This window comes from Chlorocebus sabaeus, chromosome 6 (assembly GCF_047675955.1).
Source record: "Chlorocebus sabaeus isolate Y175 chromosome 6, mChlSab1.0.hap1, whole genome shotgun sequence".
In the NCBI taxonomy this organism is placed as follows: domain Eukaryota; kingdom Metazoa; phylum Chordata; class Mammalia; order Primates; family Cercopithecidae; genus Chlorocebus; species Chlorocebus sabaeus.
Window position 1 is genome coordinate 6,930,881 of NC_132909.1, and position 139,855 is coordinate 7,070,735.

The 139,855-nt window shown below is 47.7% G+C and overlaps 6 protein-coding genes across 17 annotated transcripts; 3 read left to right on the top strand and 3 right to left on the bottom strand.

The window, feature by feature from the left end:
- Positions 1–556: 556 nt before the first annotated feature.
- Positions 557–21,942, bottom strand: SIGLECL1 (SIGLEC family like 1). 3 transcript variants are annotated; one of them, XM_037992014.2, is made up of 6 exons: positions 21,572–21,942; positions 5,771–5,983; positions 4,221–4,502; positions 3,988–4,093; positions 2,340–2,496; positions 557–1,306 (listed from the first exon to the last, which is right to left on the bottom strand). In XM_037992014.2, exons 2-6 carry the CDS (start codon positions 5,790–5,792, stop codon positions 1,280–1,282), a joined length of 594 nt encoding a protein of 197 aa, XP_037847942.2. In that variant the 5' UTR covers positions 5,793–5,983; positions 21,572–21,942; the 3' UTR covers positions 557–1,279. The 3 variants fall into 3 exon arrangements, with proteins under 3 accessions (XP_037847942.2, XP_072873341.1, XP_037847943.2); XM_073017240.1 differs by lacking the exon at positions 21,572–21,942 and having other exon boundaries at positions 5,771–5,984; XM_037992015.2 differs by lacking the exons at positions 4,221–4,502; positions 21,572–21,942 and having other exon boundaries at positions 5,771–5,984.
- A 6,364-nt stretch (positions 21,943–28,306) lies between these two features.
- Positions 28,307–41,704, bottom strand: CD33 (CD33 molecule). 3 transcript variants are annotated; one of them, XM_073016128.1, is made up of 10 exons: positions 41,464–41,704; positions 41,090–41,293; positions 40,740–40,902; positions 38,150–39,574; positions 37,707–38,087; positions 37,227–37,505; positions 36,953–37,000; positions 33,367–33,451; positions 32,944–33,025; positions 28,307–28,797 (listed from the first exon to the last, which is right to left on the bottom strand). In XM_073016128.1, the coding sequence occupies exons 4-10, from the start codon at positions 38,187–38,189 to the stop codon at positions 28,627–28,629; spliced, it is 1,086 nt and encodes a 361-aa protein (XP_072872229.1). In that variant the 5' UTR covers positions 38,190–39,574; positions 40,740–40,902; positions 41,090–41,293; positions 41,464–41,704; the 3' UTR covers positions 28,307–28,626. The 3 variants fall into 3 exon arrangements, with proteins under 3 accessions (XP_072872229.1, XP_072872230.1, XP_072872231.1); XM_073016129.1 differs by lacking the exon at positions 36,953–37,000 and having other exon boundaries at positions 41,090–41,704; XM_073016130.1 differs by lacking the exon at positions 37,707–38,087 and having other exon boundaries at positions 41,090–41,696.
- An 8,456-nt stretch (positions 41,705–50,160) lies between these two features.
- On the bottom strand, positions 50,161–63,268 carry SIGLEC9 (sialic acid binding Ig like lectin 9). 5 transcript variants are annotated; one of them, XM_073016124.1, is made up of 9 exons: positions 62,942–63,263; positions 62,248–62,569; positions 60,170–61,688; positions 59,689–59,967; positions 59,438–59,485; positions 58,327–58,584; positions 57,584–57,671; positions 57,116–57,212; positions 50,161–55,753 (listed from the first exon to the last, which is right to left on the bottom strand). In XM_073016124.1, the coding sequence occupies exons 3-9, from the start codon at positions 60,600–60,602 to the stop codon at positions 55,565–55,567; spliced, it is 1,392 nt and encodes a 463-aa protein (XP_072872225.1). In that variant the 5' UTR covers positions 60,603–61,688; positions 62,248–62,569; positions 62,942–63,263; the 3' UTR covers positions 50,161–55,564. The 5 variants fall into 5 exon arrangements, with proteins under 5 accessions (XP_072872225.1, XP_007995940.2, XP_072872226.1 ...); XM_007997749.3 differs by having other exon boundaries at positions 62,248–63,263; XM_073016125.1 differs by lacking the exon at positions 50,161–55,753 and adding an exon at positions 55,769–56,829 and having other exon boundaries at positions 62,248–63,265.
- A 3,962-nt stretch (positions 63,269–67,230) lies between these two features.
- CTU1 (cytosolic thiouridylase subunit 1) lies at positions 67,231–87,413 on the top strand. 2 transcript variants are annotated; one of them, XM_007997755.3, is made up of 4 exons: positions 67,231–67,344; positions 71,129–71,657; positions 76,547–77,123; positions 77,566–87,413. In XM_007997755.3, the coding sequence occupies exons 2-3, from the start codon at positions 71,150–71,152 to the stop codon at positions 77,083–77,085; spliced, it is 1,047 nt and encodes a 348-aa protein (XP_007995946.2). In that variant the 5' UTR covers positions 67,231–67,344; positions 71,129–71,149; the 3' UTR covers positions 77,086–77,123; positions 77,566–87,413. The 2 variants fall into 2 exon arrangements, with proteins under 2 accessions (XP_007995946.2, XP_007995944.2); XM_007997753.3 differs by lacking the exon at positions 77,566–87,413 and having other exon boundaries at positions 76,547–77,171.
- A 5,753-nt stretch (positions 87,414–93,166) lies between these two features.
- Positions 93,167–98,875, top strand: KLK14 (kallikrein related peptidase 14). 3 transcript variants are annotated; one of them, XM_007997747.3, is made up of 6 exons: positions 93,167–93,440; positions 93,526–93,587; positions 94,439–94,610; positions 96,853–97,106; positions 97,569–97,705; positions 98,364–98,875. In XM_007997747.3, exons 1-6 carry the CDS (start codon positions 93,415–93,417, stop codon positions 98,514–98,516), a joined length of 804 nt encoding a protein of 267 aa, XP_007995938.1. In that variant the 5' UTR covers positions 93,167–93,414; the 3' UTR covers positions 98,517–98,875. The 3 variants fall into 3 exon arrangements, with proteins under 3 accessions (XP_007995938.1, XP_037847937.1, XP_072872236.1); XM_037992009.2 differs by lacking the exons at positions 93,167–93,440; positions 93,526–93,587 and having other exon boundaries at positions 93,707–94,610; XM_073016135.1 differs by lacking the exons at positions 93,167–93,440; positions 93,526–93,587 and having other exon boundaries at positions 93,707–94,610; positions 97,569–97,688; positions 98,364–98,462.
- Positions 98,876–111,374: 12,499 nt separating this feature from the next.
- Positions 111,375–121,433, top strand: KLK13 (kallikrein related peptidase 13). Its single transcript, XM_037991496.2, has 5 exons — positions 111,375–111,426; positions 116,343–116,529; positions 116,869–117,137; positions 118,349–118,485; positions 120,282–121,433. The coding sequence occupies exons 1-5, from the start codon at positions 111,375–111,377 to the stop codon at positions 120,468–120,470; spliced, it is 834 nt and encodes a 277-aa protein (XP_037847424.1). The 3' UTR covers positions 120,471–121,433.
- The last annotated feature ends 18,422 nt before the right edge of the window (positions 121,434–139,855 follow it).

Genomic DNA, 139,855 nt, shown 5'->3' on the forward strand with positions numbered 1-139,855 from the left:
TGGTTCATCCTAATGCCAGAATCCCTTTCTCATTCCTTGCATGCCTGCCTTTCAATCTGGCCAAGAACTATTGCAATAACCTCCTAACTAGCATCTTTACCTCCAGCCTTACCCGTTCTAAATATATCGTCTATGGGGTCAGGGTAGGGGAATGATTTTTTTTTTTTTTTTTTTTTTTGAGACGGAGTCTCGCTCTGTTGCCCAGGGTGGAGTGCAGTGGCCGGATCTCAGCTCACTGGAAGCTCCGCCTCCCGGGTTTACGGCATTCTCCTGCCTCAGCCTCCCGAGTAGCTGGGACTACAGGCGCCCGCCACCTGGCCCGGCTAGTTTTTTGTACTTTTTAGTAGAGACGGGGTTTCACCGTGTTCGCCAGGATGGTCTGGATCTCCTGACCTCGTGATCCGCCCGTCTTGGCCTCCCAAAGTGCTGGGATTACAGGCTTGAGCCACCGCGCCCGGCCTGGGAATGATGTTTTTGTATATATCTGGTCACTCTACTTGCTTGCTACGAACCTTACAACAGCTTATAATTACTTAATTAAATCATTTGACAAACATTCTTGAGATCTTACTGTATTTTAGGCATCATTCTGGGTGCTGGCGATAAAAGTAGAAAACAAGGCAGAAAAGGTCCCTGTTCTCTTGGAACTGACATTCTAAGGGAGTCAGGATAAGGTCCTACAAGATAAAGCGCCAATGAATCTTGGCCTTCAGGGCCCATCGTCATGTTTTTTCTCATCTGCATCTCTGAACAGCACTTTTCACCCGCTCTCCACCCAGACATGGGTCACGTGATGTTTAAAGGTCGGGGAATGAAAGATTTTGTCCAAAGATACACAGCTACCAAGCACTGAAGTTGGGATTCCGTCCAGATAGGAAGGCCTGAAAGCCTGGTGCTCTTGCAGGTGTATCTCAGGTACTGGCACACAGTAGGCGCTCAAAAGCAACTTGCTGATGGACTTGATTCGTATTGTCACATATATCTTTCCTTCTTTTGGCACCTTCCCAGGGTGGCACAGATTTCTTCTGGTTTAGTCAAACAACCAATTGCAAAGTTTGTCTTCAGAGGCTCTCAGACTAGGTCTGAGAGTAAACCCCTATGCAATGGAGAATGAGTGTAAGGGATGTGTGGGAACTGAGAGGGTTTTGTGAGCTCAGGAGAGTCCGGGGGCTCCAGGTTTATTACAGCCTCCCGGGTTTCTGTGGGCTCTATAAATTTTGCAGACTTTTCTAATTCCAGGGATAATGGTGACTCCAGGTATGATGCACGTTCCACAGGCTTAGCTGGCTCGTTTATCTTGCTTTTCCTGAAAGTGAGGTGCAAAACAGCACAAAGAAAGGAGAATGTTGGAACAGGTCTAGAGTTGAGGTATCCAAATCTTAAAATGACATCCCTTTGTGCACAGAATTAAAGCAACATGGAGTGAGCACTGGCTTAGCCCTTCCTCACAACCCCATGGTTCGAGCCTGCAACTCGGTCTTCTCCCTCTGGCCCCTCTCTGCACATCCTCAGTACCAATAACACTGTTCCTCAGACTCTTCAGGGAATCTTGCCTGACTTCCTCAGGTAGGTTTGGTCCCTCCCTCTTCTGCACCACCGCAACTCCCTGGCTCAGCATCCCCTACTGGGAAGGTGCCTTCTCCACCAGTCTAGCTGCTCTTGGAGGACAAGGCCTAGGTTTGGCCCATTTCTGCGACCCCAGTATTGCCCAGCACAAAGATATTGCAGGAAATATTGGTGGAATTAACAGATGGTTTATCCACTAAAGGACACTAACTATTCATGCAGGGCATCAGGAGGGCAGCAGGGCAATTCTGATTCTGGAGAATCATAAACGGTAAATAACAGTGAGGCCTAGCAGCTTCAGACACTGTATCTTCCAAGCCCTGCTGAGGATGTGGGGTACAGGGTGAATGAAGGAGTAACCTGGGCTTGGCCTAATCCCTAACCACTTCAGGCTGACTTGGCCTATGGCATCTACACCAAGCTGACTGCTGCCAGCCATACACTCAGAGACCAAATCCTTTAGTTTCCACTCTGATGCTACAACTGCTATTAGGATTTTCCCCAACTGCCTTTTCAGTGGGGATTCAGTGTACTGGTGTGTGTGTGTGTAAATTGATTTTAATTGTTCTTTAAATTGTTTCTCTTAACTTTCATCCTTCTCCTCTCTGGGCCTTAGCTTCCTATTTATAAAATGACCTGAAAGCACACTCCATTGGTAGGTATCCTGCAAGATTGAAGATGATAACACCTTCAAAACACTGTGTGCTCCCTTCCCTATGGGTCTTATTATCAGTATTCCGATAGACCAGATTCCAGACACAATAGGTACATACCAATATGTGGCTCTCAGAAAATGTGGTGACTATGGGTTTTCCTGGTTCCTCAGGCTTCAGAGACATCTCGAGTTCTTGGCTTGCTCTGACTTTCGAGCTCTTTTTTGCTCTGATTGCTGCAGCTTTCTTCGCCTGCTTCTTTCTGATATGTTTCACTCTAAGGAAATAAGCTTTGGATTGGTTCTGGCTCTCCATCTCCCTGAATCCCTACATGGGCTTTACCTTGACCAGAACCTCTGATTTAAAGCCTCAACAACAGTACCAGCTTGCTGTATGACCTAGGGCAAGCCACACATCCTCTCTGGGAATTAGTTTCACACCCTGAATAATGGGGATACCCTGCTTATTAGGCTGTGGGGCTCAGATGAGGTCAGCTATGAAAGAGCCTTGCAACTGGCAGAGAGATTGTTACTGGTCTTCAAGTCCAACTGATTATACTTTGAAAATAGCTCCTCAGTTTGCCCTGCCACCTCACTCCTCATCTTTGTCTCCCCATAGCTGGCCATGCCCAAGTCCCACCTCTCTGGCTGCCCCTCGTCACGTGCCCCAGGTCAGGCCTTCTATTTCCTGCTTAGTCCGCTGTACTAGCTTCCTGCCTGGCCTCTGACCTTCTGTCTCTCACTCTCTCTAATCTGTGTCCCACCCCAAGCTCAAGCTTTCCTTCACAGCTTAGCACTCTTCCTAACAGTGCTCCCAACTGAGGATTCAGTCCAAGCAGTCTGGACGGGCTCCCCTGCCTGACTCTCTGACCTGACTTCCTGCAACTCCGCCCTTCCCACTCCATGCTTCTAGCTAATATGTGCAGCTAAGTTTTAACACCCTGTGAACCAGCACCAAGGACGTCTTTCAACCTCATTTTTAGCCATTACCTGGCACTCTCAATGCACCTGACATTACACAAAGACACTGGAAATGCCTCAAACATGCCTCTGGGCATCTGCATACAAAGGTTAGGTATCCCTTATATGAAATGCTTGGGACCAGAAGTGTTTCAGATTTCAATTTTTTTTTTTTTTTCAGATTTTGGAGTATTTGTTTATACATAATGATGTATCTTGGGGATAGGAGCCAAGTATAAAAACAAAAGCCAGTTATGTTTCATATACACCTTATACACATGGCCTGAAGGTAATTTTATATAATACTTAAAATTATTTTGTGCATGAAATAAAGTTTGTGTACATTGAACTATCACATGAGGTCGGGGTGGAATCTTCTACTTGTGGCATTATGTTGGTGCCTCGAGAACTTTTGGATTTTGGAGCATTTCGGATTTTGGATTTTTGGATTAGATATTCAACCTGTACTATTAATACTTTCCACCAAGCTAATGAGTACTTAGCTCTGCAGGCCCGCCACAGCCAGCACCCCGGGGACTCGCTGCTGCCTTCTCCAGGGCTGCCAAGCCCCTTCTTGGCTTTCTCCTTTATAAAATGTGTTGAAAGTGTCTGTTTTATGATGCAGTTTTACGGCTCTGTAGAGTCCTCATGGTCCTGGATTGTGGTGACCGTGTTTGGTACCTCTTTCCCTCTTTAGACCCTAAACTCCTTGAGGGGAGGGGCCCTGTCTTTGCCCTCTCTGTGCCAGGGCTGCAGCCAGGACCTGTCGGGTAGTAGGCTTGCGGGTGAATTTTAACCCTAGTACTCACATGAGAGGGAGGAGGCAGAGGAAGAGCAGTGCAATTACAATTCCTGCATAGATAGCACCCTGGATCAGCCCTTTCACGAAGGCCTGGGAAGCCAAAGAACTCTTTCCTGGAAGCAGAGAGCATGTGAGAAGTTTGGCATTGGAGCCAAAACTCTGCTCCATTCTCTAGCCCCAGTGACTGTCCCCATCCCACTTATTGTCCTCACCCAGTCACCCAGCCCCCTCCACCCTCACTTGACATCAGTAGGATGCTCAAAGCGTGGGTTCCGTTTTGGTTCTTCCCCTCACAGAGAAGTCTCATGCCCATTTCTGGCTCTTCGGTTAGGCTGATGGTGCTGTTAGCCCAGGGGCCAAGCATGGTGGAGGTCACTTGGAGGCTGCCATCCATGCCATCCACACCCACGGGGACTTCTCCCATCCACCACTGCACAGAGGGTGTGGGAATCCCATGGAAGGAACAGCTGCACTGCAGTGTCTTCTCCAAGGAGCAAGAGGAGTTGAGCAGCTTAGCAGGTACTGTGGGGAGGAAGGGTCAGGAGTCAGCAGGGCATCCTGACTTCCCTCTTCCAGTTTCTCCAGGATGCAGCCTTCTCTTTATTTGCTATTCACAGGGAGTTTCAGAAGGACTTTCTGGAAGCCCACAGGATTCAGGCCTCACAGACTAGTTCCCCTCTATCTTCTCCCCTCATCTGGCCTGAACCTGATCGCTAGACCTTCTTGAGGGGTGGCCAGTAAATTTTCTGAGGCTCTACATTGTCTGTGATCCCTCACCTACCCCACAAGGCTAGATGTCCAAGCCAGAGCTCCTACTCTGCTTCTCTTCCTCCCACCCACAATGTTCCTCTTAGGGTCTGTGATCAGTTCTCCCTCCATCACTTACCGTCTGGATGCTGCTGGGCAAGTCACTCTTATCATTGCTGTTTCCTAGCCTGAAAAATTGGGATATTTGCTGAACCTATCTCATATTATCATTGTTATAAGAATGAATACCCCAAGATTTGTAGTGCACCCAGCTTGGTGCGTAGTGAAGTGTTACCCATTCAATAAATAGAACACCTTTCTCAATTTCCTTCTTCCCGGTCCCAAGTGGCCTTTGGTGGAATATTCACTGGAAGCCAAGAGTACTATGGTATCTTCTGTGTAAGAATGTTGGAAACTGCCTCGCTTTACTTAGAATAGGTAGGACATGGTGGCCATTTGATGCATATCATGGATTAGGAAGGAACGGTCACATCCATCAAGGTCTCCAGTAATGAGGAATCTGTCTTCAGTGTTGACACACACTTTTTCATTGAAGTTTTTTGAGGTTACTGGAAGAAAGGGGTAATTTTCCCCTAACCAGTAGCTCCTGATCTTGGTCTCTTCACCTGAGTCACTTGCGGGGTGCTGTTGAGGAATTTGTGGGGGACTCTCATGTACGGCCCCCTCTATGGCTGTCCTCTGAATTGTCTTTTCCATCTGGCAAAGTGTGCCCATGGAAACGCTGAAAAACTTAACTTCGGGGCTTCCGGTAATGTCTGAAACAGCTCTTAGTGCTCTCATGCCTTCATAGCACCCATACCCTCAATCCCTCTCCCTTGCCCAATTTGCTATTTGCTTCAGACACCCCAGTCCTGTCAAAATCTGACACACAGATGTCTAATTCACGTTGATTATTTGGTACTTATGCCCGTATGTCCTCTTTCTCCGTGCCTCCATAGTCCATCCTCTGCCCCCGCCAACACCCAGGCCCTGGAGTCTTGGCTTCCAAACACCCCTCCAGTGCTGCTTCTCACCTTACTTACCCAGCTGTAGCAGTGGAAGCATCACTTGCAGCAGCAACAGTTCTCAGGAATAGCAGAAGCTCTTTACTACGCTGGTTCTGACATCAGAACCATATGGTTCAGAAGGAGTGAGGTGATGGGTAACTGAAAGAGGATGTGGGGATAGGGAGAGCAGAAAGTATCTTTAGCCAAGTCAGGGGCTTCTGTCTCTGGTCATCATGAAGGCCTGTTCACCTGGAGAAGCAGGAATTATATGGGATGAGATGCTCATGAGCATGTAGGGACAGGGAGGCAACTAAGATAGTCTGTGAAGCCTCAGTGTCATGTCTCCTTAATTCTTTGTTTTATTTATTTATTTATGTGTTTACTTTTATTTATTTATTTATTTATTTTTGAGACAGAGTCTCACTGTGTCGCCCAGGCTGGAGTGCAGTGGTGTGATCTCAGCTCACTGCAAGCTCCGCCTCCCGGGTTCACGCCATTCTCCTGCCTCAGCCTCCTGAGTAGCTGGGACTACAGGCGCCCGCCACCACGCCTGGCTGATTTTTTGTATTTTTAGTAGAGATGGGGTTTCACCATGTTACCCACGATGGTCTCGATCTCCTGACCTCGTGATCCACCCGCCTTGGCCTTCCAAAGTGCTGGGATTACAGGCGTGAGCCACCGCGCCGTCTATTCTTGGTTTTATTTTTGTTTTTTGAGACAGAATCTTACTCTGTCGCCCAGGCTGGAGTGCATTGGCTCGATCTCGGCTCACTGCAACCTCCGTCTCCCATGTTCAAGTGACTCTTCTGCCTTAGCCTCCCGAGTAGCTGGAATTGCAGGTATTCACCACCATGGCCAGTTAATTTCTGTATTTTTAGCAGAGATGAGATTTCGCCATGTTGGCCAGGCTGGTCTCAAACACCTGACCCACCTTGGCCTCCCAAAGTGCTGAGATTACAGGCATAAGCCACCATGCCCGGCTTGTTTTTGTTTTTGAGACAGGGTCTTTCTGTCTCTCTGTCACCCAGTCTGGAGTGCAGTGGTGTGATCACTTAAGATAGAAAAGTGTTGGCCGGGCGCGGTGGCTCAAGCCTGTAATCCCAGCACTTTGGGAGGCCGAGACGGGCGGATCACGAGGTCAGGAGATCAAGACCATCCTGGCTAACACGGTGAAACCCCGTCTCTACTAAAAAATACAAAAATCTAGCCGGGCGAGATGGCGGGTGCCTGTAGTCCCAGTTACTCGGGAGGCTGAGGCAGGAGAATGGCGTGAACCCGGGAGGCGGAGCTTCCAGTGAGCTGAGATCCGGCCACTGCACTCCAGCCTGGGCGACAGAGCGAGACAACGCCTCAAAAAAAAAAAAAAAAAAAAAAAAAAAAAAAAAAAAAAGATAGAAAAGTGTTGACATTCTCTCAGGAAAAATATGATAATGTTTAGTTTGGTGAGAGGTGTAAAACAACATCTCCCCACACAGTATAATTGTTTTCCCATAAAATTTGAAATGAATGGTGTAAGCAATGTTATATAGCATGGCACAATGTTCCTGTTTATATCCCATGTAGATATTTATTTAATAAATTTGTTCTCAGTAAATTTCTATTAAAAAAAGAGACAGCACAGGACCCTGTCTCAAAAAATATGGCCAATTCCAATTCCTACTGGATATCATGACTTAAAAATCCATAGTAATTCCAGCCTGGGCAACATGGTAAAACCCCGTTTCTACAAAAAATAAAAAAATTATCTGGGTGTGGTGGTATGCACCTGTAGTCCAAGCTACTTGAGAAGTTAAGGTGGGAGGATCACCTGAGGTGGGGAGGTCAAGTCTGCAGTCAGCCGTGATCATGCCACTGCACTGTAGCTTGGGCAACAGAGTAAGACTCTATCTCAAAATAAGTAAGTAAGTAAATAAAATACATAACATACATAGTAATTCAGAGAGTATGGTATTGACACAAGGATAAATAAAAATATCAGTGGGACAAGCTATATGGTTGAGAAAAATACCTATACATACATGATCACTTGGTTTAGGATAAATACGGCACTGCACAGAAGTTGTTGAAGGACTCTCTTTTGAATAAATTGTGTCAGAATAACTGGATAGCCATACAGTGAAAGGAAATAAGACCTCTACCTCATGTCATACATAAAAATAACTTCTAGGGACATTGGGACACTGTTCTAGAACTGTGCTGTACGAAGAAATATAATGTGAGCTATAAATGTGGACTACATGTATAATTTTAAATTTTCTAGTAGCCACATTAAAAAAGAAGAAATGGTTAAAAATAATTTTAAGATATTTCATTTAACCTAGTGAAAGAAACCTAGGTTATTCACTAGGTTATTCAAATTGAACCTAACCCAATTATTTCAACATGCAAGCAACACAAAATTGTAAGATTTGGTACATTCTTTATACACTCTTCAAAGCCTTGTATATATTTTACACTTACAGCACACTTCAATTCAGACTAGACACAATATAAGGGCTCAATAGCCATATGTAGTTAGTAGCTACCATATTGGTCAGTGGAATTCTTGAATACAACATAGGAGAGTATCTTGGTAAGTTTTAGGTAAGCAAAGATTTCTTTAAAAGGGCCACAAAGCACTAGCTATGAGGAAATATGGATAAAATAGACTGTATCAGAATTAATTTCTGCATCAAAAGATACCATTAAGAGAGGACAAATGCAAGTTACAGGGCTGGAGAAGACGCTTGCAACACATACAACATGCTTGCATCCAGAATATAGCAAGGATAAAGAGGGTAATGAATGGTGTAGTACATGAGTGGAGTGTTTGGGGTGTTGTTAATGTTCTATTTCTTGACCTCAATGATGGTTACACTGGCCTGCTCCCTTTGTGATAATCTGATTGTATGCTTACTATCTGTAGTAATACTTCTCTGTATAAAATTGTACTTTGATTTAAAAGCTTGTTTGAAAATAAAGACAGAGAAACAAACAGAAAGGATACAAAAGAGAATATAGAACAGTTGGGACAAGTAGAGATCATGTACCTAGATGTTAGATTTAAATTTCAATACATCAATGATTTAACTAAATATAAATGGCTTAAAATTATCCAGTTATGATTCTAAGATCACCATGTTGGAAAAAAGAACCAAAGCCAAACTCTATACTGTTTACAAAAGACACAACCAAAGCATAAATATAAAGGACAGTTACAAAACCAAAGAATGAAAACATATACCAAGCAAATACCAACCAGAAAACCAGGTAATGTAGACATACCTACATTAACATCCCACAAAGCAGACTTTAAGCAAGAGGCATTACCAAAGATAGAATGGCATATCTCCTAATGATAAGATGACATTAACAGGAATAAAGTATATATTTAAAATTTGTGTTTGCCTATTAACATAGTCCAAAAATATATAAAGCAAAAAAATCTACAAAAATAAAAAGAGAAACAGACATCCACAATAGTAGTGTGGCATTTTAATCACTTTTCTCTCAGAAACTGATAGAACAAACAGACTATTGGAATATATAAGGATTTCAACAACTTCATCAGCAAATTTGACCAAAAATATATAGAGAACACTGCATTCAATAACTGCAGAATACAATTTCTTTGTAAGCACACAGAGAACATTTACAGAAATTGACCATAGCTGGATCATAAGACAAATCTTAACAAAATTTCCATGAAAATATTTAAAATCTCATTAATAACCAGCAAAATGTCTGTTAAAACCATGAGATACCAGTACATATCTAGCTGGATATTTTAAAAGACTGACAATATATCAAGTCTTGGTGAGAATGTGGTACTCAACTTTCACACACTATTGGTGGAAATATAAATCAGGGCAACAATGTTATCAAAGTAGAAGATACACATACTCTATGACGCCCAATTCCACTCCCAGATATATACTTTATAGAAATGTTTGTGCACATGTATGCCAAAAAATCATGCAAAAATATTTACAGTGGTATTATTTAAAAATAGCTAAAACATTGAACAATCCAAATGCCAGTAAACACAGAATTTTAAAAAACAAGATACTACACAGCAACAAAAACCTATGAGCTAATGCTAGATGCAACAACATGGCCATCCTTACACATAAAATATTGAATTAACAAAGCCAGACACAAATGAGTAATAACGTATGGCAGCATTTCTTTAAAATTTGAAAAAAACTGGGCAAAATCAAGTTTTTAAGAACACAGGCACAAGTCGTAAAAATCCTTTAAAAGTTGCCAAGAAATGTCCAGCATAAAAGGTAGGATATTAATTGCCTTTGTAGGAGGAAGAAGGTCTGTTTCTCTTTTTACTTTATTATTTGTAGGGGGTATGAACAGGTCTTTTGAGATACTGGCTATAGTGAATTCCATAAGGCTGTACCCTATATAGGCGTCCTTTTAATAGTACGTTTTCCATTGCCCATCTGCCTCACCATATGGCCAGGCCATTGGCCACTGCCCATGAATTGGTAAAAACCCAAACATAGAGGCAATTCAGCCCGCTGAAGTGACTTGTTTTTACCTTCTCAATACGAGTGTCAGTCTTCCAAACAGGATGCTGTTAATTCACTTTGGAATTGCCATCCATAAATCAAACAGCTCTTAGTTGGTCAGTGGAGACCTATTAATAGACATCATCCAAGTAATAATAGGATCTAGCGGCTCTTCAGTAGGGAAAAACAGGCCACCTGTTCATAAACATAACGAGTACCTCCTTGCATTTCCCTGGTAGCATGTTCCTGTATAAACAATTTCCATTTTATTATGAGACTCTTTTGGGCATGGCCTTTCTTATCGCAGTGTTTTTCCAACATTACAAACACATCATGAGTATTTCAGGTGTCAGGATTATTATGTCCTTCCATGACAGGGCAGACTCAAAGCCCAATAGGCTAGTTTCTGTCAAACGGAAATTTTCTGGCCCCAAATCCCAGCATTCACCACTGGGTGGTGCTCACTGGCCTTAGCTCCAGTCTGCCTAAATAAACCAAATATTAAGCTTCTAACATGTTTTGTCCACCAGATACCCTGTACTGTTTCAAATGAACAATTAGTGTGGGCTTAGGCAGTCTTATTGGTTCCTATTTAGCATATTCAATCAATATTGGTTGAAGGGAAGATTTACATGCCTTCTGTTTTATAATAGTATGTAGGGGAGCTCTTCCCCAGTTGGACACAATATGCTTTCTCATAATACATTTAGGTAAATACATTTACATAATACATTCACACAGTCTGTCCAAACATTCCAATTTTCATCCAAAGTTTCACCTGAATCTCGTCCACTTTTGCAATCCTGTGTCTTCGCAATCTAACCATAGGTGCTATTAGAATTTCACCAACATTTTTGGAATCGCAGTGTATAAGGCTCCCACATGAGTCCCAGAAATATCTCTTATCCACCCCCTGACTATTTGACCGCTAATGTGCCTATGACTTTGGGTCCTCAGTTAGGGGTCAGGCCAAGCAACCCAGGCCCCTTTGTCATTTATCTTGATTAGATCACATGTTCATCCCCTCAGGAGATCTGAGGTCAGATTTCTCATTGTCATGTTTGCCTTCTGGCTTTTAAAATTCCTCCAAACTAGGGTAAATATAGCAGACTTGATGGGGGCCCTTCAACGCTGGAGGGCCAGTCTGGGTTCTCACTGCTCCACCTATTTTCTAAGAGTGCTCCATTGAGACCTTTGTTTTGACTCCCTCAATGTCTGCTTAACTCATCTCATTTCTTAATAACTGTTTCAAGATTTCCACCCTCTTGGAAATGTTCATCTTTTCTCACTCTCTGGTGAATCACTCTAATTTTCTTTGCCATCTGTCATTTCAGCCTAACTTTGCCCTTTAGCAGTGGCCCCGAGGCTAGCAGCTGTAGCTCAATTGGGCCAGCATCAGGATCTGCCTCAGCCACTTTCATTTTAACCACTACAGATAAAAATAGCCAAGGGATTGTCTATTTGGTTTGTTTCCTTATGCATCCAGTGGGTCAGTTTCTTAGGGGTTGGATCCATTGTATTGAAAAAGCAGTGGTAACTTTTATCTCCTGTAACTGTTTGCAGAACAGCTGCATTTCTACACCCACGGGTAACTGCAGGACAGTCCAGGAATCAAAGGCTCATCATCTTGACTTCACATCCTTCCTCTTCTCAAACCACATGTTTCAGTGAGACAGGGCTGTTCTGGTGAATCCCATTTCTGATACAACTGAAAAGTTAGGGAATAGTCCACAAGATCCCCTCATTTCTGACACCAACTGAAGATATCAAGTTGATTACCCTCATTTCTCTGATTACCCTCATTTCTCAAATCATTTGCAGGTTTTTGGAGCCCCAAGGCTATCCTTAGGTTTGGTAATTCACTTGAAGTACTCACAGAATTCACTGAAAGTTGTTATACTCATGATTACTGTTTACTACAACTAAAGGATAGAGATTAAAATCAGCCAAGGGAATTCACACAGGGCAGAGTCCAGAAGTTCCCCACACAAAGCTTCTAGTTATCCTCTCCCTGTGGAGTCATGGACAGCATAACTTAATTTGCCTATTCTGGCAAAATTATCTTTTCGTTTTTATCATTGAATAATATTCCATTGTATGGATATACCACATTTTGTTTATCCATTCATCAGTTGATGGCATTTGGGTTGTTTCTACTATTTGGCTACTGTGAATCAATCCCTTTTTTTTTTTTTAAGAGATGGAGCCTCACCCTGTCACCCTGGCACCCTGGCTGGTGTGCAGTGGTACAATCACAGCTCCCTACAGCCTCGAACTCCTGGGCTCAAGTAGTCCTCCCACATCAGTTTCTTGAATAGCTGGGACTTTAAGGGCTCACCACTAGACCCAGTCAATTTAAAAAATTATTTTCTGTAGACAGAGAGTCGAGTCTTGCTATATTGCCCAGGCTGGTTCTGAACTCCTGGGCTCAAGCAATTGTCCCACCTCAGCCTCCCAAAGTGCTAGTATTACAGGCATCAGCCACTATGCCCTGCTGTGAATCAAGTCTGATTGACTGAATCATGCTATGACTACTAATTACTTTTTTGGTTAACATCTAATGAGAAACTATGGTTGCCATTTACAACTCTAGAGACATAGAAATTTTATCTAACTTTTGTATTAGTCTCAAGAACGCTGTGAGGTACATCTCATTATCAACACATCAAAAAGGAAGGCAGAGCTCCACAAAAGCACTATGACTGCCCCCAAGATATGCAGCCATTAGGCTGATAGATTTCAGACTCAATCTTTGACTACCAATGTGGTGTCTTTTTCATGATTCTATTTTGCCTTAAAAACTGCTGTATAAGCATGGTGAAGTTCATTCTCCTCTCCAAGTCCATTTCCTCATGAATAAAATGTAAGAATAAATCAGCTAGCCCTGATGTGACACACAGTATACTTAGATTTTTCCTGGAAGTGGACCAAAAGTCAGAAGACCTAATCTTTGTCGCTAGTTTTTGGGTGATTCTGGGTAAGTCACTTCCCTCACTGTCAGCCTGCTTCAGAGACTAAAAACACTCATAAATGAGTTTTGTTTGGCCCACAAATGTTTACTTTTTAAAATTAACTTTTAAAATGGGATAACATTTAATAAGCAGGGCACTTCACAAAAAATTCAAACAACCGGCTTCTCTCTCTCTCTTCTTTTAAATTCAAGTCAAATTGCCTAGATACGAAGGTTAGCTGTTTTATAGTGTGCAAGTGGCTTCACCTCTCTCTAGGCCTATTTGCTCATTTTAAAAACACGGATAATAATATCACTCATGTTAGAGTTGTTGTTAAGATTAAATGAGTCAGTAGAACAGAACCTCACATTTGGTAAGCACTCAAAAAATGTTATTTACTGTGTATTAGGTTCCCTGCTTGGCTCCTATCAGCATTTGACTTGGAACCACTTTTTCATTTTTTTTAAATACAGGGTCTGGAGTGCGGTGGCACTAACACGGCTCCCTGCAGCCTCAACTTTCCAGGCTCAAGTGATCCTCCCACTTCAGCCTCCAGAGTAGCTGGGACTATAGGCACAAACCACCACGTTCAGCTAATTAAAATTTTTTTTTGTAGAGATAGAGTCTCACTATGTTACCCAGGCTGGTCTTACAAACTCCTGGGCTCAAGCAATCTTCTCACCTCAGCCTCCCAAAGTGCTGGGAGTACAGCCATGAGCCAACACATTCAGCCTGGGACCACTCTTGACCACCCCTAATCCCTTTCCAGAGTTCTGGAACCAGCCCTCTCCTTTCCTGTTCCATATTTCTACATGTTTTACAGGACCTCTCTGAGTGGTCTGTGCTCCCAACCCTTAGCTTCCAGACTGACTGCCCTTTTTCCTTCTCACATAAAAAAGATGTTGCCCAGGTTTCCAGGTCGTTAAATGCCTCTCTCCTTCATGCCACATATCCACTTTCTTTCTGCATTGTCAATTTTTTTTTTCCTTCTCCTTTCTCCCATTTAAAAGCCCACGTTAGATGGTTGGAATGAGCCTTGCCTAGGTCCTGGCCCAGGATTTGCCAGTAAAGCACTGAATAACTGTGGTCAAGTATTTTACCCTCCTCTTATTTCCTCATGTGTAACATGAGTGGGTTTTACTGCTGGAGATGTAATGATCCATTTAACTACAAAATTCTGATTTCTTCTTTCTTCTCTCCATCGGCTTTAAAGCATACATGTGATGACTCCTCATGCACCCATTATATTTTCCTTTCCTTTCTTTTTTTTTTTTTTTTTTGAGACAGAGTCTCACTGTGTTGCCCAGGCTGGAGTGCAGTGGCATGATCTTGGCTCACTGCAACCTCTGCCTCCATGGTTCAAGCGATTCTCTTGCTTCAACCTCCCGAGTAGCTGGGACTACAGGCACAGGCCACCACACCCGTCTAATTTTTGTATTTTTAGAAGAGACGGGGTTTCACCATGTTGGCCAGGCTGATCTCCAACTCCTGACCTCAAGTGATCCCCTGACCTCAAAGTGATCCCCCGGCCTCAGCCTCCCATAGTGCTAGGATTACAGACGTGAGCCACTGCGCCCAGCCTATTTTCTTTGACCATCGCGTCTCTCAATTTTCCTTCTGTCTCTTGTTCCAAAGGGCTCCAGGATATTCTCTGTTCTCAGCACACTTCCATCTGTGTATTTTCTTAGCAGGGTGTGAGTGATGCAAAGGTGTTCGGCTTTCTAAGGGAAGGGCTGACTTACTAATGACTGACCTATTTATGGTGAGGGAAACGATTTTCTAGGGAAAGCCAGGATGATTACCAACGAAACCGATAGACACACATGGGATAACTGTGTGATTAATGACTGGGTGCCTTGCAGGGGTGTAACTTACCAAGAGACCGACTTAACAGGAGCCTAATCAACCAATGAACACGGCAGGCTCTGAAGGGAGTGGATTTTCTCATGAACTGATTTTCAAAGGGACTAACTGTCGACTCATAAGGGCACTGACCTGATTGTGAACCCACGGGCCGCTTGCTTACCTTCTTGGTAGACAGATGGCGCCCCAGTTGCCCTCGGGCTGACCAGGTGACTGACGTGGTGGAGGCTGAGGAACGCGGTCACTGGCTCCTGGCGAACTCCCTGACTATGCTTAATCTCACCGCCTGACTGATCTAGATTTGGCTTCTGTCTGTTCAAAGGGCTCGCAGGGGCCTCACTGGCACGAGAGCCGCCCTGGTGGCCTAACCGACCTGCGGCTGCCCCACGGCCCAAGGATCCGCTGACTGATGCTGACTGGAAGCCCAGTTAGTGCAGGTTCAATGAAGGAACCCAACAACCGCCAACAACTGCCAGGGACCCAACAACCGCCAGAACCCAACAACCGCCAGGGACGCCAACAGGCCAGGCACGGCCTTGTGCGACTAGGGATCCTCAGAGATAGCGGCGTGAGGGGCGTGATAGTCGGCTGCACAGAGACAGCGGCCTGAGAGGCTGCATAGCAGCCGCAGTACCCGCTAGCTCGCATCCTTAGGTGAGTGCATCCACCCCGCAGCCAATCAGTGGCTGCATGGGCTCACTTTACAGCCAATCAGAGGCTGCATGGGCTCACTTTACAGCCAATCAGTGGCTGCATGGGCTCACTTTACAGCCAATCAGTGGCTGCATGGGCTCACTTTACAGCCAATCAGAGGCTGCATGAGCTTATTTTACAGCCAGTCAATGAGGCAGAAGAAGCATTGCCTCCACAGGCTTGTGCCCCTGGGAGCTGATGCACAGCTGCCAGAGTCAATCAGGAACTGCAACTGCAACTCCCGCCTCCAACCTTTGTGCCCAGTTGGATCTTGAGGGCTTGAGCCAATCCGCAGCCAGGGGCAGTGCCAGGGTAGTTGTGGGTGCCAATTTTCTTCTCAGCCAGGCGTTTCCAGCCCATGCTGATGAAACGACGGCTCCTCTTCAACCCTGAGGACTCCGTTCCTGTTATTTAACCCTGTTTGTTTTTTCTCACACTTTATCCGTCACGCACTTTCTTACCCATTACGCTTTCAAAATGACAGAGGCATTTGAGGTAGAGCAACCCCATCTTGAATAGGAGCTGGGTAAAATGAGGCTGAGACCTACTGGGCTACATTCCCAGAGGGCTAAGGCCTTCTAAGTTACAGGATGATATAGGCGATCAGCACAAGATACAGGTCATAAAGACCTTGCTGATAAAACAGGTTGCAGTAAAGAAGCCAGCCAAGGCTGGGTGCGGTGACTCACGCCTGTAATCCCAACACTTTGGGAGGCCGACGCGGGCAGATTACCTGAGGTCAGGGGTTTGAGAACAGCCTGCTAACACGGCGAAACCCTGTCTACTAAAAATACAAAAATTAGCTGGGCGTGGTGACAGGCACCTGTAACCCCAGCTACTTGGGAGGCTGAGGCAGGAAAATCACTTGACCCCGTGAGGTGGAGGTTGCAGTGAGCCGAGATCGCACCACTGCACTCCAGTCTGGGCAACAGAGTGTGACTCTGTTTCAAAAGGAAAAAAAAAAAGAAGAAGCCAGCCAAACACCACCAAAAGCAAAACGACAACGAGAGTGACCTCTGGTCATCCTCACTGCTACACTCCTGCCAGCACCCGGAGGGTTCACAAATGCCATGGCAACTTCAGGAAGTTGCCCTATATGGTCTAAAAAGGGGAGGCATGAATAATTCACCCCTTGTTTAGCATGTCATCAAGAAATAACCATAAAAATGGGCAACTGGCAGCCCTCTGGGCTGCTCTGTCTATGGAGTAATCATTCTTTTATTCTTTTACTTTCTTAATAAACTTGCTTTCACGTTACTCTATGAAATAGCCCTGAATTCTTGCATGAGATCCAAGAACCCTCTCTTGGGGTCTGGATCAGAACCCCTTTCTGTAACAAAAACACTCTTTGCTAAATATCATTTGCTAATGATACTTTGGTTTATGGTTTTGTAGCAGGACGAGCCGCAGACAAAACTCCTCAGACACCGAGTTAAAGAAGGAAGGGGTTTATTCGGCCGGGGGCATCAGCAAGACTTCTGTCTCAAGAGCTAAGCCCCCCGAGTGAGCAATTCCTGTCCCTTTTAAGGGCTCATAACTCTAAGGGGGTGCATGTGAGAGGGTCGTGATTGATTGAGCAAGCATGGGGTGCGTGACTGGCGGCTGCATGCACTGGTAATTAGATCGGAAAAAACAAGATAGGGATTTTCACAGTGCATTTCCATACAATATCTGTAATCTATAGACAACATAACCGATTAGGTCAGGGGTCGATCTTTAACGACTAGACCCAGGGTGCGGTGCCAGGCTGTCTGCTTGTGAATTTCATTTCTGCCTTTTAGTTTTTACTTCTTCTTTCTTTGGAGCCAGAAACTGGGCATAAGATGATATGAGGGGTGGTCTCCTCCCTTAGTTTGACTGTGCCACTAGAATAGAAGCTCACTTTTTGGTTTTATTTTGTGGTACATAGGAGACCTCCACTGCCTATTACAACAGTCACCACCTCCCTGTTGCAGTAGTTCCCCTTCCACTCCTGCAAAGGTTCTTCTCCCTTTATTGGAAAAATTGTTTTGGGTAAAATCTTGCTTTATTTATGTGCTTTTTTTTGTTTTTTTTGTGTGACAGACTGAAGGATGATGTTCACCCTCCAGGGCCTTACCGCATGGCCCTTGCAGAGCAGGCCCCAGATAAACTTCCCGAGAGGGGACCTGACTTTGTTCCCTTTACCCTAGCTGTGGCAGACTGACTGCTATGACCCAAACATCTGCCAGGCCCTCTTCTACCTCCTTGCTTTGTAACTGATATTATCAATACTTAAACTGCTTTTCTTCTCTTCTCTGCTTGGCTGGCTCTTGCTTTCCCTTCAAGGTGCAGTTAGAAAGGAGCTTCCTCTGAGAAGCCTTTTCTCACTTCTTTCCCATCCCGGAAAGCTCTTGCCCTTGGGTCCCCAGACCCTAGGCCATAATTATCCTCATAATTTATATCCCTTGCCATCTTTATAGGAACCTTATCATACTGTGTTTTAGTAAGTTACCTATTTCTGTCCCTTTCCCAAACCTTACCCCATGAACTTGAGCTCTCCCAGTTATCACAATAACTAATTGGGAAGCCATTAGGCTGAGATGGCTCCAAGACCTTGGTTTCCAAGTAAGCAAATTGGAACCTAACTCGAAGTGAATGGTCGTATCCTAGAAAAATGAAACTTAGGCTTAACCAATCGAAACTGCCTACTAACCTCTGAGGAGATACTTTACCAATCAGAAACCGCCAGTTGACCTCTAATTACAAACTTTAAGGCTACTGTTCTCCTTCAACCAGGTGAAACTATTTTCTTTGTTTTGATTTCAGGAACACCTTATAAAAGTTTTCCTTGTGTGTCCACTAGGTGGTCTGGCACTTCTGGATTCATGAATGTCAGCTCCAATAAGCTCTTTAAAATTTCAATATGCCTGAGTTTATCTTTTCATATGAGCCAGGGACTGTATCTTCTTCCTTTTGATATTCCTGGGGGCACTGAAGCAGTCAGGTTGCCTGGGGTATAAACCTGGGGTTCCTCTGGCACTTGCCAGGGAAATTTAGGACACGGAAACACACGAGGATTTTAGGAGTGGAGGTTTAATAGGTAGAAGAGAAAAGAAAGAGAAACTGCTTCCTCTACAGAGGAAGGGGTCTTGGAACGGAAAAAAAGACCACCTGGTGGTGAATGCTGCGAATTTTTTTTTTTTTTTTTTTTGAGACGGAGTCTCACTCTGTCCCCAGGCTGGAGTGCAGTGGCCGGATCTCGGCTCGCTGCAAGCTCTGCCTCCCGGGTTCACGCCATTCTCCTGCCTCAGCCTCCCCAGTAGCTGGGACTACAGGCGCCCGCCACTATGCCCGGCTAGTTTTTTGTATTTTTTAATAGAGACGGGGTTTCACCGTGTTAGCCAGGATGGTCTCGATCTCCTGACCTCGTGATCGGCCCGTCTCGGCCTCCCAAAGTGCTGGGATTACAGGCGTGAGCCACCGCGCCCGGCAACTCTTTAAAATTTTAATGTGCCCAAGTTTGTCTTTTCATTTGAGCCAGGGACTGTATCTTCTTCCTTTTGATATTCCTGGGGGCAGGGAAGCAGTTAGGTTGCCTGGGGTATAAACCTGGGGTTCCTCTGGCACATGCCAGGGAAATTTAGGACACGGAAACACATGAGGATTTTAGGAGTGGAGGTTTAATAGGTAGAAGAGAAAAGAAACTGCTTCCTCTATAGAGGAAGGGGTCTTGGAACGGAAAAAAAGACCACCTGGTGGTGAACGCTGCGAATTTTATAGTCCGGTTTGAGGAGGTGGCCTCTAATTCACATAAGGCTCATAGATTGGTTTGATCAGGTATAATGTTTACATAGCCCACAAGGGAGGATGGTATCCCCACCCTAATTTTCTTATGCAAATAGACTTTCCAGTTGATTGGTGCCATTTTGTCTGCTCCTTACAGCACACGTGTCTGACAGACAAGGGAAGATGGAGCGGCCATCTTGAAAATGTCTAGTTCTTAGTTCCTGCCCTCATTCACTCATGTAAGCTCCCAGCTTGCAGGTTGCTCTTTGTTAGAAACTGATCTGGGGGTGTGATCTGTGGCTCACACCTATAATCCCAACACTTTGGGAGGCGTAGGCGGGTGGATCACCTGAGGTCAGGAGTTCGAGACCAGCCTGATCAACAAGGTGAAACCCCGTCTCCACTAAAAATACAAAAATTAGCTGGGCGTGGTGGCAGGCACCTGCAGTCCCAGCTACTTGGGAGGCTCAGACAGGAGAATTGCTTGAACCCGGGAGGCAGAGATTGCAGTGAACCAAGATCATGCCAGTGCATTCCAGCCTGGGCTATGGAGCCAGATTCCATATCAAAAAAAAAAAAAAAGAAGAAGAAGAAGAAGAAATTGGCAGTTTCTTTTCTTGAAAAGACCTTGAAAAGAAGAACTAGAGAAAGTTCATTTTGTTCAAGTATCTACGTGAATACAGAGGAGGAGGGCTGTAATTCAGTGTTTCTCAATTGGGTGCTTTTTTGTGCCCTGATAGACACCTGACAACGTCTGGAGTCCTTTTTGGTTGTCAAAACTGGGCTAGGGGAGCTACTGACATCTTGTGTGTACAACCTACAACCTAGAGATGCTGCTCAACGTCTCACAATGCACTCTTGTTCCCAGACCAAACCAAGGGTCAGGGAACAAGAGTTCTCTTAGCCCAATGACAAGATACAGGTGAACTGGGAGAGAAGGGAGTTTATTTCTGTAACTGGGTACAGGGAGAAGACCTGGAAAATATTGCCAGACCAACTCAAAATTACAAAGTTTTCCAGAGCTCGTATACCTTGTAAGCTATTTGTCTACATGTAAGTGTGCATTCATCTAAAGACGTAAGCGATTAACTTATTCCAATCCATAACTAAGATCTCAGTCCTGAAGATCTTCCTCTGGAGCCTCAGTAAATTTACTTAATCTAAATGTAGCAGGACGAGTCGCAGACGAAACCTCTCAGACACCGAGTTGTAGAAGGAAGGGCTTTATTCAGCTGGGAGCATCAGCAAGCTACTGCCTTAAAATCCGAGCTCTCCGAGTGCACAATTTCTGTCCCTTTTAAGGGCTCACAACACTGAAGATTTTACATGAAAGGGTCACGATTGATTTGAACAAGCAGGGGGTGTGTGACAGGGGCTGCTTGCACCGGTGGTCAGAGTGAAACAGAACAGGGCAGGGAGTTTCACAATGTTCTTCTGTACAGTGTCAGGAACATCGGTTTCTAAGTCATGAGTTGATTTTTAACTACTGGGTTTAGGCCAGGCAGACCTGGGCCTGGTTCCGGGCCTGGCGCTGGGCTGCCTGTCTTTGGTTTTACTTCATTGTTTTTTCTTAAAACAGGTACTGAGTATAAAACAATGTAAAACAATATGAGAGGGTCTCTGTCTTTCCTCATAAATGGGTCCAGGTGCTGGGGTGATTACCCTTATCTTGTCTCCTGCTAAATCATGGAGGTTTGGGGAGTTCCTTCAGACCCCCAATAAACTCATTTGTGGAGGCTTGAGGAGTTTCTTCAGACCTCCAATAAAACTTGTTTAATCCTAAACGGGTCCTGTTAAGAATTCCTTCATTATCTTGTCATGCTCAAGGCCCAGCAAAGGCCTGGGCAAAACTCTTGGTGGACTTTTGTTACATTCCAGCCTTTGTATGAGGGCACTGGCTCTGTCAGCTTTTAATATTTAACTTCACCACTCAATCAGTGCTGAGACAGTCGTTATGGAGGCCTGCCTGTTCACCCTCCCCTAACCACCACCACCAAAGAATTATTCAGCCCCAAATGCCAGAATATGAATAGCGTTGGGGTTGTGAGGCAGCGTAAGTAAGGTTAGGAGGCCATAGTGACTTGTCTCCTTATGCGAAGCCCCGTGGATCCCTTTCGAATCAGGCTCCTTTGGCTTGCACCCTAGTGAGTCGGCACCTAACTCTTTTGCAAGATAAACAGTCCTACAGGATACCAGCAGACCACCGGATGGTTGCAATTCCTGTTACTCAATATGGCCTGGGAAAGAGAACAAAAGCTACTTATTCACGATGTAGTTTCCCCAATCTCCAGCCAATCAACACCAAAACCCAAGAAGCTGTGAGCTGCAAATTCCTGCCGTGGGGGAGCTGGGAACTTCTCCAGGGTCCTGCATGTGCAGCTAGGCTCAAGGTTTAGCTTATAGTGACCTTTTCCTCATTTTAATAGTAGAAAACACACCCCTACATGGAGATTTTATATGCTAATAATACATGCAATGCGTGTTAGAGCGCATAGATGCTGAGTGCATACTTTTCATGCTTGACTCACCAATATTTTATGAATGTGTATGTATAGCTCCCATAAAAGGAATTACCTTGAGATGCCAGAGGCTGTCTCTACCTCCCTCTGCCTCTCAGGGTGTACTTTCGCTTTTCAATAAACTTCTTTGCCTACTCTTACTTTGGATTCCCTCTCAAATTCTTTTGTGCCACAAAGTCTAGAACCTGAACTGACGTACCAACAACAGTTGATAAACTCTGCTCTAATCCAAGCTGTGGGAAAGTATAGGGGCTGGGAGAGGGGAGAGGGTAGGCAATGCAGCTTATCTGAGGAGGCGTTGTTTGAACCAGCTCTCAAAGGATGAGTGTGCTGCAAAGGAGGAGGGCAGGGGACAATATTGCAATGAGACAGAACCACATGTATGAAGCATGGAGAGGCACAGAGGGACATGCGATCTCTAGGCTGAGATGTGTGAGGGATGGTGGCTGAGGGTGAGATTGTAAAAAGTTTTTTTTTTTGAGAAAGAGTCTTGCTCTGTCACCCAGGCTGGAGTGCAGTGGTGTGATCTCAGCTCACTGCAACCCCTGTCTCGCAGGTTCAAGCGATTCTCCTGCCTCAGCCTCCCAAGTAGCTGGGACTACAAGTGCAAGCCACCACGCCTGGCTAATTTTTGTATTTTTAGTAGAGACAGGGTTTCACCATGTTGGCCAGACCGGTCTCAAACTCTTGACCTTATGATCTGCCTGCCTTAGCCTCCCAAAGTGCTGGGATTACAGGTGTGAGCCACGGCACCCAGCCTGTTTTTTTTTTGTTTTTTTTTGTTTGTTTTTTTTTTTTGTTTTTTACAAGGTCTCACTCTGTTACCCAGGCTGGAGTGCAGTGGCGTGATCTAGCTCACTATAACCTTGAACCCCTGGGCTCAGGGGATCCTCCCACCTCAGCCTCCCAAGTAGCTGGGACTATAAGCGCATGCCACCACACCTAATTGTTCTTTGCTTTTGTAGAAACAGGGTCTCTCTATGTTGTCCAAGTTGGTGTTAACTCCTGGCCTCAAGCAATCCTCCTGCCTCAGCCTCCCAAAGTGCTGGGATTACAGGCATGAGCCACTGTTCGTGGCCTGAGAAAAGTCTTGAGTAACTCTCACTTAGAGTCAGAACGTCATCTTGAGGCAAAGGGGCAGGCTTGGAAGGATATTTAGAAAGAGAGATACAGGGTTAGAGGTGAGTATCAGAAAGCTGCCATTGCTGATGGTTTTGGTGATGGACTGGGTGGGGTGAGACTGGAGCCCAGAGGCTGGGGAAGAGGCTTTTGTCATGTTCTGGGGAAGAGAGGTCAAGATGGGACCTGGATCTGAGAGTAAGGGGAAGCGTACAGGCCAGGAACTTGGTGACTTACAGGAATGGGTGAAGAGGGAAAGGGAGAAGTGAAACAAAACTCTGGCCATGGAGACTTAAAATAGGCTTTATATGGCTGGGCGAGGTGGCTCACGCCTGTGGTCCTAGCACTTTGAGAGGTCAGGGTGGGCGGATCGTCCAAGGTCAGGAGTTCAAGACCAGCCTGGCCAACATAGTGAAACCCCGTCTCTACTAAAAACACAAAAAATTAGCTGAGTGTGGTGGCAGGCGCCTGTAATCCCAGCTACTTGGGAGGCTGAGGCAGGAGAATTGCTTGAATCCGGGAGGCAGAGGTTGCAGTGAGCTGAGATCACGCCATTGCAGGCCAGCCTGGGCAACTAGAGTGAAAAATTCTATATCAAAAAAAAAAAAAAAAAATAGACTTTATACTTCTCTTTTGCTATCTTGCACATCACTTTTCCCCGAGACCAGAGGGTCACCCGTGTAAGCAGGGCGCAAGTAGGAAGCCTGGTGCCACAAGAATATAGCTGGAAACCTGCAAGTCATTTAGTGAATCAAATCATTACCTCGAAGAATTTGGCCGGGGGCTGAGCTCACTTTGACCAGCCCCCAAGAGCTGGGGACTTGACATGCATCAGCCACTCTGTCAAGCATTGATTCATTGAATTCTCAGGATGAACCAATGAACTAAGTGGTGCTATTATCCCCATTGAACAGATAAGCAAATGGAAGTAGCAGGAGGTTCAGCGGTGAGGCAGGTGTTCAGATCCTGGAGGTCTGCCTTGAAAGCTTAAATTATTATTATTATTTTTTATTGAAGTAAAATTTGTATTACATACAATGAACCATATTAAAGTGAACAACTCAGTGGCATTTAGTACACACACAATGTTGTGTAACCACAACCTCTATTTGGTTCTAGACATTTTCATTGCTCCAAAAGGAAAGCGTGTACTCACTAAGCAGTCACTGCCCTCCTCGAAGCCCCTGGCAACCACCAATCTACTTTCTGCCTCCAGAAATATACTTCCTATTCTAGACATTTCATATCAATGGAATCATATGATACATGATCTTTAATGTCTGACTTCTTTCACTTGGGTGATGTCTTCGAAGTTCATACACGTTGTAGCATGTATCTGTACTTCGGTCCTTTTTTTAATGACTGAATGATATTGCATTGCGGGAATGTACCAGATTTTGTTTATTCCTTCATTAGTTGATGGACATTTGGGTTGCTTCTAATTTCTGGCCACTGTGAAGGAAGTGAAAATTTTAATTGCTGCCTTCGTTAAGACAGTTTTAACAGATTCTAGATCCTGGGATATAACTGTGGTCGAGAGATGGATGGAACCTGTGGGATCCCGGAGGAGGGAGTTTCAGATTTGTCCCAGGGTAGTGCAAAGTTGAAGGATGTTTCATACTGGAGAAGACCTTGTACTTGGGCCTTGAGGTATTTCATACTGTGGCCAATGGAGCTCACAGTCCCCAGAGGAGTAGGAGCCAGGAGAAGGGAGGAGGAGGACAAGGTATAAACTCATCAGATTCAGGAAGTGGTTCAAACAGTGATCTCTTAGTGGAACAGGCAGAGAGGAACCTAAATTGGGATCTGAGAGATTGGAGAAGGGCAGGAGGCCTGTTTCACAAGAAACCATGAGTGTAGGCCAGAAACTGTGTCTTTAGACAGGTTAGAACCAGGCACAGGGGTGTGATGCTCTCCTTGCATAATGAGATAGACTGAATGCTTATGTCCCCCCATATTCATATGTTGAAGCCTAATCGCCAGTGTGATGGTATTTGAAGGTGGAGCCTTTGGTAGGTGATTAGGTCATGAGGGTGGAGCCCCCATGAATGAGATTAGTGCCCTTATAAAAGTGACCTCAGAGAGCTCCCTTCCCTGCCTTTCCGCCATGTGAGAACACAGCAAGAAGGCATTGTCTGTGAATCAGAAAATTAGCCCTCAGCAGACATGGAATCTGCTGGCCCCTTGATCTTGGACTTTCTAGCCTCTAGAACTGTGAGAAATAAATTTCTATTGTTTATAAGCCACCCAGTTTATGGTAGTTGGCTACAGTAACCCAAACAAGCTAAGACACCCAGGCATTGAGTACCAAGTGCCATGACTGTAGATGGGAATCCTCACCCCTCTGGATGGGGAACCTGGAAGACAACCACGCTTAAGGAAAGATGAGTCCAGTTTGGGGTGCATTAAAAGCATGGAGCCTGTAGGTCATTCAGGGAGAGATGTGCAGGAGAACATAGGAGATTAGAGCTTAAGAGAGAGGCCTGGGCTGGAAATGTAACTTCTGAGGCCCCATCAGAGTCCAACCTTGTGGTTCCCACCTGGATGGAGTTCAGGTCATTTCAAAGATTTACTGGAGTACGCTTCATGTGCTGTGTTCCAAGGCTGGGCTCTAAAGATACAGGGCTGGACATAGTACAGTTCCTGACCTGGGGAAGCTGATGGTTTGGAGATCAGAACTAGATACTAATAAGGATAATCTTATAAAAATATTAATGTAAATTTGATTGAAGAGTAACATTCATGTAGAAAAGGGAACACATCACAAGTGTTTTACTAAAAAAATTTTCACGGAGTGATGACATCTGAGCAATTAGTAGCCAGATCAAAAAAAAAAAAAGATCCTGGGCTAGGTGCAGTGGCTCACACCTATAGTTCCAGCACTCTGGGAGGCTGAGGCAGGAGAATTGCTTGAGCACAGGAGTTCAAAACCAGCCTGGCCAACATGGAGAACCATGTCTCTACACAAAATTGAAAAAATTAGTTAGGCGTGATGGTGCACACCTGTAGTCCCAGCTACTCTGGAGGTTGCCATGGAAGGATGGCTTGAACCAGGGAGGTCAAGGCTGCAGTGAGTTATGATGGCACCACTGCACTCCAGGCTGGGTGACAGAGAGATTCTGTCTCAAAAACAAACAAACAAAAACCCCCAAAGAACAGATTCTTACCAGAATCTCCCAGAACTCCCTAATGCCCCTTTCTAGTCGTTACTAACAAGCAGCCCCTGACCGCCGCCCCTCCGGTCACCAGTATCTAGACTTTGAACACCAAAGATTAGTTATGAGTGTTTCTAAACCTTGTATCAAGTACATCACATAGTATGTACTTTTCGTATCTGGGTTCCTTCACTCAACGTTATATTTCTAAGATTCCTACGTGTTGTATGCAGTCATTATTTGCTGCTTCTGTTGCAGAAATAATCCATAATTTATTTATCTGTGTTACTGTTCATTGGTATTGGGTAGGTGTTATTTTCAGCCATTACAATTAGTACTGCTATGAACATTCTTGTATATATTTGAAGAACATTCGTATGTATTTCTGTTGGGTATGCATCTAGGAGTGGTTTGTAACCAGAGGAAACCTGTGCTGCTCCAGCCCCACCTCTGACATCTGCAGGGCTGTCCCTTCCCTGACACACTCACCCTCCCTCCCCAGGATGGGGCAGGTCCCTCGGCCAGCAGTGCCCTCACTGCCCCTACACCCTGGGCAGTTGCCTCCCATCTATGGGGCGGAGCCCTCTGGGGGTCTGGGCTGGGTGAGGTGGACCCTGGAGGGGCACCCGCCACTCCCATGGACAGGGGAGGCAGAGGCGGGCACAGCCTGGCGGGGTCGGGGCTTGGCCTCCCAAAGTGTTGGGATGCAGGCGTTAGCCACCGTGCCTGACCCACGCATTTTTTTTTTTTAAGCAACACCAGGATCTTCCATTTGTTTATCTAAAGGGCATTGTGAGCTTATGGCATAATGCTTTCACCCCTGTCATGGTTTGGGTGCTGCTGATGAATTTGGGGCTGGTTTTCTTAAACTGATTTTTATCATTTTAACTGGGCTTTTTAGGAGGATGATTGTGAGCTTCTTCTTTCTGCCGTCTCAATTTGGACATCTACCTCTGAGGTCATTTGGAAGGATAAAAATATGGTAGCCTGAGGCCAGGCGCGGTGGCTCAAACCTGTAATCCCAGCACTTTGGGAGGCCGAGACGGGCGGATCATGAGGTCAAGAGATCGAGACCATCCTGGTTAACACGGTGAAACCCCGTCTCTACTAAAAAATACAAAAAACTAGCCGGGCGTGGTGGCGGGCGCCTGTAGTCCCAGCTACTCGGGAGGCTGAGGCCGGAGAATGGCGTGAACCCGGGAGGCGGAGCTTGCAGTGAGCTGAGATCCGGCCACTGCACTCCAGCCTGGGCGACAGAGCTACACTCCGCCTCAAAAAAAAAAAAAAAAAAATATGGTAGCCTGATGATGACTGGTGACAGCCCTTCTTGGAGAGGGCATGTGGATTCAAACAGACAGGGAGGAGTGCATTAGAATGGCGTCCATAGAGTGTAGGGTGTGGCAATGGAAGAGTAGACTAAGTAAGACTGAGAACAACATAGAATAGAGGTCAGCACACCACAGCCCGTGGGCTGCCTGTTTTGATAAATAGCATTTTGTTGGAACATGGCCATATAATTCATTTTCAGATTGTCTGTAGCTGCTTTGGTGCTACAATGGCAGAATTAAATAGTTGCAATTGAGACCATATTGCTTGCAAAACTGAACATGTTTACTATCTGGCCCTTTGCTAGTACTGGTTGACCACCTCTGACTTAGAATGTCACATTGAGAAGCTTCAAATTATTCTTGTGGGTTGGGGATCTAGGGAACTATTTTGACTATGGTCAGCGCTGAGTTTTAGAAAATTCCCCAAATGCTAATATGTGATTTTCCCTGTAGCAGGACATAAAGAAAGCAGAAATCTTAGTAGGGGATAGGTGGGATGGAAAGGGAAGATTCAGGAGTAGAGAGAGATGATGTTGGAGGGCAAGTCAGTGAAGAAATAGATGGTGGGGTTTTGAGCAGCAAGTGAGATAGACATGTTGCTGATATAGTTCCAGGGATCAAATATCACTAATGACTTCTGTTCAAGGTGGAAGGAACCAGTATGCATCAAACTTATTGCACAAGGACTGGCGTTTTCCACGTGTACCTTTATTTAATGCTCACAGCATCCCTGTGAGATAGGACTTCTTGTATCTATTTCACAGAGAAGTAAATGGAGACAGGGAAGGTTAAGGAGCTTGTGTGACATCATACACTTAGCAAATGAAAGAGCACAGATTTGATTCCACGACTCTCTGCTTACAAAGTCTAAGATGATGTCAATATAGCAGGAAACTCACATAATGTCTATAAACCCATTGCCTGTGGGGTGTTAAATCTCCAAGAATCCGCCTTTGGTCCCCGACCTGTAGAGGATGTGAATCTTCTAGCTGAGCCCGATGCTCTTGTGGGTTCCTCACTGGGTCCTGACCTCTGAGTATTCGGTGGAGGTGTCCTCGGAAGGATTTATCCCATGAAAGTTGAGGGAAGCATAGTGCAGCTCCTCGTCCATCTCCACAGTAAGGGCGGTACCTGAACAGCCTGAGGTTTCAGTGGGGCCATGTAACTTGGACTTCTTCTGGTGTTTCTTACAGAGAAGAAAGAAGGGGGTTAGAGCAGGGCAGTGAGGAGGGGGACCGGGAGAAGGCAAGGAGGGTCAATGAAGTAAAATGAACCTTTATTCACTCTTTCATTCTTTCATCAAATGTTTATTAATTAAGGCTTTACTTATTCGTTATCTAACACATGTAGCACGTATTGATTGATTCCCAATTCTCTTCAATATTCACAGAGACTAATGTGGAAAAATTATGGCCAGCTACACTGACATCATCTTTGGCATCTATTATTTTGTCCATTTTACAGACCAGGAAACTAGGTCTCAGAGAGGTTAGGTAATTTCCAAAGTCACACATCTGTTGACCCTGAACTCAGTCCCAGGTCTCTGGGACCTCCTCTGTGCTGGGAACTGGATCCTCAGGAGGGAGCAAAGCAGAGCAGGAGCCCTGTGATTTCCAGTACTGCAGGGGATGAAGACAGAAACAGACTGGTAATTGCAAATTGTGACAGTGTGCAGCTGAACAGGAGAGAGTAGAATGATGGAGGTCTGATAAAACCCAGCCTTTTCCTTGTGGAGCTCACGGTGTGGTAGGTGGAGCTATGGGAATGTAGTTAGTTCAAGTGGTGCAAAGCTCTATACAAACAGGGAACATGGTATCCCGAGCGACACAGGAGCAGATGCTGGAGAAATGGCAAGTCTACAGGGTACAACCATTTTCTGGTGCAGGCCCATTGCTTGTTTCTAGATTTGGTGCAGTGTTTCTCAAAAGAGTCCTTCAACTCACAGATTCTGCCTCCTCTCTTCCCATTCTCTCTTGAACTCTCTCTAGTCAAGGGATCTTCCTCCAGTAGAAGATCAGATCTGCTTTGCTGTCATACCGCTTAGCTACATACAAATAGCCATTTCTCAGATTCTATCTTACCAGACTTACCAGCGTTTGAAACAAATGACCAACCTCTCTTCCATGAAGCCCCATCTTCCTTTGGCCACCAACACTAGAGCCTGCAATTTCCTGGTCATTGGTTCCTACTCATTCTCAGCTTTCTCACCATTTACACCTCATCTCCCTAACATTCGATGCTGGAGGGTTCCAGGGCTGTGTCTGTGGACCCCTTCTCTTCTTTGTAGATTCATCCATTATTGGATGTTGATATGGAAGCCCCAGCCTCTGTGTCTCCCACATGGATCCCTCTTCTGAGTTCCAGACACTTGCCTGCTACTTGTCATCTCCACATGGATGTCTCAGAGGCACCTCAAACTTACAGTAACCAAAATAATGTTTGATATACACTTGAAAATATACTTCTCCTTCAAGGTTGGTAATTTTCATCATTGGCAGTTTGATTCTTTAAGTTTGAATTCTGAGTAAGTCACATGAACATCATCATTGGCATCTATAGACATCTATGACATCCATGGGGTCTTCTTGGACATCCATGACATCTATGATATCTGTGGAGCCACCTATGACATCTGAGACACTTATCAAGCAGAGCCCATGAGCTATCTTTGCTCCTGCCTTGCATGCACTCCATCACTGCATTTGCAAATACTGTTGACTCCACCTTCAAGACGTATCTGGAACCCAATTTCTCCACACCAGATTCATCATTCTTACTTGGGACTAAGTCTGAGTCAGTCATCTCTTGGCTTGATTATCCGTGTATCCTCTATTCTGGTATCTTCTCTTCTATGCTATGTACTAGAGTTTCTCACAGAGCAGCCAGAGTCACTCCCACCAAAATGAGTGTCAGTTCATGTCACTCTTCTGCTCTAAATGCATCAATAACTATGATGGACCTGCAATATTTGCAGCTTCTATGTCTCTTCAGCTTCATTTCCTACCTGCCATTGTTCAGTCCACACCCCACCCCTGACACTGCCTTATCCACACTGTCCTACTTTGTTTCTCTAAAACGTCAGATGCGCTCCAGCCTCAGAGCCATGGTACTCGCTGCTTCCTCGATGATTCTCTACTGCTCACACTGTACTCATTTTCTTCCTGCAGCTGTTTGCCCAAAGGCCACTCTTTGGCCCCCAGGACTGTCCAATCCATTCTCCCATTTCATCTTCTGCCATAGCACTTATTTCATGCTTATTTCATGTATATTTGCACTACTTATTTGTTCATTATTTTCATCCCTTTTCCCAATAGATGTTAAGCCCCTGATAGGAGGAATACTTTATATTTGTAAAATACATGTTTATAAAAATACAGAATGGCACAAGGACCTAGAACAACTGGCAAATGGGATTATATAGATATTTGCAGAATGAATGAGTGCTTATTGACCCTGTGTTAAAAAACTTTACTGTGGTGTTCACTTTAGTCAGAGTTAAATAAATTAAAAAAAAAATCAGAGCTTGAAGGATGCACTGGAGTTGGGCAGGTAGCTACTAGGCATATGAGGAGGAAGGAACAGCTCAGCAATGATTCTGAGATGAAAAAGCTTGCTCTGCTTGAGGTGATTGAGTGGCTAATGTTGGGGGAGCGTAGCACTGAAGGGGACTCTGGTTTTCCTGCTCCAAATGCCAGACCAAGTTGTTGGAATGCCAACCTTTCAGGAGTGTGGAGAAGCAGTGCATTTCAAACTTGGGAATGAGGGGACGGTGATCTTTTAGGGAGGTAACGTTCTGGAGAGGAGAAATGGGAGGTGAGGCTGCAGCAGAATAAGGAGTAACAGGGGATCTCAGCTCAGAAGGAGTGATTGTGTTAAGCTGTGTTCAGAGGAAGCTCAGACATGCATCATAGCATACTGGCACAGGAAGAAGAGATGGAGGACTGGGGCAGGAGGGGGCCATGTCTCTGGTTGGGCAATGGGGACAAGAGTGCCATTAGTGAGACGGAGAACCAACCAGGAGAAGTATATTTAGGGGTGTGTCAACCAAGTGTTCCTGATGTTCCGACATCTGGGGCATTGCTGAGCCTTGAGAGACTACCTCTCCCAGGGATAGTAGATTTCTAGAGCTAATAAAGGGCTTGCATACAAGTGCACCTTTCGTGTGCAAACCAGTCAATCTAAAGCCCACACTACCAGCTGGATCCTTTATTGAGCTCTTACACTCCAGGCCACAATCCCCCTTAATAAACCCAGGACCACATACCAGACAACTAGAGACAACTCCTATACCCGAGTCTGCTGAAATTGTTCAAAGTAGCCAATCCTAAACCTGCCTAACTTGCTTACCCTGTCTTGCCCATTATTTTCAATGAAAGCCACAGTAAAGGCTCTTGTCCCATTTTCCCCTTGCTCCCTCTGCTTCCTGACTGACCCTGGTGCTTTTCTATATGGCCTTGCATGGTGTGGTGCACCCTTTCCTCTTGGAAACAGTGAATAAGAAACTATCTTTTTTTTTTTTTTTTCTCTGAGAGAGTCTTGCTCTGTTGCCCACGCTGGAGTGCAGTGGCGCAATCTCGGCTCACTGCAAGCTCTACCTCCCGGGTTCACACCATTCTCCTGCCTCAGCCTCCCAAGTAGCTGGGACTACAGGTGCCCACCACCATGCCTGGCTAATTATTTTGTATTTTTAGTAGAGATGGGATTTCACCGTGTTAGCCAGGATGGCCTCAATCTCCTGACCTCATGATCCATCCAACTCAACCTCTCAAAGTGCTGGGATTACAGGCATGAGCCACTGCGCCCAGCCAAGAAACTGTCTTTTCAATGGCCATAATCTCCTGATCTGTTGGCCTCAACATACCTGAATAACATTAAAACCTACACTGTTGGGGCCAGGCATGGTGGCTCATGCCTTTAATCCCAGCACTTTGGGAGGCCGAGGTGGGTGGATCACGAGGTCAGGAGATCGAGACCATCCTGGCTAACATGATGAAACCCTACCTCTACTAAAAATACAAAAAATTAGCTGGGCATGGTGGTGGGTGCCTGTAGTCCCAGCTACTTGGGAGGCTGAGGCAGGATAGTGGCTTGAACCTGGTAGGCGGAGCTTGCAGTGAGCCGAGGTTGTGCTACTGCACTTCAGCCTGGGTGACAGAGCGGGACTCTGTCTCAAAAGAACAAAAACAAAACAAAACAAAAAAACCTACACTGTTAAACAGGAGGAAAGACAATAAGCTCAGTTCTGGAAATGCTGAATGGGGCATGACTGTGGGCCATGTTGGGAGGAGGTGTCTGCAGGGCATCCTGGATGCCAGCATGCCCCATCACTCACCGAGGATGCTGGCTCTGTGGCAGGGTGGGTGTCAATCCTGCCCACTGCTGTCCTGGCTGCTTTCCTCCTGTGAGTCTTCACTCTGAGGGGAGACACCAGGGTCTTTGAGCCTGGTTTTCTCAGGCTGTGGGGCCATTGTTAGGAGCCCGGAATGAGGGACCTTGGCAGGTAAGGGGTGGAATTAATCCAGGAGCCTTCAAACAAAACTTAGAAACAAGGTCTTCCTCTACCTCCCACTCCTTGGACATCTGAGACCAGGGCCCTCGCATAGACCCATGCCTAGCCCAGTGGCTACAGGCTAGATTCTGTAGATCACCACACCCCCTGCCCTTTCTCCAGCCCTCACAGCCCCTCCAGGACCCTTCTACACGAGGTCCATCCTCTTCACCTCTGGTCCACGCCTGACCCAGAGAAAATGCTCACGTGAAGAAGATGAGGCAGAGACAAAGAGCGAGCAGGACTGTGACACCAGCTCCCCCGATGGCCCCCTGAACCACTCCTTGTTTCCCTGCAGACAAAAAAGACATGGGGTGAACTCTAATCTGGATAAACAGGTATGTGTATCCTCCTCTCCAGCATGTAGAGAGGGGTGACTTCACCTCCAAAATGGGGTTTAGCTCCTAGATCTTCCCATCCATCATAGACATGAATATTGACCATGACCGTGAGACGAAGTACACGGTACACCTGACACCTCTCGTCCCACCCTCTCTCCCCGGTGCACAAAACACCATCTCTCCTAGGACCCAGATTCCTCTCCACCCTTGGTCTCTCTGAAATGAACCTCAGAAATAGCCACTGAAGGACTGTGAAGCTCTGAGCCTCTTGGATGACAGAGAGAGAGACAGAGAGAGAGAGAGAGAGAGAGAGAGAGAGAGAGAGAGAGAGCACTGGAATGCTGATAGGTCTTGTCTCTTCTTTCTTCCCACTGGGTCAAAGGTGGTCCTTTTGGCCTTAAAAAGCGCCTGGAATCAGGGTAGGGCAGGGAGGTAGTTCTCAGACCTTCTTAGACCCAGACAGTTCTCCTGGACATGCCTGACTGTACCTTCTCGATCCCAACACTCAGAGTCAGGGGCGTTTCTCTGAGCATCATCTGTCAACAGTTTGATGACAACTACTGAGGGAACTATTCCTGCCCTCACTGGGCTCACTGTCCACCGAGGGACCAGATGCCATTATTAATTGGAATAAGGCAGTGGAGAGAGCACTGGTCTTCGGACAGAGGTCAGGGGTAAGGGTTGAGGTATGGACAATAGAAAAAAAAAAATCCCCTAAAGAGATTTTTGGGGAAGTGTGACTATTCTATATGATACTCTCATGGTGGATTCATGTCATTATACATTTTTTAGAAACCTGTAAAATGTACAACACCAACAGTGAACTTTAATGTAAACTATGGGCTTCAGGTGACAATGATATGTCAATGTAGGTTTATTGATTGTAACAAATGTACCATTTTGATGGGGGATGCTGATGGCCAGGGAAACTATGTGTAAGGGTAGAGGGCATATGGGAAGTCTTTGTACCTTCTGCTCAATTTTTTCATGAAAAATAAAGTTCATTTATAAATGCTCCCAAGATGTTCAGCGACTAGAAGATTCCACTCAATTTTGCTGTGAAAGGAACACTACTCTGAAAAATAAAACCTATTTTAAAATGCCCCCATTGGAGCAAAATGGCTGACCAGAGGTACCTGGAGCTCATCCTCCCCCATCCGCCCAGGCAGGAAAGGACCAAGGCAATGAATAAACAGCAAAGATTTGAGTGGAGTGTCGAAGGCAGAGTACTGTAGTGCAGCAGGGGAGTGGAGAGTTACCTGTGGTCATTGAAAGCCCAGGAGGGCAGCATGGAGGCACCCAGACTTTGCAGCTTCCTCTCCCCAGCCCAGATTGGTTTGTCCCAGAGACAGGAAGGATTTCCCCTTGTAGGGAAATGATAAGCAGAAGAATACAACCAACCCCCAGTGCCCACTGCAGATACCTACATTCCTTACTACAGGTTAATCCTACAGTCCTCACAAGCTCTGAGCACAGTTGGAAGAGCTGCCAGGAATTCATGCAGCTGCATGGTTCTGGATTAGGAGCACACGGTGTGCACTCCCAACTCCCTAACCAGCCCCTGTGGGCAAGCTGCTGCAACACAGCACCATCTCGAGACCACAGCCGTCTCTGGAGTGCACCCTCCTCTGGGGGCCAGTGGCCACGCACCTCTTCATCACTGTAACTCCATCTTCGTTCCCCTAAGCCTGCAGTAATGGCTGAATACCACAATTAGAGCTGCATGGATCCTGGGCCCAGGATTGGCTGGAACTCTGGTCCTGAACAGCAGAGAAACCAACCCTTGCTGCCTGTACTTCCAGTTGGAGGAACAGTCTTATAGTCCCACTCAGTCTCTTCAATAAATGATGCTGGAAAAACTGATGCCATATGCAGAAGAATGAAACTAGACTCACACCTCTCATCCTATGCAAAAATCAATTCCAAATGGATCAAAGACCTTAATGTAAGACACAAAAATATAAAAATACTAGAAGAAAACATAGGGGAAATGCTGTAGGACGTTGGTCTGGAAAAATATTCTATGAGTAAGACCTCACTAGCACAAGCAACAAAAGCAAAAGCAAAAAAACAAGATAATGTCAAGTTAAAAGGCTTCTATGCAACAAAGGAAACAATCAACAGAGTGAAAAGACAACCTACAGAATAGGAGAAAATATTTGTCAACTATTCATCTGACAAGTGATTCATATACAGAATATACAAGGAACTCATGCATCTCAATGGCAAAGAAACCCAATCTGATTTAAAAATGGGCAAATTATCTGAGTAGACATTTCTGTAGAGAAGATATACAGATGGCCAACAAATATATGAAAAATGCTCAGCCTCACCAATCACCAGGGAAATGCAAATCAAAACCACAATGAGGTAACGTCACCCCAGTTGGGAGGACTATGATAAAAAAAAAAAAGACGAAAATTAACAAATGATGGTGAGGATGTAGAGAAGAGGGAATTCTTAAATGCTTTTGACCAGAATGTAAACTAGTATAACCACTACTAGTATATGTAGTTTTTTTTTTCCTCAAAAAAATACAAATAGAACTACCATACGATCCAGCAATCCCACTACTGGGCATTTATATAATGGAAAGGAAATCAGCATATTGAAGAAACGTCTACACCTCTGTGTTTATTGCAGCACTATCCACAATAGGAAGATATGAAATAAACCTAAGTGTCCAACAACAGATGAATAAATAAAGGAAATGTGGCATATATACACAATGGATTATCATTCAGCCATAAAAAAATAATGAAATCTTGTTATTCACTATAACATAGATTGAACTAGAAGACATTATGTTAAATGAAATAAGCCAGGAACAGAAAGTTAAATACCACATGTTCTCACTCATAAGTGGAAGCTAAAAAAAGTTGATTTCATGGAAGTAAAAAGTAGAACAGAGAATAATAAGGGCTGGGAAGGTTAGGGGAACAATGATAAGGAGAGAGATTTGTTAAAAGATACAAGATCACACCTGGAAAGGAAGAGTAAGTTCTGGTATTCTATACCACTGTAGGATGACTGTGGTTAAAAATAATAGATAGTTTCAAATACCTAGAGAGGGGATATTGAATGTTTCCAACACAGTGAAATGATAAATGTTCAAAATGACGGATATGCTATTACCCTGATCTGATTACTATACGTTATTAGTATTGAAACATCACTATGTCATCCATAAATATGTACTATTATTATATATCAATTAAAAATAAAATACCCCAAGACATTCAGTGACAGGAGGGAGACAAAGAGCATTATTTGGATGGGCAAGGAGGAAGTTGTTAGTCATCCCCAAATATCCTTATCCAAGGTGCCCGATGTCTACCTGTGTCTAACTGCAGGCCTTGCCTCCAAACACTTGACTCTGAAAGTCCAGATCTGACCAAACGTGACACAGACTCAACCCAGTAACAGCCTCAGGCAGGGAGGCGCCTTCCTACCTGAGCCATCTCCTAGAAAGGTATCAGTTCTTGGGTTCTGTGAAGCATCTAAGAGAGGAAGAGAGGATTTCCTTCAGTTGGGAGTAGAGATACGATAAGGGTAGGCATTTTCCCTTACTCCTGCCAAAGCCACAGAAATGCAGAAGGGACAGGGTTCATGTCCTTCTAACTGCTGAACTCAGCCAGGTCCCCAGGACACAAAATGTCCCCAGCACCAGCCCATCCTGTCTCCCCTACACACTCAGGGACCCGAGCATCCTGGCCCAGCACTTACAGGTGACATTGAGCTGGATGGTTCTCTCCGTGGTCACACCAGCTCCAGGGAACTTCACCTGACAGGTGAGGTTGGTGCCATGGTCCTGGGGCCGTGGGGTGATCGTGAGCACCGAGGAGTGGGTGGTCCTGAGGCCCAGGGAGGTGGGGGCAGCTGACATCCAGGAGAAGATGGGGGGCGTCCCCTGCTCACAGGCCCAGGGCACAGAGCAGGTCAGGTTTTGGGAGTGGTCAGGGTCTAGGGCTCCAGGGATGAGGATTTGCGGCCTGTGGGTCAAGTCTAGTGAGAAGAAGCGGGAGATGCAGAATCAAGAGGGAGGGTCCAGGTGAGGGCCTGAGAGATCAACCTCTGGTCAAGCTCCCCCACTAAGCATGACAGGTTTTACCCCTAAACCCCTCCCAGTACCAGGGTCCCATCCCAGCCCTGCCCTATAGTACCCATGACCTTCCCTTGTGACCACTTCTGGAGCCTGTGCCTCACCTGTCACATGCACAGAGAGCTGGGTAGATTTGTAACTGTATTTGGTACTTCCTTTCTCCATCCGAAAGAAGTATGAACCATTATCCCTCCTCCTGGCATCTACGATGCTCAGGGAGCAGTTGTTCCTACTGGGATCCCCAAGGAGGCGGAATCGGCCCTGGGTCTCCTCCTGTACTTCTTGATCTAGCTTGTTTGTGGCCACTGGAGAGTCCAAGGATACAATGGCTCCTTCCCGGAACCAGTAACCATGAACTGGGGAATTCCTGGTGTGGTAGGGTACGGGATGGAAGAAAGCGCAGGGCACAAGGACGCACAAACCCTCCTGTACTGTCACTGACTCCTGCACTTCCAGCCTGACTCTTGGATCCATAGCCAGGGCCCCTGTGGGGAAATGAGGGTCAGCTTGGCCCAGCCTGACAACCCCCCTCCCCGCAGTCACTCACCTGTCCACAGCAGCGGCAGCGTCAGCAGCAGCAGTGGCATGTCTGAGGCTGAGGCTTCCTGGGCTCCCTGTGTGAGCAGAGAACAGGAAAGGAGTGGAGGAGAAGGGCTAGGGGGCCGGACAGGAAGCTGGGGAGGAGCAGGAGACCTCAGCCCTGCATGGAAGAGGAACCTCAGACCGACACGTGCTCAGAGCTTGTCCCTTCCACACAGATTGACCCTCATGGGCCAGAGATGCCAGAGACCCGCCCAGAGAAGGGAGGAGATGGAGCAGAATCTGAGTCTTGCCTCCCAGGAGCACCGGAGCCTGGACCAGTACCTCCGGGGCCATCTGAGACATGCGAACCCCATGTCTAAAATCCTTCCACTCTGAGGTACTTTTCTGTGCACAACTGTTTACATGGAGGCTGGTCACTGCTGGCCTGGCCCGAGTCACAGCCTCCCCTAGATCCATGGGGTGATTTGTCCAGCAGGATATAGGATTCTATAGGGTCTATGTGAGTGTCTGGGGCAGAGAAACAAAGAAGAGTCCTAGGTAAAGTGAAGGTGGCAGCCATTCATTTCTTCATTCATTCACTAAAGACATAGTGAGTGACAGAGCAGGACCACTGTCATCTCGGACAAATACCGCCACTTTAAGTTCCAACTCCCTTTCTAGCCTCATGCATTTCAAGGAAATCACTTCTCTGCTAACTACAAGCAGCCAGAAAGAGCAGACGGTGAAACACAGATAAGACAGCTCAGGCACAGAGGGAGGTGGGGGGAAAGTCTCTTGAGTTATTGCCAAACTTCACCCTCATCCAATGGGCCCTAGTAAAACAGTGGGCCTTAATAAGCACATTCCTTTGCCTTCAGGTGCACTAAGTTGGAAAGCTAAATGCAGACTCGGTGGGTATGCCTGCAGCTGCAAAAAGATGTATGGGAACAGATACACAACTCTCCCTCCCAGATAAGCACAACAAAGAGACACAGAAGCAGTCCAAGCCTCTGATAAACCCTCCCACCCTAAATCCTTAAAAACTCTTAGTCTGTAAGAGAGTGTGCCTCTACCTAACTCAGCCAGAAACTCCTCTCAGGTTTGTTTTCTCTAAAACCTGTCTTGACTGGCGAGCCACCATACATGTTTCTTTCTTCTTTCTTTAATTCTTACAGTGAGCCTTTGTGTCTAGGTGGGGCTTGAGAAGAGATGCCACTGACCTGATTCCTGCCCTTGAGATGTTCCCCATCCATAGCCTCATGTCCTCACCACACACACACATATACTGTCTGGCTTTAGAGCTGTGAAAAATTGGGAATTTGCCATGTGTCATGGGAGCATATTGGAAAATTTGAAAGAAATATGACTATAGAATTTTCCCCTGGCAGCTAGTACACTGCTTTGCACAGTGTCGATGACATCTCCAAAATAAGAACTATGCAGCATCTTCCTGTAAAACAAAAGGGAGAACACATGTTCGTTCTATGAACCAGTGCAGAAAAAAACTTTTTTCTGTTCATGCTGCTATTTGGTTTAGTATGGGCAGAAGCAAATTTTTTTAGAGGCTCATGATATGGATCAACATTTTCATGTAAAAATCTGCTTCTCACAGTTAAGTATGGCCCAAAGACATAATATTTCCAGACAACATGAGTGGAATGTACAGAGAAAATTAAACTTTAGGTCCAGCTACGTGGTTGTCCATATCACTCTGTATAGTATGCATCCAGCAACTCTTGATCCCTGGGACATATTAGTACTTGCCACCTTACCTTTGTCAACTCTCTACATACAATAGTATCTAGATAACTCCTAATTCGTCCTTACTAATAGATAGGTAGCATCCTCGTTTGATATACAACAAATTAAGTCTCCAGTAAATAATATCTGTTGTAAGTTATTTAGCATGTGGCACATAATAGAAAATTCAGTACATTTAGTGCTTTTAGTGCTTTTTTTTTTTTTTTTTTTTTGTTTGAGATGGAGTCTCGCTCTGTCGCCCAGGCTGGAGTGCAGTGGCCGGATCTCAGCTCACTGCAAGCTCCGCCTCCCGGGTTCACGCCATTCTCCTGCCTCAGCCTCCCGAGTAGCTGGGACTACAGGCGCCCGCCAACTCACCCGGCTAGTTTTTTGTATTTTTAGTAGAGACGGGGTTTCGCCGTATTAGCCAGGATGGTCTCGATCTCCTGACCTCGTGATCCACCCGTCTCAGCCTCCCAAAGTGCTGGGATTACAGGCTTGAGCCACCGCGCCCGGTAAACAGGGTCTTGCTCTGTTGCCCAGGTTGGAGTGCACTGGTGTGATCACAGCTCACTGCAGCCTTGACCTCCCAGGCTCAAGTGACTCTCCCAGCTCATCCTCCCTAGTAGCTGGGACCACAGGCTCATACTACCAGGCTGGAGTAATTTTTTGTTTTTATTTTTAGGAGAGATGGGGTCTTGCTATGTTCCCCAGGCTGGTCTTGAACTCCTGGGTTCAAAAAATCCTCCCACCTTGGCCTCCAAAGTGCTTTGACTATGGGCGTGAGGCACTGTGCCCAGTCACATTTAGTTTTAACAATAAAGTCATACTATGTTCATGGACCAGAACATCAAATATGAATATGTGAGTCTTACTGTGTTTCTTTAATGAATTTAATGAAGGTCCGAGAACCAAGAGCAGATGGATTTCCCAGGTCCAGAAAAAGGAGCAAGCTCATGCTTCCCTCTAGCTCTTTCCTTCTACGATTCTGTCACCTGATCCTTGGCCCCAGCAGAGTCCCCCCTCCATGGCTGGAGCCTGAAAGAGAGAGAGAGAGAGAGAGAGAGAGAGAGAGAGAGAGAGGATGGGGAGGAGGGACCTCTCCTGGGCCCTGTCTCCAACATCCTCCATCCCCACATAACAGCGCATCTAAGAATAAAGCGCATGCTCAGGGCAGGTCTACACGAATGAATGCTTTAATAAATGGTGGGGGCTGTTTCCCTACCTTCTTCCTAATTCACACTGCAAAGCTGCTCCTGATGAGGCGTCCCTCGTCCGTCTTTTTCTTACGGATGCGTCTGCTTCCTGCAGCAACCCCTGCCAAGGCTCCCACGTATGTCTGTTTCTCTCACTTTTCAGGAGCTCTGAGCGGCCTGTACGTGTGCATCCGTGCTGCCTCATACCAGGCAGAGCCGCAGTCTATTCTCTTCTGCAGATGGAAGAGCAACGTGTGTTTGATTTGAATGCAGGAAGTACGTTTGCTCCCATGTGCTGAAAGATTTTGTTGTAAAACTTCCCTGTAGTGTGGCGCCAAGGGAAGCCCTCTTCTCTCTCTGCAGCAGTTCGTGGGATGACTTTTTTTTTTTTTTTTTTACCAACCTCCCATCCAATACGGAGCAAGCCACGGGAGAACCTCCTGTGATCCTCAACACACGAGAAGTGAATATGCGAGTATGTCCTCCACCGTCGGGACCAACTTTTACGGGGATTTGCAGAGGCTGTAATTCACAGTATGGCCACCAGAGAGCAGTCATAACCCTTCACGTTCCAGTCCTTTCACACCAAAGACAAATCAGGTCAAACGTCATGTGAGACCTGTGCAAACAGCTGGAAATAGTTTTTTTTTAATTGGAGAACGCTGTTAGTGAGCCTTTAGTATTAATTAATTAATTAATTAATAATTTATTATTAAATGTTCTAAATCCTTTACCTACATTAGGTCTTTTGAACCTTATGAGAATATGAGAGACAAAAAACACATCACCCCAAAATACGGCTGTAGGAGACCAAAATACGCCACCCCAAGATGTGCCTTTTTGGCATAAAGATTATTTCAAGAGCCTGCAGACACAGGAGACGCTCTGAGAACCAGGGAAGAAGTTCCCTTTTTTAAAGGGAAAACCACATCTACAAAGGAATCTCCAACAGCGAAGGGGTCTCCCTCTGTACCAGGAAGAGAAGACGACTCACTCATGAAACTCTTATCAAGGGAAGATCTGCAAAACAAGCCTCGCTGTTGTTTCCTGGTGTGTTTCCCTGTTGCCTTCCGATAACTGGTCTGCCCACACCCTTCTTTCTTTGTTTCCGTGGAAGATGCTGTTTAAGCCTGAAGTCAAAGCCGCCTCTTTGAAATTTACTTTTTTTCCCTGGGTGTCTCCCATGTGCACATGAGGTATACAGGTTGCTAACCTCTGTTTTTCTTTTAATAAACTTTTGTTACTTGGGTTCTTCCCAATGGAGGACTTTGAAGTCCTGTCATTCATAGTTTCAAAAGATTTTCTTCTTATTTCCAAGGAAAACTTAAACTCCTCACTATCCTAAAAAGAAGTGCATGATCTTTTTCTTCCCCCCGCAAATGTCCTGGTTAGCAGGGGAACATATCCAAGTCCTGTGGCAGATTGTATTGGGAAGCTGCTGATCGCCGGTTTCAGGTGTTTTCTATCTACTGGGAGATGGCCGTTCTCTGGCACCAGCTGCGGTCAATGATTATTTTAGAGCAATAGTGTAGCAACCACCTGACTGTCAGCAGATGGCCACCTGACATCGCGGGTAGTGGAGGAGGCAGCCCCCTCCTGCCCTGCTTGTGCTGACTAGCTACCTCCTGTAAGAGCCTTAGTAAATGTAATCCACATAACATACAACCGACCCATGTAAAGTGTACAATTCACGGGTTTTTTAGTATCATCACAGGATGGTGCCTCATACCAGGCAGAGTCGCAGTCCATTCTCTTCTGCAGAAGGAAGAACGACGTGCGTTTGTTTTGAATGCAGGAAGTACGTTTGCCCGACATCACTACAAACATTTAAAAAACTTTTTCATGACCTCAAAAAGAAACCCAGTGCTGATTAGTAGTCACACCCCAATCACCTGTTCCCTCCCAGCCCTGGGCCACTGGACTTTCTGTCTCTATAGATTTGCCTATTCAGGACACTCCGTATAAGAGGAATCGTGCAATTTGTGGTCTTTCGTGTCTGTGTGTCTAGCTTCTTTCACGTAGATGATGCATCCAAGCCTCATCCATGTTGTAGCGTGTGATGGTGCTTCACTCCTTCCTATGGCTGGATACCTATGTAACAAACCTGCACGTTTAGCACATGTATCCCAGAATTTAAAGTAAAACAAAATAAAATAGTATGTGTTATTATAAAAGTGAAAGAAAAATACATTTCCAAGTACTGCTTGTGATACCCTGTGAATTGAACATTTCTGAGTGGCTCTTTCTGCCTTTCTCCTTCTCTATCTCTCTTTCTCTCTCTGTTATTTCTCAGTCTGCAACACATCATCACATCCCTGCACACCTCGACTCCCCCTCCACGAGCTCCTGTCTGCACAAGTCTGCGCCTGTGCTTCTAACCTGCAGCGTTATTCCTCTAAACAAATGTGAACCTGAATGAGCCTCTCCTTCAAGACGGATCCTGAGTGGCTGACTGGGCCTAAGTTTAAAATAGAGGCAAGCGGCCGATTACTGACTACAAGTCACCCATGTACTCTGACTTCCCTAAAAACTCACACCTTTTTCATCTCCGGGACTTTCAGAGATCACCTGAACCAACCAATCAGAGCTCAGCTGTGTCCACCAATGAGAACTCAGTAAGTTTCAATCCTTCATTTGCATAAACAGACCTGATTGGGAGCCTGGGCAGGACACTAAACCTGACCCTTCGCTTGGCTTGATGGAACACACCCTTCATTTTACACTGGAGTCTCTCTGGTTTGCAAACTGTTAACTGGAATAAAGTCTCTTTCCTGCAAAATCCTTTTCAGAGAACTTTATACTCCTAGTAGTGAATTTAGGAATAAGCTAAACCTCCAACAAGGACACTGGTTATACGAACTTGGGTTTAGGATTTTACCAGCATGCCCTGCAGCCATCGAAAATAGACTTGCGGAGGAATATTTAATGGTACAAGGGAAGAGTACCCTGTTGAGGGGGAAAGCAGCTGGTCTTAAAACAGGACCAATAATTTTAAAATTGGGTGAGTCTTTCGGGGGCCGCTCTGGGCTCCAGCGTCTGCTTGGTGGCCGCCTCCCTCTAACTGGCCAGTGGCATGGAGGGGACAGAGCCGAGCCCCGGGCCCACTCTGGCCCATCCATGAGTGCAGCTGCATGATGCATCCCAGCCTTGGCAACTGCAGCAGGCAGGGAGGAGCTGCAGAGCCGGCCGACTCCGCCTGGGCTTCAGGTCCTGTCACACAGGACAGCATGCACCTTAGATCCTGAAGAAAAGGCACAAAGTGTTCAAGTGATGTTTAGAAATCATTTGCGAGTGGATCTTACAGATTTGGTGCTAAAGCACCCAAGCGTTATGCATTAGATCCTGATGTGCACTCCTGGGAATTCTTGCACCGCCAGGGTCAGGTGTCTGTGGATGCCCATCGAGCATCCTCCTCTCTTGACTGAAAATGACAATAACGACTCTTCATCATCCTCCTCTTTCTCTGAGGCTGATGTGGCAAATGGGGTCTGGGTCATTGCAACTGCTGTGGCATGATCTGCGCTGTCATGACGTGGCTGCTGGTCTGCTGTGCAGACTTTGTGGTGACGCTTGTCATGCTGCTGCCTTCCAAAGACTTCCGGTACTCTGTGGTCAGTGGCGGTGCTTGCCTGTTGTCCTAGCTGGGAACCACGCCCACCGACCCCAGGGCGGTACCCAAAGGAAAGGCTACAAAAGAATACAGGGAGAGTGTGCAGCTGCAGCCCCGAGAAGCGATCTACACCTGCTCCAAGTGCTGCTGTATCAAGCAGAGACAGGTTAGACAGGCGGGTCACAGCCTCCCTTAAAGGGAAACAAACTTGCTAAATAGACCGAGAGAACAAACCGCCCGACATCGCGCAAACCGCATTCTGGGCTCGTGGTCAAAACATCGTGCAGCAAGGAGGTAGAAGGGCAGAAGGGAAAGTCCCCAAATTCGTGCAAGTGCGGAAACCCGTGCTGAGTTAGTGTCCTTGGGCTGATCTATGCTTATTATAATAGTGAAAACACACCCCCACGTGGAGACTTAAGGTGCTAATGAGACAGCGAGGTATGCACTAGCGTGTACAGCCATTGCGCACGCGGGCCTAAGAGACCACCCAGAACATGCTTAAGAGCAACATCGTCCCACCCCCGCATGAGTAATCACGGAAGATTCCCCTAAAGGAAGTTTCCCCAGCGTCAGTCAGTGCCGTCTCATGTTTGAGCAGTTGTCAGGGTGCACTTTCACTTTGCCATTAACTCTCTTGCTTACTTTTACCTTGGACTCACTCTCAAGTTCTTTTGCCTAGTGAAGTCAAGAACCTGAACTGGCCCACCAGCCTACAAAGCCAGAGCGTGCCCACCACTGCTGTTCTTGCAAGAGATGTGTTTGCAAAACGGGTCACCGCAGCCTGAGGGTGAGCAGTGGTGTAGGAGATAAGAATCTGAGTTTTCCGTGCTCTTTCCTATGTGGACAGCTCCGTCTTCAGCCCACGGTCTGATTCTCTGTGGATTTCAGTTTATCTCCTGTGTCTGGGGACAGCGGACTGAATGCAGTCAATTCTTACCTCCAATAATTGTCATCCTGCCGACCTTCCTGTGCCTTGAGGGTTGTCTGTTTTCACTTTCACTGCAGTTGTTTGGCTACTGAATCCACTCCATATGCAACAGACAAGACAGAGATCAAGAGATGGAAAAGTGAGAAGTCCACGTGGGAGCAGAGGCTGCCATGGGAAAGGGTGAAGGCTGTTTTTAGGGGTCCCCTTATTCCTTCGGATGAATCTCTTCTTCAGCTACCGATTTAGGCGACTGCCGATGATACCTGGAAAGGAGGCCTGGAGTTCTCTCTGGGAGGCCCCTCTCATCAGGCCGGAAATTGCTAACAGACTTTCAGTTATTTACTTGGGGTCTGAAGGGAATAAACAGCTCACCTGGGACCAACAGGGCAAATGGAACCTACACAAACCAATTGCTTACAGCAGGCAGAGTGTGATGTATTTACAGTCACAGACTGCAGATTTTCCAGTTCTCACCTGTACAGCTAAGGAAAGGTGCACGGCCGCCTGTTGAAGCCAAACGTCATTAACATTCCTGCAGAGTTAGGATTTTTAAGAATACTTTGCTGTTTTTGTTTTTTGTTTTGTTTTTGTTTTTGTTTTGTTTTTGTTTTTTTTGAGACAGAGCTTGCTCTTTCGCCCAGGCTGGAGAGTACAGTGACATGATCTCGGCTCACTGCAAACTCTGCCTCCCGGTTCAGGCGATTCTCCTGCCTCAGCCTCCTGAGTAGCTGGGATTACAGGCATGCATCACCACACTCAGCTAATTTTTGTACTTTTAGTAGAGATGGGTTTTCAGTATGTTGGCCAGGATAGTCTCAATCTCTTGACCTTGTGATCTGCCTGCCTCAGCCTCCCAAAGTGCTGGGATTACAGGTGTGAGCCACTGCTCCCAGCCTTTTTATTTATTTATTTATTTATTTATTTAAGACGGAGTCTCACTCTGTCGCCCGGCTAGAGTGCAGTGGCACGATCTTGGTGCACTGCAACCTCCACCTTCCGGTTTCAAGCGATTCTCCTGCCTCAGCCTCCTGAGTAGCTGGGATTACAGGCACGTGCCACCACACCCAGCTATTTTTGTATTTTTAGTAGAGACGGGGTTTCACCGTATTGGCCAGGCTGGTCTCAAACTCCTTACCTCGTGATCCTTACGCCTCGGCCTCCCAAAGTGCTGGGATTACAGACAGGAGCCAAACAAGCTACTTTTTAAGAAACCGTTTCAGGGAAGAGGGAGAACTGCTCCAGGGTCCTCCCCGTGGGTTACTATGAATACACTGCAGAACATCTTGATCCAATGAACAGCCGTTCCTGTGTGGTCCTTTGTGCCTCTCCTGTTTTAATTTTGTTTCAAAAATCTTGAGTGTGTGAGGGCCTTGGAACTGATTTTTGTTGTTGTTCCAGTGAAATTAGCACTGTAAACATAGCACCTGCATGAGAGAAGAGCAGCGTCTCGGTGGCCTGATATTAATACTTTGGGCAGCTCAATGCTGATGGTGGTGTGGGGGACTAGGGGGCTGCCAACCTACCCCTTGGGCACCCTGGGAAGGCGCAGGGACCACAAGGCGGCCAGCTCCTGGCAGGGGAGACTGTGTGGGCCGCGGTGCAGGCAACACTTATGCCGGGAATGGTCAGGATGGCACCGCTTGTTGGATTTTTTGTTGGCATTTGTGTTTGTTTCTCTACTCACCACCCAAGGGATAAAATAGGATCCTTGGTGCAGAACTTAAATTATCCCAGAAAGCCAAGAGTTCCCCGCCTTGGGGACTTGTCTTAAACTTGCCTGGTTTGTACGTTTCTGGCGGGACGCATGAAGAAGCAATCTGTGACAAATCTGAGGGTCTTCCTTTCAGCCTGCCTCCCACACTAAGAAAAGTTGGTGTTTCCCTCCCGGGAGCTGTTGTGAATTTCTGTTTATCTGGGAACTGTTTTGGTTTTGTTTTTAGTTGCTCTGTGCTCCCTCTGAATCAAAGCTTCTAGCACTGCCGCTGAAAACCACAAAGGGTCCTGCTTGAGGCGCCATCCTGGCCAAGAGAGCAAACCTGCAGGAGGTTTGGAAATGGACTCGGTCTCTGCAGAAGTGTGTGCACTATTAGGGGATGAACCGCGTCACAGCCAGGGGGACAAAGCTCATATCGTAGGCGATCCAGGGGACGTGAGTTCCCAGAGCTTGTTTGGCGCATTCATGTGTACACTGTTATCGGGGTTGGACTTGTGTTTCAGGCTTCGATGTGAGGCTTGTGATATGCATTTCCTGTTTATCAATAAAAAATTATCGAAATGGTTGAATCCTGTGAGTTGGCAAATGTGTACTAATCCAGTGCACTTGACTCTTCAACCCCTTCTTTCAATATCATTTTTATAAGAAATAGGTAACCTACATGACAACTCTAAAAATAAAATAAATTGGGCGAGGTCCTAAGTAGGAAAACCAAACCAAACGGAAACAGGACACCTGGAAATCTGAGGCTTTGCTGTGCTTTTCCGTATTTCCCAATTGTCCCAACAGTGAGCTGTCTTTTTTGTTTGTTTGTTTGTTTGCTTTCTTGCTCGTTTGATAGCCAGGTCAAAATAAGGTAAACAAATATGAAAATAAGTAAATAAATAATAAACTAAAGGCAACATAAAGCCATAAAGATAAAGTTGGGCTCACAAGCGCCATCCTCCTCAGACCCCACCCGTGCTGGTCAGAGTTTTTAACCTTGAGGGGCCAGGGAAAAAAAAGCCATGGGCCAGGTCCCAGGTCCCCGTGGTTAGAACATGCAGCTTAGGAATGCTGAGTTGAGCCTGGGCCCCTTGAAATTATCCAGAAACAAATGCAGTTGTCTAAGCCCAATTTATACCACTGTGAAACCCTCAAGGGCATCAGAGAATATAAAAGCAAACAGCCCTATCCAAAGAACAGCAGCTTCAAAGATTAAAGGAACATCAGCCCACACAGATGAGAAAGAACCAGTGAAAGAAATCTGACACATCCAAAAGCCAGAGTATTTTAGCTTCAAGTGACCACACTATCTCCCCAGCAACGTTCTTAATGAGTCTGAAATGACTGAAATGACAGACATAGAATTCAGAATCTGGCAACAGAGATCACCAAGATTCAGGAGAAACTCGAAAACCGAGTCCAAGGAATGTAGGAAATCCAATAAAATGATTCAAGATCTGAAAGATAAAATAACCATTTTAAGAGAGAACCAAACTGATCTGTTAGAGCTGAAAAACTGCAAAAATTTCATAATACAAGTAGAAGTATTAACATCAGAAGAGATTAAGCTGAGAAAAGAATCTCAGAGCTCAAAGACCAGTTCTTTGAATCAACCCAGACAAAAATAATAATAAAAAAAGAATTTAAAAAAAATTATGAAAACCTCCAAGAAATATGGGATTATATAAAGAGACCAAACGTACGGCCCACTGGAATCCTGGAAAAAGAGAGACCCAGCAACTTGTAAAACGTATTTGAGGATATCATCCACAAAAATGTCCCCAACCTTGCTAGAGAGGTTGACATATAAATTCAGGAAATTCAGAGAACCCCAGCAAGATACTATACAAGATTACCATCCCCAAAACACATAGTCATTAGATTCTCTAAGGTGCACATGAAAGAAAAAATATTAAATACAGCTAAAAGGAAGAGGCAGGTCATGTACAAAGGGAACCCCATCAGGCTAACAGAAGAGCTTTTAGCAGAAATCATGTAAGTCAAAGACATTTGGGGCCTATATTTAGCATTCTTAAAGAAAACAAATTCCAGCCAAGAATTTCATACCCTGCCAAACTAAGCTTCATAAATGAAGGAGAAATAAAATCCCTTTCAGACAAACAAAAACTAAAAAAATTCATCACCACCAGACCTGACTTATGAGAGATCTTTAAGGGAGTGCCAAAGATCTTTCACAGAAGTGAAAGAATGTTACATGCCACCACAGAAAGGTGTTAAGTGGTTAAATACATAACCCACTGACATTATAAAGCAACTATACAATCAAGTCTACATAACAACCAGCTAACAACATAATGACAGGATCAAATTCTCACATCTCAATATTGACATATCAATAATGCTTTCACTGGCTGTCCCTTTTGTACAGAGTCCAGCATGAGACGCGGAGGAAACAGGGATGCTTAATATAGCCAGATGGGGCTGACGTAGCTCCTGAGTTAAAAATACATCTTTCTTTGGGACAGAAGGAACCACATAATTTACTCTAGTCCAGTTTGGTCCTAGCATCCAGGAAAGCAAAGATGCAATGTTCCAGAATACCCATATCAAAAAGTTAGAAAGATCTCAAATTAGCAACATAACATTACACCTAGAAGAATTAGAAAAACAAGAGCAAGTCAACCCCAAAACTAGCGGAAGAAAACAAATAACCAAAATCAGAGCTGAAGTGAATAAAATTGAGATACGAAAATTCATACAAAAATCTACATGCCCAAAAGCTGGCTCTTTGAAAGAACAGATAAGATTGATAGATCACTAGCTAGTCTAGTAAAAAAGAGGGAACCAAAACTTCCATCATTTAAGAGTTTTTGATTTCTCTTTCATGAAAGGTAAATTTACATACAGTGAAATACATAGATTTTATTTGCATAATTCAATGTGTTTTGATAAATACATAACCACGTAATCACTATCCCAATGAAGACACAGAATATTCCCAGGACTGGCTGGGCGTGGTGGCTCACGCCTATAATCCCAGCACTTTGGGAGGCAGAGGCAGGTGGATGACAGAGTCAAGAGATCAAGACCATCCTGGCCAACATGGTGAAACCGCATCTCTACTAATCTATTCAAGCTGTTGCATGTATTATATATTGTTTGTTATTATATATTGAGAGGAGTATTATGCCGTTACATGGAAACACCACACTGTGGTTATTTGTTCACCTGTTGATGGGTATTTGAGTTGATACCACCTTTTGGCTATTACAAATAATGCTGCTAGAAGTGTTCCTGTCCAGGTCTTTATGTGGACTTTTGCTTTCACCCGTCTTGAGTGAGTACCTGGCAGCAGAATTATTGGACCATAGGGTTGATATAGTGTGTGAAACTGTCTACAAAACTGCCACTTTTTTTTTTTTTTCAAAATGGTCGTACTATTTGCATCTCCACGGGAAATATATGAGATTTCCAGTTCCTCCACATCCTGTCCAACATTTGGTGCACTCGAGCTTTGTAATTTTAGCCATTCCAGGAGATGTGGTAGGGCATCTCATGGTGACTTCAATTTTTATCTCCTGATGTCAGTGGTGTTCAAAACCTTTTTATGTACTCACTGGAATTTGCATCTTTTCTCTTGTGGAATATATAATCAAGCCTTTTTGCCCATGATTGAAATTGGCACATGATTGACTGTCCAGGCACAGTGGCTCATGCCTCTAATTCCAGCACTTTGGGAGGCCGAGGTGGAAGGATTGCCTGACGCCAGGAGTTCAAGACCAACCTGGGCAGCATATGAGCCCCTGCCTCTGCAAAACCAAAGTCAGCCAGGTGTGCTGCTACATGTCTGTAATCCCAGCTACTCGGGAGACTGAGGCAGGAGGGTCCCTCAAACCTTTTTTTAGGCATATATTATAAATTACATGTATAAAATTCTCTCCCAGATGTGGCTTGCCTTTTCATTTTCTTCGTCATATGTTTTGAGGAACAGGGATGTTTTCAATTTAGGTGAGGTCTCATTTATATACTTTCTTTCATACTTGACATTTTGAATGTGTTCTAAGCAATTACTGGACACCCATAGATATCGTCTAATTTTTCTTCTAGAGCAGCACTGTTCAGGAGAAATAAAATGTAAGCCACATATGTAATGTTAATTTTTTTTAGCAGCCACAACAAAAAAGCAACAAGAAACAGGTGAAATTACTTTCAATTTTATATATACATATATATATATATATAATTTTTGTTTTTTTTTTTTTGAGATGGAGTCTCACTCTGTTGCCAAGTTGGAGTGCAGTGGCACAATCTTGGCTCACTACAAGCTCCGTCTCCCGGGTTCACGCCATTTTCCTGCCTCAGCCTCCCAAGTAGCTGGGACTACAGGCACCTGCCACCTTGCCCTAAAATTTTGTATTTTTAGTAGAGATGGGGTTTCACTGTGTTAGCCAGGATGGTCTCAATCTCTTGACCTCATGATCTGCCTGCCTTGGCCTCCCAAAGTGCTGGGATTACAGGCATGAGCCACCGCACCCAGTCTCAATAATATTTTATTTAACCTGATACATCCAAAGTAGCATGCTATCAACATGTAATCAATTTTAAATATTAATTAATTAGATTTTTATATTATTTTCTCACTAAATATAGGACATTTCAAGTGCTCAGTAGCCACACGTGGCTAGTGGTTACCATATCGAACAGCACAGTCATACAAACATTATAGTCTTCACTTTTAGGTTTATGATTGGCTTCAGGCTAATTTTTTGTGTGTGATGTGAGAAAGGGCTCAACACTCATTTTTACCAACCCTAATTTCACTTGTCCCACTAACATTTATCTTTTATTTATTTATTTTCAAGATGGGGTCTCACTCTGTTGCCAGGCTGGAGTGCAGTGGCACAATCTTGGCTCACTGCAACCTCCGCCTCTCGGGTTCAAGCAATTCTCCTGCTTCAGCCTCCCTAGTACCTGGGATTACAGGTACTAGGCATTTTTTTTTTTTTTTTTGTATTTTTTTGTAGAGATGGTGTCTCACCATGTTATCCAGGCTGGTCTCGAACTCCTGACCTCAAGTGATCCACCCACCTCAGCCTCCCAAAGTGCTGGGATTACAAGTGTGAGCCACCGCGCCCGGCCACCCACCAACATTTATTAAAAGTCTTTCCTGTCCCAATTGAATAGACTTGATGCTATTCAATTGATTGTATATGTGTGGGGCTATTTGTAGACTGTATTCAAGTCCACACCACACTCTCTGTATTACTCTAATGTTAAAGTCTGACTTCTCTAAATGTGTTTCTTATCACAATGATTTGGTTATTCTAGGCCTTTATGTGTTTATATAAATTTTAGAAACAACTTATCAATCTATAACTATATATGTGTATATATATAAACTTATATTTATAATATACATACATATACACTCATATATACTTATATATACATACATATACACATATACATATATAATATATATACACACACATAGGAATTTTGACTGGGATTACCTAAATCAATATGCAGACAACTGACAGTTTAACCATTTTTGTCTTCCAATTCATGAATGTGATATATTTCTTCCTTCATTTGGGCCTTCCTTAAGTCTCTCAAAAATGCTCTATATTTATCAGTACAGAAGCATTCCATGTTCTTTTAGTTCATTTGTGTTGCTATAGAGTAACATCTGAGGCTGGGTAGTTTATAAAGAAAAGAGGTTTATGCAGCTTGTAGCTGCAGTGAACGCCAAGAATGAAGTACTCAGACAATTCCAGCTGAGCGGGAGGCCGGAGCAGCGTCTCTGGAAGAGTGCCGCCCCAGAATCCGTCCGCCAAGTACTTATTGAAAGGGCTTGTTAAACCAAAACGTCCACCAGATGGCCTTTTGCGGTCGGGTCAGGAGACACACATGGCCTTGCGAAAACACTCAGACTACATTCTCAGGAGGCTGTTTTCAGTGCTCCTTATCACACATTCCGTTCCTTTCCCTGTTTTCAGGGTCAAGGAGTTACAGTCTCATGCACAAACAACACACACACAGTGCCTCAGTATTTTTCCATGCCTCGACCTCAAATGCCTTGTACATAAGCTTGAATATGTTGCCGTGCACCCCCCAACAGTTTATTTGACTCACGGTTCTGCACCATATGCTTGGCACCAGCCTTTGCTTCTGGTGAGGGTCTCGGGAAGCTTCCACTCCTGGTGGAAGGCAAAAGGAAGTCTGCATGTGCAGACAATATGGCAAGAGAGGAAGCATGGGCTGGGGAGGGGAGGTTCCAATGTCTTTTTAACAACCAGCTCTTGGAGAAACTCTCACAGGAAGTAACAGAGTGAGAATGCCTTCGTTACCTTGAAGACAGCATCAAGCCATTCATGAGGGATCCAATCCCAGGATCTGAACACCACCCATTTGGCCCCACCTCCAACGCTGGGCATCAAATATCAACAGGAGGTTTGGCAGGGCCTAACAAACCATATCCAAACCATAGCATAGGATTTTTTTTTTTTTTTTTTTTTTTTTGAGACAGACTTTTGCTCTGTCGCCCAGGCTAGGGTACAATGACACGATCTCAGCTCACTGCAACCTCTGCCTTCCGGGTTCAAGCAATTCTCCTGCCTCAGCCTCCCAAGTGGCAGGGACTACAGGCGTACACCACCTCACCTGGCTAATTTTTGTATTTTTAGTAGAGATGGGGTTTCACCATGTTGGCGAACTCCTGACCTGAAGAGATTCACCTGCCTCAGCCTCCCAAAGTGTTGGGATGACAGGCGTGAGCCACCACACCCAGCTCGCATATGATTTTTTTTTTTTTTTTTAACTTTTTGAGATGGAATCTGGCTCTGTCACCCAGGCTAGAGTGTGGTGGCACAATCTCGGCTCACTGCAAGCTCTGACTCCCGGGTTCACGCCATTCTCCCACCTCAGCCTTCAGAGTAGCTGGGACTACAGGTACCCGCCATCACACCCGGCTAATTTTTGTATATTTAGTAAAGACGGGGTTTCACCGTGTTAGCCAGGATGGTCTCGATCTCCTGACCTTGTGATCTGCCCACCTCGGCCTCCCAAAGTGCTGGGATTACAGGCGTGAGCCACCGCGCCCGGCCGTGATTTTTAAAAAATTGTTCCTTGGTACTTTACGGTTTTTTGATGCTGCCGTAAATGGGCAAGAGTCCAGATTTAGGGAACTGTTAGTGCCTCCTCCAGTCCTTTGATTCCTTCTCATCGGGGCTACTGCATAAAGTGATTGTTGTGAGATGTTCCTTCCCTTGTTCGGGTGCTGCACGTAGGTGAATTTTTTTGGATCATGTTTAATTTGCCAGATGATCCTTTGACCCTTTGGAAACGTTTCTCATTCCCTGGGTTTGGCTTTAAAGAAGGGAGATCATGAGCTGCTGCTTCACTCTCTCCCTCAGCTCAACCCAGAAGTCCAATCCTTGAACTCCATTTTCAAAGACGGAGGCAGATGAAGGCCCAGGAGGAGGGCATTCTAGGAGGAGGGTCCCCAGTGTTCAAGGACTGAGGTATGAACCAACAGGACATGTTGCAAATGATTTGGAAAAGGCCAGAGGGACCAGTGGGTTAAGTGGTGAGGATGGAGGAGTGGACTGAGGTCGGAAAGTGATGCCATGAAGAGGATGTGATTGGAGGTTCAGGATCCAGGAGCCATGGATGGGCTGTGAGCAGCGCAGAGAGAGCTCAGTGTGTCCTAAAGACTCCCACTGGACTGTGCACAACACGTAGACTACAGAGAGCAAGGAGGCCTAGCAGTCACAAGGAGGGGAGATGAGGCCGAAGAGGTGGGCAGGATCCAGATGCTACCCAGACCTGATTTGCAGGCTGAGGTCATTTCCTGGAAAATTGCAGAATCACTATTTTGCAGGCAAGTGACACAGACATATAGGTACCAGTTGCCACCAGAATCAGGAGAGGTTCCCAGCAGGACCTTTGTGTTCAAAGCACAGCGATTCATCAGTGCTCAGCATACACCTGTGCCAGGAGCTCTGATGGGATGTGGCTCCTGGAATGATCACCACAACCTTGCAAGTAGCGCTTCTCATTCCTGTTTTCCAGAGCAGGAAACCAAGGTACAGAGAGGTAGGAATTTGTCTTTTTGTCAAAAAAATAAAAAGACGGCACAGTGTAGATTCAGGTTGGAGATACTTTGACTCCAAAGCCTGTGTGCTTTTCACTATGTGCCTAGCTCATCACTTTGAGGGCTGTTAATTCTACAAGAACCAGCCTCTGACTTCTCCCTTGCCTGGAGGGGCTGTGATCGCTCAATCAGGCTGAGTCTCTGCAGTTTCTCATTTGTGGATCTTGATCTCCGAGTACTCGGTGTTAGTGGCCTCCTGTCCCTGCAAGTCCCGAGGCTTCACCGTCTGGAAGCTGAGGGATGCATACTGGAGCTCTTCTTCCCCCACTGAGGAGCGGGCAGAAGCTGGGGGAGGCTGGTCTGGGGGACTGTCTTCTGCCCAGGGTTCAGTCAGGGACCCCTGAGACATGGGAGAGAGAAGGGAGTCAGAACAGAACAGAGAGGCTGGGCGCAGTGACTTACGCCTATAATCCCAGCACTTTAGGAGGCTGAGGTGGGCGGATCACCTGAGGTCAGGAGTTCAAGAGCAGCCTGGCCAGCTTGGTGAAACCCTGTCTCTACTAAAAACACAAAATCAGCCAAGTGTGGTGGTGGACACCTGTAATCTCAGCTACTTAGGAGACTGAGGCAGGCGAATCGCTTGAACCTAGGAGGCAGAGGTTGCAGTGAGCCAAGATTGTGCCACTGCACTATAGCCTGGGTGACAGAGCGAGACTCCATCTCAAAAAACAAAAACAAACAAACAAACAAAAAAATGCACTTGAGGCAAGAGCCTCACTCACTTCACCCTTGTTCTTGCCCTAGTGGAGAGGTAGGTGCTTAAAAGGTCAGAATGTGGCCGGGCGCGGTGGCTCACGCTTGTAATCCCAGCACTTTGGGAGGCTGAGGCGGGCCGATCACAAGGTCAGGAGATCGACACCATCCTGGCTAACACGGTGAAACCCTGTCTTTACTATAAATACCAAAAAATTAGCCAGACGTGGCGGCGGGCGCCTATAGTCCCAGCCACTCTGGAGGCTGAGGCAGGAGAATGGCTTGAACCCGGGAGGCAGAGCTCGCAGTGAGCAGAGATCGCGCCACCGCACTCCAGCCTGGGCGACAGAGCAAGACTCCAACTCAAAAAAAAAAAAAAAAGGTCAAAATGTGCACTGCTGCAGGCTATAGAGTTTGGGATTTTTACTCTAGATCAGGGATTGTCAAACTACAGTATATGAGTTATATCCAGCCCACTCTTTACGTTTGCGAATAAAGTTTTATTGGCACACAGCCATATTCATTTCTTTACACAGGGTATACGGCTTCTTTCTCGCTACAACAGCAGATACGAGGAGCTGCAATGAGACTGTGTGGCCCATGAAGCCAAAAATAGTTTCTATCTGTCGCTTACAGATAATATTTGCTGGCTTCTGCTCTAGACGGTATCGAGGGGTCGGGGAACAGCTGTTCAAATGCAGAGGAACTGGACGATGATGCCTTCTGGACAGTCCCCCCAGTCAGGAAAGGAGAGGTGACAGGCAGGGAAGTGAGGGAGCAAAAGACAGAGATCCTCAGGCCTCAGCAATGAAGGGTCAGGATGGGGGTAGGGACAATGCAAGCTGTTCTTAGGGGAGGAAACCAACCAAACATTGTGAATTTGGGGCTACAAAGAAAGGAAGAACAGAGAGGAGGTAACTTTGGCTATGCCCAGCTGATTAGTCCTGGGGGTCATCCTGTGGGAGGTGTCCAGGCTGGATGCTGGCTGTGGAGAGTCCACAGCACTCACCTGAGAGGCTGAGCCCCTGACGGCGTTTGCATCCTCTATGCCTGTATCCCCCACGCCCGCGACTGGCCTTGCTGATTTCTTCCTGCAGGACCTCACTCTGAGTGAAGAGACCAGACAGCCTTTCAGTGTGGTCAGATCGGGGTGCAGTGGGCAGACCAGGTACCCCCCATGTGTTTCCTATTAAGAGACTGCAGGGGTGACTGAGGTGGGAAAGCAGTGGTCCAGTCTTAGAGACTCCAAGGTTGAGAACAGAGACACTCTTCTCCTGGACAGTGGGTACCAAGGTTTGCCACAGACTCAAAGCTCCTCAAACACAGGCCCACATGGAATTCTCACCATGCACCTGTGACCTCCTTCTTGCCCCGAGCTCTTGACCCATCCGGGTCCCTCCAGCTCTGGCTTCAGGGATCCAGCTCCCAGCCCGCCCTCCCCCAGGGCTCTCCCTCCCTTCCTAAGGTCCATGCTCACACAACGAAGATGACGCAGAAGGACAGGAAGACCAGGGCTGTGGCTCCAGCTCCGACTGCCCCCTGAGTCAGTCCCGATGTGGCTTTGCCTGTTGACAGATTGGAGTTATTTTTGTGATATATCATAGAGAATTGGGTCTCTTCTCCTCCTACTCCCACTTCCTGTAGGGTCCTATACGTCTATTTCCACTTCCCCTTCCCAGACACAAAGAACAGAAATGAGAGAGAGAAGGACATGGAGAGACTCTTCCTGAGGCCAGTGAGGCGTGCAAGTGCCAGCCGTTCCTTTTTTTTTTCTTTACGATGTTAATATTTTATCCATCAATGAATTTGTTTTGCATTCAGTTTTTACTGTTTTTAAAAGATGACTGCATTGCAGTATGATTTCATTTGACTGCTAACTTGTTGGGCCTTTTCTTTTTTTTTTTAATTTGATGCTCAAGGCAAGTACCTCAGTTGTGTGACTCCAGTTCAGCCCTGTAAAGAAAGGCGCTTGTCTCCCTAAACACACCTGTCCAGGCCCCATCCTCTCCCCTCTGAGATCCACTCCTGCCCTCTCCCCACCCCACAACCCTTCCCTGACAGGAAGAGGACAGTGGTGCTGTGGGTCCCAGGAAAGTGCTCACAGCTGAGCACAGATCAGAGCGGAGCTCCTCTCTGAAGGTCAGGGGCCGCTCCGTGGTCACTGAGGGTGGAGAAGGTGTGTTCTCCTCCAGCTCCTCCCCAGCACACCGGTGCACTCACTCTGCAGGGAGACGTTCAGGGAGACCTGCTGAGAGCCCAGAAGGTTCTGAGCTCTGCAGGTGAATTCCTCTTCATCCCTCAGGTGCACCCGAGGCAGCTCCAGCACCCCCGGGCTTGAGGGCTGTGAAGGGCACAGGGTCAGGCCTCCCCAGCTCAGGCTCAGCCTGGCAGGCGGATTGCTGTCAACTGCACAGACCAGGCGCAGAGACTGGCCCTCTGGGACTGAAAGAGATGAGCCATTTCCCAGGACTATGGATACTGTAGAAAAAGAGACAGAGGGTCAGAGAAGTACATAGAGCTGGAGAAAAAGAAAGGATACAGAAAGAGACTGATGACAGCAACTGACACACAGACCTAGACTGAAGTTCCAGACACATGCACCTTCCACCACTCACTGTTGGGAATGTGAACATACAACGTAGCTACATTTTGCTTTTAGGAACTTAACCCACAGACTTAGATATTCCTGTGGAAGTAGATACAAGAGTGTTCATTGCCGTGTTCCTGCCATAGGATAAAATGAGTGCTATGATCTTCCATTAGGAGATGCCACAAAATCAGAGTCCATCCGTGCAGCGGAATCACACACAGCCCTAGAGGAGGGTGAGGACCGTCTCACTACGGACGCCAAACCACCTCCGATCCCCCAGGTGCACACACCAAGGCTCAGGGCAGCCTGGATGGACAGTGGCTGGTTCTGGGTAGGGGGCAGGCATCGGAGGACAGACTCTGCTCTGCAATTTGAATTTTTGCCCATGGGCATTTATCACCTGTCCAGAAGTACTTATATCAGAACTATCGGAAATACACAGATAAGGGTGGAAGTGTATTCAGGAGATGCATGAGAAGGAACCTCAGAGCCTGGCCCTGCTGTGCGAATGCCACCCTGTTCTTGTTTGAGGCCGAAGGGAGGTGTGTGTGGGGGGGTCCAAGAGTGGTGATGGGAGGATGGGAACAGGCGGCCTTGGGGCCTAAGGACACAGAGGGGCCCTGAGTTCACCCACAAGGGCATCTCTGTTTCCCAAAGTGAGTTCAGGTTGAGGAATAACCCAGCCCCATCCTGACCTGAAGGCCCTGCACCTCCAGCCCCAGGGAGGGGGCTCCATCCTACCTGTGCCATTTCCTTGGAAGACAGTCATGGTCAAGTTCTGAGGGGGGTCTGGGACAGAAAGACATGGAGACTCGCATCACTGTGGGCTGGGAACGCTGGCCCTGTCTGTCCCCAGGAGCCGCATAAACAGGGAAGACAGAGCCATTGTCCTCCTGACCCCACAACCAGCCCAGATTCCGGGACCCAGCACCCTGTGTCCAGGCTTGACGCTCACCCCATCAGGGACCCAGGTGTCCTGGCCCAGCACTCACAGGACACGTTGAGGTGGATGGTCTTGTTCGTGGTTACACTGGCCCCAGGGAAGGTCACCTGACAGGTGAGGCTGGTGCCGTGGTCCTGGGGCTGTGGGATGAGGGTGAGCACCGAGGAGCGGGTGGTGGAGGGGTCCAGGGGAGACACGGAGGTCCCCATCCAGGAGATCATAGGGGGTGTCCCCTGCTCACAGGCCCAGGGCACAGAGCAGGTCAGATTCTGGGGGCAGCCGGACTCTAGGGTGCCTGGGATGAGGATGTTGGGCCTGTGTGTCAGGGCTGGTGAAGAGAGGGGGACTCAGGATCAGGACGGAGGATCCATGGTGCAGCCCTGGGGGGAACTCAGGCTCTGGTCCAGCTCCTGCCCTGAGCCCAACTCACTTCACCCTCAGCCCTCTCCCGGGGCAGGGGCCCCATCCCAGCCTTTCCCTGCCGCCCCCATGACCTTTCCCTGTGGCCTCTCCTGGAGCCCGTGCCTTACCTGTCACACGCACAGAGAGCGGGACATACTTATAATTCCATTTTGTCTTTCCTGTCTCCACACGAAAGAAGTACGTCCCTGCATCACTGCTTCTGGCATCTCTGATGCTCAGGGTGCAATTCTTGGTCTGTGGGTCCCCAAGGAGGTGGAATCGGTCCCGAGTCTCCTCCCGCGCTGCCCGAGCTGGGTTGTTTGTGGCCACTGGAGCGTCCCGGTCTGTATCGGCCCCTGCCTGGAACCAGTAGCCATGAACTGGGTCAGAGGTAATCCAGCCAAACCTGGGGTAGGAGAAGGAGCACAGCACATGGACACACAGGCCCTCCTGCACCGTCGCAGACCCCTGCATCGTCAGTGGGTAATCCTTCCGGTTATTCCTCTGTCCCTCCACCCTCTCCCTCCCCCAGAGCAGGGGCAGCAGCAGCAGCAGCAGCATGTCTGGGGTTGGAGGTGCCAGGGCCGCCAGGGAACGTCTGTTCCTCAGGGTTCTTCTCTCAGGAAGTGAGGGCTCAAGACTTAGAGGAGGCCCCACAGGAAGACAGGGGTGAGGTCAGAACAGTGACCTCCCCAGAGGAGGAACTTCACACCCAGACACTGTCAGGCCTGGGTCAGCCCTGGGAGATCCACCATCCCCCACCCCATGTTCACTCCTGGGTCCCTGAGGCCAGAGCAGGAGACAGACTCACCCAGATTCCCACCCTATGCAGGGCCCACCCCACTTCCTGCCTGACTCTCAATGCTCTTCCCCTTAGGTGACATTTTCTGCAGGGTGAAAATGAGTCCCATCTGGCCAGACCCCTGAGTCACAGGCCGTGGATGTCTGCGTAGCTCAGAGGTGGGACTCGGGGCCATGAGAGACAGGGGTGCAGGTGGGGTGAGCAGGCAGCCTCTCATTCCCCCTGCCAGCAGGTGCGAGGTGGGCACCCCCTTTCTGCACAATGAGGTCAACACAGCAGAGCCAGACGCTGTCCCCAGGGAGTCACTGTGCAGAGGAGAGACACTGAGGCTCCTGACTTCTGAGCTGTCCACAGCAGGAGCTTCAGTGGGGGGCACAGGCAGGATGGGGTCACTCTCCTCTAGGTCGGGGATTCAGTCTCAGGGGGACCGAGCAGAGGGACACGGGCCTGTGGAGGTGGGGATTTCACCTGTTGATACACGCCAAGGACACAGAGGAGAGCCTGACTCGCAGGAGGTCTGGGAAACTGAGACTGTGATTGTGGTACTGTGGGGTTTGGAAGGGAGGAAATCCAGAAGGGAAGGGGCAGATTTCAAAAGGGAAGATACTTCTCCTTTCCTCACTGCTGTCTCAGCACCACGAAGGATTTCTTCACCACCGATATCTCGCTCAGCCACACTTCCCTGGTTACTCCAGAACATAAGGGGTCTGCCGGCCCCGGGGCTTTGCTTCTGCAGGCTCTGCTCCCGGGGGTCCAGGTGAACAGGAGATGTGGAGCGAGGACACCAGCCCTGGGGCGTCCACCCTCAGCGACGGGCAGGATTTCATGACAGAAGAAACGTGCCCCTGAATTCAACAGAAGATTTTTTGTAACTGTGTGGCTGGGCTGGGAGGAACTGGGAGTATCCTGTGTGGTGGAGCCTCCTTAGACCGATGTCAGTTTTCTAGAAATAGTTTTGGGAGAAATATAAGTCATATAGATAAAAATATCTTCCCCCCAAGAAAAAAAATCTCAGTGGTTTACACATATGAACATGCTTAGAGAAACAGAACACTGGGGACACCGCAGCACCTCCCCTTTGTTACCCCACTTCCTCTCAGCCACACCCCCACTTTCCCCTGAAGGAGCCCCAGCCTCACTTTAACGCTCATGGTCTCCAGGCTTTTCTTTTTTTCTTTTTTTTTTTTTTGAGACAGAGTCTCGCTCAGTCACCCAGGCTGGAGTGCAGCGGTGCGATCTCGGCTCACTGCAAACTCCGCCTCCTGGGTTCTCGCCATTCTCCTGCCTCAGCCTCCCGAGTAGCTGGGACTACAGGCACCCATCACCTCGCCCGGCTAGTTTTTTTGTATTTTCAGTAGAGACAGGGTTTCACTGTGTTAGCCAGGATGGTCTCGATCTCCTCACCTTGTGATCCGCCCATCTCGGCCTCCCAAAGTGCTGGGATTACAGGCGTGAGCCACCGTGCCCGGCCTGGTCTCCATGCTTTTCTATGTAGTTTTCTCATCTGTGCATGTTGCTGGGAGTACTGAGGGCCCCCATGTTTGCCCAATCACTCCCTCCCAGGAGGGGAAGTTGCAGCATCTCAGTGGTCAGAAGGGCTGAGCCATGGCCGACAGTGATGTCCTGCATCTGTCCTGCAGGGCCGGGTGTCCACATCTGAGTTCTGTCTTGAGCAGGAGGGGCTCAGTCAGGCCTCTCAGCCCTGCTCCCCTGAAGGCCTGCGCACCTGCAGAGTCAACACGGGCCTCGGATTAGCATCGGCCACTTCAATTCTAACTCAGGCGGGACAGGACAGCTCAGCCCCACCTGGAACTCGGGGGCCGATCCTCAGCTTCCCTAGAAAAGAGCAGGCCTGCTCACCTGGAGTAGTAGCCCCAGGTGAGGCCATGGGGGTGGGGGAGGGAAGCCAGTGCCCATGAGGGCGCCTGATCAGGTGAGAACCAGGGGCCAGGAGGCCTTTTCACTCACACATTTGCAACCAGAGGGGCTTCTTGGGAAAGGGTAGAAGAGTATGAGATTCTGTTCCCAGGCCTCCACCCCTCTGACAGCCCAAACACCCAACCAGGCTGCCTGCCCCAGCACCCATCCTGCAACTCACTCTGCTCAGAGGCTCAGGGAAATGTGCTGAGATCGCAGTGGGTGATGAGCCCAACAGGTCAATTCTCCTCCATCCCCAGCCCCTATCTGAAGCAGCTCCAGGCCCCTGGGTGCTGAGAGCTGGGAGGAATTCGGTGTTCTTCCCTCTCAGGACCCGCTCAGCGGGGCAGGGTGGGGAGGCGGGGTGCTGTCAGCCACATAGACCACGGGGACTCTTCCTCCAGGACAGGCAGTGATGTGCCATTGTTCAGTGTCTTTGGGGCTGCATGAAAAAAGCAGAGAAAGCAGGAAGGATGGTGCTGAGAGGTCAGTTTATCCCTTACCCCCCATTCAGAATTAAACGGAAGACACACGACAGTTTGACTCATGCTCTTTTTTTTTTTTTTTTTTGAGACCGAGTCAAGACTCTGTCACCCAGGCTGGAGTGCAGAAATGTATCTGCCCCGATCCTTTATGTGCTGTGATATAGTGAACTCTCTCCTCCCTCCAACCTTATCTTGAGCGAATTTGTTGGAGATGCAGATGAAGGAGGGGCCGCACAGAAAGTCACAGCTGTCCCCACAAGACAGGGCGGACCTGGTAAGCCCCAGGCAGCAGGGATGGTGCTGTCCATGGAACTGCAGAACCATCAGCTCCTGAGCTCAAGTATTACCCAGCTCTGCAGAGGGGTCTGACCCCAGGAGCATGAAACCTAAGCTTCGAGCCAAGAGGTGAGCTATATAACATAGGCTGGTGGGAAGGTCTGGCTTGCCCAAGAGAAAAGGGTTTGCAGAGTAACAGATTCTGTCATCACTAGGCTGAGCTTCTCTTACGTTCCTCCTCTCTGCTTCCCAGTTCATCCTCAGGGACTCTGCTGGATGTCTTAGTGTTCCTGCTCACTTAAGGATAATGAGACTATAGGAAAAACTATAGGGGGAAAAATGGGCCTGAGACTGAAGATCCGAATGGGGACCTGAAGAGACAATGATTCCAGGAGAGCATTGAGCCATATGGAGAGAGATTGAGAACTGGAGTAACAGGGACTCAGAGGAGGGGCCGCCAGTTTTTAGAACTAACACTTACAATAGGGAGGTCAGGTGTTGTGGCTCATGCCTGTAATCCCAGCACTTTGAGAGGTCGAGCCAGGCGGATCACCTGAGGTCAGGAGTTCGAGACCCGCCTGGCCAACATGGTAAAACCCCCGTCTCTATTAAAAATACAAAAAGCAGCTGGGTGTGGTGGCGGGCGCCTGTCATCCCAGCTGCTCAGGAGGCTGAGGCAGGAGAATCGCTTGAACCCAGGAGGTGAACGTTGCAGTGAACTGAGATGGCACCACTGTACTCCAGCCTGGGCAAAAGAATGAAACTCCATCTCAAAAAAAGAAAAGTTTGACTTCTGTTAGACAGGAGAAAGTGCAATAGATTTATAGTGTCTGACCAAGAAGAGAGGCTTTATTTAACTACCGTGTCCCTTTCTTCCAGTCACCTCATTTTTCAACTGCTTCAAACAAAGCATGAAGAGAGAAAGCTCAGAACTGTGAAATGTGAGTACTGGGGTTTCTCTGTTCACCACACCCTCCTGGTTTTCTGACTGGAAACCAGTCAAATGGTCTAGACTTATTGAGTAAGACGTCGACCACAAGGGGTGGAATCTTCATGTACGCTGGTAAAGGAGAATTTGATTCGAGGATTTTGCAGTTTCCCACATTATCTAAGAAGAGCAGGGCAGCCTGTTGGGAAGGACAGCTCTCCATGAGCCTCTCGCCCTCCTGCCCATCTTGCTGGGTGTGCCCACAACATGATGCTCCGAGATCTCGTTACCGGGCCTAGTTCTCAGGTTGTGTTTGCAGGGAGCCACCCTGAGGGACGGGTAATGTCTCTCTCCAGGACAAAGAGTAGGCTCACTTACTACTGGCTGTAAAGGAGCTAGATTCTCCAACTTGCCACTTTTGTTTCTTGGGGTCCTATCAACCTGAGACAGAGGTTTTTCTGAGCCTTATCCTATCAACAATATTTACCGAGTCACTCTGGGAGTCAAAACAGACCCAATTTCTGTCCCTATGGGCTCCCCATCTAGCACGGTGGAGAGCATTGGAAATGCCTTCACAGACAACAGCGGGGCCATTAGGAGAGCGCTGGGGTCCGAACAAAGACCTGGGCTACAGGCAGAGATTTTGCAAGTGACAGTTTTATTTTTTAATTTTTGAATATATATACTGAGAGTCTGTTATATGTCAAGTACGACTCTTGTTGAACAAAATAGACAAAAATGTCTTCACCTATTATCACATGTTCGATGGAGACTTGCCTTGGGAATGAGGGGTGAGGAGCATTGTCCAGGGCCCCAGAGCTGAGCACAAAGAGGTAAAGGAGAAGGGCAAGACGGGCAGGCCTGTTTCTCCCCTCTCGAGGATTGGGCTACCAGGTGACAAATGTCCAGAGACGTTCAAATGTGGGGCAGGTAGTCAGCTAAATGACCCCAGAGGTAGGTATCAAGGCATGATGACTCTGGAAGAATAGTGGCAAGCCGTATCTTGCAGGCTCACATATCCAAAAAAGTCTCGACTTTATATTGAGGGCACTGGGGAGCCATGGAAGGATTAAGAGCAAGGGGGAAGGGGCAGAGTCAGCTCTTGGTGTGAGAAGGTATCCCTCTGGGGTGATGTGAGGGAGATTTTAGGAAGAGGAGGAGAGTGGAGGCCAACAGGTTGGAGAGGAAACCAGAGTGAAGGTCTGAGCAGAAGAAGAAGAGGATGAAATGACTAGGAGCAGAGGCCATGGGGATGTTGGAAAGGGGAGTGAAGTGAGCCTATTCCAGGAAGGGAAGTTTGCAAGACATCTTGCAAACAGGATGTAGTGGGTGATAGAGAAACATCTATCTGACTCCTAGAATCCTAATTTGGATAATGATGGTGGTTCCATCACCGAGAAGGGGAGAAATGCGTTTGTCTGGGGCTCAGAGCAGACTGGGATGAACAGCAAGGTGTGCAAGACCTCAGGCGAGAGTCACAAGAAGTGCAGAGAGAAGAGAGGGCGCGAGGAGGAGTTGTGGAAACTCACATAAAAGGCTCCTGGGATGAGGAGAATGAGAGATAAGGTCAAAGAGAAAAAGAGGGTCTTTCAGAGAGTGTTGCCAACAGAAGGTCTTTCCTGGGGCCTCCTCTGGCCAACACAGTGTATTAGTGCTGCTGTGGGAACCCAGGCCGACCTATCATCTAGTAAGGAGGTGCAAAAACTAACAAGAAGGCAGTGGCCAGGCTGGAGTGCCGTGGTGCGATCGCGACTCACTGCAACCTCTGCCTTCTGGGTTCAAGCCATTCTCCTGCCTCAGCCTCCCCAGTACCTGGGGCTACAGGCACACGCCACCATGCCCAGCTAATTTTTGCATTTTTAGTAGAGATCGGCTTTCACCATGTTGGCCAGGATGGTCTCCATCTCTTGACCTCGTGATCCACCCGCCTCGGCCTCCCAAAGTGCTGGGATTACAGGCGTGAGCCACCGCCCCATCAAGAGGAATTTTGAGCCTCAGGTTTTTTGAGGACTTAGGTTTGGGGACCCGGGTCTCAAGAATATCAGATATCTGAGTCCTTAGACTCCTTGTGCCCCGGCATTTGAGTCTCCGGGGACTTCAAGGCCCTTGGGCCTTGTGGGGAGGGTGGAGGCCTCCAGATCCCTGTGTCTCTAGGGTGCAGAAGGTAGTCTCCACGTCTACTGGTTCTCTCAGGTGTTTTGGTGCCAGGGGTCTGCGTTTTTAACCCCCTTAGTCTCAAGGGTCTGAGTCTCTGAGCGTCTGGGCTCCTGGGTTAGGTGAGAAAGATCTTTGGATCCTTCTGTTTAGATGTTTAGAGTCTGGGTCTCCAGCACACGCATCACCACCGCTCACGTGTGCGCGCGGAGTTCCGCTCCAATCCTCGAAGTCTGCTCTGCGGATGCGCCTTCTGCGCCTTTTACACTAGCGACCAACCCCTGCAGTTTCACCTTCAATTCCTACCCGCAACCCCGCCTCAAAGGGCCGAAATCACAGGCCCTATAATCCCCTTAAAATCCTGTAATAATCCCACAAAACCAGTTAATCAGAATACAACTACTTCGCGGATCCTGCAACCTGCCGGTGACAGCGCGCTGCCATGACAACAGTACACGCGGCTCCGCCACTCCCTGCGCCCGCGCGCAGGCGCAGAAAGTAAACAGGGGGGCAGTGTACTTTGGGAGCAGCGGAAAGAGCAATGCAAGTGTTTCTGGGAGTTGTAGGCCAAGCGGAATCCCGGAGCCGCAGGCGCATCCAGCGGCACTGTCGCATGGGCTTCTGGGAGTTCTAGGCAAGAAAGCCCCAAGACCTTATGGGAGTGGTAGTCTCTGAGTCACTTCCGTGCCAGGCTTCCGCGTGGTGGGCAGTGTGGGCGTCCCAGCACTGAGTTCTGCCCGGGTGAGTACTTCCTCCTGCGGTGGGTCAGCATGCGGACCCCGGCTCTTTGTTGCGGTGCCGTGGGAGGGTTGAGGGTCTCTCCGAGCGTAAGATGCCTCTGATTTCCCAGGGCCTGTGTCCCTGAGGCCTTGTAGCCAGGATTCCCACTTTGGACGCTGCGGTCCGGCCTGTCTCTTACCGGGCCACCCCCTTCCCCAAGACAGGATAAGACCATCTGCTTGCCCCCGCCCCTATGTCACTATCTGCCTGTCCCCGCCCCCATGCCACACATTATCTGTCCTTTTGATAAGGCTGCAATCCAGAGGCATCCCTAGGGTCCGCAGCCGCTCTTCTGGGAGCATTTATTATTCCCTGATCCTACAGATATTTACTGAGCACCGACCCTGCGCAAGGCGGCGCGGCCGAGGGCACCAGACCAACCCTGTCCCTGCCTTGAAGAAGCAGAGAGGCAGACCCCTCACTAGTGAAGCTAGTCAGGATCAGGGCCTGTATAGAGCTGCATACGTGCAGTTCTGGGGGCTCTGGTGGAGGCGCTCGACTCAGTGACTGGGGTCCATAAAGTCTTTGAGGGAAGACGCTTAACATTCATGTCAAACCTGACGTGTCCAAATGGAATTACTGGTCTTCTCCCCTCACAAAATGGCCCCACCATCCCTCCAGTGCTCAGGCCAGAACCTCAGAGTTACCTTTCATCACTTTCTCTCGTCATTGCCCCAGTCCCCAGTCAGTCTTATACATGTCCTATGGGCTCCACCTTCAAAGTAGATCTGAAATTTCATTTCTTCCCACCTCTACTGCCACCACTCCTGTCTAGTGTGCTGACCTCCAGCCTTCTGTCCTTGTCCCTTACAACAGTCCTCACCACACAGCAGCCAAACGAATCCCACTTTTTTTTTTTTTTTTTTTTTAATTTGAGACAAGGTCTGACTCAATCGCCCAAGCTGGAGTGCAGTGGTGCAATCATGGCTTACTGCAGCCTTGACCTCCTGGGCTCAAGTGATCCTCCTACCTTGGCCTCCTTAGTAGCTGGGACTACAGGCCTGCGCCACCAGGAGCAGCTAATTTGTTTATTGTTTTTAGAGATGGGGTCTCGCTATGTTGACCAGTCTAGGAATCCTTTTAAAACATGTCAGATCGTACCCCTTCCCTCTTCAAAAACCTCCCATGGCTCCCATCTCCTCCTGAATAAACCTAAAACTCCACATCATGGCCTATTAGGCTCTGCTCACTTGTGCAGCCTTGTCCCCTGCAAGGGTCTCCCTTCCTCAGGACGTGGACCCCCAGGACTAGGTGACTGTAGATTTAGGGGGTGAGGAGAGATTAGTCCAGGGTGACATTATGTCCTGTCCTGCAGATGTGCTGGATGAAAAGTGGTGGCTGTTCTCAGAAGAGAGGGAACAGATGGGCAAGAACAGGTTTCTGCCTTTTGAGGAAGGTTGTCTGGGCACTTAGGGTCTGAACATCTGAAAGGTACCCCAGCCATGTGAAGGACCAGCCAGGAGGGACATCTGAATATCATGATTCATAGGCGCTCACAAGAATGGAAAGAGGCTGGGCACAGTGGCTCACACCTGTAATCCCAGCACTTTGGGAGGCCAAGTCGGGCGGATCACTAGAGGCCAGGACTTCAAGACCAGCCTAGCCAACATGGTGAAACCCTGTCTCTACTAAAAATACAAAATAAATAAATAAATAAAAAATTAGCCAGGCATGGTGGTGCATACCTGTAGTCCCAGCTACTCGGGAGGCTGAGGCAGGAGAAACGCTTGACTCTGGGAGGCAGAGGTTGCAGTGAGCTGAGATTGTGCCACTGCACTCCAGCCTGGGCAACAGATCAAGACTCCATCTCAAAAAATAAAAAAAAAAAATTTTAAATCTTAAAAAGAATGGAAAGAGATGGGTGCTAGGCAGGACCTTAGAACATGAAGAGGCCTCCCCAAAAGAGAATTGAGCAGGAAATCCAGGAGCACAGAATGAGTGAGTCAAAAGTCGGGGGAGGAAAGAGTCCAAGGGTTGCTGCTCAGCTGTGACAGATGTGCCTGATGGTCACTGCAGATGGGTCCTGAGGGCTGCTTCTTGGGCCCAGTGGCAGGGAAGAGTACTCAAGGCAGAGGGGAGAGCCAGTGCAAACATCTGGAGAGGAACGTTAGGAGCGTTCGTCAGAGTAAACGCCATAAAGGCTGAAGGACAGGAGGTCAGAGAAACAAGGAGTCAGATGTGTAGGGCCTCATCGGCCATTAGCAGTTATTATACTAAACTGAGATGGGATCCAAAGGAGGATGCTGAGAAGATTCAGGGCACGATCCCACTGGCTGTTCTGTGAAGGAGTGTTTGTAGAGGAGGCAAGGCAGGAGTAGGAGACCTGTGAGGAGCCCCAGGAAACCGTCCAGGAGAGAGACAGACCAGACTAGGGTGCTGCCGTGGAGATGGTCGTAAGCGTTTGACTGTTTTGAAGCTACATTCAAACAGGATTTGCTAAATTTCCTTTAGGTACCTGGAGTTTGAAAAGGTGTGGACTTAGCCTTGCAATTTGGTGCCACCCACTGGGAGCATGACAAGTGTAGTGAGAGAAAGAGCAGTCCAGGGTCCTGGACCCCAAAGCTTCTGGCCTGAGCAGCTGGAAGGATGGAGCTGCCCTGTACTCCAGGAGAAGCCCGTTAGGTTAGAGGAATCAGGAAGTTGGGTTTTGAGATGCCTATTAGACATCTGAGCGGCACTGGTCTCTGTCCTCATAGAAGTTAGAGATGGTAAATATACAGTCACATAAAATAATTCCACCCATTGTGGTAAATCCTAGAAGCAGCGTGACCTGCTCTGAATGGCAAGGAGGTGACTGCAGTAGTCCAGGCTGGAGGTGATGGTGGCCTGGGGAGGGGAACTGAGCCTGGGGAGTTTTTATGGGTTCACCAGGCAGGCAGGACCAAGATTTGACTGAAGGGTTGGAGTCTTGGCTGGGTGGGGAAGGATGAGGTAGGAAAGGTAACAGATGAAGGTCAAAGATGGGCCGATCCATGTCTTGAGGCCACAGAAGCTTGTGGGGGATTCTGATACCAGAGCAGGGTTGAGTTCAGTCTTGGAGGCCCACACATTCTCTCACCCTCAAAATGGGTGCAACCCCAGCTGGTCTCCCAACAGGTGTGATCCAGGCTGCCTGTGTGTTCCCTGGAGAAGGTGATCACCCTGCCTGTCATAGGATGCAATCAGAACCCATTCCTGGCGACCGTATCCCATCCTACAAAGTGAAATCAATTGGCCTTTCCTGTTTTCCACCTCCCGCTGAATAGAGCTTCAGTCCCCTGGCCTCTCTCTGCCCTTAGAGTTATAAACCCCTCACCTCCCAAGCGCTCTTAACAGCCCTCGTGGCCCAGGCCAATGATATCTACCTTGTCCTTCTGATCAGGGCTGTAACAAGGGTGGCCTCCCTGGAGGTTGTGACAAATGGTCCTTAATATACACCCTCATCCCTCTGGACAGGATACAACCTAATCCTGGGTATAACCTGCTCGTCGCTCCCTCTCTTTACCCATGAAGCCAGCTTCTTAAGCTACTTCTCTTCGTGCATAATGGGCGCAATCCAAGAAGCCTTCCCTAAGGCAGTGGCTTCCTTACAGTAGGAGCTGATTATAACCATTCTGTCCCCAGCGCTAGAAGCAGCTACCCCACTCCCGCACGCGTCTCCCTGGTCTATTCCGGGCAGAGGTGCAATCCAGCCAATCTCCCTGAAGGCAAGGACCCTGCAATCCGGAATCCACGTGTAACCCACCTCCTCTCTCTCCCTGTCTAGGAGAAGCCGACCCCTCCCGCAATGCCCGCCCCGCCGTGCGCCTCCTGCCATGCCTCACGCTCCGCGCTCCGCCGTCCGCGCTCGGGCCAAGCGCTGTGCGGTGCCTGCTTCTGCGCCGCCTTCGAGGCCGAGGTGCTGCACACGGTGCTCGCCGGCCGCCTGCTGCCGCCGGGCGCGGTGGTGGCGGTGGGCGCCTCCGGCGGCAAGGACTCCACGGTGCTGGCGCACGTGCTGCGCGCGCTGACGCCGCGCCTGGGCATTTCACTGCAGCTCGTGGCCGTCGACGAGGGCATCGGTGGCTACCGGGACGCGGCGCTGGCGGCTGTGCGGCGCCAGGCGGCGCGTTGGGAGCTGCCGCTCACGGTCGTGGCCTACGAAGACCTCTTTGGGGGCTGGACGATGGACGCCGTGGCCCGCAGCACAGCCGGCTCCGGCCGCAGCCGCTCCTGCTGCACCTTCTGTGGAGTGCTGCGGCGCCGGGCGCTGGAGGAAGGGGCGCGCCGCGTGGGAGCCACGCACATTGTGACAGGTGAGTACTGGCGTGGCGCAGAGCGGCACTCTCGGAGGCAGTGGGGCGCATGCACGGGCGAGGAGGCGGGTCCTGAAAGGGGACTCAGGCGCATGCTCCAGAAGCAGGCGAGGAGACCCTGGTGGCTTAACCGGATGATCCCTGTAAGGAGATGCGGAAGTGCGCATGCTCCAGGTTGGGGCTGGGGCCCTTTGAAGGTTCAAGATGCTGGGGAGACAGAGGGGCCAGGCAGTGATCACAAAGGCTTTTGGGTCTTGGCCACCGTCTTGGTCTCCACAGATTGCCAAAGGGGCGGGAGGTGAACGTCTCTGGAGATTAGATCTCTGGTTCTTTATTTATTTTTAAGTGTTTCTAACATGCTTGATCTCTAACGGCCCACCTTTCAGAATCCAGCTGTGTCTCTAAAAAGTATCTCCATCTCTTAATTCCTTTTCTTGGTTGGCCTCTCCTCTTTGATACTTTTTTTTTTTTTTTTTTTTTTTTTTTGAGACAGTCTCGCTCTGTCTCCCTGGCTGGAATATAGTGGAGCAATCTCCGCTCACTGAAAGCTCCGCCGCCCGGATTCACGCCATTCTCCTGCCTCAGCCTCCCGGGTAGCTGGAGCTACAGGCGCCCGCCACCATGCCCAGCTAATTTTTTGTATTTTTAGTAGAGACGGGGTTTCACCGTGTTAGCCAGGATGATCTCGATCTCCTGACCTCATGATCTACCCGCCTTGGCCTCCCAAACTTTTTATTCTCTCTCTTTCATCCATTCCTTCAACAAACAGATGCTAAGTTTCTGCGATATGCCGGATCCCAACTGTGGCCATACCAAAGTTCTTAACCACTCTGTACTTCTGTTTCACCCCATCCCTAAAGCAGGACTATGAATGGTACCCAGCTCATAAACTTGTTATGACAATTAGATGAGTCAGTAGAAGTATAATGTTATCTATATTATAGTTATGTTACATAACCTGTATGATATAGTATAGATTACACATTTTCTACATGCTATTATCATCATCGTTGTTGGGCTAGTGCTAAGAATACAGTTATGCACAAGTTTCTACCTTTGCATGGTTATCGGGTACAAGATTATAAACACTACACATGTTATTGACCATGCATGGACATGTTATGGACTATGTGTACACACGAAGAACCCTATAGCATGGAAGGAGTGGGGTCAAGGAACTATTTTGAAATCTGAAGGCTCACGGTGAAGAGGTAAAGGGGGTAAGAATTGGGGAGAGGTTATTGGTCTGTGAAAAGCCAATCTGGGCTACCCTAAGAAGTCCAGTGTGGCTGGAGCCCAGAAAGCAAGGGCAGGGGAGGCTGGAGAGGTGGAAGAGGTCAGGCCTTACCCTGTAGGCTGTGGTGGAACCAGTAAAAGTGACATGAAGAGAGCTTCACTTTGAAAAGCTCACCCATACCATGGTGAGGAACCTGGGTCGGAGGGGCAGGGACAAAGGCAAGGAGACCAGTCAGTGGGAAGCCAGCTGCGGTCATGGAGGTGAGAGATGATAGCTGGAGAGAATCAGCACACTCAAAGGATAGGAAGGCAAAAGTAGTTCTGAGTCTGTTGTCTGCCACCGTGCTAGGGTCACTGGCTCTGGGGAAGGCTTACTGAGCTTCATTCACTGGTGTGGCCCTTTCCTTACTGAGTAACTTTGGAGAAATCCCTAGATCTCTGTGATTGAAAATGGGAAGAATAATCCTTTCCTTACAAGAACAGGCAGTGTATGGAAAGAATGAAACGCTTGAGCCGGGCACAGTGGCTCACACCTATAATCCCAGCACTTTGGGAGGCTGAGGCAGGTGGATCACAAGGTCAAGAGTTCGAGACCAGCCTGGCCAACATGGTGAAACCCCATCTCTACTAACACTACGAAATTTAGCCAAGCGTGGTGGCAGGTGCCTGTAATCCCAGCTACTTGGGAGGCTGAGGCAGGAGAATTGCTTGAACCCGGGAGGTGGAGGTTGCAGTGAGCTGAGATCGCACCACTGAGATTGCACTAGCCTGAGTGACAGAGCAAGAAAAAGAGAATGAGAGACTGTCTCGGGTTTTAAAGTTAATTTGATAGAATAATTGTACTTCTAAAAGTAATGAAGGCTTCCAGAAAAATCCCTAACTTGAAAGGTGATTTTTACCCTTTGTTTATGTACTCCATTTTCAAAGGCATAGTATAATAATTGTTGTAATAATTATTACAAAATCGGGAGCTCTTAAGTAGGTTTGTAATGACAAGGTGTGGAGCAAATCCAGTCTCCCCTAGTTAATGTGGTTTACAACTTTAAATCAATAAACATTTAACCAGATGTCATTTGCAAACATGCCTGATCTCAAGGTCACAGGGCTCGGCAGGTCTTTGGAAGGTAACCATTACTACAAACACAATTAGAGCCAAGTTCTTGGGGGATTTTTACCATATAGACCAGGGCCTCTCAACTTCGGCCCTATTGATATTTGGGACCAGATAATTTGTCGTTAGGGAGCTGTCCTCTGCGTTATAGGATTTTAGCAGCATCCCTGACCTCTACCAACTAGATGCTATTTCATAGTAGTGCCCCACCCCCAATCTGACAACCAGAAATGTCTCCAGCCATTGTCTCTGGGGGACAAATGTCTCTGGGGGAGGGAAGGAGGGCAGAATCATCCTAGATTGAGAACCACTGATACAGACTCAAGTACAACTTGACAAGATGCAGAACAAGTATAGCTTCAATTTCATGGTGACCAGTGTGTAAATATTTCTCACTGTTATTTCTAAACAAAGATAACACAAAAACACTGCAGTGATTACAGGGGTGGTGGCTCATGCCAGTAATCCCAGCCACTTTGGGAGGCCGAGGCAGGTGGATCACTTGAGCTCAGGAGTTCAAAACCAGCCTGGCCAACATATGGAGAAACTGCATCTATACAGAAATACAAAAATTAGCTGGGTATGGTGGTACACACTTGTGGTCCCAGCTACTCTGGAGGCTGAGGCGGGGGGATCACTTAAGCCCTAGAGACGGAGGTTGCAGTGAGCTGAGATCGTGCCACTGTACTCCAGCGTGGGCACTAAAGCGACACCCTGTCTCAAACACACACACACACACACACAATAAAACAAAATGAAAAAAAACCCATAAAAAACTACAGTCTGTGTTGTCAGAGGCTCTGTGTCAAGAATCATTTGTTTTCTCTGGCTGCTGTAACAAATTACTTCAAATTTCACAGCTTTAAACAACACAGATTTATTATCTTGCAGTTCTGGAAATCAGAAGTCTGGGAAGTCTCACCAGGCTAAAATCAACATCTCAACAGTGCTGCGTTTCTCCTGGAGGCTCTGGGGCAAGGAGGTCCATTTTCTTGCCTTTTCCAGCTTCCAGAGGCTGCCCACATTCCTGGCTGGTCCCTTCCTCCATTTTCTTTTCTTTTCTTTTCTTTTTTTCTTTTGAGAAAGAGTCTTGCTCTGGAGCCCAGGCTGGAGTGCAGTGGCACGATCTTGGCTCACTGCAACCTCCGCCTCCCAGGTTCAAGAGATTCTCATGCCTCAGCCTCCCAAGTAGCTGGGGTTACAGGTACCTGCCACTATACCCTGCTAATTTTTGTATTTTTAGTAGAGATGGGGGTTTCGCCATGTTGGCCAGGCTGGTCTTGAACTCCTGGCCTCAGGTGATTCTCCCTCGGCCTCTCAAAGTGCTGGGATTACAGGCATGAGCCACTGTGCCCGGCTCTTCCTCTATTTTCAAAGCCAAGGATGATAGGTTGAGTCTTACACCATTTCCATCACTCTAACCTTGCTTCTGCCCTCATACCCCCATATGCAGTAGGTGGGTGGCAAATGTATACCCAAGTTCCCCAGGGAGCTTGTGTATGTTCCCCTCTCGATTCCTGCTGTGTGCACCTCCAGCCACCACCTGGCTACACCACAGTGCCCAGGGGTCTCCATGGCCCAGTCTCCCTCTCCCGGTCTCTGGGTCCTGGCTGTCCTATGGTGCCCAGAGGGGCGCCATAGCTCAGACTCCCCCTCCCTATCTCTCTGGGTCCTGGCTGCCCACTATGTTCAAAGGTCTCCATGGTCCTATCTCTCCCTTTTCTGCCTCCCTCCTCCACTCTAAGGGTCTTTGTGATTCCCTTGAGCGCGCCTGGATAACGCATCAGACTGTCCCTATTGTAAAGTCAGCTGATTAGCAGCCCCAATTCAACTTGCAACCGTAATTCCCCTTTGCCCTGCAACCAAACATACTAACAGGTTCCCAGAATTAGGCCATGGACTCCCTAGGCGGTGGGGGAGAGAGCAGCCTACCCCACCAGCTCTCTTGAGAATCTTGGTTTAAGTGCCTTAAACGCCATTCTGATTTTTGTGTACAGTTTGAATTGCGGTTTTCACTGAGGCTGATAAGGTTATTAGCAGCATAATGCACTTTTACTTCCTATATGAAAGGGCAACTAGCATAAGGTCCACTATGCAGTAGGCGGGTGGTACATGAGGGCACCCCCATGTTGCGCCAGGGGAGCTGCTGTTTCTCTGATTTTTTGTTGTGCCCACCTCCAGCCTGCACCTGGCTGCTTCACAGTTCCCGGGGGGGGGGTCTCCATGGCTCGCTCTCCGCCTCCCCGTCTCTCTCTGGGTCCTGGTTGCCCACAGTGCCCCAGGGGTCTCCCTGGCTCTCTCTCCCACTCCCTGTCTCTGGATCCTGGCTGTCGCACGTTGATCGGGGGTCTGTCTCCATGGCTTGCTCTCCCTCTCGCCGTCTCTCTCTGGGTCCTGGCGGCCCCACTGTGCCCTGGGTCTCCGTGGGTCTCTCCTCCCGGTCTCTCTCTGGGTCCTGGTGGACCCTTGGTTCCCCGGGGGGCTCCCTGACCAGCAGCGCCCTCCACGCCCCACCTCACCCGCTCCCGTCTCTCCCCACCAGGTCACAACGCCGACGACATGGCGGAGACCGTGCTTATGAACTTCCTGCGGGGCGACGCGGGGCGGCTGGCCCGGGGCGGGGGCCTGGGCTCTCCGGGCGAAGGGGGCGCCCTGCCACGCTGCCGCCCGCTGCAGTTCGCCTCGCAGAAGGAGGTGGTGCTGTACGCGCACTTCCGCCGCCTGGACTACTTCTCCGAGGAGTGCGTCTACGCGCCCGAGGCCTTCCGTGGTCACGCCCGGGACCTGCTCAAGCGCCTGGAGGCGGCGCGGCCGTCGGCGGTGCTGGACCTCGTGCACTCGGCAGAGCGCCTGGCGCTGGCCCCGGCCGCGCGGCCCCCGCGCCCCGGCGCCTGCTCCCGCTGTGGGGCCCTGGCCAGTCGCGCGCTCTGCCAGGCCTGCGCGCTCCTGGACGGCCTGAACCGCGGCCGGCCCCGCCTGGCCATCGGCAAGGGCCGCCGGGGGCTAGACGAGGAGGCGATGCCGGGGACACCCGGGGATCCGGCCCGGGCCCCCACCTCCAAGGCCGTCCCCACCTTCTAGCGACTTCGGGCCTCCCGCTGGGATCCGACGCCCCCTGGGTGGGTGCTGCCTGTAAATGACACTGTGAATAAACCTGTTACCTTACCGGGCCTTCCATGTGGGGTTGGGAAGGAGATGGCGGCCTGTTGACCTGAAACCCTGAAGAAGCTAGGACCCCAGACTTTGGGGTCTCAGGGAGGATGGGTCTCGAGTTGGGCTTCTGGCTCTGAGGGAGGAGGGGGCTGGGGGACCATCCTGGGTCTGAGAGAGGAGAGGGCCAGGACTAGGCCTAGAAGAAGTGGTGCTAGGAACCCCAGGCATCATCTGTGGTTGAGGAAGGAGGACCTGGGGTCATGGACTCCTGGGTCTCAGGGAGGAGGGGACTGAACACTGTGATTCCTGAGCGAGTGGAGGTTGGTTGGGGACCTCCTGCCCAGTGCCTCTGCTGGTTCTGGGTGCGCTCAGGAGGGGCTAGACCTGATGTTTCCTGTTTGCCCACAGTGGGGTAAGCAGAGTGACATGACTTGATGGACACACGCCATTCACAGCCCCCATCACGATGCCTCCCTTCCAACGCTTCGTGTGCAGTGCGCGCTGCACCTTCATTTCGTCTCCACCACGGCCTCACTGGCTGTAGCCTGAAGTGGTAAATGGCCCTAAGATACCCAGTCGGAAGGGGTCACACCGAGGGCTCCCTCCAAAGCTCTCGAGGATCGAAGATCGTGGAATTGGCCCTCCCCCACCCAACCCCTCCCGAATCTCTCCTGGTATCACTGTCCCGGGTGAGGAGGGGCTGGATGGGTTCCCCAAACCTTGGACTCTGGAAGCAGGGTTGTGCGCCTGTCAGTGACTTAGCCTCTTTCATCTCCCATTTCTCCTCTGAAAATGGAGTCAGCCCCCTTGCCCCCCCCGCCCCCCTGCCCTCCCCGCATCAAGGCACCCTTGGGAGGAAGCGGAAGATCAGAGAAGTTGAGGTGCTCAATAAATGGTGACCACTTGGACTTGGTCGTTCATGTTACTGTCTGGCCACCAGGGGGCGCTGGGCTTCAGGGTTGCTGTCCTGTAGGTACGGGGAGATTGTGAGAATCTCAAGCTTCCTAGGGAGATGGTGCTCTCAGTCCCACCTCCAGGACTTGTTGGGCTGGCTTCTTGTCAGAAATGCCCCTTCTTCCCATCACTCTGCTCAGATCCTCCAGGGTCCTCCTGGAAGGCTTCTCAATTCTCTCCTCCCACCTCCCAACCCTGGGCTTGGTATTCTCCCAAACCCCTGCTTCTCAGTCCTGTCCTCACTGTGTGGCCACCCAGACTTGGGCTGGAGGGCAAGGACTAGAGGATTCACTCAACACATGTGTATGAGCACCTCCTTTGCATCAGGCACTCCTCTGGGTTCTAGGAACATGGCAGTGAGCAGGAGACAAGTCCCTGCCCTCATGAAGTTCAGTCTGGGGGAAATGGACAGTAAGCACATCAATATGTAATGTCAGGTAGTGATGAATGCTACAAATTAAAAAAAAAAAAAAAATGATGACAGACAGAAAGAGCTCGTATCCATAGGGGTCAGGGAAGGAAGGGCCTTGGAGGACGTGACGTTATGCACAGACCTGCAGAAGCAAAAGAACGAAGCTTTGAGCCATTTGGGGGAAGAGCTTTCCTGGTGGAGGGAACTGCCAGTGCAAAAGCCCAGAGGTGGGAATCAGCTTGCAAGTGCAGGGAACAGCAAGTCCAGTGTGGTGGGAACAGAGTGGGTAAGGAGAAGAATAGCAAGAGATGAAATGAGCCAATAAGCAGGGATGGGCCATGCGTGGTCTTCTGTTGGCGAGAAAGACTTGTATTTTAAGAGTGATGGCAGGTCTTTGGAGGGCTTTGGTCCCAGCAGTGGGTCTGATTTCCATTTCCTAAAAGTTACTCCAACTGCTGTGAGGAGAATGAGCTGTAGGGGGTGCAAGATGATCAAGATCAATTGCATAGGATGACGCTTGTGTGCCAGTCCTGGTGCCAAGTGTGCCTGCCTTCCTCATTAGCTCAATGACATGAGGAATGAGTTTTCAGCAACAATGTTTTTTTAACTGGTACATAGAAGGAAAAAGTTTATTTTTTATTTTTTAATATTATTTTATTTTTCTATAAGTTATTGGGGTACAGGTGTTATTTGGTTGCATGAATAAGTTCTTTCATGGTGATATGTGAGATCCTGGTGCACCCATCACCTGAGCAGTATACACTGCACCGTATTTGTTGTCTTTTATCCCTCGTCCCCCTCCCACTCTTCCCCCCAAATCCCCAAAGTCCACTGTATCATTCTTATGCCTTTGCATCCTCATAGCTTAGTTCCCACATATCAGGGAGAACATAGGATGTTTGGCTTTCCATTCCTGAGTTACTTCACTTAGAATCATAGTCTCCAGTCTCATCCTGGTCGTTGCAAATGCTGTTAATTCATTCCTTTATATGGCCGAGTAGTATTCCATCGTATATATATACCACAGTTTCTTTATCCACTCATTGACTGATGGGCATTTGGGTTGGTTCCTTCAGCACCAATTTTATGAAGGATGAACTTACAACCCAGAGAGGTGAAGTAAGTTGCCCGGGGCCACACTGCAGCAAATCAGCAAAGGAGCTGGGGCTCTGGACACTTTGGCTGGGCTGCCTGCTGGAAGCCAGGGGACCTAGGTTCCTATTGCTGATGTGCCAGGGATTTACCGTGTGGCTTTGGGCAAGGGACCGTTTCCCTTCTGTTCATTGGAGTTTCTCCCTCTGCATGGGGGGGTGGGCAGTGGGTTAGATTTCTTTTGTGGTTTAAGGCACTCTCCAATTGAAAATGCAAACCGTGTGTATAATTTAAAATCTTCTCATAGCCATATTTTTAGAGAAGGGACACAGTGACATTTAAATAAATTTATTTGACCCACTTATACAAAAATTATAATTTTAATATATAATCAGTATGTTAAAACTTACGTGAGTTGTTTTTTTGTTTTGTTTTGTTTTGTTTGAGATGGAGTCTGGCTCTGTCGCCCAGGCTGGAGTGCAGTGGCCTAATCTTGGTGTAATCTCAGCAAGCTCCACCTCCCGAGTTCACGCCATTCTCCTCCCTCAGCCGCCCAAGTAGCTGGGACTACAGGCGTCCGCCACCATGCCCGATTAATTTTTTGTATTTTTAGTAGAGATGGGGTTTCACCGTGTTAGCCAGGATGGTCTCCATCTCCTGAACTCGTGATCCACCCGCCTCGGCCTCCCAAAGTGCTGGGATTACAGGCGTGAGCCACCACGCCCAGCCGCGAGATGTTTTGTACATGTTTTTTCATATAGAGTTTTCGAAATTCAGTGTGTATGTTACACTTCCAACCCATCTCAATCCAGACTCCCCACAGTTCAACCACCACACGGGATCCGTGGGCGCTCCACTGGACTGCGCAGGTTTGCAATGTGCTTCCTAGACCCAGACTGCCTGAGTTCAGAGTCACGCTCTGCCCGGCGAACTGCGTGACCTTGAGCAGATTCCTCGGCTGTACAGTGTGGGGAGGAATGGTACTTCCGCCCTGTGGTTATTGTTAATGAATACATATCAGTGATTAGAAGAGCGCCTGGCATTTAGTAAGTGCTTGCCATCCCTCTTAGCCTGGGCTTGCAGCCTTGCTCATGGGGTACTCTGAAGAGCTGGGGTACTGGATGCGGTGGCTCACGCCTGAAATCCCAGCACTTTGGGAGCTGAAGCAGGCAGATCACTTGAGGTCAGGAGTTCGAGGCAGAACCCTGCCTCTACTAAAAATACAAAAAAATACAAAAATTAGCCAGGCGGGCTGGCAGGTGCCTGTAATCCCAGTCACCCAGGAGGCTGAGGCTTGAGCCCTGGAGGCGGAGGTTGCAGTGAACCGTGATCTGGAGATCTGGCCACTGCACTCCAGCCTGGGCGACAGAGCCAGGCTCCGTCTCAAAAAACAAAACAAAACAAAACAAAACAAAAATAGTCAGGCGCAGTGGCTCACGCCTGTAATCCCAGCACTTTGGGAGGCCCAGGCGGGAGAATCATGAGGTCAGGAGATGGAGACCATCCTGGCTAACACGCTGAAACCCCGTCTTTACTAAAAATACAAAAAATTAGCCGGTGTGGTGGCAGGCGCCTGTAGTCCCAGCTACTCCGGAGGCTGAGGGAGGAGAATGGCGTGAACCCGGGAGGCGGAGCTTGCAGTGAGCCGAGATGGCGCCCCTGCACTCCAGCCTGGGCGACAGCAAGACTCCGTCTGTAAATAAATAAATAAATAAATAAACAAATAAATAAACAAATAAATAAATAAATGAAAATAAAAATGCTGGGGGAAGGTGTTCTTTTCGTCTCTGGCCACAAGAGGTCGCTGTGACCTCGCCTGTGCAGCCGGTGGTCGTTGACAGCAAAGCCAGGTCTCCCCTTCCCCTGCCCGTGTCTTTGACAGGGAGCGCAGGTGTCTCCGGCCACCTGTCCGTTGGTCTCTGAGCCAGTCCTCAAGGGTGAGAGACACAGGCTGGCAGAGATCTTAAGGCCCCGTATAAACACCAGACACTCCTTGACCTCAAGACCCCTGTGTCATCCACTCAACAAATACTTTTTGAGCATGTGATTTGTGACAGCAGTGAACAGACCAAAACCATGCCCTGAAGGGAGAGACAAAAAAAAAAAAAAAAAAAAAAACCAGAAAAATAAGTCAAATATGTGGTATGCTAGATGGTGATAATCACTTCTATTTGAGTAGGAGGGACAGGCGAGGCTTCAAGGAGGAGATATTCAGGGAAAGGTGAGGGTGAGGCAGAGAGCACGGGGGTGGGGGGTCTCGGGGGAAAGTGCTCCTGGCAGGAAACAGCAAGTGCAAACTCTGAGATTGAGGGAAAAAGCAGAGGGGGCAGGTGGAGGAGAGAGGTGAGAGGGAGAGGCGACTTTGGCCTGGCCTTTGGTTCTGAGCAATGCAGAAGCCATGGAGGATAGTTGGGCAAAGGAGGGATACTGATCACCCCTTTATTCACGCAGCAAACATTTCCTGACACCTCCTTGGAGCTGGCGGGCCCTGTGCAGGGCGGTGGGGCAATGCAGCTGAGTCAGCCCTGGTCCCTGCCCTCAATGGGCTCCCTGTCTGGCAGCAGAGGCGGGCAGGGACACTGGCAAGTCAAGACCCAGTGGGATACGTGCCACGGTGGGGCTTAGGAGGAACACAGGGGAGGCCCAAGGTGGGGCTTCTAACTCAGCGTGGTGCGTCATGGAATGCTTCCTGAAAGAGGTAATGCTTAAACCGGGAGCTGGAGATGAGTAAGAATGAGCACAGGAAAGGGCGAGATGGGGACAAACGTGCAAGGCAGAGACAACGGCAGGCACGGAGGCCTGCAGGCATGGGAGCCCCGAGTCCCTGCGAGGCTTTGCCACTTCTCCTCGTGCAGGGTGGTGGAGGGGGTGGCCAGCTCTCCATAAAGCACTGGAATTCTTCTGGCCAGGATGGGGCCCTGGGGAGGGTTAGAGCAGACAGGGCCAGCTCTGGGTGTCAGAAAGATCGCTCTGGGGCCATGTCCAGGAAGGACTGGAGTAGGGAAGATTCTGAGCCAGGCGGTCAGGGAGAGGGCTGGGACAAAGGTCTGGGAATGGATTTGGTAGCCAAAACTGGGGCAGTGGCAAGGGTGTCAGGATGGTGAGAACAGATGTAAGGGCTATTTAAGAAGTCCTCACCAAGAGCTGGGAACCCTGCTCAATGCTGAGAGTTACGTGTACTCAAAGGCAGTGTAAATCCAAGAGACGTTTCTCCCAAGCAGGCTGAACAAAAACAACAACAACAAAAAGATGTTTGCCACGTATGCCAGTGGCCATGGTAAATCCGGGAGATTCTTTTGCTGAAGGAGGAAGGTTTAGTAAATACGGAGGGCAGGGGCAGGGAGCTGCTGAGGCTGGAGGCCCAAGTGAACACAGACAGTCCTTTAGCTAAACAGGAGGCCCCAGTCTTCATGGGGACAAAGGGACTTTTGCTGTGGCCTGTGTTCTCGGCAAACACAGCCCCTACATAAACACAGCTGAAGGTGGCAGTGAGCGAAGCACCAGCGTCTCATCCCATCGGGTCCGAAGCATTCTTCCCGCTGCAGGGATTTGGAGCCCAGTCTCAGAAAAACTGGCTTCCCCATCTTCCACCTGTGTGCTCTCCCGGGGCTGGGTCACTGGAGATCACTGTCAGGTCTGAGGAGATGGGAGCATTGAGTGCAGAGATTCTGGAGAAAAGCAGAGATTCCAAACAGGCTCTGAGATCATCTTCCTCCTTCAGCCTGTTTTCATAGAGCCCCTGCCGCATACCAGGTAGCAGACGTGGCGCCAGGGATTCAGCAACAAGATAAACAAGGTCCCTGCCCTCGCGAAGCCTCAGTTCTAATGAGAGACGTCTCTTCCTTCCACAAAGGTTTACTGAGCACCTCCTATGTGCCAGGGCATAGGGGCAGGTAAAGCCGGTGAAAATCCCTGTGCTGTCAGGGTTGGCACTCAAGTTGTGGGAGAGAGACGACGTAAGAGTAAGAAAGTAAATAAATAAAACATGAGAGACATCCGACAGTGATAAACACCATAGAGAGGAAGAAAACCAGCAATAATAATAAACAAGGAAGCAAACGGATAGAGCAATTACAGATCGAAATAAGGTGTAGGAAGGAAACCCACAAGAAGCTGAGATAGAAACTAGAAGGGAATATGCCCGCTCTAGAGAAGGTGGTCAGGAGATGACCTTTAAGCTGAAATCCGAAGGAACATCACAGGCAGAGTGGTGGGAAGCGTGTCCCAGGCAGAGGGAACAGCAAAGGCCAAGCCTCTAAGTTGGGAAAGCACCTCCCGTGTTAAGAAGATGGAAGATGTTCAAGGGGAGCAGAGGCACAGTACACAATGGGGTGATGAGGTTGGAAGGATGGACAGAAGCCAGACACAGAGTGCCTTGGAGGCATTTGGGTTTTATTATAATTGCAGTGGGGACTCACGGATGGGTTTTAAGCAGGTTTTAACATGATACTGTTTTAAGATGACGTTGGCTGCCGAGTAGAGAATGGACTTAGCAGGGCGAGGGAGGGAGGGGTTGGGGGTCGAGGCTGGAAGCAGCGAGACCAGTTTGGATGCTCTTGCACCTGTGTAGGTGAGAGATAAGGGTGACTTGGAAGAGGGTGACTGAGAGGAGACAAGTGGGCGGATTCTTTACTGTGTACTTTGGAGCTAAGTGACAGGAGCTGCCAAAATGAGAGATGAGAGCGAGGGAGGAATCAAGGACGCTCCCAGGCGTCTTTGACCCAAGCACCTGGGGAGAAGATGCTAACTTAGAGGAGACACAGGGGGAAGGTTGGGGCACACCATGGAGCTTAAACAGAAATAAATGGGAGGTAATAGAGGTGGGATGGGGGGCAGGAATGTTCACTGCCCATCGGCCGAGCCTCAGGGGCCTCCAGCTTTGCACACAGAGGCTGCCTGGCACAAAGCAGTTTTCAGTGCCAGCTCAGAATCGTCTGAGAGATTCACCCGGAGAGAGTTTGGATCATCAACGACACACATGAGATCAGAAGCAGAGAGGCATCAAGTCAGGCTGGCTGGGGTTCAAATCCCAACCCTTCCATGCCACGTTAGACAACTGACCTCATTTCTCTCCACTTCGTCATCTGTAAAATGGGTGTCATCGTGTCTCATGGGGCTGGTGGGCGCATTAAGGGAGACGTGGCACACAGTAGGCACTAGGAAAGTTGCCAACCAAAAGCCCATCAGAGGGAAGACAGAGACAGGGATCTGTCCACTCCTCCCACGACCATTCACGGCGTACACAGTCACTCCAGGCCGTTCTAGGAGCTGGGGACCCATCAGGGAACAAGGCAAACAAAACTCTCAGCCCTCGCTGACATGGAAACGGATCTGCAGACAGAGTGGCGTGGTGTTTAACAGACGAATGATCTGGGTTTGAGGCCTGGCTGTGCCACTTGCCCAGGTTACTTAGGTCTAAGGCCCAGTTTCCTCATCTATAACATGGTACTAATGAGAGTCCCTCGCCCCACGGGGCTTTCACGAGGATTAAATGTGAGAGGATGTATGTGAAGCCCTTGGTGACCGGCCCCATTGCTATGATAAGTGGACAGAGGGACAGGCACTGGCTGACACACGGAGTGGGGAGCTTCAGGAGAGAGGACCCCCCAACTTTCAAAGATAGGACCCCCCCAGCTTCTGCATCCCACTACCTCCACGTGGCCAGAGACCACCTCCCCCGCCACTGTTCCCACAGTCACACCCAACCTCTATCTCCATCCGGAAGGGCTCCACCTCCGAAACCACAAAATCCCACAGCCCACAGCCTCCCGTGCCTCTGTGCTATGGTTGTCGGTGCCATACCTGTTCTTCCACCTTAAAGACGTCTGACCCTCCTCAGGCAGCCTCCCCACCAAGCCCCCTTGTTTCCACCCCCTGAGAACGTTAGGCTGAGTGCAATAAGCAGGTCACAAGAGGACAACTGTAATATGACTCCTTTGGGCCGGGTGCACTGGCTCACACCTTTAATCCCAGCACTTTGAGAGGCCGAGGCGGGAGGAGGATCACTGGAGCCCAGGAGTTCAAGAACAGCCCCAGAGTCCCCTCTGCCCTGGCGACCCTCAGCTCCCCAGTCCCAGCATCCCTCCCGCCATCACCCAGTCCTGCAGGCGCCTTCTCTTTGTCTACATCCAGGAAGTTGGAGGGAAAACAAATCCACCAACTGCTGAGAGGGTGCCCCTTGAAACATGATCCTCAACATCACCTGGGCCCCTTCCGCTGCCCTCAGCCTTCCCAGCCCCACCCACCAAGGCCCCTTGAGACGAGCCGACTGACGTCTCCCGGGAAGAAACAAGCCACAGGACGGACCGGCCTCGACTTCCTGCCATCGGGCCCACACCCTGCCCGCACCTGACCTGCCCTTTCCTTCTTCCTTCCTGAAACAATGGAAGAGGCATCTTTCCCCATGTCTAGGGCTAATCCCACCACATCGCTGGTTGCACCATCCACTCCTTTGTTCTTGAACATTTCATGAGGTGATTAAGAGCTCCCCACCTGGGTTCAAATCATGGCGCCCCCATTCAGCGTTGTATAACCTTGGCGAGTGGCCGAGCATTTCCGTCCAGGCTTCCTCCATCTGTACAATGAGGGGAGTAACAATACCGGAGGTACTCGCGAGCTAGGGGAAGTACCTCCCCATGGCTAGGGGAAGGTGCCAGCAAGTTAATTCTCATGAAATTGTTCAAATCGTGTTGGACACACACATCGGTGTGCAAATGAACTTGATAGTGGCCTTGGGAGACAACAGAGGAAGAGTTAAGAGCGTGGAGCGGAGGTTCGGGACAGTCCTGGAGTCTCTGCTGCCTCCTGCACCTACCAGCTGTGGGACCTTGGACAAGCCACCTCCTCTCTCAGCCTCAGTTTCCCTGTCTGTAAAATGGGGACAAGACAGTGCCTCTCCTGAGGAGTCCAGACTTTCCATGACCTCACTGCCTTCATTGTTTATTCTCCCCTCACCCACTCAGCCCCCTACTGGCCGTCTTGCAGTTCCCAAACCTGCAGACCCCTTCCACTGCAGGGAGGCCCTTGGTGCCACCTTTTCATAGACCCGCATAACTTATAATGTCGTATATTGTATTTATTTACTTTCTTTTTCTTCCAGAATATAGAGATCAGTAGGGCAAATATTTTTTTGGAAGGGGTATCTTTTGTGCTCATTGCTGTATCCTCCAGAACTATGAGGGTGTACATAGTAGGTGCTTGATAAATATTTGCTAAAAAGAGGTGGGGGAGAAAAGGAAGGGAGGTGGGAGAAGAGGGAGGGATGAAGGGAAAGAGGGAGGAAAACAAAGGGAAGACACTAACCCAGATAAATAACTTGGGTGGTTAAACAGAATCTGGTCTATATACACAATGGAATAGCATTCAGCCTTAGAAAAGGAAAGAAATCCTGGCACATGCTACAACGTGGATGAATGTTGAGAACATTAGGTTGAGTGAAATAAGCCAGTCACAAGAGGACAAATATAATATGATTCCTTTTGGCCAGGAGCAGTGGCTCACACCTGTAATCCCAGCACTTTGAGAGGCTGAAGTGGGAGGAGGATCACTTGAGCCCAGGAGTTCAAGACCAGCCTGGGCAGCATAGGGAAACCCCATCTCTACAAAAAAGAAAATTTTAATTAGCTGGGCATGGTGGTGCGCACCTGTAGTCCCAGCTACTAAGGAGGCTGAGGTGGGAGGATCGCCTGAGCCCAGGAGGTTGTGGCTGCACTGAGCTATGACTGCACCACTGCACTCCAGCCTGGGTGATAGAGTCACACTTATCTCTTAAAAAAAAAAAAAAAAAGGCTGATTCCTACTGATTCCTATTATGTCAGGTACCTAGATCTAGAGTAGTCAAATTCATAAAGACAGAATGTAGAATGATTGTTGCCAGGGGCTGGGGGAGGGAGAAGCAGGGAGCTATCATTTAGTGGGTGCAGAATTTGGGGACAATGAAAATGTCTGGGGGAGTTACAGAGTAGTGATGGCTACACAGCAATGCGAATCTGCTGAATCCCATTGAACTGTACCTAAAAATGGTTAAAATGCTAGATATTATGCTTTTGGTTTTTTTTTTTTTTTTTTTTTTGGTAGATATGGAGCCTCACTCTCTTGCCCAGGCTGGAGTGCAGTGGTGCGATCTCGGCTCACTGCAACCTCCGCCTCCCGGTTTCAAGCCATTCTCCTGCCTCAGCCTCCCAAGTAGCTGGGACTACAGGCACGCACCACCATGCCCAGCTAATTTCTTTTGTATTTTAGTAGAGACAGGGTTTCACCATGTTTCCCAGGCTGGTCTCAAAACTCCTGAACTCAGGCGGTCTGCCCTCTTTGGCTTCCCAAAGTGCTAGGATTACAGGCGTGAGCCACTGCGCCCGGCCTATGCTATGTTTATTTTGCAACAATCAAAAAATTGTAAAATTTTCTTAAAGTTTAAACATTTTTAAAAAGGTCTCATCTGTCGGGCACAGTGGCTCACGCCTGTAGTCCCAACACTGGGAGGCCAAGGTGGGTGGATCACCTGAGGTCAGGAGTTTGAGACCAGCCTGGCCAACATGGCGAAACCCGCCTCTACTAAAAATACAAAATTTAGCCAGGTGCGGTGGCAGGCACCTGTAGTCCCAGCTACTTGAGAGGCTGAGGCAACAGAATTGCTTGAACCCAGGAGGCAGAGGTTACAGTGAGCCAAGATCCCGCCACTACACTCCAGCCTGGGTGACAGAGTGAGACTCCGTCTCAAAAAACAAAACAAAACAAAACAAAAAAAACACAAGGTTTCATCACAGTCCCTGGCTGTGCTGAGCACAGAATACATGTGACCGATTGTTTTTGTTCCAAGTGCTATCCGGGTTTTCCTTTCTTATAAACAGCCATCACTGTCAAGCTCCCTTCTCCTCCCCTAACAGCCAAGAGCTGTGGTCTCCTCTGCTCCGCCCAGCTTCCACCCCTGGCACACCACAAAAAACCTTTCTCTCCAGCATCACCCATCACCTGTCTGCCTTCCAGAGGCATCTGACCCCGCCCCCGCCCCGCCACTCCCTCATTTAAAAACTGCTCTCTGGCTGGGCACAGCACGCTGGCTCACGCCTGTAATCCCAGCACTTGGGGAGGCCAAGGCAGGCAGATCGCTTGAGCCCTGGAGACCAACCTGGGCTACATCGCGAGACCCCGTCTCTACAAAAAAAATACAAAAATTAACTGGTTGTGGTAGCACGTGCCTGTAGTCCCAGCCACTCAGGAGGCTGAGGTGGGAGGACTGCTTGAGGCCAGGAGTTCAAGGCTGCAGTAAGCTGTGATTGCACCACTGCACTCCAGCCTGGGCAACAGAGTGAGACCCTGTTTAAAAAGAAATAAAAGCTCTCAACTTTCCTGACACTCCTCCCTCCTGGTGTCCCTCTTAGCTCTTCAATCACTCCTACCCCTGGGGTAACCGCTTCTCATCCCCTGAGCTGTGAGTCTTCAGTGGGGTCCTCTCACCATATACCCTCTCCCTAGGTGGGCTCCACACCGCTGGTGTCCAGCGCCATCTATGCCATGACGCCTCATCACTCTGAGCTCCAGACCTGAGTATCCCAAAAGATTCTGCTCTCCCCTACTCAGGATCATGCCACCACCACCCCCCATCACTCTTGGAGTGAAATTCTCACCCCTGCAGCACCAGGGCCCTACTGGTCTTGGTCACTCCTCTCTCCTATGCTCTGAGCTCTCTCACCATCCTCCTGCCCCACCATCCCTACTGGAAACCACTCACCTCCCTGCTACCCTCTCCTCACACTGTCCATCCTCCCTGGCAAACTCCTATTCATCTACAGAACCCGGCTAAGACAGCCGCTCCTCCCGGAACCCTTTCCCACACCTGGGGCTCCATCCAGCCCCTCAACCTCCTCCGGGGGAGCACATGTGACACCAGATGGAGTTTCCTGTGGCCCCGCTGGCCTGTCTCACCGGACCGTGAGTTCACACAGGAGCAGCGGACTGAGGCCCTGTGTTCATTCATTCGTCAGATCTTTGTTGATGCCCATGGCACAGCAAACAAGACCGTGCCAAGCAGGTGGTGGAGTGGTGGAGCGAGATACCCCGGGAACCTAGAATGTGGTGGGAAGAGGACTCAGCAACCCGGCCACGGCACGGCGGGCACTGAGGGCCGGGCTGGGGGCGGCGGGTCCTTGGGAGCCACGGGCGGTGAACAGGGTCTCATCGGCTACATCTCCTGCTGTGTCCCTACCTTTGAGCTGAAGGCCTTGGGAAGCCTTGCAGGCATTCTGTGCCCTGGCTCAGGCTCTGCATAAACACAAGAACTGCCTCTTTATTTATTTGTTTGTGTGTTTGTGTATTTGTTTGTTTATTTATTTTGAGACAGAGTCTCACTCTGTCACCCAGGCTGGAGTGAAGTGGCTCAATCTTGGCTCACTACAGCCTCTGCTTCCTGGGTTCAAGCGATTCTCCTGCCTCAGCCTCCTGAGTAGCTGGTGCTGCAGGCACCCACCACCATGCCCGGCTCATTTTTTTTTTTTTGTATTTTTAGTAGAGACTGGGTTTTACCATGTTGGCCAGGCTGGTCTTGAACTCCTGACCTCAGGTGATCCACCCACCTTGGCCTCCCAAAGTGCTGCAATTACAGGCGTGAGTCACCACGCTTGCCCACCCCCCGCCCACCGTTTAAAGAAAGGATTCTCTTGGATCCCAGGGATAGAGTGGCATAAAGGAGCCGCTCTCAGGCTCCTGGGGGTTGACCAAGGCCTTCTGCTTAAGTAGAGTTTCTTTTCAGGAACAGGGAGACCTTGTGTTTACTAGGAAATTCTGTTTTATTTTTAACTTTTTCCTTTGAGATAATTACAGACCCACAGGAGGCTACACACACAGTGTAGGGAATCTCCCTCACGTCCTTCTCCCCGTGGCAACACCTTGTGTAACTGTAGGTCCAGAATGGAAACCAGGAAATCAGCACAGAAACCAAACTATTAACAAGACTGCAGATCACACTGCGGGTTCATTTTTCACACGCGTTTCTTTGCACGTGTGTGTGTGTGCGCGCACGTGGGCTTCTGTGTCCCTTTATCTCATGTGTAGAATCGTGTCATCACCACCACATCCAGCGCAGAGATGATTCATCACCACAGAGCGGCTCCCTCCTGCTGCCTCATCCCTGGGTCCCAAGAGAATCCTTTCTTAAAAGAGGGGGTTCTTGCTGGGCGCGGTGGCTCACGCCTGTAATCCTTGCACTTTGGGAGCCCCGGGAGGGTGGATCATTTGAGGTCAGGAGTTTGAGACCAGACTGGCCCACATGGCGAAACCCCGTAAAAAAAATGAGCAAGGCATGGTGGTGGGTGCCTATAGCCCCAGCTACTCAGGAAGCTGAGGCAGGAGAATCGCTTGAACCCGGGAGGCAGAGGTTGCAGTGAGCCGAGATTGAGCCACTTCACTCTAGCGTGAGCTAAAGAGCGAGACTCTGTCTCAAAAAATATATATATATAAATAAATAAATAATTAAAACAAGTAAATAAATAAAAAATTTAAAAATAAAGAGGGGGTTTTTGTGTTGACACAGAGCCTGAACCATGGCAGAGGAGGCTGGGAAGGCTCCCTGAGGCCTTTAGCTCAAACAAAGCAGGACGGCCCATAGTTAAACAGAAACAGTTCAGGAATCACAGAAAGGCCCCTGGGGAGAGATGGGTGTGTGCGTCCAGATGCAGGTGCACAGACAGTGCGTCCCCAGGTGCAGAGGCAGATCCAGGCCAAGTACCAGCTCAAAGCGCCAACCTAGGTGGGTGTCCAGGTAGAGGGAGGCTGAGACCGGGGTAACAGTCAGGGTAGCCAAGGGAGGCAGGCAGCCTCCTGAGTCACCACGTGGTCCAGGTATGGGGCTGCCCAGGCCCACAGACAGACACAAGCATTGGGGAATTTAAGGGGCTGGGGAAGGGGCTGAGGAGGGTAGGCCCTCCCCCAAATGAGGATGGAACCCCCCCCAACTCCAGAACCCCTCTGCAGGCTGGCCAGATTCCTTCCCCGTCTCATTCACTCTCTCTCTCTCCTGTTCTCTACCCTCTACCATTTTGAATTTCCAACCCCGTCTCTTAAGACTCTGTCCTTCTGTGTCTGAATCTCTGTCCCCTTCTCTTTCTGGGTCTCTGTCCCTCTCCCTCTGGGTCTCTGTCCCCCTCTCTGGGTCTCTGTCACTCTCTCTTTGCATCTCCAGCTCTCACTTTGTCTCTGTACCTAGCTCTTCCCCACCCCTCTGCAGATCCCAAGTTGGGGAATGCCAGTTCTGGCGCCAACCTTCCTGCTCCCTGCTGGGGCCTCTGCTCCCCCATCTCTCAGGAGTCGAAAGTGAGAAAGCAAGGTGGGCAGCTCTGCTCCAGGTCCAGGTATCTCCCGCCCACCTCCTGCCTGTCTTCCATCCCTCCCCACCTCTCCATCTCTCCCTGGCGCTGCCATCTCTCATCTCTGCCTCTGTCTCCTCTGTTATTGTCCCCATCCCCTGTAGGTGCCCATCCTTCCTGTCTCCCCTCTGCCATCAGCCTGCCTGTCCGGTCCTCTTTCTCCCACCATGTCCCGTTCTCTTCCACGTCTCATGCCCACACTGCCTTCATCATCATCGCTGTTGTTCTGTGTGTTTGTGGTGAGTGCCTCATGGTGGGGGTGTCTCGGACTCTCTCCTCTCTCTCCACTGTTTTCTCTTTCTGTGTGTCTGTTTGCATTCTGTCTCCACCTTCTTGCCTCCGTCTTTTGCTTTTCTCTCTCCACTTCTCCACACCCCTCTCTCTCTGCTTCTCTGTGTCTCCCTCTTCCTCTGTCTTTTTTTCCCACCATCTGCCTTTCGTGTTCCCTGTCACATCCAGCTTCCACCTCTTTCTCCATCTCTCTCCTCAGTTCCTTCTCTCATGAGCACATCTCCCTCTGTGCTGGTATTCCTGGACCCCTCTCTCTCCACTGTCATATCTTCTCATTCATTTTCCCAGCCTCTTTCTCTCTCCCCCTCCCTCTCCCTCTCTCTCACTCTGTCTCTCTCTCTCTGTGTGTGTGTCTATGTGTCTCTCTGTCTGTCTCTGTCTTTCCATCTCTCTCTCTTTCTGTCTCTCTATCTCTCTGTCTCTCTCTGTCTCTGTCTTTGTCTCTGTCTGTCTCTGTGTCTCTCTGTCTCTGTCTCTCCATCTCTCCCTGTCTCTCTCTGTCTCTCTTTGTGTGTGTCTCTCTGTCTGGCTCTCTCTCTGTCTCTCTGTGTCTCTCTCTGTCTCTCTGTCTCTCTCTGTGTCTCTCTCTGTGTCTCTCTCTGTCTCTCCATCTCTCCCCTACCGTGACTCCCTCTCTCAGTGCCTCTCTTCCTGCCTCTCTCAGCCCTTTCTTGCCCTTTCCTCTGAGGCTCCCCACCCTGGTTTCCTGACTCCACCACCAGATCTACCACCTCCAGCAACTGAGAACCCTCCCGTGCCCACCCTGCCCTGGGGTCCCCTCCCAGGATTCCTTCTAGATTATAGCATCTTCCGGGGGCGGGTTCTCATGAACAATTGTGGCTGCTTTTTTGGCCAGAGAGGGGAGGGAGGGGATGGGATCAGGGAGTTCTGGAATGGGAACTAGGCAATAAAAAAAAAAAAAAATATATCAGAAGCAGGGCAGCGGGAGGTGGGGGCAGGGCCAGCTGTCCTGACCAGGGATAAAAGGCTTTGCCAGCGTGACTAGGAAGAGAGCCACCTCCCCTCCTTCCTTCACCAAGACATCAAGGAGGGACCTGCGCCCTGCTCCTCATCCTCCCGCCTGTCGCCCGCAGAGCCTGCAGGCCCCGCCCTCCTGGTCTCTGGTCCCTACCGCTCTGCTCTGTCTTCATGTCGCTGAGGGTCTTGGGCTCTGGGTAAGTGGCCCTCGCTGTCTCTGCCTCTCAGCCCCTGGTTCTGTTGAAGGTTCCTTCTCTCTCACTTTCTCTCTGCATTTGACAGAACCTGGCCCTCAGCCCCTAAAATGTTCCTCCTGCTGACAGCACTTCAAGTCCTGGCTATAGGTAAGAGAAGGGTTGGGTATGAGACAAGGGGGTCCCCTGGAGACTCTGAGAAGAGATGGGGAATGGATCCTTGGGGCCCCTGGATGCTCATGGTGACCTCGTAAGAAAGAGCCGGGAGTGGTCTGGGGATCATGGTGGGGGAGCGTGCTGGAGGCCTAAATTCCTAGTTGTGGAGGTGCTGGGAAATTGTGGGACGGGGGAGAGAGGTGTTTATAAGATCTGGTGCAAAATAAATAAGGAATCGTAGAGAACGATTAGATCCTGAGTGGGTCATAACAGAAGGATCACAGGGTTCTACTTGACTGTGCTAGGAAAGAAACACTGTGGGAAAGATGTTTTGTTGTCAGAGGGAAGGTGGAGAAGGACGATGGGGTGGCAGGATCGTGGTGTGGGGTGTGCAAGGTGGCTGGGGGCAAGTGTGGGGCAAGAGATGGTGGATCCTTGGGGTCCCACTGAGTGGGAACTTTGGGGAAGAGACAGGGAGGTCCTGGAATGTGTTGGGGAAGGACTCACTGGGGGGAAATGTGGCGTATTTCGAGAAGTGATCACAGAAATTATGGGAGCGTAGAGCTGAGGGTCGTAGATGTAGCAAGGCCCTGGATAAGGTGGCCATGGCACAAAATAAGAGATGCTACGGAGGTGACTTGGGAGGTGAGTCAGAAAACTCTCCGTGTTGGGGCAATAACGGGGTCAATATGGGGCGTATCTGCCCCTGGGCGGGATGGATAGAAGCGGGAGGTTTAGGGTTAGACCAAAAGGAAGAGGATTTGTCAGTTCTGGGACCCTACAAACTTGCGAAGTGGAGAGTGTTTGCTCATCTACTTTCCCCACCCAATCCTGTCCACTCCTAGACATGACACGGAGCCAAGAGGATGAGAACAAGATAATTGGTGGCTATACATGCACCCGGAGCTCCCAGCCGTGGCAGGCGGCCCTGCTGGTGGGTCCCGGGCGCCGCTTCCTCTGCGGAGGTGCCCTGCTTTCAGACCAGTGGGTCATCACCGCTGCTCACTGCGGCCGCCCGTAAGTGACCCCCTCCCCTGTCCCTGTGTCCAGTGAATTCTAGAGTCTAAAGCCCTAGAACTGAGCTGAGAACCTGGATCTCTGTGTAGAACCCCGTGTAGTGGCTGGCTCCTGGTTTGAGGTCTAGAGAAGAGCCTGGAACCAAAAACACAGCTCGGGATGTGGACTCCTCCGTAAATCTCGAACTCAGCGTAGGTTCTGAAAGCAGATGGGCAGCTTGGAACCCATGGGCCTGCTGAGAACCAAACATCGAATCCAGTGATTCATCCAGAGGCCACGCATTACATCAAGACCAAGCTTAGCCCAATCCAGATTGGTGGCTGAATTCAGGAGCCCGTCTACATTCAGAAACTAAGGAGACTACGTAGAACTCAGAGCCCAGTTCAGGACCTACGGTCTAGCCATAAATCCAGAACTGGAACCCTGCTCACAGCTGGAACATACAACTCTAAGAATAGAGGCAAAACCTGAAGGCTATTCCACATCCAAGGTTTAGTTCAGAGTCTAGTCTATAGCTCCGCTATGAGCAGCCTAGAATACAGACTTCAACCCAGTGTTTGAAGCCCAGAATGTGCCTGGCGCGGTGCACGCCTGTAATCCTAGCACTTTGGGAGTCCGAGGCGGGCAGATCACCTGAGGTCGGGAGTTCGAGAGCAGCCTGACCAACATGGAGAAGCCCTGTCTCTATTAAAAATGCAAAACTAGCCAGGTGTGATGGTGCATGCCTGTGATCTCAGCTACTCGGGAGGCTGAGGCAGGAGAATCACTTGAACCCAGGAGGCAGAGGTTGCGGTGAGCCGAGATCGCGCCATTGCACTCCATTCTTAGCAACAAGAGCGAAACTCCATCTCAATAAATAAATAAATACATAAATAAATAAATCCCAGAATGGAGATCCTAATCGGAAGCCCCATATAAAACCTAGACCCCTCCTAAATTCTAGATCTGAACTTACAACCCGGACCCCAGCCAAGAAGTCAAAATACCTATAAGCCATGTCTATGCCATAAACAGAAGGTCAGTCTAGAACCTAGAGATCAAAGCTCAGGCCAGAGTCTAGAATATAAAGGCCAGAATGCAAATCAGACTCTAGAATCTTGGATCCAGGCCATAACCCGGAGCTCCAACTAGAACCCAGAGCCCAACCTGAGGTCAAGGGCTCAGATCAGAGTCCAGAACCAAGAGCCCTATAATCCAATATGAAACAGACCTGTAGAATCAAGAGCTCAGACCAATGTTGAGAACCCTGACCCCAGCTGGCGCACAGAGCTCATACTGTTGTCTAAGAACGGCTCATAAACCAGAGTTTAATAAGGAACCCAGAGCACCACCCAGAAACTGGAGCTATCAATGTATCTAGAACCCATAGCCCAGGTCTTAATCCATTGCTCAAAATGAAACCCTCAGCCTATCCTAAAACAGAAACCTAACATCAGACTCTAGGAATTAAGTCATAGCCGGGCACGGTGGCTCATGCCTGTAATTCCATTACTTGGGAGGCCGAGGGGGGCGGATCAGTTGAGGTTGGGAATTCAAGACCAGTCTGGCCAATATGGTGAAACCCCGTCTCTACTAAAAAATACAAAAATTAGCTGGGTGTGGTGGTGGGCACCTGTAGTTCCAGCTACTCGGGAGGCTGAGGTGGCTGAGGCAGGAGAATCACTTGAACCAGGAGCTGGAGGTCGCAGTAAGCTGAGATCGTGCCACTGTACTCCAGGCTAGATGACAGAGCGAGACTCCATCACAAAAAAAAAAAAAAAAAAAAAAAAAAAAATCAAGTCATAATCCAGGTTCAATCTAGAATCCTGATCTTAGCATAGAGTCAAAAGTTTAAGATGTCTAGAACCCAGATCCCAGACTAGAAACAGAATGGAGCCTACTCCAGAATATCAGTTCTGATTTACAGCCTAGAGTCATAATGCAGTTTCACTTAGAACTCAAAGCACAGAGCCCAGCACAGACCCTGGAACGGAGCCAAGCTCTCCCAGTCATCATCTTCTTCCCAAGCCGGGAGCTGGAGCTCAGCCCAAGAGCAGAAGGAGAGGCAGCTGGGGCTGGGCCGAGAGAATGCCCTGGTCATGGGGAAGGGCACAGGAGGCCAAGAATGCTCGGCCTGCAGTTAGTGAGAAGCAGGCTAGACGTCAGGGAAGACTCATCACCCGGCCAGGGAATCGGGCCAGAGGGTGGGGAGGGGTCTCCGGCTCAGACCCTGAGCAGCACTTCTCTTGGGGGTCGTGGCCAGGATCCTTCAGGTCGCCCTGGGTAAACACAACCTGAGGAGGTGGGAGGCCACCCAGCAGGTGCTGCGCGTGGTTCGCCAGGTGACGCACCCCGACTACAACTCCCGGACCCACGAAAACGACCTCATGCTGCTGCGGCTCCAGCAGCCCGCGCGGATCGGGAGGGCAGTCAGGCCCATTGAGGTCGCCCAGGCCTGTGCCAGCCCCGGGACCTCCTGCCGAGTGTCAGGCTGGGGAACTATATCCAGCCCCATCGGTGAGGACTCCTGCGTCTTGGAAAGCAGGGGGCTGGGCCTGGACTCCTGGGTCTGAGGGAGGAGGGGCTGGGGGCCTGGGCTCCTGGGTCTGAGGGAGGAGGGGCTGGGCCTGGACTCCTGGCTCTGAGGGAGGAGGGGCTAGGGACCTGGACTCCTGGGTCTGAGGGAGGAGGGGGCTGGTGAGCTGGACTCCTGGGTCTGAGGGAGGAGGGGCTGGGCCTGGACTCCTGGGTCTGAGGGAGGAGGGGCTGGGCCTGGACTCCTGGGTCTGAGGGAGGAGGGGCTAGGGACCTGGACTCCTGGGTCTGAGGGAGGAGGGGGCTGCTGAGCTGGACTCCTGGGTCTGAGGGAGGAGGGGCTGGGCCTGGACTCCTGGGTCTGAGGGAGGAGGGGCTGGGGGCCTGAACTCTTGGGTCTTATGGGAGGGTAGACCCAGTCATAATCTTGCAGTGCTCCCCCAGCCAGGTACCCCGCCTCTCTGCAATGTGTGAACATCAACATCTCACCGGATGAGGTGTGCCAGAAGGCCTATTCTAAAGCCATCACGCCTGGCATGGTCTGTGCAGGAGTTCCCCAGGGCGGTAAGGACTCTTGTCAGGTAAGGCTCAGCATGGGAGCTGGGGGAGGGATTATTTGGGACGGGGATTTAGGCAGACGATGTCAGGAGCATGGAAGTCTGCAGAGGTCTTCAAAAGAGAGTGAGCCGCAGGGATGGCGAGATTCCGATAGCCAGGCTACCCTGCTTCCTAGCCCTGTGCCCCCTGGGTAATGGACTCAAAGCATTCATGCCTCAGTTTCTTCATCTGTCAGGTGGGGATAACCCTCTTAGGGTAGTTGGTGGAGTAGGATGAGGCAGGTTGGGGAAAGATCGCAGAGTGGCATCTGCTCATATGGGTCTGGGAAAGGCTGGGCTGAGGCTTCTAGAAATCTGAATACATCCTTGAGAGAGGCAGAGACGGGGAAATAGAAAAAGAGAGACACGCAAGTGTTCTACAGATGGAGCGAACAGAGAGGGACCGGGTGAGACTCAAGGGACAGGCAGGTGCACACAGAGACAGAGCCAGACCCAGTGGAGAGGGAAGGAAGTGCCCTGACCTCTGGGACTGAGACCTCAGAGCTGGGGCAGGACTGCGTCCCTAACTGTCCACCCCAGAGTCTCTTCCTGTCTCCCTGACTATGTCTGCTTCTTGGGTTCTCTGTGCCGTGGCTCGAGCCACCTGTCCATCGGTGTCTCTATCTCTGTTCCTCCCCCTCAGGGTGACTCTGGGGGACCCCTGGTGTGCAGAGGACAGCTCCAGGGCCTTGTGTCTTGGGGAATGGAGCGCTGCGCCCTGCCTGGCTACCCTGGTGTCTACACCAACCTGTGCAAGTACCGAAGCTGGATTGAGGAAACGATGCGGCACAAATGATGATCTTCATGGTGGGATGGATCTCATCAGCTGCCCAGGCCCTCCTCTCTCCACTCAGGCCCCAGCCCCTCCTCCCTCAGACCCAGGAGGACAGGCCCAGCTCCTCCTCCCTCAGACCCAGGAGCCCCAGTCCCCAGCAACCTGATCTTTACTCCAGCTCTGATCTCTCCTTTCCCAGATCAGTTGCTTCAAGCGTTTTCTCCCCACCATGCCCCCACCCTTGCTGTGTCACCATCACTACTCAAGACCAGAGGCACAGAGGGCAGGAGCACAGACACCTTAAACCGGCATTGCATTCCAGAGAAGACAATTTTTAACACACTTAGTGTCTCTAAAAACCGAATAAATAATGACAATAAAAATGGAATCATCCTAAGTTGTATTAATTCATCCATTTATTTATTTTTTATATTTTGAGACAAGGTCTTGCTCAGTCTCCAGCTGGAGTGCCGTGACACAATCATGGCTCACTGCAACCTCGACCTCCTGGGCTCCTGTGATCCTCTTACCTCAGCCTGCCGGGTAGCTGGGACCACAGGTGCCCGTCACCATGCCCGGATACTTTTTAACTTTTTTGTAGAGACGAGGTTTCCCTGTGTTGCTCAGGTTGGTCTCGAACACCTGACCTCAAGCAATCCACCTCCCTCAGTTTCCCAAAGTGCCGGGACTGCAGGTGTGAGCTGTCGCGCCCAGCCTCATCCATTCATTTAATTACTTCAAGAAACAGGTACACAGTGGCCCCACCATGCCCAGCCAGGAGCTGTGTCCTGACAAGTGGCTGCCTCCCTCTTTGCGTGTTTTTCCTCGGGAGTCCCCCGTCCACCCCACTGTATCAGGTTTCTAGATGGTAACACCTCAGCCCTGCAGAGTGACCTTGAGCACGGCTGCCTTCTACCAGCCTCCTCCCTGGAGCCCCTGCGGTCCAGGGCAGGGAACTAACTGCCTTGTTTCCTGGAAAATTCTATGCAAATGAAGATGTCCTCTTTTTCCTAATCAGATCTCAGGTGAGGAGAGTTGAGTTAATCACAGGCTTCAGTTCCTGTCCAGGCAAAGCCTTTCTCTCGTTTTATTAATTTATTTCCACTCTTCATCTCTGGCTGTGCTCCCCTCCCTTCCCACAGGCACCGACACAGATGACTTTGAATGCCCTGCATCCTTGGAAAACAACGCAGTGTCACGGTGTTGTTTCTAATTTACATGAAACCATTGTGTTAGGAATCTCATTCTCTTTCTTACTTTCACTCATCAACAGCTATTGAGTACCTACTACGCGCCAGGCATTGGTCTATTTATTGGGCACCTGCTGTGCACCTGGTATTGTTCTGGGTGCTGGAGGAAGCGCTGTGAGCAAGCCAGTCAGAATCCCTGCCCTCACAGAGCTTATATTCTAGCAGGAGATGACAGACAAGAAGCCGTAAACATAATTTTAAAATAAAGCAGAGTCCCTATGAGTAACGAGGTCAATAAACGTGGGCTGGGCGGCAGGCCCAATGTGTGCCAGGACCAGCTCATACATGCTCGCAGGAGTCTACCGGCAAATTTTCAGGAATTTCGAGAGCTGGTTGCTAAATGCAGCCATTATTAAAAATTAAATTACATAAGCTTATAATTACATAATTGATTGAAAAAATTGTCAGTAAATACTCAAAACTCAACTGTTGCTAATTATTTCAATGAAAACCTATGCTTGGGAGTGAGGTATGTCTTTTGTACTACATCTGTAATGATGAGCTTCTGTACTTCTCTTTCCAGCTCCCCAACTCTGTATGCACCAGTAGCTTGACAATAGCCAAAGTAGAAGTATTTATTGCACTGAAATTGAAAAACACTAGAGATAGGGCTTTGCCCGACAGTCATTGCTAAACCTTTACCAGGCACCCTTGGATGGGTCTGCCTGGGAATGACCTAATGATCTTAGTGTCTGTCTTCTCAAAGTTCTGTGCTTGGATACTACAGAGTACAGATAAAATAGAATGTTGTACTCACCTTATGTTCTATGGGGACAGCACAGTATTGGGGAACCCGAAGGTGGCAGGTTTGGGACATGCACGAAAGATTGCTGGGAAGTAGAGGCTGCCTCCTTTCTCCTCATCCTCCCACCCCTTCCCCCAGCTTCTGGTAACCACCATTCTACTCTCTTCTTCTAAGAGTTTGAGTTTTTTAGATTTCACATATAATTGTGAAATTATATGTGATTTCACATATAAGTGAAAATATAATTATGTATGATTTCACATATAACTGAGATCATGCAGTATTTGTCATTCTATGTCTGACCTATTTCACTTAACACAGTGTCCTCCCGGTCCATCCATGTTGTCACAAATGACAGGATTTCCTTCTTTTATAAGGTAGAATAATATTAAATTATACTGATATTAATATATTACATTTCCTTTATCCATTCATCCATCAACAGACACACAGGTTGTTTTCATATCCTGATCATTATGAATAATGCCACCACGAACATGGGTGTGCAGATATTACTCTGAGATACCAATTTCATTTCCTTGCACCAACTTACCTTCCCACCAACAGGGTACAAGGATTCACTTTTTTTTCCCCCACATCCTTGCCAAGGTTGTTATTGTTTGCCTTTTCTATACTAGTCATTCCAAAATGTGGGAGGCAATATCTTACTGTGATTTTAATTTGTGTTTCCCTGATGATTGGTGATAGTGAGCACCTTTTCATATACTTGATCCCTTGTATGTCTTCTTTGGAGAAATGTCTGTTCAGGTCCTTTGCCCTTTTTTTTTTTTCCGGAGACAGAGTCTCTCCCTTTTGTCCAGGCTGGAGTACAGTGGTGTGATCTCAGTTCACCGCAACCTCCACCTCCTGGGTTCAAGCGATTCTTCTGCCTCAGCCTCCCAAGCAGCTGGGATTACAGGCATCTGCCACCATACCCAGCTAATTTTTGTATTTTTAGTAGAGACAGGGTATCATCATGTTGGCCAGGCTGGTCTCAAATTCCTGACCTCAGGTGATCCACCAACCTCAGCCTGCCAAAGTGCTGGGATTTCAGACATGAGTCACTGCGCCTGGTCCTTTGTCCATTTTTTAATTGGGTTATTTGTTTTCTTGCTGTTGAGTTTTTGCATTCCTTATATATCTTGGATATTGACCCTTTATCAGATACATCATTTGCAAATATTTCCTCCCATTCGGTAGGTTGTCTTTTCACTCTGTTGATCATTATCTGTTGGTTGTTTCCTTTGGTGCACAGAAGCATTTTCATTTGATACAACCCCATTTGTTTTGTTGTCTGTGCTTTGATATATTTTATTATTTAGATATTTTATATCTAAAATATCATTGCCCAGACAAATGTCAAGAAGTTTTTTCCCCAGGTCGTCTTCTTATCATTTTACAGTTTCAGGTCTTATGTTTAAATCCTTAACCCATTTTGAGTTGATTTTTATACATGGCATGAGATAGGAGTCCAATTTTATTCTTCTCCTTGTAGGTATCCAGTTTTTCCAACAGCTTTTGTTAAAGAAAATATCCTTTTCCTTTGGGTTAAAGATCAGTTGGCGGTAAATGTGTGGATTTATTTCTGAGCTCTCTGTTCTGTTCCATTGATTATATGCCTGTTTTTATGCCAGTACCATGCTGTTTTGGTTACTATAGCTTTGTAGTATGTTTTGAAATCAGACAGTATGATGTCTCTGGCTTTGTTCTTCTTGCTCAAGGTTGCAGGGCCTTTCATGGTTCCATATTTATGATTATTTTTTCTACTTCTGTGGAAAAAATATGCCATTGGAATTTTGATAGGGATTGCAATGAAAATGTAGATAGTTTTGGTTAGTATTGACATTTTAACAGTATTAATTCTTCCAATTCACAAATATGGGATATCTTTCCATTTCTTTATGTTGTCTTCAATTTTTTTCATCAATGTTTTATAGTTTTCAGTATACAGATTATTTACTTCCTTGGTTAAGTTTATTTTTAAGCATTTTATTGTTTCTGATGCCATTGTAAATTGAGTTGCTTTCTCAATTTTTTTCTAATAATTCATTGTTAGGATGTAGAAACACAACCAAATTTTGTATCTTGCAACTTTACTGAATTCATTTATGAGTTCTAACAGTTTTTTGATGGACTCTTCAGGGTTTTCTGTATACAAGATATGTCATCTGCAAACAGAGATAATTTTACTCTTTCATTCTGATCTGGATGCCTTTTATTCTTTTTCATGCCTAATTACTATGGCTAGGACTTCTAGTGCTAATGTTGAATACAAATGGCTAGAGTGAGCATCCTTGTCTTGTTCCTGATCTTAGAGGAAAAGCTTTCAAGTTTTCACCCTTGGGTATGATGTTAGCTGTGGATTTGTCATATATGGCCTCTACTGTGTGAGGTACATTCTCTCTATACCTAATTTGTTGACTGTCTTTATCATGAAATGATGTGGTATTTTGCCAAATGATTTTTCTGTACCTATTAAGATGATCATATAATTTTTATCCTTCATTCTGTTGAGGTATATCACGCTTAGTGATTTGTGCATGTTGAACCATCCTTATATCCCAGGGATAAATCCCACTTGATCATGGTATATGATGTTTTTAATATGCTACTGAATTTAGTTTGCTAGTGTTTTGTTGAGGATTTTTGCATCTATATTCATCAGAGATATTGGCCTATCATTTTCTTTTCCTATAGTGTCCTTGTCTGAGTTTGTGGAGGTTGCATCTTCTGTGTCAAGGTGATAAACACACACTGTGGGTTTAATACATAGCAGTCATACAAGCCCTATAGGAAAAAGGAGACAAAAGAAGCTGTGTACTTGAGTAGATTTGGGCCCCCAGTGACATGATATAACTCACGCTATAATTCTCACCCTGCATCCTTCTATAAAGCTAAGTAAAAATAGTTTAAAGATTACTTTAATCTTATTTGCAACTCAAAGTTCCAGTTGTGTTGGTTGAGCACCATATTTTATTGATTTAAAGACACATTCTTTTCATATTTTTAACATCTCTGAAATTAGGAGGCATCTTACATCTTAATTCAGTGTGATGTCTTACATGTCATAATTTAATTGACAACTTCTTTTTCTTTCTGAGTGGTCTAGAAAATAACAGTGCAAATATAATCAACAGTATTTTACATTCAATTAAATAGTGTGTGAAGGAAGGCAAGTGTAGGTGAGGAGTCAGTTTGTATTATTAAATAAGTCATCTGATTTTGTCAAATAATCTTGTAACGATCTATCTGCATCATTGTTTGCTCATCTAGTTCATTGCTTCTAACTGCCCCAGAGTCTTCTAGACATATGTTGTCCAATATGGTAGCCATTAGCCACAAGTGGTGTGGTCATTTAACTTTTGATTAAAATTAATTAAAATTAGATACACCTTAAAATTCCATTCTTTAGTCATACTCACAACATTTCAATAACCATATGTGGCTAGTGGCTGCCATATGGGACAGCACAGATATATTATAGATAGAATTATTTCCATCATCACTGAAAGTCCCATTGAACAGCACTACTCTAGTTTTCACCCTTGTTTCACATAGCGTGGTGCAGAAAATAGCAGCTTCTGAATCACCTGGAGTTTATTAGAACTGGAGTCTTAGATCTCACCCAGACCAACTAAATCAGAATCTACACTATATATAACAAGATTGCCAGGGCATTCAGTGCATGTTAGGATGTGAGAAGCACCACTGCATAGTATACATCCACCATGTTTAGTAACCCGGTCCTCCGATGATGGATACCTAGGTTACCTTCACTTTGAGTGTGCCACTTACACATCTATATAAGACTCTTCTTGACCATTCACACAGGAGTGAGACCAAGGGGCCTAAAGGCCTATTATTAATCAATTTCACCAAATATTGGCAAGTTTTTGTCTAAAAAGAAGTGTTTGACCAGGTGCGGTGGCTCACGCCTGTAATCCCAGCACTTTGGGAGGCCAAGGTGGGCAAATCACGAGGTCAGGAGATCGAGACCATCCTGGCTAACATGGTGAAACCCCGTCTGCACTAAAAATACAAAAAATTACCAGGCGTGGTGGCGGGCGCCTGTAGTCCCAGTTACTCAGGAGGCTGAGGCAGGAGAATTGCTTGAACCCGGGAGGCTGAGGTTATAGTGAGCCGAGATTGCGCCACTGCACTCCAGCCTGGGCAACAGAAAGAGACTCCATCTCAAAATAAAACAAAACAAAACAAAACAAAAATTAGGGTTCTTCCCTCTCCATGCCTTCAACAATATCCATATTTATTCATTCAGTAAAGAAGGGTTTTTCCCTTTCCACACCTTCAACAATATCCATATTTGCCGTTGACGGTTCCTATGGAAGTGAACGAAGGGGGACGAACGCAGAAATAAAGACAAAGACAAGAGATCTGTTTTGAAAGAAGGAGTCAGGGGGCTCCTTGCTTCTGGTGAGTGAAGGCAGCCTTGAACTTCTACAGCCCCTCATTTATATTAGGTAGAAAGAGCAGGGAGGGAGCGGTAACGGTTGGTCAGCTGCTTGATTTATCACAGATACATATAATTGCTTTCTTTGTACAACAGCCTTCAGATGTTCCTTCAGATAATCACAAGGAACACTGTGCTTAGCCCTCAGCACCTTTTCTGGTGGCAGATGCAGTTGTCAGTTTTCCAACATCCTGCTTTCATGAAAACAGTTTTCTGTTTGCTCGTATAGCCTCCAGTGGTAAACTGAGATGGTCACGACCCCCATTTTCTCAGCCTGCACCACATATTTATTCATTCAGTAAATATTTAATGCCTATAGTTCATTTACTTATTCAGCAAATATTCATTAAATCTGATTGTGTACCAGGTATTGTTTTAGGAGTAAAATATTTAAACATTTCTTCCCTCAGGGAGTTCACATTCTAGAGGGGAGGCAGACAGAAACAAATGAATAAGTAAAACATAATGTCTGACAGATGGGAGTAAATGCCATAGAGGAAAATAAAGCAGAGTAACAGGATAGAGAATATCAGAGGAGAGCTGCAATTTTATGTTGGGTGGTTGTTCAACCCAGCAAGCTTGGACTGTTCAAATCCTGCACACTACAACGAATCCTGCACACTCCACAAACTCAGACAAGGACACTGTAAGAAAAGAAATGAAACTTTTGTCCCTTGCCTGGCTTCTGGGAGATAGCTTCTATGGTCTTGGAATATCCTGCCGAGTAACAGAATCTTTGTCTATCTGGGGCTTGAGCCATGCCAGATAATCTATGATAACAATGTGACTTATGGTAGGGACCTAGGGACATGTTGTGTCAATTTGACCTCTAGAGGATCTGGAGCTAAGGTCAGCCACACAAGTGGGCAGTCATGTCGATATGACTAACCCCCAATATAAACCCTGGATACCAAGGCTTGGGTGAGCTTCCCTGGCTGGCGATGCTCTGGCATGTTGTCATACATTATTGCTGGGGGAATTATGCACTGTCCACAAACTCCACTGGGAGAAGACAGGTGGAGGCTCATGCCTGGTCTCTCCTGGACTCTGCCCGATGCACTTTTTTTCTGTGCTCATTTTAATCTGTATCCTTTCACTGTAAGAAACCAAAACTATAACAATTTTTCTGAGTTTTATGAGTCCTTCTAGTGAATCACTGAACCTGTCCTGGAGACTCCCAAGTACAGTGTTCAAGAAGGCCTTCGTGAAGAAGACGACGAGAATACAGGGGACCATGCAGACATCTGGGGGAAGAGGGTTTCAGGTACAAAAGCCATGAGATGGAAGCATGCCTGGCATTAGAGGGACAAGAGAAGAGAAGATGGTAGAAGATGACATCAGAGGTGGATCAGAGGCCTGTTAGTCTTGGGTCTTATATGCCAAACATAAGGAAATGCCACTTTCACTTGGAGTGCAGTGGACGCTACTGCAGGGTTTTTGAGAAAAGTGACCTGCTCTGACTTACATTCTAAAAGGTCATTCTGGTAGCTGCATTAAAATTAGAGTGTAGGAGGACAGGGACAGAAGCAAAGAGATCAGATAGGAAACTCGCAGTAATCCAGGTGAGAGATGATGCAGGCTGGGTGGGACCAGGGTAGCAAGGATGGAAGGTGGTAAGAAATGGTCAGATTCTGGATCCACCCTGAAGGTAGAACTGATGGAATTTGGTAACAAAATGTATGTATGGTGTGAGAAAAGGGATTCAAGGGTGAGACTGAAGTATTGACCAGGTAATGAAAAAGATGGTGTGAACATCCACTGAGAAACCCAAGACCACAAGAGAAATATGTTTGGAACATGGGAAGAGTAGAGAACAGGAGTTGGTTTTGAACATGGAGATGTTGAGTAGGCAGCTGGATGTTAAGTGGAGAGTTTGAGAGTCAGACCTGGCTGGAGACATAAATTTGGGAGTCGTCAGCATGTAGATGGTATTTAAAGCCACGAGACCAGATGAGATCACCAAGGGAGTGAATATAGACAGAGGAGAGAAGAAGGCCAAGGACCGAAGCCTGAGGTGCTCCACCATGTAGAGATTGGGGAGACAGGAAGAAACATCTCCAGACACGGATGAGAATCAACCAGTGAGTGATGAGGAAAACCAGGAGAGTATAGTGTCCCAGAAGCCAAGGAAAGAAACAGGGAGTAGTCCACTTGTTAAATGCTCTTGATAACTCAAGTAAGATAAACCCTGAAGAGATGGCCCTTGGATTCAGCACCATGGAGGTCACTGTTGTCCTAAAAAGGGGCATGGTTGGTGCAGCAGCGGGAGAGAAAGCCTTCATAGTGTGGGCTCCAGGGAGGACGGGAGGACAGGAATCGCAGGCAGTGAGCTTAGCCAGTTTTTTAGGGAAGGATTGCAATTGTATGGAGCAGAAAACGGGCCAGGAGCTGAAGGAGAACATGAGAGTGGGGAGAAAGTTTTTGTTGGTTGGTTTTCAAATTTTAATGAGAGATGGGAGAAACTGTAGTATATTTGCATGCTAGTGGGGCTGCTCCTTGGAGAAGAAGAAAAATATGTTGCAGGAAAGAGAACAGAGAACTGCTGGCTGGAGCAATGCCCTCCAGAAGGCAAGAGGGCAACAGGATACCAGCACCAGTGGAGGCGTCTATCTTAGTTGCAGGTGCAGACTGTTCACCTAGAGAAATGGGAGAGGAGACAGAGGATGTGGGCACGCAGGTAGGTGGCAAGACTGACCTTTCTCATTTTTGCTATTCTGATGGATGAAAGTGATGTGTTGTTGATGCATGGGATGCATGATGACTGGAGCCACATCCTGAATAACACGGATCCAGCTCTAAAGAAGAATCCATGTTTCTCAACTCTCTGTGCCTCGTTCTCACCAAGATTCTGCTTCTCACTGGGCATCTCTCTCTTTCTACCTCTGTGTCTCTGTCCTTCTCTGCATTTTCTCTCTGTCCTCTCCCACCTGCCCCATCTTTCTGTCTCTGTGTATTTAGCCCTTTGTGTCTCTCGGTCTTCCCCTCCCTTCATGTTTGCGTTGGGGCCCCTCCTCTGGGCCTGGGTGTGGGGCCTACTTTCTCATCCCAGCTAGCACTTCTAACCAGAAGTTCCAGTTCCTGCTTGACAAAGAATCCCATTTTGAAGCCAAGTTAGGGAGGGGCCTCCCGGAACCGTCGGATGCCTCCATCTTAAGCTTTACTTATTTAACAAGAGCATTGTGGCCCTTGGTCCAAGCCACACTCTCTTCGAAGCATTTTCATGTATTAATCCATTTAACCCCCTTCTCCATAAGGCAGGTGCTATTGATTGTGCCATTTTACAAATGGGGATGCTGAGGCACAGAGCGGTCACATCACCTGAACTCAGGAAGCCTAGCTCCAGAGTCTGAGGTCAGAACCACTAGGAACACCATATCTTTTTCAGATCCTTTCTTCTTTCTCCAGCCCAACTCTTTGTGGTGGAGGAAAGACCTGCACCTGTGAAGTGCACTTGGATTCAGTCCAGTTTGTGTGTGACTTTCAGCCGTGGGTTTGTTCATCAAGTGAGGGGGTGGAAGGTGCCCAGCCCTTGGTGGGCCCATGACCTCACTTCAACCAGAGCTACCCATCCCATGTTCGGCCAATCACAACCCCTAACATCAATTTGACCTGGCACTCACCCCTCAGCAAATGACAAGGCCAACCACCCTCACTCCAGGCTCCAGCCCTTCTCAGGTGAGAAAGGCTTCCCTGGAAGCATGGACCCAGGTCACAAGAGGGCACAGATACCCCGATTTCCCACACAAGCTGGTTGCCTCATTTAACCTGGCATCCTCCCTCCAGCCACACCACCTGAACACAACTCCACTCAAAAAGTGAACTCAGACTCTACCCTGTGAGGTGGGAGAAGTCCAGGGTGGAGAAAGACGATGACTTTTCTTCCACCTTGAGAGGTGGGGTATGACTCAGCTCACCCCCCAAAACCTACTGCATCATTGACACTCAACCTCATGGCTAGTCCTCATCACCAATGTCAACCCACAACCCCAGCTCAGCCACACGCAACATTTCCCCATCCAAAACCTCAATCTTGGTTCCATCTTCAGCCCCAACCCAACAGTACCCCATCACCAAATTATCCCTAGATACCTCCCATCTTACAATCTAATCCTATCCCAAAACCAACACAACTACCACATCCAACTCTATACCCATCCTCATCCAATTTTCATTCACCTCCCCAAACTCATGGCATTCCCAATGCTGTCATCAGGCCCATCCTTAACCTAACCACAAACTCTACTCATTTCCTATATTAAGCCATATTTTTCTTCTCAGCAAAAGACTTTGAAATGGACCCAACATTGGACATTGAGATGTCCCCAGTGCAAAGTTAAATGGGTTATCTGATTTTATGAGGTCTCTGTACCCTTTACTGTCTTTGAACTACTTTATGGCTCTAAATTGTAGATATCTGAGATCAGTGCAAATAATTCTTGTCCATAACTGTTTAAATGAATTTTGCCAGGTGGAAGTACAATGGATTTCCCTCCTCCTCCCAGGGTGGAATAGCCAGTTTTGCATCTATTTGTAAATGCATTTCAGCATTCCTTGTTGTCTGTGTGCATATGGCTCTCTTACTGGCTCTGCCATTTATTAATGAGTCAAGATACAATCTCTGACATACGTTCATTTCATATATGTCAGAGAGTCATGGTAAGACCATGTTTTAAAAGTTACCCTTTGACACTAGATTTGATCTCCACATCCAAACCTGAACTCCATCAATAAGGACTGTATGAGTTTCCATGTGAGCCCTTGCCCCAGCCATCTCTATTCCTTATCCTCATTGTGACAACTCCACTCTCTCACTCTTTGCAGACTTCATCTGGTCCACATCCCTGGCTTTCTTCCAAACTCTGACCCCACCTCAGTCCTTCTTAATCCCTAATCCTGTGCCCTCCACCCCCTAGGATTAACTCAGGGCTCCACCCAGTCATAGTTCCTGGAGACACCTACTCATTCCCAAAACACCACCCCTTCCTCCTTCCTCTCCCCCACCCCCAATCTACATCTTCAGAGTTTTCAGACTCCTGCTTTTTCCTCTCCACCTACGTCCCATGACTCCCTAACCCCCTCCAGCCCTACTCCTAAAAGGCCATTTCTGGAAAATGTTGCTTTCTCAGGTCCTATCTCTGCCCCCATCCAAATCCAAGGGCAGTTGACTTTCTATCCACCCAGCTGATGATTTTCTTCTTGTGTCCGATGGTTGGCGGGAGCAGGGAGGCAGGATGATGGGATAACTGTGGGTGTCCTTGTGTCTTTCAAAAGAAAAAGGGTTGAGATGAAACTGGGAATTGGAACCTAGATGTGTTGAGAGCTAAACCTGAGATGAGGATGGGACTGGGGTTGAGGAACAGGCTGGAGTACTGGGTATGGTTAGGGATGGATAGGGAAGTGGGAATCCGGTAGAACATGGCCATCTGGGGGCTGACTGCATATTAGGAATTATGAATGGGGTTGGAGAAGAGGTTAGAAAACTGGGTGCAGAATGGGTTGAAGTTAGGGATAGGCATGGAACTCGGTGGGGCAGGGGGAAGGAAATGGGATTTCCCCTTACCCTTGTTGGGTCCTGATGCCTGAAAGTTCACAGTGGGTTCAACTCCGGCTTGGGCGGGGTCAGATCTAGGTCCCAGCACGTCCTGGAAGCTCCGCCCCAAGCAGAGGGCCAAGCCCAGGCTGGGGGGTGCCTGGAGACAGCCCGCTGAGCCACTGGGGGTGGAGAGGGGGAGCCAGAGACCAGGAAATGCTGAGTGAGCTGGGGGAGGGAGTTCAGGGGTTAAAAGCCATGGGTCGGGGCTGAAGTTCTAGGCAGCTGGCGGCTGACACTCCTGGCGGGCCCCTCACTCAGGTAGGGTCTGCCTGGGGCGGGGGCGGGGAGCGGAGGAGGGCAGGAAGGGGAGAGAGGAGGGGATAGAAGGGATGGGGAAAGCAGAAGGGCAGCTGAGTCAGGGAGAGGGAGAGTGAAGCTAGAGTCTCAGATCTAGAGAGAAACCTGCAGAGACGGAGAGAGGCGAAGGGAGCGGAGAGATAAGAACTTGGGCTAATACCAAGCGTGGGGACAGACCCAGAGGGGTAGAATGGAAGGATGACTCTGGGGGAAAAGGGCGAGAGTGCACGGACTACCCAGCTCGCCAGAGGGCAGGGGGGAAGGGACGGCTTCCCGGGGTGAGGGGCTGCACGCCGGAGCCCCAGGGGGTTGCACACTGCTCCTCCCACCTCGCTACTGCACCCCTTCCAAGGATGGAATTGGGGGTGGGGGGCAGATTCCAGGGTCAGAGTTGTCAAGAGTGAATGAGGGGAGGAGAGATTTAGGAGCCGAGCGGTTTCAGACGCGGAGGTTCCAGGCACGCCCTCGACACCCCCTTCACCTTCTCCTCAGGCCCCGCCCACCCTGCCCTCCCGATCCCAGAGCCATGTGGCCCCTGGCCCTAGTGATCGCCTCCCTGACCGTGGCTTTGTCAGGAGGTAAGAATGCGCGGGGGTGGAGGCGCGGCGGCCACTCGGGACAATGGTAGGAGGGGTCAGGCCGAAGGGGGAGGGGGCGTGGAAGCCGCAAGCTCCGCCCCCCACCCACTCGGACTCGGGTCCCGTGGGGACAGCCCAGAGCTCTTCCTGCCTGTCCCTGGGTGACCTGGTTTCCCGGCTGAGGTCGGCCCTCTGACCCCAGACCCCTCACCTCCCAAAATACCCTCTCAGCAGCCTCTTCCCCCGTTCAAGGCTTCCTGTACTCTCTGGAAAGCTGAAGGACACGGGTTCGTGTCCTGACGCTGCCGCTTTGAACCAGTAGCCTAGCAGCTGCTTTGTGCCTAAATTGTCTTCATCTGGAAAATGGGCTCAATCTATAAGTGCTTACCGCAGAAGGTCACTGTGAATATTGAAACGAGGTAATGCGTCGAATATACAATATGTCGCAGATAGAAGGGACTTGAAAGTTAGTCACTTAGCCGTTATTACTTTATTAGTAGTAGTCTTTTTTCTTTTCTTTTCTTTTTTCTTTTTCTTTTTCTTTTTCTTTTTTTTTTTTTTTTTTTGAGACAGAACGTTGCTCTATCGCCCAGGCTGGAATGCAGTAGCACGATCTCGGCTTACTGAAACCTCCACCTCCCGGGTTGAAGCGATTCTCCTGCCTCAGCTTCCCGAGTAGCTGGATTACAGGCGCCCGCCACCATGCCCAACTAATTTTTGCATTTTCAGCCGAGACGGGGTTTCTCCCTGTTGGTTAGGCTGGTCTTGAACTTCTGACCTCAAGTGGCCTGCCTCAGCCTCCCAAAGTGCTGGGATTACAGGCATGTGCCACCGAGCCCGGCCTCTAGTATTCTGTCTTCATACTCAGTCCCTTCCAGAACCTTCCAGATTGTTCTTCTTTTCATCCTTGGGTTGACCCCAAACCTATGTGAGTTTGCCGCAAATTGGTAGTCCTTAAGATCCCTATGGATCTTTCCCATCTTTCCCTGCCATTGTAAGCAGTTTCTCTGGAAACCCCATTCATGCATAATTTAGTCATTCAACAAACAGCTATTAAACACCGGCCACTGTGCTGGGTGCTGTACAAGCAGAGACACAGTCCCTGCTCTCAGCACCTGGAGTCTAGCGGGGACAGACGCAGATGTTATTCAAACAATTATCCAAATAATTAGTTAATAATTATCTTGACATGAGGTGAAGACTTCAAGGAGCCAAGCCAGGGGCCTAGAGATGTAATGGCGGCTCCCCGACCAGAGGCCTTCCCAAAGGGCTTGACCCTTGAGCCAAGACCTGAAAAAGGAGGGGTCTGTGGGTGCCTGGCACCTGGCACCATCTTTGGCCTGAAGGTGGGGTGGCTTCTCTCCTCTGGCGACACTCCCTGGATTCATGCCCGTGCCTCTCCTGAGTGCCACACCCTAGGCTAGGAGATCCACATGCTATGCCTTGTGGAGTCCTCAACAACCTGGTGAGGTAGGTGCACTGTAATTACTCCAATTTCACGGCAGTGAAACCTAGGACTGAAGACAGAAGGCTCCTGCTCCAATGACACCAGCAATGCCTGAGTCAGAATCCTAATCCAGGTTGTCCGCCCTGTCCTCCATATCCTGGACTTGAGGCTCTGAAAACCATTTGTATAACTTTTGACCTAATCATTTGCTTAAAGTTAGCTTTTTTTTTTTTTTTTTTTTTTTACTCAAACAAAAGTGTGTTCAAGTTTATATTACTGTCCTGAAGAGAGAACAGAATTCTTTGTCATAAATAAAAGGTGAGGAAGGAAATAAATCCTGCACAATGAAAAGAAAATAATATGTTTATTGGGTTGGACCACCTGAAATTGCTGATACTTGACCATTTTTGATCTTCCTAAAACAGCTTTTGCAGATGTTTCAACATGATAAATGTTAGGTGGCCTGATGAGGCTTCTGTGTCCTCTTGGCTTTAAAAAGTGAGCTCAGTGAGGATTAGGAAGGTGTTAAAACTGTATTAGCACCACCTGAGACTTTATCCTTGACAAAATCGGGATTAAAAGAGAACTGGATGCTGACTCAGCGTCTGAGTGTGCGATTTAATGTTACTTATATCTCATCTCTCTACCACCTAAAATGATTCCGTGCTCACCAATAACTTCTGTCCCTAACTGAAAACCACTGGGCTAATCCCACTGCTTGCCCTGTAGTTGGGGAAGCTAGATAGGGAGGCGGAGGGACCTCCTGCTGTAGCCAATAATTAATAATAACATTGCCCACTGACTGAGCGTTCTCTGTGCTACCTGCTGTGCTGTATAGTTTGAAATGCAGGATCATCTTGAATTCTTCAACTGTGCAATGAGAGATGAACTGTTACTTTTTCTACTTGACAGCTGGGGAAACTGAGGCGGGTAATTTGCACAATGTCACAGAGTCACAAAATGGCATGCATGTTCAGAATTGGATTCTCCCTGTCCCATGGACCCCTGCTGTGCTTCCAATACCAGACACAGTGCCTGGCACACACAGCATTTTTCGTTGAGCCCCCACTGTGTGCCAGGCACTGTGTTAGGTCCTGGGAATATGGTAGTGAATAAAGCAGTTAAGGTGCCTGTTGTCAATGGAGCTTACAGTCCATGTGGAGAGATTTTTAAAAACGAATGTATACAAATGTGAAGAGAAATGAATAGCAATCATTGTTCTGATGAAAACCAACCAGAAGAATGTAATGGAGGATGAGTGGGGACCAGGAGAGTCAACATTAGACCAGGTGGTCAGGGAAGGCCTCTCTGAAAAGAAGACATTTACCTGACCTCTCAGAATTAAGAAGGACCCAAACATACAACCTCTAGATTCTGAGGGTCATCCAGTAGAATATTCCATATATATGAAATATCCTATATCTGTGCTGTCCAATTATCCACTAGCCACTTTAGGCTATTGAATGTTTGAGATATGGCTGGTGTGACTCAAGAACTGAATTTTTAATTTACTTTTACTTCATTTTAATTAGTTTAAATTTAAATAGCCACATGTAGCTAGTGGCTACCATATGAAACAACACAGGTCTGGAGAAAGGACTGTCCAGAGAGAGGAAATAGTAAGTATAAAATGTCACCGGCCAGGCGCGGTGGCTCAAGCCTGTAATCCCAGCACTTTGGGAGGCCGAGACGGGCGGATCACGAGGTCAGGAGATCGAGACCATCCTGGCTAACACGGTGAAACCCCGTCTCTACTAAAAAATACAAAAAAAAAACTAGCCGGGTGAGATGGCGGGCGCCTGTAGTCCCAGCTACTCGGGAGGCTGAGGCAGGAGAATGGCGTAAACCCGGGAGGCGGAGCTTGCAGTGAGCTGAGATCCGGCCACTGCACTCCAGCCTGGGCGACAGAGCAAGACTCCGTCTCAAAAAAAAAAAAAAAAAAAAAAAAAAAAAAAAAAATGTCTAGTATGGGGGCATCCAAGATGATTTAAATTCTTTTTTTCTTTAAATGCCTGGTGTGTTTGAAGAACTGGTCCATGAGGCTGGACCAGAGGAAGTCAGGAGAAAGAGGTTGGAGATGGGGTCAAAGATGCTGGCAAGGGCCAGACAGCAAAGAGTCCTGCACACCTTGGGAAGGCTTTTTGGATTTATTTTAAAGGAAGTCAAGCCTGGGAACAACATCTGACTTTCTTTGTTTGAAGAGTCCTCAGCCTGCTTTGAGAAGACTGGATTGGAGGGATGTAAAAGTGGAAGGATTTAGGTTGATGTAGTCATTTGGGCTAGAGAAGATGGGGCATGGACCAAGATGGTGGCAGAAGTGTGGAGATAACTGGATATTTGGGAGATAAAACCAATAGGAATTGGCTGTGAGTGATGAAGGAAAGAGGAGAAGCAAAGATGACTCCCAGTTTTGGAGCTGAGCACTGAGGTGGGAAATACTGGAGGGAACAGTTTTGATTGAGAAGGATCAAACTGGGAATACAAAGCTTAAGATGCCTGTAAAGCATTCAAATCAACAGTGTTTGAGATTTGAGCTTAAAGAAGAGTTCAGGGCTGGAGATGGTTAGCCTGTATCTGGTATTTAAAGCCATGGAGGCAACCAGTATATATGCAGTGAAAGCATAGAGAGGTAGGTGGAAAGATGGTTGGATGGATGCATGGATGGATATATGGATGGATGGATGGATGGATGGTTGGATTGGATGGATGGATGGATGGATGGATGGATGGATGGATGGATGGATGGACAGATGGATGGACAGATGGATGAATAAATGGACCAGTGGATGGAGGGACAGATGAGTTGATGGATGGATAAATGGATGAGTGGGTAGATGGATGCATGGATGGATGAATGGATAAATGGATGAGTGGATGGATGGATGAGTGGATGGATGGATGGATGGATGGATGGATGAATTGGTGGATAAATGAATGAGTGGATGGATGGATGGATGGATGGATGGATGGATGGATGGATGGTTAGATGACTACCTAAATGGATGAATGGATAGATGGATGAGTAGATGGATGGACAAATCAATAGGATGAATTGGGGACGGATGATTGGATAGCTTGATGGATGGATATTGCCTAGGTGGATGTGTAAGTCAGTCTCACTTCTACCTCCTGAAATCCATCCTCTGGTAGAATGATATAAAAAATGCATGTGGAGAGAAAGTCAATCTCCTGCTTACCTATCAGTAACATCCTCATTTTGTGAACTCTTCTGTTAACCCCCAGTGGGGTTAACAGATTTGGTACTTATTTGGAAAAGAATGTCACCTCCTTGCCCTAACTCATCTCCACTTGGTCAAGAATAACAACTGCCAGAGGTCGGCAAATTCGTCTTCAGTTCCTGGTTACCCAGGGCAATAGTCTGACCCTTTCCCTAAGCCCAGGAACCACAACTCCAGGGCTCCTCTGCACCCTGGATCCCAGTTTTCAAACAGTCTCTCTTCTTTACCAGGTATCTCCCAGGAGTCTTCCAAGGTTCTCAACACCAATGGGACCAGTGGGTTTCTCCCAGGTGGCTACACCTGCTTTCCCCACTCTCAGCCCTGGCAGGCAGCCCTACTAGTGCGAGGGCGGCTACTCTGTGGGGGAGTCCTGGTCCACCCCAAATGGGTCCTCACTGCCGCACACTGTCTGAAGGAGTATGTAGGGGCCAGGGGACCATGGGGTAGGGATGAGAATGGGACTGGGATTATGGATGGGATGGAGTTGGATTTAAGGATGGAGTTGGAGTTAGGGTTGGGGATGGATTTGGGGGTGAGAATGAGGTTTGGGGTTGAGATATGGGGATTGGGTATGGGAATAGAATCAAAGTAGAGGATTTGGATGGGATTGAAGTTGAGGATGGGGGAGATATGTTTGGAGATGAAGAAGGTAGGATGGAAAAGAGGTTAGGTTGGGGATGGGAAGAGGTTGGGGCTGGGATGGGGATGGAAATGAGCTCCTCTTCTTTTCTAACCACCCTCTTCCTGCACCCACAGGGGGCTCAAAGTTTACCTAGGCAAGCATGCCCTAGGGCGTGTGGAAGCTGGTGAGCAGGTGAGGGAAGTTGTCTACTCTATCCCCCACCCTGAATACCGGAGAAGCCCCACCCACCTGAACCACGACCATGACATCATGCTTCTGGAGCTGCAGTCCCCGGTCCAGCTCACAGGCTACATCCAAACCCTGTCCCTTTCCCACAACAACCGCCTAACCCCTGGCACCACCTGTCGGGTGTCTGGCTGGGGCACCACCACCAGCCCCCAGGGTATGCACCCACACAGGTGGCCTGAGGCCCCACAGGAGTGGCTGGGGAAACAGGGGCGAGATGGGAGGGAAGGTCTGAGGTAGATTCTTTTATATATAAAAATATAAATTAGTAAATAAACATATTTACTATTTATATAATAATTTATATACAGTTATAATTATATACAGTTAGCTGTATCCTTTATATAAATGTATATAAATTCATGAATATATAAAAATATAAATAGATCTAATAGATATGAATATATTATATGATGTATATTATGTATTATATAGCAATATATTTATATATTATACAAAAATTATACAAATTAAATGTATTTTATAAATTATAAAATTTGTCAATTATGTATTTTAAATATGTATTTCTCCATAGTGTATATATTATAACTATATCATCTATATTTAAATTATATATTATAAATGTATTTTATAAATTTTGTATATCTAAAAATGTATTTTATATATTTATATACTGTAGATTAATTTTATCATTTATAATATATAAATCATACATTTATATATTATAAATGTATAAATTTAAATATAAATATATAAATATAAATTTTTTATATTTCTATAATTTATAAAATGTTTAATATGTTAAATATGCTTATTAAATTTCTAATAATTCAATTTAATAATTATATATCATTACTTATTAAGTATAGTACATTGTATATGTGAATATAAAGTTGATGTATATACCAACAAGAGCCCTTTGCATCTCCTTAGCAATCCCTGACTCTCTCCCAGACTCATGTTTGTATCTTTCTCCTCAACATGACTCGTCTCTCTTCCTACCATTCTATCCAACTCTTCCATAACTCTTCCCATCCCTGTTCCTGCCTTTCCCATCTTTAGTTCTCTATTTCTGACCATCTCCCTATTCCAACTCCCTCTCTCTAACTTTCTGTCCCCACCACTGGCTCCACCACTCTCCTTATCAACCTCTCATTCTCTTGTCCTTTCTCTCCCTGTCCTTCCTTCCACTTTTCTCCTCATCTCTCCCTTTGCCTCTCTGCCATGTCCCTCCATATTTCTGTCACTTCCATTGCTTTACCCAGATAGGTGCTCATCTCTTCTCCCATCTTTCTCTTCCCATCTCAATTTTCTACCTACTCTTTACCCATTCAACTCGCATATTTAACCTTCATCCCACATCCTATCCAGGTCGGATACCTTAGACCTTCTCTTTCTTCTCCCCAGTGAATTACCCCAAAACTCTACAATGTGCCAACATCCAACTTCGCTCAGATGAGGAGTGTCGCCAAGTCTACCCAGGAAAGATCACTGACAACATGTTGTGTGCCGGCACCAAAGAGGGTGGCAAAGACTCCTGTGAGGTGAGGCCAGGAGGCTGGTGGGTGCCTAGGACAGGATAGAAAGCCAGAATGGAAGTGACAGATGCTGGGGGAAAAGCTTTGTTTCCAGCATTAGGGGAATCAATCTTTATAAGGTACAATGCTCCCTCACATAGGAGATCAAGACAAAAACAGGCACCCAGGGGTGGCAGGAATAATTCATCATAAGCCCCAGCTTTGACTGAGTGGCTACCCAGATCCCTGTGTTGAGATGCATAAAAGTTGGTATTCTTTCCATTGTGAGTGACAGACAACCAAGTCAAACTGGCTTAAACAAAATGCTGGCTTTTGTAACTGAAAATCCAGGGTGTCTGACTTTAGGCACAGATGGATCCAGGTATGCAAATTGTGTGTTTGGAATTCTGTCTTTCTTTTAACTCTCAGCTCTTCTTTTTTCTCTTTTGGCTTCATTCTCAGTTAGATTCTTCCCATGACAAGACGGCCCCAGCAGCTTTGAGCTTACATCCTACCCCCTAGGCAACCCTATTAGAAAGAGAATCTCTCTTTTCCAATAGTTCACATAAAAGTTTTGAGCATGATTCTCACTAGGCTGACCTAAGTCATGTGTCCTGAGCCATAAGTCCATCAGAGCTGTGGGATTCTCTGATGGGCCAAGCCTGAGTCACATAGTTAACTGTGGGTGCTGGAGAGGGGCAGGGACAAACGGCATGGACTGGGAGTGGAGAAGGGCAGTTCCCCAAATGAAAAAATCAGGAGTGGCTGTTACCAAAATAAGGGGAAATGGCCAAGTACAGTAGTTCATGCCTGTGATCCCAGCACTTTGGGAGGCTGAGGTGGGAGGATTACTTGAGCCCAGGAGTTTGAGACCAGCCTGGGCAACATAGTGAGACTCTGTCTCTACAAAAAAGAAAAAAAATTTTTTTAATTAGCCAGGTGTAGTGGTATACACCTGTAGTCCTAGCTACTTGGGAGGCTGAGGCAGAAGGACTACTTGAACCCAGGAGCTCGAGGCTGCAGTGAGGTAAGATCATGCCACTGCACTCCAGCCTAGGTGATCAAGCAAGCCCCTGTCTCAAAAACAAAAAGAAATAAATAGAGCAAGACACTGTCTCTAATAAATAAATAAATAAAAAGTTAAAAATGAATGTTTAATTTTTTTTAAATAAGAGGAAATGGATACTACATGAGCAAAAAAAAACAAAAACAAAAACCAAAAAAAACACCTGCATCCAATAAAGAGGTTGAGATTTGATTCAGTGAGAAAGAGTATGATACTATATTAATGATATGTGCCTTGATCAGTTAGTGATGTCTGCCTTGGGCTCAGGAAGAGAAATAGATGTACATGTGTATTGCATACCCTGCCCAGATGTAGATGGGTTCACTCAATAGTGAGAGGCACAAAGGGGTCTTAAAGTAGGAGCAGGGTCAGCTGGTGTGGGGCAGGGGGTGCAAGGTGGGATTTAGTACCAGGGAAACAAAAATGGGTATGAAGTAAGTTGTTACCATTTTAATGAAACTGGAACAGAGAAAGACAAAGAAATTTCTCTGTGTCTCTCTTTCTCTGGGCCTATCTCTGTCTTTCTGTCCCTATCTCTGTCTCTTGCTGTCTGTCCCTCTGTGTTTCTCTTCTTGTCTGTTTCTGTCTTCATTGCTTTCTCTCACACTGTGTGTGTCTGACTCTGCCTCTCTGAGTCTCCTTCTCTGTGTGTGTGTCTCTCCATCTTTCACCCTCTCCCCACATCTCCCTGTCTCTGCCTTGTTTAGCCCCAGCAAGGACCCACCTCTCTCTCTCTCTCTTTCTTTCCCCAACTCAGGGTGACTCTGGGGGCCCCCTGGTCTGTAACAGAACACTGTATGGCATCATCTCCTGGGGAGACTTCCCATGTGGGCAGCCTGACCGGCCTGGTGTCTACACCCGTGTCTCAAGATACGTCCTGTGGATCCGTGAAACAATCCGAAAATATGAAACCCAGCAGCAAAAATGGTTGAAGGGCCCACAATAAAAGTTGTGAAATATACTGGCTTCCATCCTTTCACCATGAATTCCTCATATTGTCTGCTTAGCCCTTCTCTGCTCCTTATTCCCAGTGTTCATTTGAACCAGTGATCCATGTCCTGAAAAATGTTCAATCCCAGTTGACATTCCATGTTTCAGAAGCATTCAGGCACTGCCAGGCTTGCAGTCTCCCAGATGTTGCATCCCAGAAACAACTCAACAACCTGAATGTCCCAACCCAGACAATGGCCCAGGTCTCTCAACTGCATCAGCATGGCTTCTATGAGCCCACATCACCACCTGAATGTTCTGTCTGTGGCACATTCTTAAATATTTCTGTGAGCCCATCTCAACAATATATGTCCTATAAATGGACCATCCTTGACAACATCCTCTAACTCTTCAAGTATTTATTCAATGCCAGTATCCTAGACCTTCTATTTTTTGCACTCAAGAAGGCTCTAGACTCCCATGATAGTTCATCCTGAAAATATTATCTTATGCCCACAATCTTCTGCCCTGACAACATTCTATGTACCTCTGTGACTCACCACAGCTAACATTGGATCCTCAGAATGGTTCATTCTCACACTGTTATGGTTGTCTCAGATGTCCCAACCCAACCTACATCCCACATTCTTCCAATACTCCACCTCTGCCAACATTCCCTCTCTCTGAATCAATGGCACCCTAAGTCTCTAGAGTTATGGGGTTCAATATGCCAAAGGGTCTCCTTGCCTGAGCTATATTGTCTACCAAATATTCTGTCCTGTATCCCCGCCATGAACATCCTTGTTCAGTGTCCCTTGCTGTTACATCTTTGTCCATGACCCTAAAATGTAGTGCAAATCCTTGCTTTGGACAAGTTATAAAACTCACAGTCTCTGTGCTTTCTCATCTATAAAATGGGTTCATGATTTTTGGTAATTGTAGCATTATTACAAGGATAAATGTCAAGCATTTATCATTATTATTATTTGCATGATTCCCATAAAATATTACCTTAGAATGTTAATAACAGCCCTTTGAATTTGCAAAATGTCCAAAAAAGGTGTTGCACTCATTTATTTTCCTCAGGAGACATTTATTCAGTGTTGACTATGTGCAAGCATTCTCCTGGGTGTTGGTAAATATGGTTTATTTATTCAACAAACATTTGTACCTATCATGAGCCAGGCACTGTTGCAGACACAAGTGATAACCAATGAGTCAAACAGATAAAAATTTCTGCCCTTGTAGAACTTACATTCTTTTCAGGAAGTCTCCATAACAAAAATGAATCAAGAAATAGGCTGTCAGGTGGTGCCACAAGCCATGGCAAGAAATGAAACAAGGGCCATGTGTGGTGGCTCATGCCTGTAATGCCAACACTGGGAGGCCAAGGTGGGAGGATCGCTTGACACCAGGAGTTCAAGACCAGCCTGTACAACATAGCAAGATCCCATCTCTACAAGAAAGTTTAAAAAATTAGCTGGACATGGTGGCACGAGTCTGTAGTCCCAGCTATTCAGAAGGCTGAGGCAGGAGGATTGTATGAGCCCAGGAGTTTGAGGTTGCAGTGAGCTGTGATTGTGCCACTACACTCAAGCCTGGATGACAGAGCAAGACCCTGTCAAGAAGAAGGAGAAGGAGAGAAACAGGAAGAGGAAGAGGAAGAGGAGGAAGAAGAAGAAGAGGAGGAGGAGGAAGAGGAAGAGGAGGAAGAGGAAGAAGAAGAAGAAGAAGAAGAAGAAGAAGAAGAAGAAGAAGAAGAAGAAGAAGAAGAAGAAGAAGAACAAGAACAAGAAGAACAAGAACAAGAAGAACAAGAAGAGGAGAAGAAGAAAGGATTAAGAACTGGGAATGTAGGGTTGTATATGTGGAAGGGATGGCATTACAATTTAAACAGCATGGCCGGGGAAGAGGACCTAACTGAGATGGTAACATTTAAAGAAAGACCGAAAGGAAGAAGGGAAGAAGCAAAGCACATATCTGAGGAGCAGCCGCTGCAGCAGGGGATACAGCTGTGCAAAGGCCCTGAGGCAGGAGCCTGTTTGGTGTGTCTGAAGATCAGTGAAGAGGTTGGTGTGGCTGGAGCTGAGTGAGCAAGGAGGAGAGGGTGGGAGGTGAGGGCAGAGAATGAACGGAGCAGACTGCATTGGGTCCTGTGGGGCACAAGGAAGACTTTGTTTTCCTCTGAGGGAGCCAGGAGGTATGAGAGGGCTCTGAGCAGAGGAGGCACTTTATTTGATTTGAATGTGCACAGGATTCCTCTGGCTCCTCCATGGGGAACAGACTCAGGGAGGCCAGAGAGAAAGGGACTACATCAGCCCAGGCAAAAGGTGATGGTTCCTGGACCAAGGTGATGGCCTTAGAGAAGGCGAGAGATCAGATTCTGGATCTGTTTGATGGGACTGTTGGACCATATCTGCCGACATCAGATGGGGAAGTGTGAGAAAAAGAGAAGTCAAAGATGACTCCAGAGATTTGGCCTGAGCAACAGGAAGGATCGAGCTTTCATTTACAAAAATGTAACAAACTGAGAGGAACATGTTTTAGGGCAGAGATTAGGACATTTTGTCTTGAACTGTTTATTAGACACTCAAGTGGAAATAAACTGTTCTCTGAGAATTTGTAGAAAATAAACAACTAAGGCCAGGCACGGAGGCTCACACCTGTAATCCCAGCACTTTGGGAAGCTGAGGCAGGCGGATCACTTGAGGTCAGGAGTTCAAGACCGGCCTGGCCAACATGGTGAAACCCCGTCTCTACCAAAAATACAAAAATTAGCTGGTGGTGGCAGGCGCCTGTAATCCCAGCGACTCAGAGGCTGAAGCAGGAGAATCACTTGAACCCGGGAGGCGGAGGCTGCAGTAAGCCAAGATTGCGCCACTGCATTCTAGCCTGGGCGACACAGTGAAACCCTGTCTCAAAAAGAAAGAAACAACTACACAAACTAAATAATTGCAGATTGTGACGATTTATGTGTGATGATAATAACAAATGCAAACATTTCCATGAAGGATATAAGCAAGGATTTGTGTTAGAGAATCAAGAAGGAGGCTGTTTTGAATAGGGTGATCAAGAAGGGCTTCTTGGAGGAAGTGGCATGTGGCCAAAGGGTTAAAGGGAGCCAGTTTAGCAAACAATGGGGGAAATACCTCTGAGAAAAGGAGCCACTGGACCAAAGTCCTTGAGTTTAGCCTATTCCAGGATCTGAGGGAAAGCCAGCATGACTGTACAGTAATGATGAAGGAGTGATTGGGTAGGGAATGAGATTGGAGGATTCTGCCGGAGCCAAATATGTGGAATCTTTTCAGCTGTCGTCAGGGAGGTGGTCTTTCTCCCTTTGCAGTGGGGGAGCTCCTGGAGAGTGTCAACAGGGGAGGAATCATATCTGAAATCGGATTATCACTCTGATTGCTGGGTTACTGGTAGAGACAAGGTGCCAGGAGGGAATACTGGGAGCCAAGAGATGAACCTGAAGCCGCCTGCAGTAATCAGTGGGTAAGATGATGGCTCAGCCAACAGAGATGAAGATGGATTAGAATGAGAGTTTTGCAGTCACATTGAGGAAACTTAGCATACAGTCAATCCTATTTCTCACAGTAGTTACGTTCTACAAAGTCACCTCTAACACTGAATTAGCAACTACTAAAGCATTGCTTCTAGGGGGAAACATAGGGTTTAAGTTCCTTCAAGCCTCTGGTCACAATGCTTTTGTCACCTGATCAATATATAACCTTGTTTTAGGTGTGTTTCTCTTTAAAGACAACTTAATATATATGCATTGAACTCACAGCCGATGGTGATATAACTCATGCCTGAATGAAGCTTCTCTAATGTGTATTTTCTTTTTAAATTTTTCAAAATTTATTTTACTCATTTTATTTTCTTGAGACAGGATCTTGCTCTGTTGCCCAGGCTGGAGTATAGTGGTGCAATCGTAGCTCAGTGCAGCTTTGAACTCCTAGGCTCAAGTGATCCTCCCACCTCAGCCTCCTGAGTTGCTGGGACTACAAGCATGCACCACCATGCCCAGCTAATTTGTTTTTTTTTTTTTTTTGAGATGGAGTCTCGCCCTGTGGCCCAGGCTGGAGTGCAGTGGCCGGATCTCAGCTCACTGCAAGCTCTGCCTACCAGGTTTACACCATTCTCCTGCCTCAGCCTCCCAAGTAGCTGGGACTACAGGTGCCCGCCACCACACCCGGCTAGTTTTTTGTATTTTTTTAGTAGAGACGGGGTTTCACCACCTTAGCCAGGATGGTCTCGATCTCCTGACCTCATGATCTGCCCGTCTCGGCCTCCCAAAGTGCTGGGATTACAGGCTTGAGCCACTGCGCCCAGCCAGCTAATTTTTTTTTTTTTTTAATTTTTGTAGAGATGGGGTCTCACTTTCCTGCCCAGACTGGTCTCAAACTCCTGGACTCAAGTGATCCCCCCACCTTGGCCTCCCAGTGTATTGGGATTGTAGGCATGAGCCACCACACCTAGCCTTGTGTATTTTCCTATAAGGCACACCACAGCCTTCTTGCACTTAGGACGCTAGATGGGACATTTTAAACAGTGAAATCAATGAAAACGTGCAAAACGTGGCACTAAGTAGACCACAAAAAGGATGCTTGTTTACAGAATGAGAGCTGAAATAAGGGAGAGCATCGCCTTAATCGACCTCACCTGGGAGGGCGCACCTCAGGCAACTCAAATTGTTCACCACTCTGTGCATATTTGTAAACAGCTGCAAAAGTCCCAAGATATTGGTTTGGGGTTACCCACAGATTTCATCAAGCAGGTAAATTTGAAAATACACATTCCATGAATAATGAAGATCAACTGTGTCCGTAGGGGTGAGGGCGAGTGTTGAGGATGATTCCTGCATGATTCCTGTGTTTTTCAGGGGAGACTATAGTTTAGTGTTCAAGTACACAAAGGGTGGAGTCTGAAAGATCTGGTTTTGCCACTTTATCTCTTGGGAACCTCAGTTCCTTAATCTGGTAATAACAGGCCCTACTGCTCAGGGCTGTTGGGAGGACAGAGTGAAAGATAGGTATTTAAAGGCTCTGCACACAGCAGCTTCTGAATCACCGATCCTCGTCAATGGAGAACCAGCATGACACAGTAGCTATGGAACACAGTTTCGGGGGCCAGGCTGCCTGGGTTTGAATGCTAGTTCTGTCACTTGTTGAACTGTATACTCTCCAAGTTACTCACCTTCTGTGTGCCTCAGTTTTCCCATTACTCAAGTACATATAACAATGGCGCTTAACACCAAATGGCTTTAAGACCTCAAAGCAAAAGGTCAAACTACAAAGTTAATAGAAGATAATGGCAGAGGCCGGGCGCCATGGCTCATGCTTGTAATCCCAGCACTTTGGGAGGCCGAGGCGGGCAGATCACGAGGTCAGGAGATTGAGACCATCCTGGCTAACATGGTGAAACCCCATCTCTACTAAAAATACAAAAAATTAGCCCGGCACGGTGGCGGGCGCCTGTAGTCCCAGCTACTCTGGAGGCTGAGGCAGGAAAATGGTGTGAACCTGGGAGGTGGGGCTTGCAATGAGCGAAGATCGCGCCACTGCACTCCAGCCTGGGGGACAGAGCGAGACTCTGTCAAAAAAAAAAAAAAAAGATAATGGCAGATAACATTTTTGTGATTTGGGGATGAGGAAGGACTTTTCTTCCTCCTCCTCCTCCTCCTCTTTGTCTTCTTCTTCTTTTTTTCTTTTTTTTTTTTTCTTTTGAGACAGGGTCTCACTCTATCGCCCAGGCTGGAGTACGGTGATGCAATCATAGCTCACTGCAGCCTCAACTTCCTGGGCTCAAGCAATCCTCCCATCTCTCAGCCTGCCAAGTAGCTGGGACTACAGGTGCATGCCACCACGCCCACCTAATTTTTGTATTTTTTGTAGAGACAGAGTCTCACCATGTTGCCCAGTCTGGTCTCAAACTCCTGGGCTCAAGCGATCTGCCCACCTCAGCCTCCCAAAGTGCTGAGACTGCAGATGTGAGCCACTGTGCCTGGCCCGAGGAAGGATTTTTTAAAACTTCAGAAAGACAAATCTAAAGGCAAAATAATGTTTAATTTCATTACATCAAAGTTAAAGATTTCTGTTCATCAAAAGACACAACGGACAAGGTAAATCAACACGTAACAGCTTGAGAAGGTGACATTTGCAGTCTGTACTATTGACTTAAGGTTGACATATTGACCCAAATATGCAAGGAAGTCCTGCAAAATAAATGAGAATAATAAGCAAAGGGTATGAACAGATTTATAAAGAAGGAAACCCAAAAAACTCATACAAAATATGCTCAGACTCATTAGGTATCCAAGAAACACAAATACAAATAACAAATTGCTTTACATTTGTTAGATGGATTTAAGAAAATTTCAAAGTAATCCCAAGTATTAGCAGAGATGTGGAAACATAGGAACCCTTGTGGACAGCTGGTGTGAATGTACATTGGTGTGGTTATTTCAGAAACAATATGGCATTGCTTGGTTGAATTAAGTATATGTACATCCTAAGACCCAGTAGTTCCACTTCTGGGTGGCTACACAAAGGTAATAATTATGCACATCACAAAGGGGCAGATACAAGCTCTCTGTCACAGAGTTTTTTGCTGTGGTGGAAATTAGAAGAAACTTGGTTACCTATTAATGGGGGAGTGGATGATAGAATATGGTGGATCCCTCATGGAGGACTTTGCAGCAGTTAAAAGCAACAAACTAGAGACAGCAATAGGAATCAAATCTTAAAGGTATAGTGCTACCAACTACAATGGTGAAAATTTAAAAGACGGACAATACTGAGTGTTGACAAAGATATGGGCCAACTTGAACTGGAACCACACTACTGGTGGCAACACACAATTTGTAAGGACATATACTAATAAAAAGATCTATAATGTTGTGATTGTACTAAATGCCACTGAACTGTCCACTTTAAATGGCTAATTTTATGATTTGTGAATTTCAACTTAATAAAAGGCTATGCAATAATAAATCCAACAGTAAAAGACACAGGATAGTAAGGATAATAGCAAAGGAGACAAGATAGTAAAAATAATTACAAAGGATACACAATAATAAAAACAATAGCAAAGGATACACATTAACAAAGATAATGGCAAAAGGTACACAATGATAAAGACAATAGCAGAAGTGAAAGGAAACAAAAGGGAACAAAATAAATAAGGAAAACAAAAGAGGGATCCTCTATAAATCACGAATGAAAATGTGTCACCAACTAATTCAACTCTTTCCACCCATATGTATCCATAAACTTTTTAAAATAAAAAAGAACAGATCTATGACTTTGCCAGTAACTCCTGCCTCTAAAATGCATACAACCAAATGTAGAATGCTTTTGGGAGGATTAATTGAGCTCCTGTGAAAAGCTCAGAAGAACACCAGGAACAGAGTGAGAACTCAATAAGTGGTAGCTGTCATTATTTTCATTATTGTTGTTGCTCTTATTATTAGTGTAATTACGAGGCTGTCTCCAAGGTCCCAGTGCCAGGGGAGCTACCTTGAGGGACAGCTGTGGATTTTGGAGAGTAGGAGGCAACCACCCAAATCCTTCCTATGGAACAGAAAATAATGACATAGCTGGGCTAGAGATTCTGACTATCAACAACACCTCGACTCAGGAAGGCTGGCCAGGTGGTGAGCTACTCAGCGTCCCTCCCTCCTCCCTCTTCTGGGATTTCTCAGCCACCTGCCCTCCTCTTCCTGTTTTTTGCCCAGGGGAATTTTAATAACAATGGAAGCCTGCACTGGAAAGAATTTGGAGAGAACTGGTGGAGCCAGGAAATGGAGAAGGCTTGAAAAAGGGGGAGAAGCCTGGAATGGTGGCTCACGCCTGTAATCCCAGCACTTTGGGAGGCCAAGGCCGTTGGACTGCCTGAGCTCAGGAGTTCGAGACCACCTAGGGCAACACGGTGAAACCCCGTCTCTACTAAGAATACAAAAAATTAACAGAGTGTGGTGGCATATGCCTCTAGTTCCAACTACTTGGGAGGTGAGACAGGAGAATTGCTTGAGCCCCAGAAGCGAAGCTTGCAGTGAGCTGAGATTGCGCCACCGCACTCCAGATGAGGCTACAGAGTGAGACTCCATCTCAAAAAGAGAAAGCAAGGCGGGGGGGTTGGGGGGCGGAGAGAGAGAGAGTGAAAGAAAGAAAAAGAAAGAGAGGAAAGAAGGGGAGAAAAGCAAAGTGGGGAATCAAGGGGGATTTTGTCAAAAGACGAACCAGGCTTTCTGGCGTTTGTCCAGGTTGGCACAGCACTGGAAGTCCTTTTATTCCATTCTCCCAAGCCCTCAGCTGGGTGGAATGCCATCTTCTCCATCTTACAGAAGAATGGACCTACACTAAGGAAAATCGCTGGTGATTTCACCCTATCCTGGTTAATGGAACCCCATCTTCGATGGCCCCACGGACTTCACCTTGTTAGCCTAGAGGGTCAGGCCAAGCTCAGCCATTGCCCCAGGGTGAGGCTTTGTACATGGGTCCTCGTGGAACTTTCCAGGCTATTGAGGGCAGTGGGGAATATAAGCCTGTGGTAAAAGAAAAACTTCTGCCGAATTAAATGTAAAGGAGTTTAATTGAGCAACGCACATTTCCCGAATGGAGCAGGCCCCAGAATCACAGCAGATTCACAGAGACTCCAGCTCAGCCACGTGGCGGAAGATATGTAGACCAAAAAAAAAAAAAAAAAAAAAAGAGAGAGAGAAATGATGTACAGTAATTGGTAGTGAGGTACAGAATGGCTGGATTGGTTACAGCTCAGCATATGTCTTATTAGTTTTATTTTTATTATTATTATTATTATTTGAGATGGAGTTTCGCTCTTGTTGCCCAGGCTGGAGTACAATGGCGCGATCTCAGCTCACTGCAACCTCCGCCTCCCGGGTTCAAGCAATTCTCCTGCCTCAGCCTCCCAAGCAGCTGGGATTACAGGCATGTGCCACCACGCCCAGCTAATTTTGTATTTTTAGTAGAGGCGGGGTTCGGGGTTTCTCCATGTTGGTCAGACTCCTCTCTTACTCCTGACCTCAGATGATCCGCTCACCTGGGCCTTCCCAAGTGCTGGGATTACAGGCCTGAGCCACCGCGCCCGGCCTCGGCATATGTCTTATTTGAACACAGTTTGAACACTCAGCCGTGTATGAATGGCTGAAGTACAGCTGCTGGGTTGGCCAAGACTTAGCCGATGTAACAGGTGCATACTACTAAGTTAGGTTTTCGATTCTGCCTGCCTATTAAGCTAGGTTACAGTTCATCCACAAGGACTTAAATAGAGAAGTACGGAGTCCTTCTCAGGCCGTATTTAGTTTGTGTTAACAACTGTAAACTAAAAATAAAAACCTAGGCCAGACATGGTGTCTCACCCCTGTAATCCCAGCACTTTGTTTGGGAGGCTGAGACAAGGAGAATCACTTGAGCTCAGGAGTTTGGGACCACCCTGGGCAATAATTTCCAAAGGGAAAATGGAGGCCTCATGCTGGAGCCGGTTGAAAGCCGCTGAGTTGAGCTGTCCCTTCGGCGGAGGAGAATCATGCGGCCTGAGCTCAAGTTCCAGCTCTTCCCTGGCTGGTTAGAGGATCTTGAGGGCGGTCCCTTGTGATTTGAGAGGCTTTGGTTTCCTCATTCTGGAGCAGAGAGCATGAAAATTATTTAGCAGGATTGTGAAGACAATTCAATGAGATAATGGGCCAGGCACCGTTGCTCACACCTGTAATCACAGCACTTTGGGAGGCTAAGGTGAGTGGATCGCTTGAGCCCAGGTGTTTGAGACCAGCCTGGGCAACATAGCAAGACCCTGTCTCTACAAAAAATAAAAAAAATTTTCCGGGTGTGATGGCGAGTGCTTTTAGTCCCAGCAACTCGGGAGGCTGAGGCAGGAGTATTGCTCGAGCCTCGGAAGTCGAGGCTGCAGTAAGCTGTGTTCACGCCATTGCACTCCAGTCTGGGAGATAGAGCAAGACCTTATCTCAATCAATCAATCAATCAATATTCTAAGCCCCTCACCAACTGAAAGGACCCCCTCTTGGCCAACGGGACCCCAGAAAAAAATTTAAGACTTAATTCCCGGCCATGATGGAAAGGGAGGTCAGACAAGCCTCATTGTACCCTCTGCCTTTTGGGGTTTAGGCACAACTGACCAGCATTAATGTTAAAATTGAGATTACGGCTGAGGAAATAAACTCTTTGTGACCTCAAGATACCAAGTTATACACAGGACCTGAGGTCATGCACCGTGCAGGTTGCTCTGACCTGGTGGTTTAGTTAACAGATTTCCTTATGTTAACTAAAAACACTCCTTTCTGCTACCTCCGAATTTTTAGACACAGCTTTACTCCCTTAACCCTGCAAATTGAAGAATGTCTGAGGCTGGGGGCAGCGGCTCACACCTGTAATCCCAGCACTTTGGGAGGCTGAGGCGGGTGGATCACAAGGTCAGGAATTCGAGACCATCCTGGCCAACATGGTAAAACCCTGTCTCTACTAAAAATACAAAAATTAGCTGGGCATAGTGGCGGGGTCCTGTAGTCTCAGCTACTCGGAGGCTGAGGCAGGAGAATCACTTGAACTCAGGAGGCAGAGGTTGCAGTGAGCCGAGATCACGCCACTGCACTCCAGCTTGGGCAACAGAGTGAGACTCCATCTAAAAAAAGAAAGAAAGAAAAAAAAAGAATCTCTGAACCCACCTATAACCTGTAAGTCCATGTTTCAAGATCTCCTGCCTTTTCAGGACAAACCAATGTATGCCTTCCATGTATTGATCTATGACTTTGCCAGTAACTCCTGCCTCTAAAATGCATACAACCAAACTGGCATCCAACTCCTCCGTGTGCACTTGCTCAGGACCTCTTGAGACTGTGTTCCTCAGGCCATGACCACTCCTATTGGCTCAGAATAAACCTCTCTAAAATATTTTACAATCTGACTTTTCCACGAGCAAGCCCAAGTTTCCATTCTAAGAAGTTAAGTGACAAAAAGAGAGAAGCAGACAGGTTGTAGGAGCAATGAGGAGGCAAGAAAGAGAGAAGCAGACAGGTTGTAGGAGCAATGAGGAGCAATGAGGAGCAATGAGGAGGCAAGAAAAGGTCAGGTTTTCTGGAGGAGGGGACTTTGGAGTTGAACCTTGAAGGCTGATGCTGTGGCCATCTGCAAAAATGGGATGAATCTCCCCATCCGAAATTTGGTTCGGATGTCAAGACCGATGATGCCACACACTCACCGAAGGGTCCTGTTCTGCCTCTGTGGGGCGGCTGCACAGTCGGTGCTGGGAGCAGGGATCTAGGTGATGACCACCACCAGCACCAGCACCAGCACCAGCACCAGGGCCTTTCTCCTCTTGCCCTGCTGCTCACTGCACTGCTGCCAGCTGGGGGGCATGCTCTTTGAGCTGGATGCTGCATTTGCTGAGACCTACTGAACCCTCTGCTATAATTTAACTGGCCTGACTCAGAAGTTTCAAAAGTTGGTGTTTAGGAACTAGAGTAAAAAGCTGCAACCCTGTTTCCAGAGGCCCTGCATGCTGCATCTGGGCCCAGACCTCTCTCTGTGTCTTGATTTGAGTCATGCCTCCTAATGACACCATCAGCTCTCAGAGGAAAGATCTCATTCTCTGACTGTTGCTTGGTCTCAAGCAGGCATTAGCTCCCTGTTCCAGGGAGCACTCTGGGACCAGCAGGTTTTTTTGTTTGGGGGTAGTTTTTTGATACAGGATCTCCCTCTGTTGCCCAAGCTGGAGTGCAATGGCTCAGTCACGTCACACTGCAGCCTCAATCTCCTGGTCTCAAGTGATCCTCCTACCTCAGCTTCCTGAGTAGCTGGGACTACAGGTGCACACCACCATGACTGGCTGATTTTTCAAATTTTTTGTGGAGATGGGGTCTCACTATGCTGCCCAGAGTGGTCTCACACTCCTGGGCTCAAGTGATCCTCCCACCTTGGCCTCCTAAAGTGCCAGGATGATAGGTGTGAGAGCCACTGTGCCCAGCCAGCAACTTCTTATAAAGTTAAACGTATGCTTATCGTACAATCCAGCAATCCCACTCCAAGATGGCTTCCTAAGAGAAAGAAAAACATGTCCACATGATGATTTGTACATGGATGTTCATAGTAGCCTTATTTGTAATTGCCAGAACTGGAAGCAAACCACATATACAACCAGTGAATGCATAAACAAGTTGGGGTATTCTGTACTATGCTGAAATCTTTTTATCTTTTTTTTTTTTTGAGGCTTACTGAATATATTTTGGGGTGGGAGTGGGTCCTCTCTACCCTGTTTATATTTATACTCTATTTTTTCTCCTCCAGAGAACCTCAAATCAGTATTATCAACTTCTTATAAAGTTAAACATATGCTTATCGTACAATCCAGCAATCCCACTCTGAGCTGTCTTCCCAAGAGAAAGGAAAACATGTCCACATGAAGATTTGTACATGAACATTCATAGCAGCCTTATTTATAATTGCCAGAAACTGGAAGCAATCTAAATACACAACAACTGGTAAATGGATAAATAAGTTGTGGTATACCCATACAATGCTGAAATTTTTTAATTTTTTTTTTTAATACTTACTGGATATATTTTAGAGTGAGATTAGGTCCTCTTTGCCCTGTTTATATTTATACTTGATTTTTTTTTTTCCTCCAGAGAGCCTCAAGTCAGTATTATCATGGTTAGGGGCCTTCCCCATGGCAATGGTGGCTTTATTGGGTTTAAAGGCTCCAGGGGTTAAGTCAAGTTTAGATTAACTGCTTGGCAGCCTGGACAACATCATGAGACCGCCATCTCTACGAAAAGTTTATGTTCATTCCTTTCTTTTCTTTTCTTTTCTTTTTTTTTTTTTTGAGATGGACTTTCACTCTTATTGCCCAGGCTGGAGTGCCAAGGTGCGAACTCGGCTCACTGCAACCTCCACCTCCTGGATTTAAGCGGTTCTCCTGCCTCAGCCTCCCGAGTAGCTGGGACTACAGGCATGCACCATCACGCCCGGCTAATTTTGTATTTGTAGTAGAGACGGGGTTTCTCCATGTTGGTCAGGCTGGTCTCGAACTCCTGACCTTAGGTGATCCGCCCACCTCGGCCTCCCAAAGTGCTGGGATTATAGGTGTGAGCCATTGCGCCCAGTCCTAAGTTCATTCCTTTCTATTGCTGAGGAGTATTCCATAGTATGGAATACTACAACTTGTTTATCCATTCACCAGTTGTATATTTGGGTTGCTTTCAGTTTCCAGCAATTACAAATAAGGCTGCTATGAATATTCATGTACAAATCATCCTGTGGGCATATGTTTTCCTTTCTCTTGGGAAGACACCTTGAAGCAGAATTTCTGAATTGTAAGATAAGCATATGGTTAACTGTTTTTTTCTTTTTTTTGAGACGGAGTTTCACTCCTGTTGCCCAGGCTGGAGTGAAGTGGTGCGATCTCGGCTCACTGCAACCTCTGCCTCCCAGGTTCAAGTAATTCTCCTGCCTCAGCTTCCTGAGTAGCTGGGATTACAGGCTCATGCCACTATGCCCAGATAAATTTTTGTATTTTTAGTAGAGACAGGGTTTTACCATGTTGCCCAGGCTGGACTTGAACTCCTGACCTCAGGTGATCCACCTGCCTTGGCCTCCCAAAGTGCTGGGATGACAGGCATGAGCCACTGTGCCTGGCCAGCATACGTTTAACTTTGTAAGAAGTTGATGGCCAGGCGCAGTGTCTCACACCTATCATCCTAGCACTTTAGGAGGCCAAAGTGGGAGGACTGGTTAAGCCCAGGAGTTTGAGACCAGTCTGGGTAACATAGTGAGACCCTCATCTCTACTAAAAATTTGAAAAATTAGCCGGACTTGGTGGTGTGCACCTGTAGTGCAGGAGGAATAAGTTTAAGAGATTTACTGTATTAATACAACATGGTAACTCTAGTTAATAACAATGTACCATAGACAGCAGTCCCTCCTTATTTGAGGTTTCCCTTTCTGCAGTGCAGGTACCTGTGGTCAACCGCAGTCCCACAATAGGTGGGTACAATACAGTACAATAAGATATTTTGAGAGAGGGAGACCACATACGTATAATTTTATTACAGTGCATGGTTGTAATTGTTTTATTGTATTATTATTCATTATTGTGGTTCATCTCTTACTACACCTAATTTATAAATTAAATTTTATGATAGGTATTCTCCATGATCTTGGAACATATTTTCCCTGGATAAGCGGGGACTACAGGACTCAAAAATTGCTAAGAGAGTAGATTTTAAGTGTTCTCACCATATGCACACAAAATAAGAAGGTGAGGGATGCATACGTTAATTAGCTCAACTTAGTCATTCCACAATGTATATGTATTTCAGAACATCATGTACCAGCCCAGTGAGGTGGCTCACATATGTAATCCTAGCACTCTAGGAGGCCAAGGTGGGAGGATCAAGGATCGCTTGAACTCAAGAGCTCAAGACCAGCCTGGACAACATAGTGAGACCTCCTCTCTACTAAAAATAAAAAGAGAAATAATTAGCTGGGCATGGTAGTGTGCATCTGTGGTCCTGACTACTCGAGAGGCTGAGGCAAGAGGATTGCTTGAGCTCAGATCAAGGCTGCAGTGAGCTATAATTGCACTACTGCACTCCAGCCTGAGCGACAAAGCAAGACCCTGTGTCAAAAACAAAACAAAACATCACATACCCATTAAAGCCCCCACACCCAGGATGACTTTCCATAGAATCAGCCACTGGCACATTCTAGCCTGTGACCCAGGCTAGAGTGCAGTGGTGTGATCATGGTTCACTGCAGCCTCGACCTCCTGGGCTCAAGCGATCCTCCCACCTCAGCCTCCCAAATAGCTGGGACCACAGGTGTGCCGTTCCGCCAGGCTAACTTTTTTTTACTTTTTGTAGAGATGGGGTCTCACTATGTTCCCCACGCTGGTCTTTTTTTTTTTTTTTTTTTTTGAGACAGAGTGCAGGCTGGAGTGCCCAGGCTGGAGTGCAGTGGTGCGATCTTGGCTCACTGCAAGCTCCGCCTTCTGGATTCACACCATTCTCCTGCCTGAGCCTCCTGAGTGGATGGGACTATAGGCGCCCGCCACCACGCCCAGCCAATTTTTTTTTTTTTTTTTTTTTTTTTTTTTTTTTAAGTAAAGCCAATATTTCACCATGTCAGCCAGGATGGTCTGTATCTCCTGACCTCATGATCCGCCCGCCTCGGCCTCCCAGCGGTGTGAGCCACCGTGCCCAGCCTACGCTGGTCTTAATATCCTGGGCTCAAGCGATCCTCCAGCCTCAGCCTCCCAGTGTTGAGAGTACAGGTGTGAGCCACCATGCTTGGCCAGCACATTTTCCTTAAGCCCATTTATGTTGCTACTTTCAAATCAACCCGGTTTGAATGGGCCCCTCTTCACCCAAAAGCTCTAGAATCTGCCCAAATTGCAACACAACAGGCACCCCCATCTGGGCTTCACCTCCCAACCTCCTATGGACTCCTTTACTGTAGAGGCTTTGGCAACCCCTCTCATGCTTCCTGGAGTCTCTGGATTACCCACAACCATCATAGATTTCCATGAGTTTCCTTTTTCTTTTTTTTTTCTTTTGAGACAGAGTCTCACTCTGTCTCCCAGGCTGGAGTGCAGTGGTGTGACCTCGGCTCATGCAAACTCTGCCCCCGGCTTCAAGCAATTCTCCTGCCTCAGCCTCCCTAGTAGCTGGGACTACAGGTACGCACCACCATGCCCAGCTAATTTTTATATTTTTAGTAGAGTCAGGGTTTTGCCATAGTGGCCAGGCTGGTCTCAAACTCCTGACCTCAGGTGATCCACCCACCTCGGCTTCCCAAAGTGCTGGGATTACAGGTGTGAACCACTGTGTAATCTGTGCCCAGCGTCCATGAGTTTCTGATGCAAGAGACTGCCCCTCTTGGACCCACACTATATGTCATTAGAAAGGCAATTGCTGGTCCCATATTGGGTTTTCCTGGAAACATAGGAGAGCCTGAGCCTGTGTCCCTGTGTACCCAGCTGCCCGTTATGCCTTGGGTCCTGGAAGCAGCACCCCACATGATCAACATGGCTGTGAGGCCTTCTTAACACAGGAGGCAGCCAGCCTGAGCCTCCCAGTATATCCTGCCTGCAGCAGAGGGCGGCCTCCCCATCCCCAGTTTCTTGCCAGATTCCGCAGTGCTGGAGGAGAGCACCTCTTTCTAGGCCCCCTTAGCTACCTAGGGAGCCCCGTGGAAGTAACTGAGTGAATAGCAAAGGGAGTTCATACACTTTATGGGTGACGGTGCCCCCATCACACAGGATGGAGCTTTCTGGAGAGTAGCTGCCTCTCATCCCTTACTTAGGGTGTCCCTGACCAAGAACAGGTCAGCAAAATTAGCTGAGCTTCAGGCAGTCGTCTTAGCACCGGATGCGCAGGATAGCAATCGGCCACCTGTACACATTTCTAAAGATTCTTGAGCCATTGTCAATGATCTGGCCATGTGGTTCTGCCCAATGGCAGCACTAACAATTCCTCATTTATGGTAGCCCCCTTTGGGGTAAAGAGCTCTGGGAATCTCTTGCCTCACAGATACTCCAAATATTAATCAAGTTCACGCGTGTCTCTGCACATACCAAACACATAATGCAAGGCCTCCTTTTTCCCTGTGGAGTTCCTTACATTATTGATAGTGACCAAGGCACTCATTTCACCTCTTAGGAAGCTCAATGCTGAGCTCTTGAACAAGGCATTCGATGGAATTTTCACCTCGTTCACTGGATCCAGGCTACAGGCCTCACAGAGCATCTTAATGGCTTGTTGCACATGTCCACAGGCCGGGCATGGTGGCTCACGCCTGTAACCTCAACACTTTGGGAGGTCAAGGCAAGAGGATGACTTGAGACCAGGAGTTCAAGGTTGCAATAAGCTGTGATTGCATACTGCAGTCCAGCCTATGCAACATAGTGAGACACCATCTCAGGAGTCAGTAAGGGGTGACCGCTAGATTGGAAAACAAGGAGGTCTCTGGGCATCCAAACAAGAATGAGTAAATGAATGAATACATGAGACAGACAGAGACACTGAGAGAGAGAGAGAGAGAGAGAGAGAGAGAGAGAAAGGTAGAAAGATAAAGACAGAACAAAGGACAAAGTGTCACTGTTATTCCTTCACACCACAGTGACTCACTCCTGTAATTTCAGCACTTTGGGAGGCTGAGGCAGGAGGATCTCTTGAGCCCAGGAGTTTGAGACCAGCCTGGGAAACATGGTGAGACCTCGTCTCTACACATTAAAAAATGAGCCAGGCATGGTAGTGCATGCCTGTAGTCCCAGCTACTTAGGAGGCTGAGGTGGGAGGATCACTTGAGCCCGGGAGGTGGAGGCTGCAGTGAGCTGTGATTGTGCCACTGCACTCCAGCCTGAGCAACAGAGCGAGACCCTGTCTCTACAAAAAAAGATTCTATCATCTAAGTCAGCTTTGCAAATTCCTTCTTTATACAGAAATAAACTGGTAAGCGCCATTTTGATGATGTCGATACTTGTCTACTTAATATTCCTATCCATCTTTGATTGCCTTGTTTAATACTCCCAAGAAGCAGCAATGTGCATTTTGCCTTCTCCTGGCCCCATTATCCAGATGAATAAAAGACTGAGGTTAGGAAAAGAGAGGGGCCCGTATCTTCCAGAGAATCATGGGAGATAAGTTTGGGTTTCAACTTAGGTCTGTATGATTCCAAAAGCTATTCTCTTTCTTCTAAACCCGTAGAAACACTGACCCAATGAGACAATGTGTATATGAATCGATGTGATTTAGCCACTCCATCATGTTAGGGATTTCAAAATTTTGTGATGTGCATCCTAAATATATACAGTTTTGATGTGTTAATTTAAAAATAAACATATAATTTAAATTTAAATATATGATTCATCTACTCGTGTCTATACTTACTAATCCAGTTAGTCATTTATTTGTTCATTGATATATTTGGATAATGATAAAGAATACAGGCTCTGGAGTGGTTCAGCCTCCAGTTCTGACACTTCGGGTGACTGACTTCATCTTTTGAGACCGAACTGAACCTGAAGGGTGAAATTTTTCAGGTAAAAAGGACATGTTTGTTTTTAAATCAACACTAAAATTGTATATACTTACAGTGCACAACACAAACATTTGAAGTATAGAACATGATGGAATGGTTAAATCAAGCTCATTCACATATGCATTGTCTCATATGCTTGCATTTAATCTTTTTTTTTTTTTGAGACAGGGTCCCACTCTGTTACCCAGGCTGGAGTGCAATGCCACAGTCATAGCTCACTGCAACCTCAAACTCCTGGGCTCAAGTGGCCCTGCCACCTCAGCCTCCCACATAGCTGGGACTATGGGCATGTGTCACCATGCTTGGTTCATTTTTTCAGTTTTTGTTTGTAGAAACAGGGTCTCACTATGTTACCCAGGCTGGCCTCTGACTCCTGGCCTCAAGCCGTCCTCCTACTTCAACCTCCCAAAGTGCTAGCATTATAGCCATGAGCCACCATGCCTGGCCCCATACTTATATTTACTTGTAGTGAGAACGTTTAAACCCTACTCCGTCAGTAATTTTCAAGTACACAATACATTGTTACTAACTATATACACGGTAATTTTTAATTTGCATGAATGCTCCTTAAAATCAGGGACCCCGCCTTATTTTTTGTATTCAATTTTATTGGAGATAAATTCCACGTCAGTAAACCTGATTCTCTTAAAAATCCACACACAAAAAAAGAGAGAGGTTGAGTTAGGTCGTTGGTATTTTTGCTTTTGTTTCTTCGCTTATTTAGTTGAGGTTTATTGTAAAACTTGATACCAGAAAAAGGAAGAAGTGGCGTTTTGGTGCTGTGAGTGTGTGTGAAGTGTGTCCTTTCCAGAGAAAGGACAGTCATGGTGCTTTTTTATCCTCTCTGCCCAAAGAAGGAAAGTTCTTAACAGCCAGCAGGAGGCTTTGTGGGGACCAGGGTTATCAACGCCAATCGCGCTGACCAATGATGTGTTACAGCAGTTAGGTTGTTTCTAAGAGCAAACCAAAAGCTAAGGTTCTGTGATTCTGAAAATAAGACATGGACGGAGACTGGAGACCCAGAGAGAAAGTGAAGGACTAAAAGACAGTCGTAGGGTGGGGGTTTGCTCTGCTCTGTTCTGTCCTGGGATTTTTTTGTTTGTTTGTGCACTCTGTCTGACTGCTTTTCTTTTTTCTTTTTCTTTTTTTTTTTTTTTTGAGATGGAGTCTCTCTCTGCCACCCAGGCTGGAGTGCCATGGTATAATCTTGGCTCACTGCATCCTCTGCCTCCTGGGTTCAAGGGATTCTCCTGCCTCAGCTTCCTGAGCAGGTGGGACCACAGGCGCCTGCCACTCCACTGAGCTAGTTTTCATATTTTTAGTAGAG

Excerpts from the sequence above, each read along its gene's own strand:
- SIGLEC9 (XM_073016124.1), bottom strand. The coding sequence starts at position 60,602 with ATGCTGCTGCTGCTGCTGCTGCCCCTGCTCTGGGGGAGGGAGAGGGTG. Across the intron at positions 57,213-57,583 it reads TTCTGCGTCATCTTCGTTGT|AGTGAGGTCCTGCAGGAAGA; the intron begins GTGAGCATGGAC and ends CTCTTCACTCAG. Across the intron at positions 55,754-57,115 it reads TCAGGGGCTCAGCCTCTCAG|GGGTCCCTGACTGAACCCTG; the intron begins GTGAGTGCTGTG and ends CCCATGTCTCAG.
- KLK14 (XM_037992009.2), top strand. The coding sequence starts at position 94,309 with ATGGATAGAAGCGGGAGGTTTAGGGTTAGACCAAAAGGAAGAGGATTT. Across the intron at positions 94,611-96,852 it reads GCTGCTCACTGCGGCCGCCC|GATCCTTCAGGTCGCCCTGG; the intron begins GTAAGTGACCCC and ends GGTCGTGGCCAG. Across the intron at positions 97,107-97,568 it reads AACTATATCCAGCCCCATCG|CCAGGTACCCCGCCTCTCTG; the intron begins GTGAGGACTCCT and ends GTGCTCCCCCAG.
- KLK13 (XM_037991496.2), top strand. The coding sequence starts at position 111,375 with ATGTGGCCCCTGGCCCTAGTGATCGCCTCCCTGACCGTGGCTTTGTCA. Across the intron at positions 116,530-116,868 it reads GCCGCACACTGTCTGAAGGA|GGGGCTCAAAGTTTACCTAG; the intron begins GTATGTAGGGGC and ends CTGCACCCACAG. Across the intron at positions 117,138-118,348 it reads CACCACCACCAGCCCCCAGG|TGAATTACCCCAAAACTCTA; the intron begins GTATGCACCCAC and ends TCTTCTCCCCAG.
- SIGLECL1 (XM_037992014.2), bottom strand. The coding sequence starts at position 5,792 with ATGCTTCCACTGCTACAGCTGG. Across the intron at positions 4,094-4,220 it reads GAGCATCCTACTGATGTCAA|GAAAGAGTTCTTTGGCTTCC; the intron begins GTGAGGGTGGAG and ends CTCTGCTTCCAG. Across the intron at positions 1,307-2,339 it reads TTTCTGAGAGCCACATATTG|GAAAAGCAAGATAAACGAGC; the intron begins GTATGTACCTAT and ends CCTCACTTTCAG.
- CTU1 (XM_007997755.3), top strand. The coding sequence starts at position 71,150 with ATGCCCGCCCCGCCGTGCGCCTCCTGCCATGCCTCACGCTCCGCGCTC. Across the intron at positions 71,658-76,546 it reads AGCCACGCACATTGTGACAG|GTCACAACGCCGACGACATG; the intron begins GTGAGTACTGGC and ends TCTCCCCACCAG.
- CD33 (XM_073016128.1), bottom strand. The coding sequence starts at position 38,189 with ATGCCACTGCTGCTGCTGACGCTGCCGCTGCTGTGGACAG. Across the intron at positions 38,088-38,149 it reads GCTGCCGCTGCTGTGGACAG|GGGCCCTGGCTATGGATCCA; the intron begins GTGAGTGACTGC and ends ATTTCCCCACAG. Across the intron at positions 28,798-32,943 it reads CCACAGAGCCAGCATCCTCG|AAACACCAGAAGAAGTCCAA; the intron begins GTGAGTGATGGG and ends CTTCTCTGTAAG.